The following is a 144,179-nucleotide window of genomic DNA, read 5'->3' on the forward strand; positions in this document are numbered from 1 at the left end:
TCACAGAGAAGGATAAAGTTTAATATTATTATTGTCACGTGTACCGAGGTACAGTGAAAGGCTTTGTTTTGCAGGATATCCAATGAGAACAGATAATATTACGCATCAATGCAATCAGGTCAAATTCAAGGACAAAATGTAGAGCAAAGGGGCTGGGAGAGTGGGGTGGGCATAATGGTGTTTGAAGAAGGGTCCCGACTTGAAACGTCGCCTGTCCATTCCATCCACATGTGCTGCCTGATCTATTGTGTTCCTCCAGCACTCAGTGTTTGGATCTAGTAATTGTTTGCTACCAAGGAAATGAAAACTGCTGCCATCTAGCTACAGAGTCGATTATGAGCAGGCCTACTCCTGAATTCTATTCTTTCTTGGCACCTCTCCTGTGAAGATTGTATGGTTAGGGCGGCACTGTGCCACAACAGTAGAATTGCCACCTTACAGCGCCAGAGACCCAGGTTCGATCATGACCAAGGGTGCTGGCTGTACGGAGTTTGTGCATTCTCCCTGTGACTACGTGGGTTTATCTCCAGGTGCTCCGGTTTCCTCCCACACACCGAAAGTGTGCAGGTTTGTAGGTTAACTGGCTTCAGTAAGTTGTAAAATTTTTCCTAGTGTGTGTGAGTTAGTGTTTGGAGTGATCACTGGTCGCCGCGGACTCGGTGGGCAGAAGGGCCTGTTTCCGTGCTGTAACACCTGCAATGCTCCCTTACCTGTGCTATTTTCTTTACCATTGGTGCCTCAATGCCAGCTGAGTTCAGGTCCAATAAGCCTTTTTATGAGAATTGAAACTGGTATTCTTCAAATTGAGGGTAGACAAAAATGTTGGAGAAACTCAGCGGATGAGGCAGCATCTATGGAGCGAAGGAATAGGTGACGTTTTAGGTCGAGACCCTTCTTCAGACTGATGTGGGGGTGGTGGGGGCGGGAAGAAGAAAGGAAGAAGTAGAGACAGTGGGCTGTGGGAGAGCTGGGAAGGGGAGGGGAAGGAGGGAGAAAGCAAGGACTACCTGAAATTGGAGAAGTCAATGTTCATACTGCTGGGGTGTAAACTGCCCAAGCGAAATATGAGGTGCTTCTCCTCCAATTTGCAGAGGGACTCACTCTGGCCATCGAGGAGGCTCAGGACAGAAAGGTCGGATTCGGAATGGGAGGGGGAGTTGAAGTGCTGAGCCACCGGGAGATCAGGTTGGTTAACGCGAACTGAGTGGAGGTGTTGGGCGAAGCGATCGCCAAGCCTACGCTTGGTCTCACCCATGTAGAGCAGTTGACACCTAGAGCAGCGGATGCAATAGATGAGGTTGGAGGAGGTGCAGGTGAACCTCTGCCTCACCTGGAAAGACTGCTTGGGTCCTTGGATGGAGTCGAGGGGGGAGGTAAAGCGACAAGTGTAGCATTTCCTGCAGTTGCAAGGGAAAGTACCAGGGGAGGCGGTGGTTTGGGTGGGAAGGGATGAAATGACCAGGGAGTTATGGAGGGAGCGGTCTCTGTGGAAAACTGAAAGGGGAGGAGATGGGAAGATGTGGCCAGTGGTGGGATCCCGTTGGAGGTGGCAAAAATGTCGGAGGATTATCTGATGTATGTGACGGCTGGTGGGGTGGAAGGTGAGGACAAGGGGGACTCTGTCCTTGTTACGAGTGGGGGGGATGGGAGTGAGAACGGAGCTACGGGACATAGAAGAGACCCTGGTGAGAGCCTCATCTATAGTCGAAGAGGGGAATCCCATTCCCTAAAGAATGAGGACATCTCCGATGCCCTGGTTTGGAATACCTCATCCTGGGTGCAGATGCGGCGTAGACGGATAAATTGGGAGTAGGGGATAAAGTACTTACGGGAAGCAGGGTGGGAAGAAGTGTAGCCATGGGAGTCTGTGGATTAGTAGTAGATGTCGGTCAGTAGTCTGTTAAGATCAACGACTTCTTCAAATTGAGGACTAGTTGTTGACTTAATTAGGAAATTAGTTGAAAGGAAAGAGACAATGTGTATTGACACTGAAGAGGTGATTAAATTGATGGGAAGTGACTTAGAGGTCTGTGTTGGAGGTTCAGATATTAATTGCACAACATGGTTACTGATATAGTTTGCAAAGAAACAAACGGTAGGTGGCATGTAACCCAAGTATGTGTAAGGAAACCGGAGGAAACCCAGGGAGAACTTGCAAACTCCTCACAGACAGCACCCAAGGTCAGTATCTATGGCACTGTGAGGCAATGGCTCTACCCACTGCACCACCATGCCGCCTCTAATCTAGTTATCTGTTTCGGAGTTATCAAATCATAGTCATACAAGTGAAAACAGGCCCTTCGACCCAACCTGCCCACACTGACCAACATATCCCATCCACACTAGTCTCACATGCCTGCATTTGGCCCACATCCCTCTAAACCTGTCATATCAATGCACCTGTCTAATTGCTTTTTAAATATTGCGATAGTCCCTGCCTCAACTACCTCCACCAGCAGCTCGTTCCATACACCCACCACCCTTTGCTTGAAAAGGTTACCTCCCTCAGATTCCTATAAATGTTTTCCCCCTTCACATTAAACCTATACCCTCTGCTTCTCAATTCCCCCAATCTGGGCAAGAGACTGTATGTCTACCCGATCTATTCCTCTCATGATTTTGTACATCTCTATAAGATCAAGTTGATCTATATCCTGTGAATATATGTCCTGTCTTCTGATATAAATAATATTTTCCCCACTGTAAAGAAACGGAGTGAATGTTTCATTTTGTAACAAGAATCCTTGCAGTAAGCATTCACATGACCGAAATCCTGTTTTTGGATGCTGAGCTTTTGCCACAGAAACTAGAATCATATTTGTGCTTGGAGATGGACAAAGTTGTCTAGAATTATTTCATACCGTTACCATTGAGGTCAAATCTTAGATTCTGCATGGTTCATAGTTTGACCTGAATCTTCCACTCAGTCCCACTCAGACCTATCCCACAGCTTTTTCATCTTCTGTCTTCACTGTCATCAATCATCAGTTGTTGGCATGTTCTACATAGGGTTTCTTCAAAGGAACTGAGGCATATGAGTTACAATGTCTTAGGGAACATATATGAAGTACCACAGAGGAGGTGTTGGCAGATTTAAAGAGCATCAAGGTTGATGCTAGCGCTTGACAAGTGCATGCTCAGAACCTGTGGGGGAACTAGGGAAGAAATTGTGGAGGCCCTTGCTGAGATATTTAGAACAGAGAACATAGAGCATTACAGGCCCTTCGGACCACAATGTCTGTGCTGAATGTGATGCCTAGACCATCTGCCTGCACATAACCCCATATCCCTCCATTCCTTGCACATCTATAAACATATCCAGAAGTTCCTTAAACACCACTATCATATCTGCCACCACCAGCTGTTCCACGCCCCCACCACCCCCTGTGTGAAAAAGACTTGCCCAACACATCTCTTTTACATTTTGCCCCACTCACATTAAAGCTATGCCCTCTAGTAATTGATTTTTCCACCCTGGGAAAAAGATTCTGATTGTCTACTCTATCTATGCCTCTCATTATTTTATATACCCATCAGCTCTCCCCCAACCTCTGAAAACAATCCAGAGAAAACAATCCGAGTCTGTCCAACCTCTCCCTGTAGCTAAAACCCTCTAGTTCAGGCATCATTGGGGGTAAACCTCCTCTGCACCCTCTCCAAAGCCTCCACATCCTTCCTGTATTGGGGCGATCAGAACTGCACGCAATATCCCAAATGCGGCCGAACCAGAGCCCGATAAAGCTGCAACATGATTTGCATCATCTTTAGCCACAGTCAAAGTTCGAGAAGACCGGAGGACGGCTAAAGTTGTGCCGTTATTTGAGAAGATCAGCAATGACAAGCCAGGGAACTACGAGCTTGACATCGGTGGTGTGAAAGTTGTTTGGGGGATGGGGGAATTCTGAGGGACAAATATATCAACGTTTGGGATAGGCAAAGACCAATGAGGTATTCAGCATGGCTCTGTGCGTGGGAAATCTGAACAAAACACAACCCCTCGGATTAAATGAGTCACATTTGATGTTACCCACCTTATCTAAAGTTAAATAGCGGCACTAGTCAATCTCATTTATTTATTTATTTATTTTAAAACATTTTTATTTTAGTTTAAATCTTTTTATTTGCATTTTGAATTTAACAGCAATTTGCATACATACAATGATAACAGACAGTGATAATCAGGACATAATTGTACAACAGTATGTAAACGACCCTCAAAACCCTTACCCTTACCCTTACCCACCCTCGCCACCCGGGAACAAACAACACTCACATACGTACACATCCACACAAATACGATAAAAAACGTTTTTTTTTTAATTAAAAAAATAAAATAAATAAAAAATTAAGGAAAAAAATAAATAAATAAATAAACAATTAAATAAATAAATAGATAAATAAAAGATTTTGGTGGGGGGGAGGGGTTGAGGGGATAGCAGCTGCAATAAGACAGAGCTGTGATAGAGGGCACTCAGTCCTCTTCCGAGTCCGGAAACAAGTTAAGAGAGTTAACAAGTTCCAGGAAAGGGTTCCATGTATCTAGGAATGTCTTGGTAGAGCCTTTGAGAGAGAACCTAAGTTTTTCAAGCTTTAAGTTGTAGAGCACCTCCTTGATCCAGCGGGCGTGTGTCGGGGGACAGGTAAGTCTCCAGTTAAGCAAAATCAGTCTCCGGGCTAACAGGGTTGTAAAAGCCAGGAGTCAATCTCATTTATAAACAGATGCATTTTACTCCAGTATTATCCCCCTGAGTGAGAATAAATTCGAACACTCTAAACAGAAATCTAAGTATATCCCTACTCTTGGCTAACCCAGCTTGTGGTACTTGTTCCCGCACCTACGCATAACAGAGGTGCACTTGTATAAACTAATTGTGTATAAAATGCAAAACAGAGTTTACCATGAGAATGCATCATCTCACCTTTAAAATACATATATAAGATCACCCCACTGCCTCCTGCGCTCCAAAGAACATAATCATAAGCTTTCTCTATACAGTAGCTCAGGCCCTCAAGTCCTAACAACATGCCCGTAAATCTCACCCGCTTAAAAAAAATGTTCTATGTTCCATTTAATCTGAGTTTAGAAGGTTTGTATAATAATATGGTGCAGTTTAAGTATGTGAAAGCTTAAGAAGGTAACATTCTGATTGCATTAAAATCTAAAATAATATCATCATATAAATATCCCCTAATGCTTGGAGCAAAATTTGTAACATATCAAAAAGGGTGATTCTAAATGGGCAACCGTTGTTTTATAATACATTGAGAAGCTCTTGAACTTCTAAAGGACTGCTGTAGAGAACATATTAACTGGTCGCATCACAGCCTGGGTCCGCAACTCGAATGCCCGGCCCATCATGGCTACTGATCTCCCCACCATCGAAGGGACCGACAGGAGTTGTTGCCTCAAAAAGGCAACCAGCATCATCAAGGACACACACCTGGCTGCATTCTCATCTCACTCCTGCCACAGGGAAGAAGGTACAGGACTTTTTAGTGGAGTTTCCACTAGTGGGAGAGTCTAGGACTAAAGGTCGTAGCCTTGGAATTAAAGGACGTTTCTTTAGGAAGGAGATGAGGAGAAATGCCTTTAGTTCTGAATCTGTGAAATTCTTTGCCACAGAAGGCTGTGGAGGCCAAGTCAGTGGATATTTTTAATCATAATCATACTTTATTAGCCAAGTATGTTTTGCAACATACGAGGAGTTTGATTTGCCATACAGTCATACCATTAAAAATCAACAACACACACAAAATACATTTTAACATGAACATCCACCACAGTGACTCCTCCACATTCCACACTGATGGAAGGCGAAAAAAGTTCAATCTCCTTCCTTCTTAGTTCTCCCGCGGTCGGGGTCCTCGATCCTTCCGTTGACGGGATGTTCTTAGCTCCCGTAGCCGGCGGTCGGGCCCTCGGCGTCGGGGTGATCAAGTTTCTGCATCGGGGAGGACGTCAGCTCCTCGCGTTGGGCGATCGACCTTGAGGTTTATGGACATGGTCGGGAGGGGTTTTACCTTTCGTCTTTATCTACCTCGACGACATCCTGGTCGCGAGCCGCACCCAGCAGGAACACATCGAGCACCTGCAGACCTGTTCCAGCGTCTCCTGGACCACGGCCTCGTTATCAACCCCGCCAAGTGCCCCTCCCGACCATAAGCCTTTGGAACGCATGCGCAACGTTTTTTTAATCCAAAGGGCATACGCAGCCATTCGAACAGCCCAAACGGGGTGATGGTCGCGGTCTTGTGAACATCGTCCGGGTGGACGGCGATTTTGTTGTAACCGCTGACCAGGTCGACTTTTGAAAAGAAATAGGCACCCTCGATGTGGGCGGAAAACTCCTGGATGTGGGGCACAGGATAGCGGTCCGCGGTTGTCATGACATTCAGACGCCTGTAGTCTGCACATGGTCTTCACCCCTCAGATGCTTTGCTGACCATGTGTAGAGCAGATGTCCACGGGCTGTCCGAGCGCCAGACAATCCCCAAGTCCTCCATGAGCTGAAACTCCACCTGGGCGATGCGCAGCTTGTCTGGTGGAAGTCGGCGTGCCCGGACTTGCACAGGTGGGCCCACGGTGGGGGTGTGATGGACGACTCCATGCTTGGGGGCGACCGTGCTGAAACGAGGAGTGAGGAGCGCCGGGAACCCGGTGAGGAGGGAAGCATAGGGGCCGTCAACCTCGGTGATGCCGCCGAGCAGTGGGCTGGGTCGAGGCGGGGGCCGCGGGACCACGGGTCTGAGGTCGGTCGCCGGAATCATGCGCCCATCCAGCATGTCGACAGGAGGGAGAAGACCTATAGGTAGTCGGCACCCAGGAGCAGTTGCGCGATGGCCGCAATGATAAAAGTCCACTCATACGGGCGGGAGTCGAAAGACAATGAGAGGGTCCGCCGGTCGTAGGTTCGACTGGTACTATGATTAATGGCCTGGAGCACAGGGCCCCGCTTACCAGCAAGGGTGTTCCGTCCAGTCGGTGGGAGGTTGCTCACAATAGCCCAACGAGTCAACGAGAAAACGAGAAAACGCCGGCCAGAATGACGGACGCGGACGTGGAGGCGGTTGTTCGGGACGATCGCGATCGCCTCTACAGACGATCGGCCGAGGCATTTCCCTGAAACGAGCAGGATTTCTGGCAGCGTCGGGCCTCAGCACCCCAGCGGACATGGTAAAAGCACCATCTGTGCTTACCCCGGTCACCGGCATGTGGCTGCAGCTCTGCAATGGAAGCAGTGGGCGGGGCATCCCTGCGATCCCGCCGAGGCAACTGGCACACGGGCGTGGAGACCCGGTCGATGGAGCCGCCATCTTGCTGTTTCGCGAGCCAGAGCTCATTGGCTCTCTCGGCGAGCTGCAGGGGTTCGGTGAAATCGGCGCCGCTGAGCATGAGGCTGGTTTCATCAGGCATCTGCTCCAGGAAAGAGCAGACACGGGTGGTGGCCGTCCATCAGGGTTAGCATCTCAGCCGTTAGCGTGGACGGCTTGCAGTCGCCCAAACCAACCATGTGTAAGAGGCGGGCGGCGCGGTCTCTACGGCTGAGCCCGAATGTATGAAGAAGGAGGGCTTTGAGGCCCTTGGATTTCACAAGCACCGGTGGGTCCTGCAGGAAAGGTAGCAACGGCCCAGAACACGGGCAGCTTGAGGCCGACGGTATTTTGCTGGGCGTCGGGAACGGCGGCGGCTTGCATGCTGGCGTCCAATTCTCGGTTGGACGCGTCGGGGTCACAGGTTTGGCGAGTCGAGACGGTGAGTGAATTAAATTGTTTTATTTTAGAACGTGAAAACAACGAATTTACTCGGATCCATAAGACAGCCAAAAGCACGATACTACTTCCACAAGTGTGGCGCTCGAATGCTACAACACCGTAAAAAGCCCGCGAATCTCACCCCCGCGCCCACGTGATCCGTGCAGCCAATCCGAGGGTTTGACTAACGGAGCCACCACCAGGTGTCGCTACACACTCCTGATTCTTGAAATAAGTACGTTTGTAATCTTGGATCATGTCATAAGAAAAGTACTTTACGGCACAACTAGTGACTCCTTGTGTACATAAGCGAGATGTCTGTCGATGACCCACAGCACCGGGTCCCTGTATAATTTATCACCTACTTACGGTTTCATTTTCTTGCCTTGACAGCCCATTTTCCTCCCATTTGAAGACTGCTTGATAAATGGACAATATCGCCACCTGCTGGTTTAGCATTAGCATTTGCTACAGCATGTAGCAGGCTCCTATTCCTAAATCTTCCCCATCATCACCGTAAATCCACGTGCCTTTCCAAAAGTTTCTTAAATGTCACCATTGTATCTGCCTCCACCACCTCCCCTGGCACCACGGCACAAGCTTCACCAGGTCCTGTGGCCGCGGTGCCCACAGGCTCGTCCGATCACGGAACCGGGAATCGCCCAGAGGTCACGAAGACTTGGAGGAAAGCGGGAGCCGCTGAAATGTTGCAGCAAAAACAGACGGTGGAGAGGAGGTCGCGCCGAAGGCGGGCCGCTGAAAACATAGAAGGGCCCGACAAGTGGGTCGCTGAGAACAAAGAGGGCCCAACATGACTATAGAGTCAAGTGTTTTATCGTCATATGTCCCAGATAGAACAATGAAATTCTTACTTGGCGCAACACAACAGAATATGTAAACATAGTACACTGTAAATAATGTAATTAACAACAGGGAAAAAATTCAGTGTGTGATTATATGCACACTCACAAATACACACACATATATAGATCATATAATATACACACACAAAAACAAACAATAATGGTGCAATAATAGTCTATTGTAGTTCAGAGCTTATTTGAGGGTGTCGTGTTTAATAGCCGAATGGCTGTAGGGAAGAAGCTGTCCCTGAACGTTACAGTTTCCAGGCTCCTCTACCTTCCCAATGGCAGGGCTGATATGAGTGATGGCCGGTGTGTCTGATGATGCTGGCCGCCTTTTCGAGGCAGTGATTCCAGTAAACCCCTTCGATGGTGGGGAGGTCAGAGCCGGTGATGAACTGGGCAGTGTTCACAACATTTTGCAGTCTTCGTCGCTCCTGGGCATTCAAGTTGCCGAACCAGGCCGTGATGCAACCAGTCAACATGCTCTCTACTGTACACCTGTAGAAGTTCAAGAGAATCCTCTCTAACATATCAAATCTCCATAATCTTCCCAATAAGTAAAGGCATTGATTTGCTTTCTTTATAATTGCATCAGTGGCTGGGTCCAGGAAAGATCTTAAAAGTACTATAATGAGTGCAGGTGCTCCCCGATTTATGATGCTTCGACTTGCGATATTTCCACTTTACGATCGGCAAACAGTCAGCAACAGCAGCGAGCTGCACGTCACTTCTGGTCATGTTTTCGACTAGCGACATTTCCGTTTTATGATGGGTTTACCGGAACGTAACCCCATCGTAGGTCGAGGATCAGCTGTACTTTCGTAACTTTGTCGGTGCCAGAATTGTGGCGGCTCTTTGTGTACTTTGTGCATTGTATGCAAAAACACATCATTTCACTGTACCAAGGTACACGTGACATTAAAGTACCATTATATTCCAGACATGCCGTGTGCAAAAAACTTGCCCCGCACATCTCCTTTAAACTTCAGCCCTCTCACCTTAAAGTTATGCACTCTAGTATTTGATATTTCCATCCTAGGAAAAAAGGATCTGACTGTCTGCCCTAGTTAATCTAATCTTCATCTAATTTAATCTTCAGTGGATCTAATCTTCAGAAATGATAGGAAGCTGATCAGCCTTCTGTAACTACATCCAGAGCCACATTTATTGTTTCATGTATTTTGTGTTTTATGACTGTTGGCAGATCATAGAAACATAGAAAATAGGTGCAGGAGTAGGCCATTCGGCCCTTCGAGCCTGCACCGCCATTCAATATGATCATGGCTGATCATCCAACTCAGTATCCTGTACCTGCCTTCTCTCCATACCCCCTGATCCCTTTAGCCACATCTAACTCCCTCTTAAATATAGCCAATGAACTGGCCTCTCTGTGTGATTCACCACTCTCTGTGTGAAAAAAGTTTTCCTCATCTCAGTCCTAAAAGATTTCCCCTTTATCCTTAAACTGTGACCCCTTGTTCTGGACTTCCCCAACATCGGGAACAATCTTCCTGCATCTAGCCTGTCCAACCCCTTAAGAATTTTGTACGTTTCTATAAGATCCCCCCTCAATCTTCTAAATTCTAGTGAGTACAAACCGAGTCTATCCAGTCTTTCTTCATATGAAAGTCCTGACATCCCAGGAATCAGTCTGGTGAACCTTCTCTGTACTCCCTCTATGGCAAGAATGTCTTTCCTCAGATTAGGAGACAAAAACTGTACGCAATACTCCAGGTGTGGTCTCACCAAGACCCTGTACAACTGCAGTAGAACCTCCCTGCTCCTATACTCAAATCCTTTTGTTATGAATGCCAACATACCATTCGCCTTCTTCACTGCCTGCTGCACCTGCATGCCTACTTTTAATGACTGGTGTACCATGACACCCAGGTCTCGTTGCATCTCCCCCTTTCCTAATCGGCCACCATTCAGATAATCTACTTTCCTGTTTTTGCCACCAAAGTGGATAACCTCACATTTATCCACATTATACTGCATCTGCCATGCATTTGCCCACTCACCCAGCCTATCGAAGTCACCTTGCAGCCTCCTAGCATCCTCCTCACAGCTAACACTGCCCCCCAGCTTCGTGTCATCCGCAAACTTGGAGATGTTGCATTCAATTCCCTCGTCCAAATCATTAATATATATCGTAAATAGCTGGGGTCCCAGCACTGAGCCTTGCGGTACCCCACTAGTCACTGCCTGCCATTGTGAAAAGGACCCGTTTACTCCTACTCTTTGCTTCCTGTCTGCCAGCCAGTTCTCTATCCACATAAATACTGAACCCCCAATACCGTATGCTTTAAGTTTGTATACTAATCTCTTATGTGGGACCTTGTCGAAAGCCTTCTGAAAGTCCAGATATAACACATCCACTGGTTCTCCCTTATCCACTCTACTAGTTACATCCTCGAAAAATTCTATAAGATTCGTCAGACATGATTTACCCTTCATAAATCCATGCTGACTTTGTCCAATGATTTCACCACTTTCCAAATGTGCTGCTATCCCATCTTTAATAACTGATTCTAGCAGTTTCCCCACTACCGACGTTAGACTAACTGGTCTGTAATTCCCCGTTTTCTCTCTCCCTCCCTTTTTAAAAAGTGGTGTTACATTAGCTACCCCCCAATCCTCAGGAACTACTCCAGAATCTAAAGAGTTTTGAAAAATTATCACTAATACATCCACTATTTCTGGGGCTACTTCCTTAAGTACTCTAGGATGCAGCCTATCTGGCCCTGGGGATTTATCGGCCTTTAATCCATTCAATTTACCTAACACCACTTCCCGGCTAACCTGGATCTCACTCAGTTCCTCCATCTCATTTGACCCCCGGTCCCCTGCTATTTCCGGCAGATTATTTATGTCTTCCTTAGTGAAGACAGAACCAAAGTATTTATTCAATTGGTCTGCCATGTCCTTGTTCCCTATGATCAATTCACCCGTTTCTGACTGCAAGGGACCTACATTTGTTTTAATTAATCTTTTTTTCTTCACATATCCATAAAAACGTTTGCAGTCAGTTTTTATGTTCCCTGCCAGTTTTCTTTCATAATCTATTTTTCCTTTCCTAATTAAGCCCTTTGTCCTCCTCTGCTGGTCTCTGAATTTCTCCCAGTCCTCTGGTATGCTGCTTTTTCTGGCTAATTTGTACGCTTCATCTTTTGTTTTGATACTATCCCTGATTTCCTTTGTTATCCACAGATGCACTACCTTCCCTGATTTATTTTTTTGCCAAACTGGGATGAACAATTGTTGTAGTTCATCCATGCAGTCTTTAAATGCCTTCCATTACATATCCACCGTCAACCCATTAAGAATCAATCGCCAGTCTATCTTGGCCAATTCACGTCTCATACCCTCAAAGTTACCTTTCTTTAAGTTCAGGACCCTTGTTTCTGAATTAACAATGTCACTCTCCATCCTAATGAAGAACTCAACCATATTATGGTCACTCTGGCCCAAGGGGCCACGCACAACAAGACTGCTAACTAACCCTTCCTCATTACTCAATACCCAGTCTAGAATAGCCTGCTCTCTCGTTGGTTCCTCTACATGTTGGTTTAGAAAACTATCCCGCATACATTCCAAGAAATCCTCTTCCTCAACACCCTTGCCAATTTGATTCACCCAATCTATATGTAGATTGAAGTCACCCATTATAGCTGTTTTACCTTTGTTGCACCCATTTCTAATTTCCTGTTTGATGCCATCCCCAACTCCACTACTACTGTTAGGTGGCCTGTACACAACTCCCACTAGCGTTTTCTGCCCCTTAGTGTTTCACAGCTCTACCCATATCGATTCCACATCCTCAAAGCTAATGTCCTTCCTTTCCATTGCGTTAATCTGCTCTCTAACCAGCAACGCTACCCCACCTCCTTTCCCTTTCTGTCTATCCCTCCTGAATATTGAATATCCCTGGATGTTGAGCTCCCAGCCTTGGTCACCCTGGAGCCATGTCTCCGTGATTCCAACTATATCATAGTCGTTGATAGCTATCTGCACATTCAACTCATCCACCTTATTACGAATGCTCCTTGCATTGAGACACAAAGCCTTCAGGCTTCTTTTTACAACACTCTTACCCCTTATACTATTATGCTGAAAAGTGGCCCTTTTTGATTTTTGCCCTGGTTTTGTCTGCCTGCCACTTTTACTTTTCACCTTGCTACCTATTGCTTCTACCCTCATTTTACACCCCTCTGTCTCTACGCTCACACATTTAAGAAACCCTTTCCCTTTAACTCCATCCTCCACTATCCCATTCGACACCCCACCCCCCTTATTCAGTTTAAAACCACCCGTGTAGCAGTGGCAAACCTGCCTGCCAGAATGCTGGTCCCACACCTGTTAAGATGCAATCCGTCCCTTTTGTACAGTTCCCCCTTACCCCAAAACAGATCCCAGTGATCTAAGAATCTAAATCCCTGCCCTGTGCACCAGTTCCTCAGCCACACGTTCAGGTCCCGTATCTCCCTGTTCGTGCTCTCGCTAGCACGAGGAACTGGAAGCAAACCGGAGATAACAACCCTGGAGGTCCTGCTTTTCAGCATTTTTCCGAGCTCTCTAAAGTCACGCTGCAGAATATTCATCCCCTTTTTTCCGACATCGTTTGTGCCGACATGCACTACCACTTCCGGATGTTCACCTTCGCCCTTGAGGATTTTCTGCACTCTGTCCGTGACATCCTGGATCCTGGCACCAGGAAGGCAGCACACCATCCTCGCATCCCGTCTGTTGCCGCAGAAACCCCTGTCCGTACCTCTCACAATGGAGTCTCCCACTACAATGGCGTTGCCTGCCTTAGGCCTTTTTGGTTCTGGCTCAACAGCCCTATTCGCATCGCAAGCCAGTCCGCCACTCAGTGTAAACACGTCTTCTGTCCCGACAGCTTCTAAGTGGGTGAACCTGTTCACAAGAGGTACAACACCCGGGGACGTTGGCATTCCATGCTTCCCTCCCTTTCTCACTGTCTCCCACCTTCTCTCTTCCAGTACCTTAGGTGTAACAATCGTACTGTAGGACTTGTCAAGGAACGACTCCGTTTCTCGGACGAACCGGAGGTCATCCACTTGCTTCTCCAGTTCCCCAACACGGCCCTTCAGGAGCTCTACCTGGATGCACTTCTCGCATTTGTAGCAGCCAGAGGCACCAGCGGTGTCCTTGACCTCCCACATACTGCAAGCATCGCACTGAATCAGCTTGCCTGACATCTCCTTCTTTTGTCTCTACCTCTCAAGCGTATTGCGTGGTCTCCTCTCCTCAGCCTCCTCGCCAAAGACTCTCGAGCCAAAGACTCACACTTTTCTCACAGGGCACTTCGCTCACTCACTGCCGCTCGCTAAGAGCCGTCTTGCTTAAATTGACTGATAAATTGCCTGATTTACCAATTTACAAACCTCAGTTTACAAATTCCTCAGTTTTCAACTGGTTTTCCAGCACTGACTCACTTCTCTCCTCCCACTTGGGCTAGAGCCAATCAGTCATATCTCTTGCTAAACTCCTGCTGCTGTTGCTCCCAAACCTACAGCAGTTCTGAGTAAAGTCTGCCTGTGCTTGGCTCTACTTTTCAACTGTTTTCACCCCTCTGACTCACTTCTCTCCCCCCACTCGGGCTAGAGCCAAGCAGTCGTATCTCTTGCTAAGCTCCTGCTGCTGTTGCTCCCAAAGCTACAGCAGTTCTGAGTAAAGTATGCCTGTGCTTGGCTTCTACTTTTCAACTGATTTTGCCATAAATGCCATGTGCCTTTTCATGCCTTTTTAATGATTTTAGGAAGATAATGCCCTCTTCACGATTGAGTGCCTAAATCAGCATTTTGTGGCCATTTTAAGGTAACTTACAAGAAAATTTACACCACCGGGGTGAAACCCGGCTGCAAGTGGGTGTTAAGTGGTGATTTGAGAGGGGTGCGTGGGAAAGGGTCCAGTCTTTGCAGACTGGAGTCATGCTTTAAGTTGGTGTGAAGTGTTGGTTGGGGAGGAGGTGTGGAGGTACCAGGGTTAAGTTTCTGTTTATCGAACCTGCAGTAGAACTTGTTCAGGTCGTTGGTCTGCTGACGATTGTCCAAGGAGCGGGGGGTTTTCCACTTGTGGCTTGTGATTTCTTGCAAGCCCTTCCACACTGAAGAAGAGTCATTTGCTGAGAACTTGCTCCTCAACTTTTCAGAGTACCTTTCCTTGCCAGCTCTGATTCCTCTTCTCAGCTTGTACTTAGCCTGCCTGTAGAGGTCTGCATCCCCGCTCCTGTAAGATCTAACCCCGCAAGCATCAAAATGCCTTAGGTCAAGTCAACGCCTTGTAAAAAACTGAACGATTTGGTGAGACTGTACGGGAGTGTACTTGTATATTTTCTACAGACAACTGTGTGCTGTTTTGCAAAGCATGTGAGAAAGCAGTGAATCATGAGAAGAGATATTTATTCTCCCAGCATGTACAGACAGCTAAACACAAGTCGGCGGCAGAGAAACTGAAGGTAGGAAATACGCAAGCTTGTCTCCTCACAACATTTACTGCTGGCTCCAGTCGCAAATCTGAGTTTTCGAGTGATCTGTGCAACGCATTCGTTGATGCTGGAATTCCACTGATGAAATTGGAAAACAAATCTCCCAGAGGTTTTTTAGGGAAATACTCAGAGGATCATATACCGAGCGAGTCATCATTACGGAAAAATTATGTTGACAGCAACTTCAACATTGTTGTGCAGAAAATTAGAGATGAAGTTGCACGCAACAAAATATGGAACTCAATAGACGAGACAACCGATGCTGTGGGGAGATATGTTGCCAACGTGGTCATCGGACACTGGAGGCAGGTCAACCATCAAAGGAGTATTTGTTGACATTGGAAGTATTGGAGAAGACAAAGAGCTCAACTATTGTTCAGCTGTTTACATCTTCACTTGCTGTACTTTGTACTTAAAGTTCCAGGCGATGGAGGTAAAGACACACAAGGAAAATGTGAGAGTTATTTTAGCTAACAAAGATCTTGAAGAAATACAAAACATAGCTAAAGTTCTCAAAGGTAATGCACAAAATATCAACATGAATGTAGAGTTTGTAGCTTGTTTCAGGTATGCACCAGTGACCTTAGCTGGGGTAGAAATAAGTTTTTCACAACTGAAGCATATTCTGTCTGACACCAGATAATTTGGAAACAAATGCTAGTAATGATGTGCAACCAGGCAACTTTGGTCATTTAATGTAGTATACCTTTATAATTAACATTTTTAACCGTATTTTAGTGGTGGAAATAAATGCCTTTTTTGTCAATAAATGCCATTTTCGTGCCTTTTTTGTAATTTTATTATGCCTTTTCGCCTGCCTATTTCAGAGATTTTTAATGCCTAAACATCCTGGCTCTAATGATGAACATTCAACGGCACTGGACTGTGCTCACTGGAGTTTGGAAGGATGCCGGGGAGACCTCACTGAAACTTACCGAATAGTGAATGGCTTGGCTAGAATTTATGTGTAGGAAGGACCTGCAGATGCTGGTTTACACTAATGATAGACACAAAATGCTGGAGTAACTCAGCGGGTCAGACAACTCTTGTCTGAAGAAAGGTCTTGACCTGAAACGTCACCTATTCCTTTCCTCCAGTGAAGCTGCCTGATCTGCTGAATTACTCCAGCATGTTTGGATAGAGTTTTGTTTAGTTTAGTTTAGTTTAGTTAGGAAGGGAAATGCAGTTTTAATTGCATTTAGTAGTTCTCCAATTCTTTCTACAGTAAACCCTTGCAATAATGGACCTCTTTATTTTACTTTAGTTATTGTCACATGTACCGAGGTTTTTTGTTGCGTGCTATCCAGTCAGCGGAAAGACTATACATGATTCCAATCAAGCTATCCATAGTTTACAAATACAGGATAAAGGGATAACGTTTAGTGCAAGATAGAGTCCAGTAAAATCTGATAACTGATAGTCTGAGGATCTCCAATGAGGTAGATGATAGATCAGGACCACTCTCTAGTTGGTGATAAGATGGTTGATGACTGCTTGGAAGAAACTGTCCCTGAATCTGGAGGTGTGCGTTTTCACACTTCTGTACCTCTTGCCTGATGGGAGAGGGGAGAAGAGGGAGTGAGATTCGTCCTTGATTAGATGATGTTTCCGCTAGTGGGAGAGTCCAGGATCACGTGAGGATCAGCCTCAGAATAAAGGGAACTACCTTTAGAAAGGAGATGAGGAGGAATTTCTTTATCAAACCTGTGGAATTCATTGCCACAGATGGCTGTGGAGGCCAAGTCAATGGGTACGTTTAAGGAGGAGATTGACAGATTCTTGATTAGTAGGTGTGTCAATAGTTATGGGGAGAAAGAAGGCAGGAAAAAGTGGTTGAGAGGGAAAGGTAGAATAGCCATCATTGAATGGTGGAATAGACTTGATGAGCTGAATGGCCTAATTCTGCTCCTATGATGTGAATATTTGGACCCCCCCAGCCACCATCAAGGCTTTCATTGGGGTCAAATAAGAGGATGGACTTAACATCTGCAAGACAAAGGATTTAAGAAGGAACTGCAGATGCTGGAAAATCGAAGGTAGACAAAAATGCTGGAGAAAGTCAGCGGGTGCAGCAGCATCAGTCTGAAGAAGGGTTTCGGCCCGAAACGTTGCCTATTTCCTTCGCTCCATAGATGCTGCTGCACCCGCTGAGTTTCTCCAGCATTTTTGTCTATCTGCAAGCCAAAGGAGTCAGGGTAAGGGTCGTGTGTGTTCAATTGTTATTTGCATTGGGCACAGAACAAAGACATTGTTACTGGCTGCAACTTTGCATACTAAACACAACAAATAAATGTACAATGAATAAATTATCAGTTACTCTAGGTAAACCAGACCATGATAGTGCAGGCCAAAGCATATACTGATGCCATCTTAGGAGTGCAAAGTCCACGGAGGTTCAGTACTGAGGTAGGGTTGTTTATATTTAAAGATACAGCATGAAAACAGGCCCTTCAGCCCATCGACTCCACGCCAACCATCGATCACACGTTTACACTAGTTCTACGTTGTCCCACTTTCACTTCCACTCCCTACACACTAGGGGGCAATTTACAGAGAGCCAATTAACCTACAAACCCGCACGGGCACGTCTATGCGATGTGGGAGGTTTGTAGGCTAACTGGCTCAGGGTGAAATTGTAAAAAATGTCCGTAGTGTGTAGGATAGCGCTAGTGTATAGAATTATCGCTGGTCGGCCTGGACTCAGTGGGCCAAAGGCCCTGGTTCCACATTGTATCTCTAAAGTCTAAAGAAACTGGTGTATCCGGAGGAAACCATGCGGTTACAGGGAAAATGTGCAAACTCCATACAGATGGCACCCAAGATCAGGGTCAAACCAGTGTCTCTGCTGCTGGAAGGCTGCAGATCTATAATTTACTGTGTATGCTGCTGCAAGTGAGAATTTCAATGTAGAAACAGGGAAATGGGGGTGCTGGTTAGTACACAAATGGACACAAAGTGCTGGAGAAACTCAGCGGGTCAGCCAGCATAGAAACATAGAAAATAGGTGCAGGAGTAGGCCATTCGGCCCTTCGAGCCTGCACCGCCATTCAATATGATCATGGCTGATCATCCAAATCAATATCCCATACCTGCCTTCTCTCCATACCCCCTGATCCCTTTAGCCACAAGGGCCACATCTAACTCCCTCTTAAATCTAGCCAATGAACTGGCCTCAACTGCCTTCTGTGGCAGAGAATTCCACAGATTCACCACTCTCTGTGTATCTTCAGATTCACCACTCACTCCAGCATGTCTGGAGAACATGGATAGGTGACGTTTCACGTTGGGATCCATCTTCAGACTGGATTTCATTTTCTGTAAATGACACTTAAACACTTCTGCTTCTCGATCTGCCTCCCTCTCTTGTTCGCCACCGAAGGTGCAGCTCTTCCTGGTTTCTCAGGAGTCCCGCCCATGATATTTTATTATTGGTTTATGCCCTGGTCCCCGAATCTGATCCCTCCTTGTCTCAGTGGCCCAATTCACCGCCCATCAACTAAGCGAAAGGGTTGGGGACATGGGGGCGTTGAATGTTCCTCTGTAAAACCGGCGAAGGCAGAGCGAGGTAAGAGAGTCTGGGTGGTGGCTGGGTGTATTTTTGTGGGCTGCAAATTTTAAAAGGGGTGGTGTGAGCTTCAAATCTTTAGCAAGGAGATGCATCATCCCCTGAAGATGCGCCGACACTTCCTGGTTTGCCACAGAGGTGGCAGCGTGAACCCATTAGACTCCGGGGACTCCCCAGATGTGATCCTGGCCGGTTTAAAACTCTCCTCTCATTCGTATTTCATTTATCCACACTCATTTATTTTATCACCAGAGAGAACAGCCATAAAGTAGATTTATTTTTTAATACTAAAGCCTCAACTCATCGAAATTGGGATGGAAAGTAATATTGTAGCATCTGTAAGAGTTATTACGTCTCCAGTCTTGCAGTGTCACACTCACTAGCCGTCTCCAATAGTGGAGTAGTGAAGTTGTATGCGAAAAGAATGTGTTTTTTGCTGTATTTTCTTGACGAGTTATTTCTTCAGTAAGGCGAGAAGGCAAAGAGTGTTAGCTGTAGGAACGTCCTAGAAATAGTTGAAGTGGCCGCTCATCTTCTTGGCTTTTGACTTGCCTCGATAGTGTTTCACAGTTTAAGATAAAGTTTCGAGAATGTAGATATAAACCACACTTGAAACATCGCGCAATGATTATATGGGGAAGAATGTTGTGTAAGTTTTGTTCAATGTGGTCTGTCCTCGTTCATCATTGATCTAATGACAGTCCTTGTCGGCCTGGGCTCAGTGGGCCAAAGGCCCTGAATCCACATTGTATCTCTAAAGTCTAAAGAAACCGGTGTATCCGGAGGAAACACCGTGCGGTTACAGGGAAAACGTGCAAACTCCATACAGACGGCACCCAAGATCAGGGTCAAACCAGTGTCTCTGCCGCTGGAAGGCTGCAGATCTATAATTTACTGTGTATGCTGCTGCAAGTGAGAATTTCAATGTAGAAACAGGGAAATGTGGTTAGTACACAAATGGACACAACGTGCTGGAGAAACTCAGCGGGTCAGCCAGCATAGAAACATAGAAAATAGGTGCAGGAGTAGGCCATTCGGCCCTTCGATAATTTCTCATTTTGCTGCCTGCTGCCATATTCTGCAGTTGCATCACAAAGATGATGAGCAACTACCCTCAAACCTGAAGTGCTTTGGTCTGCTCCTATGGTTGCCAACAGATCTCACAGAGTCATAGAGCACGGAAACCGGCCTTTCAGCTCAACTTGCCCACCTGACCATGGTTCCCCATCTACACAAGTCCAATCTGCCTGCTTTTGGCCCATATCTCTCTAAACCTTTCCTATCCATGTACCTGTCCAAATATCTTTTAAATATTGCTATAATACCTGCCTCAACTACCTCCTCTGGCAGCTCGTTCCACATAAAAATTGCCCCTTCGGTTGCTATTAAATCTTTCCCCTCTCACCTTAAACCTATGTCCTAGATTCCCCTACGCTGGATAATAGACTCTGTCCATTCATCCTTTCTATTCCCTCATGATCTTGTGGATCTCTGGAAGGTCACGCCTCAGCCTCCTACACTCCCAGGAATAAAGTCCTACCTGTCCAATCTCTCCCTGTAGCTCAGACCCTCGCGTACTGGCAACATCCTCTTAAATCTTCTTGGCACTTAGTGTTTCACAGTTTAAGATAAAGTTTCGAGAATGTAAATATAAACCACACCTGAAACATCGCGCAATGATTATATGGGGAAGAATGTTGTGTAAGTTTTGTTCAATGTGGTCTGTCCTCGTTCATCATTGATCTAATGACAGTCCTTGTGATACAATTAATTTCTCATTATGCTGCCTGCTGCCATATTTTGCAGTTACATCACAAAGATGATGAGCAACTACCCTCACACCTGAAATGCTTTGGTCTGCTCGTATGGTTGCCAACAGATCTCACAGAGTCAGAGACGTCCTTCCAGCTTACCAACATCATTCCTGTAGCAGGGTGATCAAAACTTCCATTTTCACACAGAGAGTGGTGAATCTCTGGAATTCTCTGCCACAGAAGGTAGTTGAGGCCAGTTCGTTGGCTATATTTAAGAGGGAGTTAGATGTGGCCCTTGTGGCTAAAGGGATCAGGGGGTATGGAGAGAAGGCAGGTACAGGATACTGAGTTGGATGATCAGCCATGATCATATTGAATGGCGGTGCAGGCTCAAAGGGCCGAATGGCCTGCTCCTGCACCTATTTTCTATGTTTCTATTCTATGTAATGAAATAAAATACCAGGCTACAGACTGTTGGTTGTTAAGTAGAGCTACTGCTTGTGGCCGAATGGCCTACTCCTGCACCTATTTTCTATGTTTCTATGAACACAATACTCCAAGTGCTGCCTCACCAACGTCTTGCACAAGTTCTGCAGGACAGTTTGAAGTGACCTTTGTGTCTGGTAGCTCTTGAGTGTGCTGTTGGACAGCCAATATTTGATGCAGAATCCATGTCGTTGCAATATTTACCATCTAAAGTACATGATTAAATTGTGGAAAGAGTGTGTTGTTGCACGAAGAGAGATTCTGTAGAGCAGGTACTGAGAAACACAGGGAGGCACAGTAGCCCAGCGATAGAGTTGCTGCCTTACAGCGCCAGAGACCCAGGTTTGATCCTGACTACGGGTGCTGTCTGTACGGAGATTGTATGTTTTCCCTGTGTCCATGTGGTTTTCCTTCTGGTGCTCCGGTTTCCTCCCACATTCCAAAGACGGGTAGGTTTGTAGATTAATTGGCCTCTGTAAATTATCCCTCGTGTGTAGGATTGAACCACTGTACAGGTGATCAATGGTCAGCGTGGGCCGATGGGCCTGAGCTGTTTAATTTTTTGTTTAGAAATACAGGGTGGAAAAAGGTCCCATGGCACACCGTGTCCACACCGACCATCAATCACCTGCTCACACTACTTTTATGTTATCCTACTTTCACATCCACTTCCCACACACTTGGGGCTATTTACAGAGGCCAGTTTCCTGGTGACTACACGGTCCCCACTTCTCCAAATTACTTCTTCATGTTACTTTCCTCATTTGCTAATTGTTACAGTACTTTATCAACTGAATGTGGAGGAGTCGCTGTGGTGGATGTTTATGTTAACATGTATTTTGTGTGTTCCGTTGCTTTTTATTTGTATGACTGACTTGGCAAATGAAATTCCTCATATGTTGCAAAACATACTTGGCTAATAAAGTATTATTGTATTGTTTATTGCCCTTGGTGTTGTCTTCTGGTTCCTTTTCCACCTCTATCCCCTAAAACAAGTTTGTTTGGTAAGATAATTTTCCACTGTAAATGACCCCTAGTACGTCTTGCCACCCTAGTTGTCGTGCTAGTTTCATTGTTTGTATCCCTTCGTTATCACCTTGTCCACAGCCTGCAATGGACCATTGTGGGCACCACCTTTCCTGAGTCATTGCAGCTGACTCTGATTTGTTCTATATCTTTTCATACCTCTAGTTTCCCTCTTCCCTGACTCCGTCTGAAGAAGGGTCTCGACCCGAAATGTCACCTATTCCTTTTCTCCAGGGATGCTGCCTGACATGCTGAATTACTGAATCAGCATTTTGTGTCTATCTTAGTGTGTTAGTTTAGTTTAGTTTAGTTTAAAGATTCCAGGTCTTTGGAATGTGGGAGGAAACCGGAGCACACAGAGGAAACCCACATGATCACAGGGAGAACGTGCAAACTCCATTCAGAGAACACCTGTAGTCAGGATCGGACCCGGGTCTCCGACGTTGCAAGGCAGCAACTGTGCTGTTCTGGTGCAAAACATGAAGCCAGAGGAAGGAATGTAGGTGGAAGGGGAAAGCGTGAAACGTGTGCACATCCATTGTCCATGTATGACGTTTACAACAGCAATTCCAGTGATGTGTAGCGTAGCCTCTTCTGCAGAGGCTGAGAGATCTATCAGTGAGTGACCCTGCTAGTTAGACCCTGCCAGACTTGGTTGCAAGCCATTTTTCCCGCAGAGAAGATGTTAGTCAATGATGGACTGCCATTGCGGTTCGTATAAAACACCTTCTACCTCCGTCGTTGTCCACGTGTGTGTGTGTGTGTACGCACTGTAAGATTTCAAGGAAGTCCATTTCTTCGAAAATCTCTGTGAACAATGTTGTTTAACAAGTTGCTTAAACTGTTCCAGTAAATTCGCCTAAGGTGATGATAAGGTGCCCATTGCTCAATGTGATGAGTGATGTACTCATTGAAGTCATTCCACGCAAAACAATTTGGTTTTAACTAACTTTGACTAGTGTGCAATAGTATTTCACAATGTGTCATCTAGTACAAAATAAGTCACTTAAAGTGATTTCAACCAGTGTCCCTAGAAGTTAAAATACCACAGCGGGTAGAGCTGCTGCCTCACAGTGCTAAGACCAGGCTCAATCCTGATTACGGGTGCTGTCTGTGTGGAGTTTGCATGTTCTCCCTGTGACCACATGGGTTTCCGCATGGGTTTCCTCCTGGTACAACAGTTCCACACACTAAATGGAGCAACTGCAATGAGGTTGAGAGGATCCGGACTGTACCCTGCTTTGGAAGATATGCCAACTTTTCTCCAGTTGGTAATCACATTTTGTGAAATTGGCAGATTTCCTGAACCTCAGTGAAATCTGATGAAGAAAGGCCTTAACCTGTGTCCTATCAGCTATCCATGTCCATTAGAGATGCCGCCTGACCCGCTGAGTTATTCCAGCACTTTGTGTCCTTTTATGTCTTAACCAACACCTGCATTTCCTTGTATCTACCTCCATGAAGTTGAGATGGGTGACTGGGTGTCGAGGTGAAGCTTATTTGCTAACATTAGCACAGTGATCCATTCTATCTCGGGCAGCACGGTGGCGCAGTGGTAAAGCTGCTGCCTCACAGCGCCAGAAACCTAGGTTCGATCCTGACTATAGGTGCTGTCTGTATGGAGTTTGTACGTTTTCCCTGTGATCTCGTGCGATTCCTCCGGATGCTCCAGTTTCCTCCCACACTCCAAAGCCATACAGGTTTGTTCATTAATTGGCTTCTGTAAAAATTTTCCCTAGTGTATGGGATAGTGCTAGTGTATGGGATCGCTGGTTGGCGTGGGACTAAGGGCCCGATTTGATGCTGTATCTCTAAACTAAACTAAACTACTGGTGTAACTCAATGAGTCAGGCAGCGTCTGTGGAGGGAACAGGCAGGCGACATTTAAGGTCGATGAAGTAGCGGGGAGAAAGCTGGTAAAGAGAGGTGGGAGCAGGACAAAGCCTGGCAAGTGATAGGTGGATACAGGTGAGGGTGGTTTTAATCGGCAGATGGGTGGACAACGGCTAGGGTAGAAAAATAAGACAAAAGTAAGAGAAAAGGAGTGAAATGTGAAGCCAGAGGGAAGGATATGGGTGGATGTTGATAGGGGGAGGAATGGGGGAAGAGGGGCAGTATCACATAGAAACATAGAAAATAGGTGCAGGAGTAGGCCATTCGGCCCTTCGAGCCTGCACCGCCATTCAATATGATCATGGCTGATCATCCAACTCCATATCCTGTACCTGCCTTCTCTCCATACCCCCTGATCCCTTTAGCCACAAGGGCCACATCTAACTCCCTCTTAAATATAGCCAATGAACTGGCCTCAACTACCTTCTGTGGCAGAGAATTCCACAGATTCACCACTCTCTGGGTGAAAAATGTTTCCTCATCTCGGTCCTAAAAGATTTCCCCCTTATCCTTAAACTGTGACCCCTTGTTCTGGACTTCCCCAACATCGGGAACAATCTTCCTGCATCTAGCCTGTCCAACCCCTTAAGAATTTTGTAAGTTTCTATAAGAACCCCCCTCAATCTTCTAAATTCTAGCGAGTACAAGCCGAGTCTATCCAGTCTTTCTTCATATGAAAGTCCTGACATCCCAGGAATCAGTCTGGTGAACCTTCTCTGCACTCCCTCTATGGCAAGAATGTCTTTCCTCAGATTAGGAGACCAAAACTGTACGAAATACTCCAGGTGTGGTCTCACCAAGATCCTGTACAACTGCAGTAGAACCTATACTCAAATCCTTTGCTATGAATGCTAACATACCATTCGCTTTCTTCACTGTCTGCTGCACCTGCATGCCTACTTTTAATGACTGGTGTACCGTGACACCCAGGTCTCGTTGCATCTCCCCTTTTCCTAATCGGCCACCATTCAGATAATAGTCTACTTTCCTGTTTTTGCCACCAAAGTGGATAACATCTTGCTAGTTCTGCCATACAATGTTTTAATGTCTCCTTTCAGATATACTGATTGAAGAAGTGTCAAGCATTGTCACAAACGAAGAACAGACGAACTATACAGATGACTAAGAGTGTGTTCTGATTCTTCACCTGAACCAAAGGGTCCAGTGCTGCAGAGACACGGACTTCTCTGAGGCGCATGAAGACGAAAGGTCTGAATGCAGATGCAGAATATTCCAGTGGAAACCACGTTTGGCGATGAATAATTCTTCAACGACTCAGCCTCCCACTGACGAGAGTAATGCCGTTGCCGGGTTCATCCTTGTGCCCTTCTTTGTTCTGACGTTAATTGGATTTGCTGTTGCTATGGTAAAGTAATTTTCATTATTCAGTCAATCACTTTAGATTTCACTTTGTAGTACTTTGGGGTGACATTTCGTATCTGTAATTACGTTGCATGGTTACCTTAAAATTATGGGGTCTGGATAACATAGCCGATCCAACTATATTTGGATCAATATTGTGGGCGGCACAGTGGCTCCACAGTAGAGTTGCTGCTGCCTGACAGCACCAGAGACCAGCGTACAATCCTGACCACGGGTGCTGTCTGTGCGAAGATTGTACGTTCTCCCTGTGACCGCGTGGGTTTTCTCCGGTTGCTCCTGTTTCCTCCCATACTCCAAAGACGTGCAGGTTGGTAGGTTAATTGGCTTCTTTAACAATTGTCCTTTGTATATAAGGGACCTAGTGCACGGGGATCGCTGGTCAGCATGGATCGGTAGTCTGAAAGGCCTGTCTCCACGGTGTATCTCTAAACGTCTAAATATGTTTTTAGCACCTGAACAAAATAATATTAATGCACTTTAAATGATTGCATCAATTCTTACACTCTTGGTCACTTTCTTGATTTAAAGCATGGGCTTCTTTCTCAGCTGTAACATTTTCACAAACTCAGCAGATTCAATGCTTCTTTATTGTCGCATGTGCAGATCTACAGTGACATTCTTTTTTTTTTTTGCATTCAGTGCAGTAAGGTATTGCCATGCCTATGCACGGTCCCCGATAGTACAAAGTGTACAGAAATAGCCCACTGGGACAGTATAACTTGCCAAATGTTGACACCGTTTTCAAAGTCCAGTCTAGTCCGTTGCTCTTGGTCTTCAGGAGCGGTGCCTGCTCCAGGCGAGTCCCAGGCTGCAGCAGGGCCTCCAGCCAGTGAACCGCCATCCCTCTCCTCGCCCGGCCACCTTCAGCCTTTGTGCCCCGGTGGCATCTCGGCAGCCGAACTTGAGGACACGGAGGATAAGACCCCCGGCTCCTGTTACAGCCCCGTTGCTCTTGTGTCCACCATCGCCAGGCCTCTCCATCCTCTCCAGTCCTCTGGGGATGAGCAGGGGCCGGGCTTGGCGGCACCCTCTACAGGCCACGGCCCGCCGGCCCACCGTTCAGCCGCGCGGCAATTATTGAGGTCATCCTGACCAAATTGTTGTCTCAGAATTTAAAATAGTGGATGCCAGGGCAAGAAGCTTGTCAGTTCAAAGAGAAGTCAAACTAGGATTCGCTGCATGCTTTATCCAAAACTTGCTGACGTTTAGTTTAGAGATACAGCGTGGAAACAGGCTCATCGGCCCACCGGGTCCGCGCCGACCAGTGATCACCAGTACTCTAGTTCGATCCTACCCACTAGGGACAATTTACAGAAACCAATTAACTTCCAAACCTGCACGCCATTAGAATGGGGGAGGAAAATGGAGAAAACAAAGGGTGGTGGGTGTATGGAACAAACTGCCGGAGGAGGTAGTTGAGGCCCAGGACTATCCTAACATTTAAGAAACAGTTAGACAGGTACATGGATAGGATAGGTTTGGAGGGATATGGACCAAATGCGGGCAGGTGAGACAAGTGTAGCTGGGACATGTTGGCCGATGTGGGCAAGTTGGGCTGAAGGGCCTGTTTCCACACTGTATCACTCTATGACTTTATGACCCACGCGGCCACAGGGGGAAGCGTGCAAACTCCCTATAGACAGCTCCCACAGTCAAGATCGAACATGCGTCTTTGGCACCGCAAAGCAGTAACTCTACCATTGTGCTGCCCCTTCAGAGGTAAAAGACTGTTCACAAATAGAGATCAGTGGTGTTGCTCCATCTTCCTGAGATTCTCCAGTATTTATCCTAGTGAATTACCTCTCAAATCAGGAGCCTTTGGGATCCAATGATTTCAATGGGAATTCTAAGGATATAAAGCAAGGAATAGGTTAAATTATCCTATATTTCGTGGATTAGTTTAACGAAATGTAAATTTCCCTAGTGTGTAGGATAGAACTAGTATGCGGGGATTGCTGGTCGGCGCGGACTCGGTGGGCCAAAGTGCCTATTTCCGCACCTGAAACCCATTAAACGCCCTGAGCAGTTTTTCCAGGGATAATGACTGAGAGAATCATGTTTTTAAATTACAGTTTTTCTTTTCTGAACCTTTTCTTTTTCTTTTAAATCAGGTGATGTACATACAAAAGAGACGCAGGTAATCAATCTTTGCCTCTCGAGACTAAATCCAACAACTTGATTGAAGTTTTGCACCTGCATATTGATTTTTTTTGTTTATTACTTTTATCTATATCATTCCTGGAAAATGTGTTTAAATTGACAGTTTTAAGACATTTGGCAGGTAAAGACTGAATGAGAAAGTGTAAATATTTCCATAGGCCAGTAAATAAATGCACTTTGTGTAGTAATTATCACACAATCAATAACATTGTCATGATGTGATAGGAGCAGAATTAGGCCATTCAGCCCATCAAGTCTTCAGCGCTATTCAATCATGGCCGGTCTATCTTTCTTTTTCAATCCCAATCTCCTGTCTTCTACCCATAACCCCTGACACCCGTACTAATCAAGAATTTATCAATCTCACCTTAAGGCATATCCATTGACTTGGTCTCCACAACGTTCTGTGACTATGAATTCCTCCTCATCTCCTTCATTAGAGGTACAGCAAGGAAACAGACCCTTTGACCCATCAAGTCCATGCCGACCAGCAATCCCCATACACACATAGCATTATCCGACACACTAGCGACACTTTACATTTTTTACCAAAGCCAATTAACCTGCAAACCCGTATGTCTTTGGCGTGTGGGAGGAAACCGGAGAACCCAGATAAAGCTCACGCTCTCAGAGAGAGCGTTCAAACTCCATACAGACAGCACCCATAGTCTGGATAGAACCCAGGTCTCTGGCGCTGTAAGGCAGCAACTCAACCACTGTGCTGCCCCGAGTGGATGAGAAAGTGGGATAACGTAGAACGTATGATGGGCATGGACTCGATGGACCGAAGGGCCTTTTTCCATGCTGTATCTAAATGAAACTGAACAGAAACAACTCCCATGAAGAAAACCAGAGTTACTTCAGGAAACAGCTGCAAGGTTCAATTTATGAACAGCTTTGCTTGCTAACCCTGCTAATCCTGTCTGACAGCACTGTGGTCATGCCAGCATTTTAAAAAAAACATGTACAATGAAGTAAACTCCTACTGTTCACAAACTAACCCAACTGGCCTGTCACTTCTGCCCCCACACCAGAAAGAACTACAATGATACCCAGAAATTAAGATATGCTCGTCAAGATAGGAATAGGGTACTTCAGATTCTTTTGTCAGTTCTGCCTTCCATTGAAATCAGTAACCTAACGTAATACTAACCTAAATTAAAACTTTTACTTGAAACAAGGAAATGCAGATGCTGGTTTACAAAAAAGGACACAAAGTGCGGGAGTAACTCAGCAGGCCAGGCAGCGTCTTTAGAGAACATGGATAAGTGATGTTTTGGGTCGGGACCCTTCTTAACGCCTTTGGGGTTCACAGATGTCTAACCATCTCTGCAATTGCACTGTTGAAAGCTGAGGGGCAGCACAGGGGTTCAGCTGGTAGAGCCGCTGTCTCACGGCGTCAGAGAACCAGGTCCGATACTGACCTTGAATTCTGTCCGTGCAGAGTTTGTACATTCTCCCTGTGACTGCCTGGCTTTCCTCCTACATCCCAAAGACGTGCGGATTTGTGGATTAATTGCCCACCTTGTATATTGTCCCTCGTGTTTGGGGAGTGAACTAAAAAGTGGGATAACATACAACTAGTGTGAACGGGTGATCGATGGTCGACGACGCTGTTGTAACTTCACTGTAACTCAAAACTAAAACCAAATGTTCCCGCAATGTGCCTGGTCCTAGTCTTCTCAACTACTGGAAATAGATTTGTCTTTATCAGGGGAACACCAGTTGGGATGTTGCAGGTCAGTGCTTTAAACTAATTGAACGTAAATATCTCGTGATTAATTTCCAGGCAAGCACGTCTGTCTTTCACTTCCGCCCCTCAACAGGGGAACTGTGAACTTTGTAAACAAACAGCCTAGTGTTTAGTGTTCTAAGGGGAAATTAGCTGCTTACAGTGCCCTCCATAATGTTTGGGTCAAAGGCGCATCATTTATTTATTTCCTCTGTACTCCACAATTTGAGATTTGTAATAGAAAAAAAAATCACATGTGGTTAAAGTACACATTGTCAGATTTTAATAAAGGCCATTTTTATACATTTTGGTTTCACCATGTAGAAATTACAGCAGTGTGTATCCATAGTCCCTCCCCCCCCATTTCAGGGCACCATAATGTTTGGGACACAGCAATGTCATGTAAATGAAAGTAGTCATGTTTAGTATTTTGTTCCATATCCTTTGCATGCAATGACTCATTGAAGTCTGTGATTCGTGGACATCACCAGTTGCTGAGTGTCTTCTCTGGTGATGCTCTAACAGGCCTGTATTGCAGCCATCTTTAGCTAAAGCTTGTTTTGACTAGTCCCCTTCAGTTTTCTCTTCAGCATATAAAAGGCATGCTCAATTGGGTTCAGATCGCGTGATTGACTTGGCCACTCAAGAATAGAACATTTTTTAGCTTTGAAAGACTCCTTTGTTGCTTTAGCAGTATTTTTGGATCATTTTCTTGCTGTAGAATGATAGGATGTATCTATACACTTCAGAATTCATTATGCTACTACCATCAACAGTTGTATCATCAATGAAGATAAGTGAGCCAGTATTTTCAGCAGCCATACATGCCCAGGCCATAACACCCCCACCACTGTGTTTCACAGATGAGGTTTGGATCTTGGGCAGTTCCTTCTCTCCTCCATACTTTGCTCTTGCCATCACTCTGTCATAAGTTAATCTGTCCACAAGACCTTTTTCCAGAACTGTGGTTGCTCTTTTAACAAACTGTTTCACTTTTTGGCAAACTGTAACCTGGCCATCCTATTTTTCCAGCTATCCAGTGGTTTGCATCTTGCAGCGTAGTCTCCATATCTCTGTTCATTAAGTCTTCTGTGGACAGTGGTCATTGACAAATCCACACCGGACTCCTGAAGAGTGTTTCTGATCTGTTGGATTGGTGTTGGACCGTTGGACTGGGATTTTTCTTTATTATAGGGAGAATTCTTCTGTCATCAGCTGTGGAGGTCTTCCTTGGCCTGCAAGTCCCTTTGCAATTATTAAGCTCACCAGTGCTCTCTTTCTTCTTATTGATGTTCCAAACAGTTGATTTTGGTAAGCCTAAGGTTTGGCTGATGTCTCCAACAGTTTTATTCTTGTTTATTCTCATAATGGCTTCTATGACTTTCATTGGCACAACTTTGGTCCTCATGTTGATAAACAGCAATAAAAGTTTCCAAAGGTGATGGAAAGACTGGAGGAAAGACTAGGTGTCGCGAGCTCTCTGATACCTGCATTAAGTAGGCATTTAAACACACCTGAGCAATTACAAACACCTGTGAAGCCATTTGTCCCAAACATTATGGTGCCCTGAAATAGGGAGGACTATGTATAAACACAGCTGTAATTTCTACATGGTGAAACCAAAATGTATAAAAATACCCTTTAATAAATTCTGACAATGTGCACTTTGACCACATGTGATACAAACGGCCTAGTGTTTAGTGTTCTAAGGGAAAATTAAATAAAGTAGCTGCTTATATCTAACTCACATGAGACTTACTAAACAAAAATCTTGCCAGAGGAGTTTTGAAAGAGAAGTACTAAGAGGAAATTTGCATGGATGTGCCCACAACATTATATAAACACAATTCTGCCTTAAAGATTGATGTTTCCTGTCAGAATTAAATTAATAATTTCACTGATGTTATTGCTTATGATGTATCCTGATTTTGTTTTAGAGATACAGCGTGGAAATAGGGTGTTTGGCCAACCAATTCCTGACCATCGATCACCCGTTTGTTTGTTCTATCCTACACATTAGGGCCAATTTACAGAGGCCAATTAACCTACAAACCTGGACTACTTTGGAATGTGGGAGGAAACCAGAGCACCCGGAGAAAACCCACACGGTCCCAGGGAGAACGTGCAAACTCTGTACAGACAGCACCCGTAGTCAGGATCGAACCCGGGTCTCTGGCGCTGTAAGGCAGCACCTCTACCGCTGCCACAAATGCAGTGGGGAGAGGGAAGGGAACAAAGATTAGATATTTTTATTGGATGCCTCACCACTGCGTTTCGTTTTCCGCTCGTGTTTAAAATTTGCTTTTCCCCAAATGTGTCTGCTCTGCCTGTCATGATGACATTTCTACAGGAGCAAGTTCTGACCAACCTTTGATATCTCATCCGAGTGGCTTTGTGGATGCATAACCAGGAAAGGGCTAAGTGTTGCAGCAATTTGTTGGAATATCTGCTGCAGGGTGGTGCAGCAGTTCAGTTGCTGCCAGAGACCCGGGTTCGATCCTAACTCTGGGTGCTGCCCGCATTGAGTTTGTACGTTCTCCCCGTGACCACGTGCGTTTTCTACCTGTGCCCTGGTTTCCTCTCGCACTCCAAAGAGGTGCAAGTTTGCAGGTTAATTGGCTTCTATAAAACTGTAAATTGTCTAAAGGGTGTAGAACTAGTGTGCAGGGTGATCGCTGGTCAGCACGGACTCTGTGGGCCAAAGGGCCTGTTTTCGCGCTGTATCTCTAAACTTAAAACAAAAACTAAATTAAACATTAAATATTGAGATTTGATTTTAGGTTTAGATTTAATATTGTCACCTGAATCTTTGTTTTGTTTGCTATCCAAACCGATCAAGTAAAACTATAGAAAGACAGAAAATGCTGGAGTACTTCAGCGGATCAGGCAACATCTCTGGAGAAAATGACGAGGTGATGTTTTGGGTCGGGACTCTTCTTCAGACTCTGGAGAAAGGTCCTGATGTGAAATGTCATCTATCCATTTTATTCCAGAGATGCTTCCTGATCCACGGAGTTACTCCAGCATTTTGTGTCCATCTTTGGTATAAACCAGCATCTGCAGTTCCTTTTTATTAGATAATACTATAAATACATAGCTCAAACTCAAATACTATAGGTAGAGTAAAGGGAGAGATACAGAGTGCAGAATATAGTTCTCAGCATTGTAGTGCATCAGTTCCAGAGACAAGGTCCAATGTCCACAATGGGGTTGATGTGAATCAGACAGTATCCTAGCTTATGAAAGGACTGTTCAGAAGCCTGATAACAGAGGGTTAGAAGCTGAATTGAATTGAATAATTGGAATTAAATTGAATTGAATAATTGAATTGAATTGAATAATTGGATTAAATTGAATACATTTTATGAGCCAAGTATGTATACATACAAGGAATTTGCCCTGGTGCTTTGCTCACAAGTAACAACACGCTATATAGTAGACAATTAAAACTAAAACATTATAATTTAAACATGTAAATAATGAAGATTGAGGGGGGATCTTATATAAACTTACAAAATTCTTAAGGGGTTGGACAGGCTAGATGCAGGAAGATTATTCCCGATGTTGGGGAAGTCCAGAACAAGGGGTCAAAGTTTAAGGATAAGAGGGAAGTCTTTTAGGACCTAGATGAGAAAAACATTTTTCACACAGAGTGGTGAATCTCTGGAATTCTCTGCCACAGAAGGTAGTTGAGGCCAGTTCATTGGCTATATTTAAGAGGGAGTTAGATGTGGCCCTTGTGGCTAAAGGGATCAGGGGGTATGGAGAGAAGGCAGGTATGGGATACTGAGTTGGATGATCAGCCATGGTCATATTGAAAGGCGGTGCAGGCTCGAAGGACCGAATGGCCTACTCCTGCACCTATTTGCTATGCTTCTATGTTTCTATGTAATGAAATAAAATACCAGGCTACAGACTGTTGGTTGTTAAGTAGAGCCACTGCTTGTGGGGGGAAAAAAAGCTGTTTTTATGTCTGGCTGTGATGGCTTTGACAGTCTGGAGTCATCTTCCAGAGGGAAGTGCTTCAAAGTGTTTGTGGCCAGGGTGCGGGGTCATAGATGATCTTACCCATTCGCTTCCTAGGCCTTGCAGTGTACAGTTCGTCGATTGGGGAAGGTTGCAGCCAACAACCTTCTCGGCTGATCGAACGATGCGCTGCAGCCTCCGGATGTCATGATTGGTGGCTGAGCCAAACCAGACCATGATGGAGGAGGTGAGCACAGACTCTATGATGGCTGTGTAGAATTGGACCATCATTGCCTGTGGCAGATTGTGTTTCCTCAAGTTGTTCCTGTGTTTAGTTTCTGTAGCTTCTGCAGGATGGGAACAGGGAGAAGAAGGAATGACCAAGGTGGGACAAGTCTTTGATTATGTTGGAAATAAAGAACAGCATGTGCTGGTTTACTAAAAGACAAGACACAAAGTGCTGGAGTAATGGGTCAGGCATGTTGGCTGCTTGCAGTACAGATGGAGTCAATGGAGGGAAGTCTGGTCTATGTGATGGACTGGGCTACATTCTCAACTCTCTGCATATTGTTGCAGTCTTGGGCAAAGCCATAACGGAACCCGCCAGTGGGCTTTCTATGGTGCATCTGTAGAAGTAGAGAGGAGAGATGGCCGGTGTATAAATAGGAGGGCTGGTGTGGTTAGTCAGGAGCTGGAGCTGATTGGAAAGCTGCTGGAAGGTGATAAGCAAAGGCTACCAGTACTGGAAACTGGTTAAGTAATCAAGGAGATAGTCTTCTTCTTCTTGCATATGGCGTGCACAGCCTAAAGTTGTAGGACAACTTGTTTTATTTGATTATGCACGCCGGATTGATTGCATTCGTCGAAACAGGGCGGACCACGTGAAGGTTGCAATCTCCCACCCCAAGGAGATAGACAAGAGTGCTTTATTGTCACATGTCCCAAACCGAACAATGAAATTCTTACTTGCAGAAGCACAACAGAATATGCAAACATCGAAGATAGACATCAAATGCTGGAGTAACTCAGCAGGACAGGCAGCATCTCTGGAGAGAAGGAAAGGGTGACGTTTTTGTCCGAAGAAGGGTCTCGACCCGAAACGTCACCCATTCCTTCTCTCCAGAGATGCTGCCTGTCCCGCTGAGTTACTCCAGCATTTGATGTATCTTTGGAGTTAAACCAGAATCTGCAGTTCCTTCCTGTACAGAATATGTGAACATAGTATTCTATAAACAATATAATAAACAAATAAAATATCCGTATATATGCAGATACACATACACAGACACGCACGCACACACATACACACACATACACACACACATTCACACACGCACACGCACATATGAGACACACAATAATAGTGTAATGAGACAACCATTGTCCCCAAGTCTATGCAGTTCAGAGCTTATTTGGATGTTGTAGTGAAATGGAACAATTTGGGGAGCGGTGAATGTTTAGCAGATTTTACAACTTTCTTTGGGATGGTGATAAAGGCCTGCAGCATATAACACGGAGAAACCGGTTGATCATCAACCTTCTTGCAGAAATATTCTCCTTGAAGCAGTCGCTGTGCAGTAGATGCAAAGGGAAGTCTTTGGCTTTTTCCCTCCTTTTCAGTGAGTATTTGAAAGTTTGGAGACAGGTTCTTCATCTCACCGAGTCCATGTTGACCATTGAATACTCGTTCACACTAGTTCTATGTTATCCCACATACGCTTCGATCACCTGACACACCAGGTGCAATTTAAAGAGGCCAATTAACCAACAAACTGGTTAAAAGCGGCAATCTACCTGCCGTGTGTTTATTCTTAATCGGGCAATGATTCACCTCTGACGCACTGTGGACATTGGAGTTTGTCAATGGAACTGGTCGCGCCACAATGCTGAGAACTATATTCTGCACTCAATCTTCCCCTTTGCTCTTCCTATTGCTCTTGAGTGTGACTTGATTGTATTTCTATGTAGTATCATCTAACCTGTTTGAATAGCATGCAAAACGGGTGTGAAGGATTATGGGGAGAAGGCAGGAAAATGGCATTAGGAGGCAGAGATCAGCCATGGTTGAATGACATAGACGCGATGGGCTGAATGGCCTAATTCTAGTCCTATAACTTGTGAGCTTGTGACACCAAAGCGTTGCGCTGTACCTTGGTACATGTGACACTAATAAAGCTAAACCTAATATCATCTTCAGAAATTAAATGAACTTTGTAGGAGTTGACCTGGACTTTGCTTATGTAACCAACACCCGCTGCTGGACTTGACTATCTATCTTTTGGACTCTCATTCTCCTGTCCTTTCCCAAGGTTGGATGCGTTGAGACACCAGTTGCTCCCGGTGTATGCCTACGACCCCACTGAGGAACTGAATGAAGCCGAGGAAGAACTGCTCCTGGACAGCGATGAGCCCAAGGTGAGCACTGAGAAAGACACAAAGTGCTGGAGTAACTCCTCAGCTTAGGCAGCATCCCTGGAGAACATGGGTTGGCGACGCTTTGGGTCGGGACCCTTCTCCAGACTCCGTAATGCCACCCATCCGTATATCGAGCAGGGATGCTGTCTGATCCACTGTACCGCACTAACTGTTGGAACTAAATGAACGAAGAATGGTGTCCGTTATTACCAATCGTCTGTTATAACCAAATGAGGGGTGTAGATTTAACCCAAGACCGAGAGGGATGAAACGTGACATTATGGGCGGGGTTAAACAAGTGGGAATTCACAGGCCAGGGAACCACAGAGCCCCCGGCCCCACACGCTGTGCACCAGGGACGCCGCCTTCATGCTGCTCGCTCTCTCCTCTCCCGCAACCAGAAGCTCCCGCCACGTGGCGCCAGCTAGTTGGTAACTGGCAGAAGCGAGGAGAAAAATGCAATGGGAGCTTCGGTCTGCTATAACCGAAATCCGTTATATAGAGGTACAGGGACAATCTCTTCCCACCTCTTATCCGGCAACTGAACCATCCTCTCACCAACTAGTAGAGAGCAGTCCTGACCTACCATCTCCCTCATTGGAGATCCTCAGATTATTTTTGATTGGACTTCTGTCTTGCACTAAACGTTATTCCATTTATCCTGTATCAGTACATTGTGGATGGCTTGATTGTAATCATGTATTGTCTTTCCGCTGACTGGATAGCGCGTAACAAAAAAGCTTTTCACTGTAACTTGGTACACGTGACGATAAACTAAATTGACGAGGTTTGTTATTGTGAGGGCTTACTGTAATAAGAATTGGGGAACTACTAAATGCAATAATAATGCACGTTTCCCTTCCAACACGGATTTTAAATCATGTGAGTTAATTTCCAGCATTAAACGCGTAACTCCTGAACGCATGTCTTTGTGTTTTTGACAGCTGCTGCAAAGTTGGGGTGCATCGCAACGGTCTAAAAGAACATTTCACATGAAAAGCTTAAAGTCTTGATCTACTGGTCACAGTTCGGTGCAGGGACAAAAGAGGATTGGGGACAGGTGAACGATGGGCTTTGACAACAGGACTGTTACACAGCAAGTTTCCGAAAAGCAATGTGCCAGAAGTGAAGAGCTCCAAACATCACTGGATTAACACTTGTACAAAAATTAAATCCCCAGTTGGTTGGCATCATTGATCCCAATGTAGGGTGCTTGCTGTATGTTTATTTGCCTTGGAGCCACAACTGGGGAACGATCTTGTGACGATAACAAACCATAGATCGTATGGAAGACATAAAATACTGGAGTAACTCAGCGGGACGGGCAGCATCTCTGGAGAATATGAATAGGTGACGTTTCGGGTCTGAAGTAGGGTCCCAACCCCATACGTCACCCCAAACGTCACCCACTCCTTTTCTCCAGAGATGCTGCCTGACCCGCTGAGTTATTCCAGCAATTTGTGTCTATCTTCGGTGTAAAGCAGCATCTGCAGTTCCTTCCTACACCATAGATTGTATGGATTCACTGCGAGGGTTGGAACAATTAATGTATCTGTGAGTTAGTTTTATTTCTGATGATTTTGTTTTGTAATTTCCATTGGAAATTTCTAGGGATTTACTGAACAATGCAATCCATACAGGATGTGTGGAAGATTTGGGGATTAGCATAAGGAAATATGTGTTGTGTAAATCATATGCTTTAGAGTCCTCATTTCTGGGCTCAAAAATGTACAGACTTTAAACCCAAAGTTCCTGAGATTTATAACAATATTATTTTACATTATAAACCATCTAATTCTCGGAGTGATTAATGACTTACTGAGATTTTGAAAATAAATTATGCATTGAAAAATCTTCATCCCATCTTTCTTAGTGGAGGCAGAGAAACAGTTAAATGGAAAAACAAAATATTGTAGATATAATAAATGTAAAATAAAAAGAGTACAGGCACCTCACATTTTACACATGTTTGATTTGTGCTTTTTTGATGTAACACACTTGTTAAATTTACACTCCAACTTATTTTGCGTACTGTATTTTTCAAATAAGCACTCATATTTATGCCTATTTAAATGTACATGGTTAATTTACGCATTTTTGAATTACGTGTTGCTTTTCAGGAACATGTCACTGATATTAATCTTTCTAACACAAAGCACTTGTTTCCTCCCACTGATTCTGCTTCTCTTCACCTAACGTAAAACGAGAGGTCGCCTGTATGTTAGAAATCCTCAGCAGGACGGGCAACCTCTGTGGAGAGAGGAAAACAGAGTGGTTGTTAGGGAATTTGTTAGGGAAACAAAATATGTTACTATCCACAGATGCTGCATTTGTAATATGTTCTGCTTTTTTATGACCACTTTGTTCAAACAGACCCTTCAGCCCACTGAGTCCTAGCCAACCAGCGATCATCCCGTACACAAGCACTATCCTACACACACGGGACAATTTTGCTGATGCCAATTTACCTACAAACCTGTACGTCTTTGGAATGTGGGAGAAAATCGGAGCACCTGGAGAAAACCCACGCGGTCACAGGGAAAACGTACAAACTCCACTCAGACAGCACCCGTTGGGACGGTACCCTTCTTCAGATAAAGAATGGAATACATTCAGGGCAGCAAAGTGGCGCAGCTGGTAGAACTGCTGCCTCTCATCGCCAGAAAACCCTGCTTTAATCCTGACTTTGGATGCTGTCTCGTGGAGTTTGCACGTCTCCCTTGGGTTTCCTCTGGGTGCATCCGTTTCCTCCCACGTCCCTTAGACTTTGTAGATTTATCATCCTCTGTAAAATTGCCCTTGATGTGTAGGGAGTGGATGAGGAGGTGGGATAACATAGAGCTAGTGTGAACGGATGATCAAGGATTGGCATGGACTCCGTGGCCCAAAGGGCCCATTTCCGTGTTGTATCTCTAAATGTAAACATTTAATCAAACATCATTCCAGCACTCCATCTGTTTGTACAAAAGATATTTGGTTAGCAACATTAATTTTCCATTTTAATGTCTAATTATTTTCCATTCCTACACATGGATGTGGAAGCTTTACTTTGGACTTTAAACTTTAGAGATATAGCATGGAAACGGCAGAAACAATCTGCAAGCCCCACACACTAGTTCCATCCTACACCCTAGTGGAGATAATTTACAATTTACAAAAGCCGTTTGGCCTATGAATCCACACGTGAGGGGAAAACTGGAGCACCCGGAGAAACCCCCACACAGTCGCAGGGAGAACGGACAAACTCTGTACAGACAGCACCCATCGTCAGGATCGAACTCGATTCCCTGGAGCCGTAAGACAACGACTCTACCGCTGTGCCACTGTGATCCCCAAAGCTTATATTGCACCTACCCCAGAGACAGTCCTTTCCGAAGGTCCCAAAGACGCTGCAATACCTGTTAAATAATCACTGATTAGAGAACAACTCACACAGGCAGAACCAAGAGGCAGCTGCTTCCAGCTTCCAGTCCTGTCTCGGTTGAGAACTGAAGCTCATGGGAGACCTTGTGGGATGGAACATATGGCTCCAATTTCTCCCTTCAATTTGACATCCAGAGCTCAAAGGGAAACATGCCAACACACCAACATTGTGAAATGGATGCAATACCAGACAAATTACACCTGCCACAATTCTGTATGAGTAAGAAGGAACTGCAGATGTTGGTTTAAACCGAAGATAGACACAAAAAGCTGGAGTAACTCAGCGGGACAGGCAGCATCTCCAGAGAGAAGGAATGGGTGACGTTTCGGGTCGAGACCCTTCTTCGGACAAAAACGTCACCCTTTCCTTCTCTCCAGAGATGCTGCCTGTCCTGCTGAGTTACTCCAGCTTTTTGTGTCTATCTTACATTTCTGTATGATATGGGAGGACATTTGGCCCATCGAGTCCATGCCAGTTCTCAGAACAATCCTATCAATCCCACTCCCTGCTTATTTCACTGTACAGGTGTTTTTGTGTTTTAGACAGGCTTCACGTTCCTGAAAAGCAGCACGTAATTTAAACAAAACTTTAAACATTTAAACAGATGGAAATTTGAGCATTTTACTTCAAAAACACACGTCAAGCACGCATAAAACGTAAGGTGCCTGTCATCTATTTTCTGCTGTCTGTACATTGCATTACAGCCTGGTTCAGCGAGCAGCAACAAAGGAGATTACAAATAGTGGTGAACACGGCCCAGTCCATCACGGGCACTGACCTCCCCACCATCGAAGGGACCTTCAGTACACACTGCCTCAAAAAGGCAGCCAGCATCATCAGAGACTCACACCAGCCTGGTTACACACTCATTTCACTCCTGCCATCGGGAAGAAGGTACAGGAGTCTGAAAACCAGGTTCAGGAACAGCTTCTTCTCAATAGCCATCAGGCTCTTGACTAACACAAATACTAACTAAACTATGAACTGCGGACTGTCTCGGTTGCACTAAGTACTTCTGGCTTTATGTATTAATATTGGGGTTTCTAATTTATTGTTTTTATGTTGTTTATTGTGTTATCTATGTGCAGCATGTTTACAGTCCTGTTTTGTTGCTGCAAGTAAGAAATTCATTGTTCTGCTTTCAGTACATATGACAAATAAACACTCTTGAACTCCCCCAGTCCCTCAATTCTCCAGAGAGCCACAATCACCCCAGGCCATCTATCATTGCCAATTAACCGCCCAGCACCTGGTGAATGACAACACATTATAGTTGCCTTGAATATAAAGCAGAAACACACACACACACACACACTAACGCAATGCGCACACACACACACACACACACACTAACGCAATACACACACACAAGCACACTAACGCAATGCACACACACACACACACACTAACGCACATGCACACACACATGCACACACACTAACGCACATACATACACACACACTAACGCACATACACACACACATGCACACACACTAACGCACATGCATACACACACTAACGCACATGCATACACACACACACACACTAACGCACATGCATACACACACACACACACTAACGCAATGCATACACACACACATGCACACACTAACACAAAACACACACACACACATACACACACACTAACACACACACACACTAACACACACACACACACACACACTAACACACACACACACACACACACTAACGCACATGCATACACACACACACACGAACGCACATGCATACACACACACACACACACACTAACGCACATGCATACACACACACACGCACTAACGCAATGCATACACACACACATGTACACACTAACACACACACACACACACACACACACACCCACTAACACACACACACACACACACACACACACACACACACACTAACGCACATGCATACATACACACGTGCACACACTAACACAAAACAGACACACACTAACGCACATGCATACATACACACATGCATACACTAACACAAAACACACACACACACACGAACGCACACACACACTCAGCTCAGCCCCTCGAGTCTTGACATCTTCATAAACACTCTCTGCACTATTTCTAGGTTAACTGCATCTTTCCTATAGCAGGGTGACCAAAATTAAACACGTCTGCAAGTGCAGCCTCAACAATGTCTTGTACAACTGTAACATAATGCCCCGATTTCTATATTTAATATGTTCTCCCCATATTGCAGAATTAATAAATTCACATTACATAGTCAGTAACAAATAACTAGGAGACAGGAATTACAACTAAACTTTGTTAAATTAGAACATAGAACACTACAGCATAGGAACAGGCCCTTCGGCCCACAATGTCTGTGCCAACGCATATTGCCAAGATAAGTCTGAAGAAGGATCCCGACCTGAAACGTCCTGGTAAATCTTCTCTGCACTCTTTCCATCTTAACTTGATGCCAAGGTAAACTGATCTCCTCTGCCCATACATAATCCATATCACTCCATTCTCTGCATGTCCATGTGCCTATCTAAAAGCCTCATAAATGCCACTATCGTATCTGCCTCCACCACCACCACCCTTGGCAGCGTGTTAGAGGCACTCGCCACCCAGTGTGTAAAAAAACCTGCCCCGCACATCTCCTTTAAGTAGACAATAGGTGCAGGAGTAGGCCATTCGGCCCTTCGAGCCAGCACCGCCATTCAATGTGATCATGGCTGATCATCCCCAATCAATACCCCGTTCCTACCTTCTCCCCATATCCCCTGACTCCGCTATCTTTAAGAGTCCTATCTCTTGAAAGTATCCAGAGAACCGGCCTCCACCGCCCTTTGAGGCAGAGAATTTCACAGACTCACAACTCTCTATGAGAAAAAGTGTTTCCTCATCTCTGTTCTAAATGGCTTATTCCTTATTCTTAAACTGTGGCCCCTGGATTCCCCCAACATCGGGAACATGTTTCCTGCCTCTAGTGTGTCCAAACCCTTAATAATCTTATATGTTTCAATAAGATACCCTCTCATCCTTCTAAACTCCAGATTACACAAGCCCAACCGCTCCATTCATCCCGCCATCCCGGGAATTAACCTTGTAAACCTACGCTGCATTCCCCCAAGAATGTCCTTCCATAAAGAATGTCTTTACCAAATCTGAGGAAATACTTTTATGCAGCTCAACTCAGACCTCTGGCTTGTTGGTGTAGACCTGATTATGAGTCTCGATGGAAAGAAATGGAAAGGGAGGTACAGGGTTACCAGACCCAGATTTTGGTGGGAGACAAATATCTGAGAGGGGCTTTGAGACGTGCTATGGATCCAATAGTAGCTTCACCTTGGACAGAACAAGAGTGCATGGAGAATGCAGAAGAATGGGCTCCCGCAAGGGTCAGTTTTAGCCCCAACCTTGTTCAACCTTTACATAAATGACCTACCCACCACCAAATCCCGCAAATTCATCTATGCAGATGACATCTGTTTGGCTTTCCAAGCACCAGATTTTGATACATTGGAACAGGTGCTCAATGAAGACCTTGCTAAACTGGACGAGTACTGCAAAACCTGGCGCCTAAAACCAAACCCAGAAAAAACGGTCTCCAGTGTGTTCCACCTCCATAATGCAGAAGCCACAAGAGAACCAAACATCTATCTGAGCAGGACCAAACTGAAGTATGCCCCCACTCCAACCTACCTCGGAGTGACCCTTGACAGGACCCTATCCTTCAAGGAACATCTCAAAAGAACAGCAGCTAAGGTGAAGTCCAGAAACAATCTCCTCAGTAAGCTTGCTGGCTCAAAGTAGGGGGCAGCAGCCCCCACACTGCGCATTTCAGCACTAGCCCTTGCATTTTCTTCAGCCGAATATTGTGCCCCTGTTTGGTCCAGGTCATCCCACACACACCATGTGGACACCCAATTGAACTCAACAATGAGGATCATCACAGGAACAATCCGCTCAACACCACTCCCCTGGCTCCCTGTCCTATACAACATAGCCCCTCCACACATCCGGCGAGTAGTCCTCACTCAAAGGATGCTCCAAAAGACCAAAAACTCCCCTCACCTGCCAATTCACATGGACATCTTCAACCCACCCACTGCTCGACTTCCATCTAGACGACCAATTTGTAAGAACCCACCACCAGCTGATTTCACCATCCAATCAGCTTGGAAAAAGGAATGGGAGTCCAAGGACGTCCCAAATAAACATCTGGTGTCAGACCTCACCCTACCGGTCCCTGGCACCAATCTCCCAAGGAAGCAGTGGACGACACTGAATAGATTCAGGACTGGACATGGCCCCTGCTTGGCCAGCCTTCACAAATGGGGCAGCAGCCCAACCCCACGGTGTGCTTGTGGAGAGCAGCAAACAATGCAACACATCATTGAAGCATGCCCTCAACAAAGACTCAAATGAGGACTTGTCACCCTTCATACAGCAGATCAAGAGGCAACTGCTTGGCTAAAGGACTTTGCATTCGCTAAATAAAATAGTAGCATTTACGTTCGAAATATGGAATGTTATAGTGGAAAAATACAAATTAAAAAGAGGGGTTCACGTATTGAAGTGGTTCGCATATGACCTAAAGTTTAAGTATGATTCAAGATTCAAAGAATGGGCACAAAAAGGCATAACAGCAATGTATACAGTTTCAGAAAATGGCGAGTTTATGAGCTTCCAAGATTTAAAGTCAAAGTATGGTCTCGAAAATAAAGATTTTTTTAGATACTTGGAATTAAGACACTACTTTACAAAAGAGATATGGCCAGAACTAGATGAAACTTCAAATAATGTGATCAAAGTGATTGTGGATGCATACAAACAGAAGGGGTCTCGGGTCATCTCTGCTTTCTACCAAGCTCTGGTGGGAAGTGAGGGAGAATCAACGCTCTACATAAAAACAAAATGGGAAGCAGAATTAAAAATTCAAATAGCAGAAGAATAATGGTATCAAATGTGTGAAACACAATGTTCATCCACAAGCTCACTAGTATGGAGAGAATTTTGCTGGAAGAATCTAACTCGCTTTTTTATAACACCCAAAATAAAAAGCAGACAACTTGCTGTCCAACAACACTGTTGGAGGCTGTGTGGGAGTATGGAGGCAGACCACTTGCATATTTTCTGGAACTGTGTAAAGATAAGGCCATAAATGTTAACGCAGCTGTTAAAAATATCTTGGGTTATAAAATCCCACATACCTGCCCTGGGGCACATTAAAGATATTGTAAAGATAGAAGATACATATTTGATTGAAGTTTTGTTTGCAGCAAGTAAGAAGGCCATTACCAGGCAGTGGCTTTATTAAAAAAAACCAAAAACAGGAACAGTGGCTAGAAATTGTGCGAGACATCTTTACTATGGAGAAACTGACATATTTCTTGAGAGTCAATGAGAATTCATTTGAGAAGATCTGGGGGAAATGGACAGTTTATTTGAGCCATGACACCAACTAGATAAATGCCGAGCTAGATATGGGAAGATTGTGATATATAGAACTAGATGGTATGTTTGTGCGAATATTGAAATATCTCCAGATAACTAATCAATGTTTTTTTTTTTTTTGGTAAGTGAACCACACGGTCTTATTCCATTTTTTAAATGTATTTACCTCTTTTTTCCCTATTTATTTATTTTTTAAATTTTGATTGTTTTTCTTATTTTGTTTTATTTATGGTGATGGTGTTGCACTGTTTTGTATATATCTCTGTGGAAAATCAATAAAAACTTAAGTGAAAAAAAAAGAATGTCCTCACTCAAATTAGGGGACCAAAACTGCACACAATACAACTATACAACTGCAGAAGGACCTCTTTGCTCCTATACTCAACTCCTCTTGTTATAGTGCTGGAGTGATTGAAATATGTAATGCTACTAAAATAGGTTACGGCTTAATCAAATTCATGATGAACTGGCAACTGTTAAACATTTCCCTTATTCTCAGTGCCATGTAATTATTGAAAAGTTAAATTATAATTCTGGTTTAGGAGAATTGCATTGACTGGTCCCTTAGAAATGTAAGTCCTTTTCACTTGGGTTCTTTTTCATTTTAAACTATCTTCTAAGTACAGTTCCCTCACTTTGTTATCATATAATGACACAGCACCAATATGCCTGTTTCACTCTTAAGCAACTTAAATCCTATTCCACTCTTTATTACAAAAACATTTGTAACTATAAGTCTCCTGCTACTGCAGAAACCCCAATTAGGACTGACGTTAGTCACCTGGTATTAATGTAGTTTAATATCATTTATAGAAACATCTAAGTTGCACATTTAGGTTTCAACTGTTCATTGGCTACTGGATTGATTTAGAGATACAGCGTGGAAACAGGCCTTTCAGCTCACGCAGATCATCCGTACCCTGGTTTAGTTTAGTTTTTAGTTTAGAGATACAGTGCAGAAACAGGCCCTTCGGCCCACCGAGTCCGCGCTGACCAGTGATCCCTGCACAATAACACTATTCTACACACCAGGGACAATTTATAATTTTACCAAGCCAGTTAGCCTACAAACCTGTATGTCTTTGTAGTGTGGGAAGAAACTCCACTCAGATAGGATCGAACCCGGGTCTCTGGCACTGTAAGGCAGCAACTCTACTATATGCAGTGAGTGAGATTATATAAATGTAGCTTGAAATTTTACTTAGAATGTCTTTTAATTCTCGGGAGCAAAAACACTATGTGCTGGAGTTACTCAGTGGGACAGGCAGCATCTCTAGAAGACATGGATAGGTTATGTTTTGGGTCAGGACCCACCTTTAGACTTTTAATTGTTGGAAATGACTGACTAGGGTATGATGTTGGCATTAATCATTCATACTTGATGTGCCTCATTAAAATCCCATCCTGAAGGAATGCCGCATGGGGATTTTCAGTCGGTCTGCAAACAGTCACTAGAGGGCAGCACTGTGCCATACTTGTTAGAGCTGCTGTTTCACATCTCTGGGGTCCCGGTTTTGATCCTGATCCTGGGTGCTACCTGTGTGGAGTTTGCATGTTCTCCCAGTGTCCACGTGCGATTCAACACCCTCTGACTAAAGAAATTCCTCCTCATTGCCTTTCTAAAGGTACATCCTTTTATTCTGAGATCTACGCTGTATCTTTCAATCACTTCAATCAAGATTCAAGAGAGTTTATTGTCATGTGTCCCTGATAGAACAATGAAATTCTTGCTTATTAATCAATTATTGAATAATTCGAAAGTGGAAAATGTAACATTCCAAAGAATTGCCTTCAAAACCTTGAGTAAAGAAATTTACATCGCAATGGACCATAAAAGATCTCTTTACTTAAATTAGATTGTATTAATGAACCAAATAGATTGTATTAATGAACCTTGGAAGTTGAAAAGTAGTCAGAATATTTGATATATATAACCACATGACAAGAAACAGTGGAAAAATACATTTATTGGAAACCTGCCATTAAAGGCACATGATCAAACACCTCAAAAACATTATTCAAAGACAGCACAGTGAATATATTTGCAAAGCCTATGAGGTTCTTTCTTTTATAAAGATAAATGTAAATTCAATGCGAAGGTTTTATGCAAGGAACCAGATTGATTAACTCTCCTATCATCAACTAGAGAATGGTCCTGACCTACCATTTACCTTATTGCAAACCTTTGAACTATCTTTCATAAGACTTTACTGGACTTTAAATTGCACTAAACGTTATTCCCTTTATCCTGTAGCTGTACACTGTGGACAACTTGATTTTAATCATGCGTAGTCTTTTCTTTCACTAGCATGCAACAAAAAATCTAAACTAAACTAAACTGAACTAAACTAAACTGAATTGCGCTTCTTATGGGCCTGTCCCACTTAGGCACTTTTTTTGGCAACTGTCATAGTTGTAGCAGGTCGCCGAAAAACCGGCGACTGAACCCACCTACGACAATGACTACGACAATGTCTATAACAACCTACCTCCTAGTCGACATCAAGCTACGGCAAACTACCAACAACCGGCGACCCATTAGGACGTCCACCTACAACCACACCTACGACAACCTATGTTCACCCACTACAAGCTATGTCAAGGTAAGACAATTTAGTCGGCGGTACCTGTCGCTGGTTGACATAGGTTGACGTAGGTAGTCGTCTTCGGGGGGGGGGGTGGCAATGGAATTGAAATGAAATGAAAATGAGATGAGTTGTTTGGCCTGCCCTGTGCTTGAAACTGAAATGGCAATGGAAATAAAATGAAATGAAAATGAGATGAGTTGTTTGGCCTGGCCTGTGCTTGAAACTGAAATGACAATGGAAATTAAATGAAATGAAAATGAGATGAGTTGTTTATCCTGCCCTGTGCTTGAAACTGAAATGGCAATGGAAATGAAATGGAATGAAATGAAAATGAAATTAGTTGTTTGGCCAGCCCTGTGCTTGAAACTGAAATGGAAATGGAAATGAAATGAAATGAGTTGTTTGGCCTGCCTGAAGCCACTCATTTCGGCCCACAAGGCCCCTATTAGCCGAGAAACCAGTCCCTTTTTGCCCAAAATGCCCGTATTGGCACAGGAAGAACATTTCGGCCCAAAAGGCCCGTGCACGGCCAGGAAAAGTCCAGAAAAAGTGCCTTTCACTGAGATTTCACTCAGATTTTTTTTAAAGAATCCCTTCAGCCCATCAGGCCTGTACTAGCCCAGGAGGAGTCCCTTCGGCCCATCAGTAAGTATTCCCCCTGAAAGTATTAAACCTCAGCCCAATATTTTTCTCCCTCCCTTCATTGGCTCCCTGTGAGATCCAGGCCAGGATACTTTCCTCCTTCATTGCTGTGATCTGCAGAAATAGATGAAAAATGTCTAAAATTGTTTCTCCACCCTCTCCCCCTTCTCTCTCACAGACTCTCACCTGTTTTGGGCAGAATTTCAGACAGTTTCTGAGCTGCCAGCCCACCAGCCCTGAGTGACTGAGCTGCCAGCCCACCAGGCCTGAATGAGTGAGCTGCCAGCCCAAGATTCCATTCGGCCTACAATGTCCATACTAGTCCTCTGGAAACCAGTCCCTTCAGCCCACAACACCCATACTAGCGCTCCAGAACCCCCCCCCCCCCACACTCCCAATTGGTGGAGAGGTGAGCTATTGCGTTGGGGGACCAGCCCTCCCAATGGGTCCCACTTAGTCTAGTGGCTTTTAAATGTTGTTATTGCAGCTGCTTTAACTACCTCCTCTGGCAGCTTGTTCCACATACCCACCACCCTCTGTGTGAAAAAGCTATCACTCTACAGGCTATCTGTGTGAAAAAAGCTTTTTTGTTGCGTGCTATCCAGTCAGTGGAAAGACTATACATGATTACAATCAAGCCATCAACAGTGTACAGATAGAGGATAAAGGGAACAATGTTTACTGCAAGATAAAGTCCAGGAAAGTCCAATCAAACACAGTCCGGACGTCTCTACTGAGGCGGATGGTAGATGAGGACTGCTCTCTTGGTGTTCCTTAAAATGGAGATTGATAGATTCTTGATCTTCGTAAGAGAGTCAGAGGTTACGGGAAGAAGGCAGGAGAATGGGGTTGAGAGAGAAACATAGATCAGCCATGATTGAATGGCGGAGTGGACTTGATGGGCCGAATGACCTAATTCTGCTCCTGCCCTATGGTCTTACCTTTAAGGTCATCACCATCATAAGCACCATTCTTTCATTCTTTAATTCAATTCAACTCATCAAATGCAATCAGGAAACACCAGAATGCACTGGACATAACAAAAGTTATAGATCTCAACAACAACACTGCTAAAGCATTAAAGATGTATACTTCACAAAGATCTGTAGCATTCCAACCTCAAACAAACATCACAACTCAGTAGATCTGGGCACAAAATAACACTGACAATTTAATCTGCTTAGTTTATAATCATTGCTTCAAATTAATATTAGATTGCTTCTCGGAGGCAACTTCTTAGAATTTAATAACGCTTTCGATTTTTAAAGGCATTTTAATATATTTCCGTGAGTGATTCTGCTGTTTGCTGGCCACAGTGCAAATGAACAAGAACGTTTTATGGCAATTCATTTTGAATATAATGACCACAATTTTTTTCTGCACCTCTGAATGTAATTGAAGTCATAGTTCTGTGGGGATTTTAAATGAGGAGGTGCCACAGAAAATCTCCCATGCAATATCAGACTGCTTCAAAATCCTGATGAGTCAGCATCAGACTCACCAGTGGATGGCTGCTGTACCAATTCTCAACTCACTGGCGCTCCAGTTCCCTTTACCCCCTCCCCACTCACTGGAGACGGCAAAATGCCTCATCGCCAGAACTCACCAACAAGCACCAAGACCTGGCCCGGCCTGGCTGGTGGTGAGAGGGGCCCACCCGGTCAGATCCCTTCCTGCACCTCTGGGGTCTTACTGCCAGTGCACGCTGCCCTCGGGATGGCTGCTACTGAGAGGAGATTGTTGCCCACCTCTCCTCCGAGTGTTGATTTGTGAAGAGAGTCTGGAGGAGGATGCTCCGTAACAAGGACTCTCTGATTTACGGACTGTTCCCAGGGGGGACACATTCGGAGACGGACGTCAAGTGTTGCTGGAAGATCATCAACTCGGTAAAAGATGTTCTTTGGTCTATCCGAAACTTGTTGGACATCCCAGCAGAGCGAGATGTCCTTCAGGGAATGTTGCCAAGTGGCCCGCTCCAGACAGCAGGAGTACATGCTGAGGAACGCACTGAAGTTCAGTGCAGCCAACGCCAAGGCTCTGTGGGGGGAGGACCACAGTCTAGGGTCTTTCCGCTGCAGGACATCGGGGGGAGGGGGGGGGGCGGGGGCAGAGTCCGGTGGGGATACCCCTCAAACAAGGGAAGGGATATCACCCCAGGGGGCCACAAGAGTGGCAAGGCTTGGTATAACAGTAGTTGTGGACGCTACTGAATGTGACACTAATGAATGTACAGATGCTGAGAATGTTGCAAGAGTTTTATCACTGTTCTTGTTGTATTTAATAAGGTTTATTTTTGGGGAAACGTTCCTCTCCCGCTCACCAGGGCCCTGTGTGCCCTCTCTCTATTAACTCACTGGGGCCCCAGCTTGCACACCACGTTTCAATTCACCAGGGACCTAGCTCCCAGGCTCCTTTTCAACTCACAGTGCCAGACACCCGGGTTCAATACCGACCTCAAGGTGCTGTCTGTGTGGAGTTTGCCCGTTCTCCCTGTGACCGCGTGGGTTTCCTCCAGGTGCTTGTTTCCTCCCACAACCCAGAAACGGTCAATTGCCTTAGTAAAATTGCCCCTTGTGTATATGGAGTGTATGTGAAAGTGGGATAACATAGAACTTGTGGGATCGATGGTCAGCGTGGACTCAGTGGGCTGAAGGGTCTGTTTCCATGCTGTATCTTTCAGATAATCAATCATCACACCATGGCCTCAGTTCTGATTTTCTAAAAACTTTACTATAACACAATTTAACATCTAAAAAGAGCAAGTTAGAAGTATGTTGGAATATTAAGTTATGAAATCCAGTACTTCAGAAAATCTGCAATTCAGGCATCATCAGAGTCCAAATGTGCTGCATTATTGAAGCTTTATGCATGAAGTATTACTGTGAAATAATTTCATTGATCAAAAATGTCAATGAAAAGAGGCCTGGTAAAATAATTATTCAAAATGCTTTTATTTCTTCACTAATAAAATTCCTGGCAACTCAGTTCTGCAACATGCTTTTTTTAAATGAAGTTTATAAGACGGTTTTTTGGGGATTAGCATCAACAATTGGCATCCATCCACACTTCACGCTGCCTCGGCATGGCCACCAGCATAATCAAGGAAAAGTTCCACCCCGGTCACTCCCTCTTCTCCCTTCTCCCAGCAGGGAAGAGGTACAGAAGCGTGAAATCACACACCTCCAGATTCAGTGAGTTTCTTCGCAGTTGTTTTCAGACAACTGAACCATTCTATCACCAACTAGAGAGTGGTCCTGACCTACTATCTACCGCATTGGAGACCCGGTCTTTATCTTGTATTCCCTTTATCCTTTATCTGTACACTGTGGACGGCTTGATTGTAATCATGTATAGTCTTTCCGCTGACTGGATGGCACGCAACAAAAAAGCTTTTCACTGTACCTCAGTACACGTGACAATAAACTAATCTAACCAGCATGCACCAGCAAACTAGGTGTGGGGGAGGGGGGGCACCGTAGATTTATAATCCTCTGTCCTGGGGATATGTCTGCGTTTGTTTGTTTGTTTGTTCGTTCGTTCCGGTTTAGCCGCTGTGCACCAGCCAACAGTCGCTTGTCCTTTGCTTTTTTTTCACTTTTAATTTCAAGTTGTTATGTACCTTGGTGTGCATTGTAAATGTTGGCAGACCAAATTCCCTCTGGGGATGAATAAAGTTTATCGTATCGTATGTAACGGCTAGTCCAGCAGGTGGTGCTCCTGAGTTACTATTTAGTTTAGTTTAGATACAGCGGGGAAACAGGCCCTTCGGTCCACCGAGTGCATGTCGACCAGTGATCCTTGTACACTAACATTATCCCACACATTAGGGACAATTTAAAATTGGCACTGATGCCAATTAAGCTGTCGGGAAGGAACTGCAGATGCTGGTTTACACTAAAGGTAGACACACAATGCTGGAGTAACTCAGCGGTTTGAGCAGCATCACTGAAGAAGTGGAATAGAGTGCTGCTTGACCCGCTGAGTTACTCCAGCTGCATTTTGTGTCAACCTACAAACCTGCATGTCTTTGGAGTGTGAGAGGAATCCGGAACACCTGGGGAAAAACCCACGCGGTCACGGGGAGAACGTACAAACTCCGTACAAACAGCGAAGACAGTCAGGGTCGAACCCAGGTCGCTGACGCTGTAAGGCTGCAATTCTAATTTTGCGCCCCCATGTCACCCTTTAAAAGTGCACAACTTGACACCAGTTTGAATAATCAACATCTTTATTGTTGCACCAAACACCATCTGATGAAAAATAAAATCTTAATGTGTGATTTAAGCCATCAACCACAATTAGGGCATTCATGTACAAACTATCTGCCATTATATTGATCAATAATCACGTTGAAGTACCAAACTCCCAACTTAGATTTTAAAAATGGCTGGAATGCTAAATATTTCTGATGGAAACAAATTAAATTATAACATTGTATAATTGTCCCGCCCTTAATTGCACACATTTATCTAGAACCTCCATTTTTCACAATCAATGCTTCAAGTTTCTGTTATGAATATAAAATGCTTTGTGACATCCTTGCATCATTTAGTAAAAATGAGTTTTCAGTAAAACTTTCTAAACTATGCAGGATTACCAACATTTGTGCTGAGGTAGGCATTTTTAAATGCATGATTTGCCTTGAACATGAACAGGTTTTTATTTGACCAAGGTACAATTCAAATCTCTGTCGTATCTCCTTTGTAGAACAAGTGATTCTTGTTTTAAAAGCCTGATCAACATCTTTGCTTAATTTCAACATTGCAATCTGTACGTCATTCAAATTTGATAGTTGTAAGAAAGATCACATTGAAACAGTGAGTAGGTAAAATTATAAAACGTGTCTGCTGCCTGTTACTCCAGTTCCCTGTGCCACGGCGTGCCTTTAGGACCAACTGACGCACAAGTAAAAAATCCAAGTGCACACCAAGGAGACAGGTTGATGTGGAACTTTGCTGGTTTCAGCATTGTTGAAAGGAAGGGGAAATGTTTGCATAATGTTTGGTGCAACAAAATGATAAGCCAGTAAAATCATGTTTGCCATTTCATTCCACCGATTGCTAAAAATACCTGCTGTCGAGGCAAGAGGTTTAATGATATACTTTGTATGTATTTAGTACCACAGCAAAGGGCATGGATACAAAACAATGGGAGTAGTTCACAATCCAACAATTTTTGATGAAAAATCACCCGAGTAGCGGAATCAACAACCAGAGGACTAGTTTTAAGGTGAGAGGGGAAAGATTTAATAGGAACTTTTTTCACACATACGGAATAAGTTGCCAGAGGAGGTAGTGGAAGCAAGTACTATAACAACATTTAAAAGATACTGTGTAGGAAAGAACTGCAGTTGCAGGTTTAAATCGAAGATTGACACAAAATGCTGGAGTAACTCAGCAGGACAGGCAGCATCTCTGGAGAGAAGAAATGGGTGACGTTTCGGGTCGAGACCCTTCTTCAGACACTGGACAGATACATGGATAAGGAAGGTTTAGAGGAATTATAGGGTGGTACAGTGGCGCAGCGGTAGAGTTGCTACCTGACGGTGTCGGCGACCTGGGTTCGACCCTGATCATGTGTGTTCTTTGGACAGAGTTTGTATGTTTAGTTTAGAGATACAGCGCGGAAACAGGCCCTGTCGGCCCACCGGGTCCGCTGACCAGCGATTCCCGCACATTAACAATATCCTATACCCACTAAGGACATTTTTTACATTTATCAAGCCAATTAACCTACATACCTGTACGTCTTTGGCGTGTGGGAGGAAACCGAAGATCTCGGAGGAAACCCACGCGGGTCATGGGGAGAACGTACAAACTCCGTACAGACAGCACCCGTAGTCAGGATCGAACCCGGGTCTCCGGCGCTGCATTCGCTGTAAGGCAGCGACTCTACCGCTGCGCCACCGTGCTGCCCTAAGTTCTCCCTGTGACCGTGTTGGTTTTCTCCAGGAGCTCCGGATTCATCCCACACTCCAAATACCCACAGGTTTGTAGGTTAATTGGCTTCTGTAAATTATCCCCAGTTTGTAGCATAGTGCTAGTGCTCAGGGTCATCACTGGTCGACATGGACTCGGTGGGCGAAGGGCCTGTTTCCATGCTGTATCTCTAAAGTCTAAAGGAATTTGGGCCAAATGCAGGCAGGTAGGACTAGCGTAGATGGGGCAGCATGGGCAAGTTGGAGAGAAGAACCTGTTTCCGTACTGTGTGAAACTATGACCTCTTTGATCATGAGACCAGAATAATCAGAGGTGTTCAAAAAAAGGGAGCATATCTATTGCGGTACAGCACCAGACAGTATCAAGGCAGCTATAAAGTAATGGTAACATATTATGGACAGAAAGAAACCAAGAAGCAATTAGTTAAGTTTATAATTTGTATTTTAAAAATAAATATTTTTCTAAATGTACTATTGATGCAGTCATCAAATTACCAACTACAGTGGCACCAAAATCTCCCAACTGTAGAAGGTGGGTACAAAAACTAGGAAAGTTGGCCAGCATTTATAGCAGGTTTTTAGTAACAGACACCATTTTATAATCTACTAATTTGAATCTACATTTATGAAATTAAAATATTAAATCTCTCAGCACATTTTGTGCCAATATGTACCGTGGTTCCAATGATCTTCAAGTAGATTGCAAATGCATATCTTCAGCTTTTTGTTTTACATACATGCATTCACTTTGTAAATTTTCTCACCCTTTTACCAACTTACTGTTTTTTTTAATGCAATGTGGTAAACACGAAATTCAAATCTTTTGTTTCTCTTTAACGTGGAAACTTGCAGACGAAACAATATTGAACCAAAGATAATCTCTGCGATTGTGAAGATGCGACAAATGAATTGTATTTTGTGTACAGCAGCAGCTGGGAGAACGTGAAACTAAAAAGAGGTAGTTGTGGATATGGAAACCCAATAAGTTGTATCTGTTCAGCACAGTACTAATACTGCAAAATAATGTGAAAACAGAATAATGAATGGATTCCTGCTGAAAAATCACAGATTTCATTCTCAGGTAGTGAAGAAAGTTGCACTTCATCGACAATTCAACAGAAATATTCAGTCACATGGACTAACAAGTTTGCATCAATGGGAGTTGCCTCCTTATATCTATTGTCACTTAAGAAGAAATTTGCTTGTCCTTTGGCTGGGTTCTTATTAACTTTAAATATAATTTTCCTTTCCCTAATTATAATTTGCATTGAGTCAGTTTTCTGCTAAATATCAAGAAAAGCGTAGCAATTTATAAGAGGGTTACTGTAACTTGGCGGCCATTTTTGTTCAATGCCCAGAAGATCTTGGTATTTGTTCACTGTTAAAACAACATAAAATTCAACTTGAGCAACCTTTGTCACAGAGGATTTTGTAGATTTATGATTCTGATACCAGATGGCATCGGGGGCTATACTTCTTGTCTATATTGGCCTGCAAGTTGAATCTAAATTTCAGTAACATCTACAATATTTAGATGCAAATTAACGTTAAATCGTGGGATATCAAAACGCCCGTGAATGGAACTGCAAAATTACTGAAATTATCTGCATAATAAACTTGCTCACTATTCTAAATTGAAAATTACGTCTCAATAATGCCTTTCAGTATGATCCAACAGTGTAAATGAAGTTGACAGGCTGTTAAGTTTGATAACACAGGGAACACAGCTGTCAGTTGTACCGAGTCAGATCCCACAATGGCAGCTTGAACGCCTCACCGAGGCTAGAGGAGGAATAGCTTTGACTGTTTTGATAGCAACTGAGGGAACAAACCTCTATTCTACTTCAAAATAGTAGCATGGGATTTATGTTAATGCCTCAGTTTAATGGTCTGTTGAGTATCAGCTTAGTTTTGCAAAGAGCCTTCAACATTTTTATGCTTCAGGATCTCGCGGGACACGACCATTTGTCGAGAGTTGCTCGTTCTCTCAACTGAGCTCACTCTGCGGCAGAATCGCCACCAATGTTTGCAATGCAGTGCAAATGCAAAAGCCCTCCTTTGTAAATCTACAATTTCTCCCATCCACCAAAGTATTTCAAACCATGTGAACTATGATCAGAGTTTTACAGGAAGTTAACACAAGGTGCTGCAGTAACTCAGCGGGATATGCAGCATCTCTGCGAAAAGAAATAGGTGACATTTCTGGTCAAGACACTTCTCCGTGACATCCAGGAAATAAAATGACAAATACTAAATTAACATAGTCTTTTGTACATTTAAATGTAGGAAATGCACATGCATCATCTGAATAAATTGATTAAATAGTGAAATTCTTCTGCAATTCAAAAAAGTAAACATAGCTTAACTCTAGCATTTGGTATCGGTTATAGTAAAGCAAGAATAATTAAAAGGTTTTTCAGTTGGTGAGAGGTATTACAATCTAAGTTTTAAATACCATATGAAGCATTATATTTGAAATTAATACCTCAAGTATTATATTCTAAATGTTGTTATTGATGTCACTCCACCATCAGTCTTTACAGAGCTCAGTTTCAAACTGCAGCATGTCATAAACTAGCAACATATTATACAAGAAAAGTAACAACGTTTAGTTTGATACTTTTAATACACTGGCATCCCCTTAAGTCTTAATCCATTTCTGTTTCAACATGGCTTAAGTGTTGGCATCTTACTCAGTCTCTCCCCTTGAGTATGCAATAAATTTTAAATAGTTCTATTTGTGTGTATATATGTGTAATTTGTTAACTACAAGCCTGCGTAGTCCAGCAAAAGGGATACTTTCACATTTGAATAATAATAAAAAATAATTAATCTGCACTGTCAGCATATATCACCATAACCAACTGAATGGGTTAAAATACAATCAGTAATGGTGGTCTTTCATTTAACCGGGCCAATGGTTGCCACTTGAACTTTGTGTATCTAAACTTATACTCATCAATAGTCTCCTTAAGTCAGTTAAATTACGAGATAGCAACATATATATTGTTCTAAGGAGAGACAAAATGCTTTTCTCTATAATTTCAGTATAAAAATAACAATACTTTCATTGTAGAATTTTAAGGTAATAGTTCAGAAGGAGAGTTCTTGCTCAATGGATTGTTTTCTAAATCAGATATTTCTATTTTGTGGGTTTACACTGTTTTAGTTTAGTTTAGTTTAGAGATACAGCGTGGAAACAAACCCTTCGGCCCACCGAGTTCCCGCTGACCAATGTGACCCCCTGTTACACAAGCTCTATCCTACACACTCGGGACAATTTACAATTTTTACCAAAGCCAATTAACCTATAAACCTGTATTTCTTTGGAGTGTGGGAGGAAACTGAAGCACCTGGGGAAAACCCATGCGGTCATGGGGAGAACGTACAAACTCCATACAGACAGCACCCGTAGTCAGAATCGACCCTGGGTCTCTGGCGCTCTAAGGCAGCAACTCTACTACTGCTCCACTGTACTGCCCTTATTATTGCAGCATTTAAATGAATCAATTCACTTCCTGACATTTTACCTCATTTGATCTACCAATTGGTTCTGGATTCAAGATCTCGACAAAAGGGAGATAAATATTCTATGCCTAGTTACAAAATGCTCTTTCACTGTCAATAGCTTCCCATTTTTCAGATTTACTAACAAACCAAACTGTAGTCTGGAGTTTGGTGTTCAGAGATCAAACAGCCAAATGCCTTTCTTTGAATAGAATTGCTTTGGCTGCACCATTTTCTATGGAGAACTATGTATGCGTCGAGAATATGGAAAGAGTAACAGGGTAATAATATAACATCACTCTTTACACGTCACCTACTACTTAAAATGCATTTACATTTCACATGAAGTATATTTTACATAATGCAAAATTAATAATATAGAATTAAAATGATTAGCTCCAGGCAAACAGTTAACTATTATATAGAGCCTAAAGGAATGTCTAGTTCTCTTCCATTTGGAAGGATGTCTAAAAAGTAGACCGTAATCTACTTCACAGGCTAACATAGGTTGGTCTACACAATCGTAAGCCATGCCAAAAACAAAAGTAAAATGACTCGTGAGGAATTTTGTAAATGGATAGGTAGGCAGCTATAATGTGTTAGCTATTTCCATGGTCAGTGTACCATCCACTATGGAATTGCAATGCAATCTTGGGTTGACAGATGTAGATTTGTAGAGCTGCTCTGGCGGTCCACTGTAACATCCACTGTAGTCATCTTCATGATCACCATAGGTCCGCCACCTCCAACATGCGATATACGTGAATCGGCCACAACAGAACAGACCCCGGCCTGTTTAATATTTCTTACCACTAAAATGCTCAATAGGATTGTTCCTATTCATCGGTTTAACTTGACGGCCAATGCTCAGCAGTTTTACCAGAATGACAAAATATGAAATACGAGCCCAATTGTTTAGACTCTGCCCTTGGTTAAATGTTGATCTCTTTGAAATACCTTGACCTGCATTTTACAAAAAAGTACTGTTGTGTCCCAGTGCAGTTGGAAGTTCCCTGTTAAAGACTAGAATGAAATCAGTGTGATAGGATTTGTAGTCCAGGTATTGACAGGAGCCTTCTGGTGGATGAGGTAGTGAGAACCTTGCAGATTTACTGTTCTTCTGAAGATTCTTGAGAAGCTTTCACTTCTTCTTCCTGTTCTACCTTTTCCTACCAAAAAAAAAGAGAATTACAATAAGAACTGAAAGTAGCAAGTACCATTTTCCTTTACATCTAATAAATTTGGACTTTCATTGTGTATTTTCTTCAGATTTGTCTTTTGCACTGTAGAAGGCTAGCGATTCATTGATTTATTGAATGAAAGATAAGGCCCATCGATCAGCTAGTTCGGTTATCCCACTTTCTCATCCACTCATGCACACTTGGGGCAATTTTACAGAAGCCAATTAGCCTACAAACCCGCACGTTTCTGGGATGTGGGAGGAAACCGGAGCATGCGGAGAAAACACGTAGAGAACCCGCAAACTCAAAACAGACAGCAATCTCTTAAATGATATCAAGCTTAACATTGAAAATTACAACTGCTTTAACATCCAGCCTTTTAGAACAGTACAGGAATAGGCCCTTTGGCCCACAATGTCCATGCTGAACAGATGAGGGATTTCCTTTACCCTATAGATGATTACATTCCCGAATGGCATAGGTCTGATTTTACGATTATGTTCACCCATTTAAATGTTTGTAAAGATTCCCTTTTTTAATTTTTTACTGTTTCAAAATCACAGAAGTTTTTCTCCACCTTCTGTTCGCAAGGCAAGTTAAAATAAAAATGTTTATCTTTATCTAGTCATCGTTTGAGCTGTATGATATCAGTTAGAATGGTAATATAGGGATACAGATTCTCCTGATTGCTAACCATTTAGACGCCTCTTCTCATTCCCCAACTGACATTTCTCTCCTGGGCCTCCTCCATTGCCAGAGTGAGGCCACATGCAAACTGGAAAATCAGCATCTGAGAATCCACTTGGGTAGCTTATAATCTAACAGTATTGAATTCTCCAATTTATTTCCATCCCCCCCTTCCCCCCTCTTCTCTGTGCCCCACCTGGATTCATACCCAGTTCTACCCTTCCCCCTGTCCCCTACCATTTATATTCCTTCCTCTGGCTTCACTTTTCATAGCTCTTCTGTCCTTTTCTCATACTTTTTGCCTTTTTATCTCTGGCCTTAGTCCAACTATCTGCCTATCAACCCCCCCCCCCCCCCCCCCCCCCCCCCCACACCTCCCCCTCTGCGGCCCCACCCGTATCCCCCTATCACTCGCTAGGCTTTGTTCTGCCCCCAATCCTCTTCCAGCTTTCGTACCCCTCCCCCACCACGATCAGTCTGAAGAAGGGTCCTGACCTGAAACATTCAAACATGTTCTCAGGAAATGCTGCCTGACCCACTGAGTTACTCCAACAATTTGTGGCTTTTTTTAATACAAATTATCATATTGCAGAATACCATTTTGGGAAATACATTCAGAGGACCAATGTTAACTCCCCTTCCCAATCCCATACTGACCTTTCTGACATGGGCCTCCTTCATTGCCAGAGTGAAGCCACAGGCAAACTAGAGAAACTACGCCTCAGGGTGGTTTACACAGGACAGTGTAATCTAATCTCACTATTACTTATTCTCAATAGCTCTTAATATTGCACTCTATCAAGCAAATCATTTTCAACATTACTTAGGGACAGTGTCAATCAATAACGGTTATTCAGTGAGGTTCACAGCTTAACCATAAGTAGGGATAAAATAATCAATTCTTAAGCCATTGATTGCTGACTGCATAAGTGAAGTTAAAAGCAGTGCTGCTGTATTTACAGATACCAATCAAACAGTACAACTCAGGAACACCCCACAAAATCTATGCTGAACATGATGCTGAACATGAAAGAGTTAACAAACTGCCCAGATTTGTTTATGAATCATAAACAGTCTGAAGAACAGTCTGAAGAAGAGTCTTGACCCAAAACATCACCCATTCCTTCTCTTCAGAGATGCTGAGTTACTCCAGCATTTTGTGTCTGCCCAGATTTGTTGGCAGATAAGGCCATAACTGGGTTATTGCCTAGCTGAGGGGCATCAACCGAGCCTTGCGTCCAGCCAAGTGCTGGCTGCAGGATAACTGGGCAGCTCTGAATCCTCGACGGAGCTTCCCACTTGAATCAAGAAGGCTGCTTTATAGTTGTGTGCATGCCATGTTTTTTTAATATTATTTTAAAAATAATTATCTTTAGGTGTTGAATGATTGCTGAATTCAAAGGCAGTCGATGATTCAACAATAATGACAGCTTTACCAGAGAGCCTGGATGCAGGGCCATGCTTGCCGTCCATATCGTATCGTTAAACCTGGGAGCAGCCCACAACCACCTAATACATTGCCAATACGTTGGGAGGCTGAACTGAAGACTACAGCGTATCTCACTGTACAAACTGTACAAGTCATTGGTGAAACCACACTAACAGCACAAGTCATTGGTGAGTACTTGAGACCACACTAACAGTACAGGACATCGATGAGACCACGATACAGAGAGTGGTGAATCTCTGGAACTCCCTGCCACAAAGGGTAATCGAGGCCAGTTCATTGGCTATATTTAAGAGGGAGTTAGATGTGGCCCTTGTGGCTAAGGGGATCAGAGGGTATGGAGAGAAGGCAGGTACGGGATACTGAGTTGGATGATCAGCCATGATCATATTGAATGGCGGTGCAGGCTCGAAGGGCCGAATGGCCTACTCCTGCACCTAATTTCTATGTTTCTATGTTTCTATCACTGTAAAAATAATTGGTGAGACCACACTACCAAGACATTAGTAACACCACACTAACTACCAAGACATTGGTAAGATCACAGTAACTGTCAAGACATTGCTAAGACCATACTAACTATCAAGACATTGAGAAGACCACGCTAACAGGACAAGACACTGATGAGACCCCACTAACTGCATTAGGCATTGGTGAGACCACAGTAACTGTACTAATTATTCAAGTCAAGTCAAGTCACATTTATTTATATAGCACATTTAAAAAAACAACTCTCGTTGGCCAAAGTGCTTTACATTTGTTATAAGAATAGCACAACAAAACAAACTACATACATATATACATGTAGCCCTCACTCAGAGGACGTCAGGAAAGGCTTGGGAGTATAGATAAGTCTTTAGTCTTGACTTAAAAGAGTCGATGGAGGGGGCAGTTCTGATGGGAAAGGGGATGCTGTTCCACAGTCTAGGGGCTGCAACCGCAATGGGCGCGGTCGCCCCTGAGCTTATGCCTAGACCGTGGGATATTCAGCAACCCCAAGTCGGCCGATCTGAGGGGCCTGGAGGTGGAGTGGTGGGTGAGAAGACTTTTAATGTAGGAGGGGGCAAGCCCATTGAGGGCTTTGTAGACATGGAGGAGGATCTTGAAGTTTATACGGAACCGCACAGGGAGCCAGTGGAGAGAGGCCAGGATCGGGGTGATGTGGTCCCTTTTTCGGGTGCCCGTCAGGAGTCTCACTGCGGCATTTTGGACCAGTTGCAGGCGGGACAGGGAAGATTGGCTGATGCCAGTGTAAAGGGAGTTGCAGTAATCTAGGCGGGAGGAGATGAATGTGTGGATGATCTTTTCCAGGTCATCAAACTGGAAGAATTGTTTTATTTTAGCTATCGTCCGAAGCTGAAAGAAGCTAGCTTTTACCACGGCATTGACTTGTTTGTCAAATTTCAGTGCTGAGTCAAATATCACGCCAAGGTTTTTGACGTGAGGTTTGAGTAGTGGGGTAAGGCTTCCACCGCATGCTTGAAGCAGGTAGGTACAGTGCCAGTGGCCAGAGAGCTGTTGAAGATGGCGAGGATGCTGGGACCAGCTGTTGTAATGACGTCCTTTAGGAGGGCAGAGGGGACAGTGTCGAGGGGGCAGGTAGTAGGTTTCATGGTGGTGACCAGTTTTACAAGGGCGGGTAGAGTAACGGGTTGGAAACTGTCTAATTTTGAAGAGCAGACCAATGAGACAGCCAGGTCACGGGTGGGAGGGGAAATATTCGTTCTTATATTCTTTACCTTGCTGGTGAAAAATGTGGTCAATTCCTCGCACTTAGCAGGGGACCCAGTTAGGCTGGTGCTGGTGGCAGGACAGATGATGGAGGTGATGATGCTAAAAAGGACCTTGGAATTTTGCGCGTTTTTGGAGATAAGGGTGGAAAAATATTTAGTTCTTGCAAATCTTACTGCTTCCTGGTATTTGTCAAGATTATTTTTCAGGAGTTCAAAGGAAATTTGAAGATTATCGGATTTGTACTTCCGTTCTGATTTTCTGCATTCTCTTCTTAGGGCTCTGGTGGTATCATGAAGCCACGGCTCGCCTTTAGGCTTAGGCTTTTTCATTTTAAGAGGAGCAACAGAATCCAGGACGGAAGAGCAGGTATTATTGAATAAAGAAATGAGGTCGTCGGTACTGAGATGAGGGGTGGACGCCTCAATAGTGCAGATGTCGGGGGTGGCTATGAGAGCCAATTATTGGTGAGACCACACTAATAGCACAAAACATTGGTGAGACCACACTTGGAGACCGCACACTTGTGCAGTTCTAGTCGCCCTGCTATAGGAAATATGTCATTAAGCTGGAAAAGGTTTAGAAAAGGTTCACCTGGATGCTTGGTTGGGGGTCTTGAGTTATAAGCAGAGCTGGATAGACTGGGACAGTTTTTCCTGGAGCGGAGGCGTGTGACGGGTGCACTTAGAGATATATATAAGCATGAGGGGGTGGATAAGGTGGATGTCACTGTCTTTTTTCTAGGGTAGGGGAGTCTAATAATAGAGGGAACAGATTTAAGATGCGAGGGGAAACATTGCAAGCATCTTCCCCATGTTAAACCGCATGTTCCTCTTCAAACACTTTTCCAACCTTGGGCCAAATGTATAAGTCCTTGCTGGAATCTCACCAGCAGAGTATCCTGGCTAAAGTAACCAAAGCGCTCTTGTCCAGATCATCTATAATCACTGGTGTTATTTTGATAAAGAATATATTCCAGATTAACTTTCTTACAACTTATATTTTAGTTTAGAGATACAACATGGAAACAAGCCTTTCGACCCACAGAGTCCACACTAACCATCGATCACCTGTTCATACTAGTTCTGTGTTATCCCACTTTCTCTCCCTACAAACTAGGGGCAATTTACAGAGGGCCAATTAACCTACAAACCCGCACGTCTTTGGGACGTGGGAGGAAACTGGAGCACCCGGTGGAAACTCAAGCGGTCACAGGGAGAGCGTGCAAACTCCACACAGACAGCACCCGAGGTCAGAGTCAAAGCCGAGTCTCTGGAGCTGTAAGGCAGCAATTCTACTGCTGCACCACTGAGCCACCCTCATATGATCCATCTCAGCTTCCTCCCAAGGTCCCCACAAGCAAAGAAACCACTGTCTTCAGCCAATTCAATTCACTCCATAACAACTGAGAGCACTGGATACTGCCAAGGCGATGGCACCAGATAAGATACCAAGCAAAAGATCTGGGCTCCAGATTTATTGCTTGGTATTGGCTTATTATTGCCATGTGTATGAAAATACAATGAACATTTATTATTTAATTATATCAGATCATACTGTTCATGAATACAATCAACACATACACATATACAAAGAGAAAATTACCAGAGTGCAGAACATAGTTTTACAGCATTGCAGTTGCAAGATAAAGAGCAATATCTGCACTGGATCAGGTGCCCTGGTTTCCCCCCACATGCCAAAAATGTTTGGGTTTGTAGGTGAATTGGCCTCTGTAAATTGTCCCTATTGTGTAGGGTAATGGATGCAAACGTGGGACAACATAGAATCAGTGTGAAGGGGTGATCGATGGCCAGTGTGGACTCCCTAGCTTAGAGGAGGACCGTTCAGTCGTCTGATACCAATGGGGAAAAAGTTGTCCCTGTACTTGGAGGGCAGGCATCGAGCCAATAGGGTTGCACTTTGAATAACAAATATGTCAAAGACGGAAGATAGACACAAAGTGCTGGAGTAACAGTCGGTTAGGCAGCATCTCTGGTGAAAAAGGATGGGCGGCGTTTTGGGTCAGCTTCCTTCTTCAATTAAAAAAGGTCCCGACCAGAAACGTCACCCATCCTTTTGTTCCAGAGATGCAGCCTGACCCGCTGAATTACTCCAGCATTTTGTGTCTATCGTCGGTATAAACCAGCATCTGCAGTTCCTTCCTACACATGTTAAAGACTCCAACAGCTAAAGCTAAAAAAACAGCTCAGCGTCTTTAATCTATGGACATGTCCCCAACCTAAGTGGTAAGTTAGACGAAATGGCACATCACAAACAGAACGCTGAAGGTAGAGCCGTCAATGTGAACTGTGGCTGTTCTACTTTGCTGTAAGATCCAGCATCAACCGACAGCCTATTTTCAGCATTCCCTCAAGTCCTCTTAATAATTAATTTGAGCTTTCAGCAGGACAGGATATAATCGTGAGCGGCATTGCTCATGTGCAGGGATCTCCCACCTACAGTGAACAACTGATGATAAAGAAACAAACCGCAGCCCAGGTTTACAAACACAGGCAGTTCCCATAGAGATTCGCAGTGTGTGTGTGTGTGTCAGTATTTAAACTTTCTTTGCAATAACAGTATGGTGAGGAAAAAATTATACTTATGGTAAGATCCAGGCACTTCAGAAATTCCTGATTTCTGTTCACGGCATTTACACTGAAGGGAAACTAATATGTGATCATTGGCTCCAACCAGCATTTCTTTCGCCAGAAAGATTTATTAAGAAGATTCCTAGAGTAAAACATTGCAATACTTAACGGCTGTGCCAGATTCAAAGTAAACCTTTGTGGAAAACAGATGAGTCAACGTCGAATGCGACTCTGAGTCAGCACTGCCACTTCCTGCTTGGAACAGTGAGTGAGGAAATTGGATGCAGAGAGTTTACTGAATGAAAACAGAACATACAGTAAGGTCAATAGTCAAGTGCTCAGTGAAGTACCCAGTGAAGTACCCACGACTAAAAGCAGAGCTACAGCTGTTAGAGTGCAGCTGGTAGAGTTGCTAGCAACCCAAGTTCAATCCTGACCTCGGGTGCTGTCTGTGTGGAGTTTGTTTGTTCTCGCTGCGACCGCATGGGTTTCTTCCGGGTTCTCCTGTTTCCTCCCTCACATCCCAAAGATGTGTAGGTTTGTGGGTTAATTGACCCCTGCTGTGTAGGGCTTTGGCAAATTGTAAATTGTCCCTTGAGTAGGATAGTGCTGGTGTACAGGGTGATCACTGGTCGGCGTGGACTCGGTGGGCCGAAGGGCCCTTTTCTGCACTGTATCTTTAAATTCTTCAGCAAAGTCTAAAGTGTAAAATGTTTCTGTCATGTAAAAATCTCATGACTGTAAAACACATGTCTAAAGATAGGCACATAGTGATGGAGTAACGAATGGGTCAGGCAGCACTTCTAGAGGAAAAGGAAAGGTGACATTTCAGATCGGTACCCTACTTCATAGTATTATGCTGACAACAAGGGAAATATCACAAAACAAAACTGAACTCCAAATACTTACAAATTAATAGTAAATAGAAATTTTACTTTATAGTAAAATTTCAACCAGTCACTACTGAGGTCTGAGGTTCCCACCTGCTTCAAAAGGGCATCAATTATTCCCGTGCCCAAGAAGAGTAAGGTGATGTGCCTCAATGACTACCGACCTGTGGCACTAACGCCTGTGGTGATGAAGTGCTTCGAGAGGTTGATCATGGCGAAAATCAACTCCTACCTCGACAAAAACCTGGACCCACTGCAGTTTGCTTACCGCCACAACAGATCAACGGTGGATGCGATCTCGCTGGCCCTCCACTCCACTCTGGACCACTTGGACAACAAAAACTCATATGTCAGGCTGTTATTCATTGATTACAGCTCGGCATTCAACACAATCATCCCCTCCAAGCTGGTTACCAAACTCGCAGAACTGGGTCTCTGCGCATCCCTCTGCAATTGGATCCTCGACTTCCTCATTCCCAGACCACAGTCTGTTCGTATTGGTGGAAATGTGTCAGACTCGATAACAATCAGCACGGGCGCACCTCAAGGCTGCGTGCTCAGCCCCCTGCTGTACTCACTCTATACTCATGACTGCGTAGCCGGTCATAGTGCGAACTCCATCATCAAGTCGCTGACGACACCACTGTCGTGGGATGTATCACTGATGGGGATGAGTCTGAGTATAGAAGAGAGATTGAGCAACTGTCCATATGGTGCCAGCACAATAACCTGGCCCTCAACCTGGTCAGTTTTTTCAACTTTTTTTTATTTTTTAGTATGTTTTAAAGTATGTGCTTAATGTTCCCTTGTGTGTTTTGTGTAGGGGGTGGTGTGGGGGGGTGAGGGGGAAACCGCTTTCGGTCGCCTCCTCCATGGAGAGGCGACTTTTTTCCAGGTCGCCTCCCCCGTGGCCTAACATCAAGGATCGGCGCGGCCTTTCCCGGAGACGCGCCCGGGACTTCAGCGGCGGGCGCAGCGTGGACTCTCGTTGTGGAGCGGGTGAGCCCTCACTGGGGCTCGCTGGAGGGGAGCGCTCCGTTTCGCTGGCCCGGGGCAGCCGGCAGCCTGAAGTCGCAGCCTGAAGTCGCGGTCTGCAGAGCTCCAGCTGGTACGGCGTCTACAGCCCGGGATCCCTCGTGCGGGACCCGGGGGAAGAAGAAGCCATCACTGCCGCCCCGCGGCCAACTTCTACCGCGGGGCCGGCATGGACTTACCATCACCCCTGGAGGGGAGCTTCGACCGCCGGCCCTGCAGTCTACGGTGCTTCTGGCTGCGGCGGGGACTTTAAATCTCGACCGCCGCCCTGCGGCCTACAACAACTTAAAGCCGCGGTCTCCGGTGAGGAAGAGCCGATCCTGGACTGACTCTGGACTTGTCCACGGGGGGGAAATGGAGGAGGACTGGCCAAATTTTTGTGCCTTCCACCACAGTGATGAATGCTGTGGTGGATGTTTGTGTTACATTTTTATTGTGGTTGTGTGTTCTTTATTATTATATCGCTGCCGACAACCCAAAATTCCACCAGCCTGGCTGTGTGGTCATTAAAATACAATACAATACAAAACACCAGCAAAACCAAGGAACTGATTGCGGACTTTTGAAGGAGTAGGATGGGGACCCACAGTCCCGTTTATATCAACGGGTCAATGGTTGAAAGGGTCAAGAGCTTCAAATTCCTGGGCGTGCACATCTTTGAAGATCTTTCCTGGTTCGAGAACACTGATGCAATTATCAAGGAAGCACATCAGCGCCTCTACTTCCTGAGAAGATTACGGAGAGTCGGTTTGTCAAGGAGGACTCTCTCTAACTTCTACAGGTGCACAGTAGAGAGCATGCTGACCGGTTGCATCGTGGCTTGGTTCGGCAACTTGAGCGCCCTGGAGAGGAAGAGACTACAAAAAGTAGTAAACACTGCCCAGTCCATCATCGGCTCTGACCTTCCTTCCATCGAGGGGATTTATCGCAGTCGATGCCTCAAAAAAGCTGGCAGCATCATCAAAGACCCACACCATCCTGGCCACACACTCATCTCCCTGCTACCTTCAGGTAGAAGGTACAGGAGCCTGAAGACTGCAACGACCAGGTTCAGGAATAGCTACTTCCCCACAGCCATCAGGCTATTAAACCTGGCTCGGTCAAAACTCTGAACATTAATAACCCATTATTTGTTATTTGCACTTTATCAGTTTATTTATTCATGTGTTTTGTAGTCAATGCCTATTATGTTCTGTGTGCTGAAGCAAAGCAAGAATTTAATTGTCCTATCAGGGACACATGCCAATAAACTTGAACTTGAACTAGTAAATTGTATTTTAAAATGCATGCACTGGCTATTGTCTTTTTATGAGTGAAATATGAAAATTTACATATTGCTGTTGTTCCAAAAGGACAAAGTACCTCTGATTTTTCTGTTGAATAGGTTACACGCGCTTAATTATTGGATGTACATTTAAAGTAATTGGCAGGGGATTTAATTATATCAAAACTAACGCAAAATTAAAATCCTGCTGCTTTAAACATACCCTTTGTTTTATTTAGAAACACGTCACTATTGTTTAACAAAGACTTATCATCTAATAAAGGGATCATTTTATAGAAGTTATACTGCCTGGTGACTCCTTGGGAGGTTATGTACGATCCTGGAAATCTACTCTCTACAATTTACTATCACCGGCAGGGCGCCACAGCGCCAGAGACCCGGGTTCGATCCTGACAACGGGTGCTGTCTGTACGGAGTTTGCATGTTCTCCATGTGAGTGCGTGCGTTTTCTCTGCGTTTCCTCCCACATTCCAAAGACGGGCAGGTTTAGACAATAGACAATAGGTGCAGGAGTAGGCCATTCGGCCCTTCGAGCCAGCACCTCCATTCAATGTGATCATGGCTGATCATCCCCAATCAGTACCCCATTCCTGCCTTCTCCCCATATCCCCTGACTCCGCTATCTAGCTCTCTCTTGAAAGCATCCAGAGAACCCACCTCCACCACCCTCTGAGGCAGAGAATTCCACAGACTCACCACTCTCTGTGAGAAAAAGTGTTTCCTCGTCTCCGTTCTAAATGGTTTACTCCTTATTCTCTGCTTATGTAAATTGTGACTAGTGTGTAGGATAGAACCAGTGTGAACGGGGAGATCGCTGGTCAGCGTATACTCGGTGGTCCGAAGGGCCTGTTTCCATGCTGTATCTCTAAAGCTAATACAAAAGGTGTGATTCCATTCACTGGTTTGAACCAGTTGTGAATTTATATTTTCTTACCTCATGTTATGTAAAACCCAAAGCTAGGATCAATGCACCCTTTTTATTTCACAAAGAGTTGCAATTAAACATGCTGCAAGCAGATTTTCCTCCCATGTGCAGTTTCCTGCCTCAAAACATGCAGCATCAGAGCACTCGATGAAAGCTTCTCCGAGATCTTTGGTTTCCTCCCACACGCCAAAGATGTACAGGTTTGTAGTTTAATTGGCTTGGCATAAATGTAAATTGTCCCTAAAGTGTGGAGGATAGTGTTAATGCGCGGGGATCGCTGGTCGGCCTGGACTCAGTGGGCCGAAGGGCCTGTTTCAGCACTGTATCTCTAAACTAAACAAAGTGCCATTACTAGAAACATTAACAATAGAATCCAAAGTCCTTTAAATATAATGTTTGAGAGTTTTCAGTTAATTTAGTGCCACAGTGTGTCCCAGGCTTCTCTTACCGTGTTCTGTGCTAATGTTCAGTTTAGTCTTTGCAAAATTTGCTTTTGTATGCCTTTCCTAAATTACAAATGGTGCCATACAGGATACACATGCGGCTTTGGTTATAAAGAGTTCATGTCCCACAACACTCAAAGTTTAAGAGTTTTCTGGGTTGGCACGAAAGCAAGACGCAGTTCCTTCCAACTTTCTTTTTCAAATAATAAAAGTTGTTCCTTTTTATTTCACTTAATCCTTACCTTCTGTATATCAGTTATGATTTGTGCCATTTCATTTTTGTCTGTCTCATGTAGGAATATTTTAGTTTGATCAAAACTAATCAATATTGATCAATGTAGAAAAAGAAGAGATAGTCTGTGCCAAATGTAGGAAGTGGAAATACTAATAAAAAGCAAGCGAAGAGCTTCTGGAATACTGCCCATGGTTCAGAGTGAGTAAGACACCCAATTTATGTTGTGGTGAGTTTGAGGAAATGGAAGCCCTTATGACTAATGGGTGACTCGCACAGGAAACAGGAAGACATTCTGATTAGGATCAGACTCGCACCACAATGTTGACTACCAGCTCAAAAATCCAAAACCCCCTATGAGAAAGACTAAGGAGCAACTCTTAAACTAACAAATTTAAAATAAACTATCCTTGCTGTACTGTAGAATAATGGAAGCTTTAGCAGATATATTTTATGAAAATGCATTGATTTTTAATTTAAAAATAACATTCTTATTATAAGTTATAGGAGCAGAATTAGGCCATTTGGCCCATTACTCCGCCTACTCCACCATTCAACCATGGCTGATCTATCTTTCCCTTCAAACCCATTCTCCTGCCTTCTCGCCATAACCCCTGACACCCACACTACTCAAGAATCTGTCAATCTACTCGCAATTACATCAATCCCCCTCTGTCATGGGTAATTACAAGGCATTGGGTCGGTTTCCATGATCTTTCTCCATGCTGCATCTTTAAACTAAACTAAATCCATTCTGCCTCATCTTCTATTCTAAAGGAGAAATGAAGACATTATTTTTCATTTTGAACATCGCTGACGTCATGGAAGTGGCAACAAAGCTTATCACCACAACTCGTTTCATCAGAGTAGATTCGGTCAGGAAACCTACTGGAGATGTTCAGAATGATGCGAGGAAATAGACAAAATGCATCTGGTTGGGCAAGTACGAGAGGAAATTGAAAATATATATTTGGTAGGGTATTAAGAAGACAAATTCTAAGATCATCGGCAAAACCAGGAAGAGCAAGTTAAGAGAACAGTCATGGAAGCAGAATTTAAAAGCTTTTAAATTTAAATAGTCATAAATAGGGACAAAAAAGTTAATCGTAAAGATTAGTTTTTAGTTTTGTTTATTATTGTCACATGTATTGAGGTACAGTGAAAAGCTTTTTATTGTCTGCTATCCAGTTAAAGAAAAGACCATACATGCTTACTGCTGCAGGATAAAGGGTATAACATTTAGTGGAAAATAAAGTACAATAAAGTCTGATTAAAGGTAGTCCAAAGATCTCCAATGAGGTAGATGGAAGGTCAGGACCACACTAGCTGGTGAGAGGACAGCTGCCTGATAACAGCTGGGAAGAAATAGCTGAAGAAAGGAGAGTGGAATGGGAACAAACGCTTTGCTCTGTCAGTGAACCAGCAGAGCGATAACGGTCAAGTCAACTGTGCTATAAAATTCTTTAAATTCCATGATTCTTCATTGAACTATATTTGCTTTTGCAGCAATAGTGGGAGATTAAAATTACTCAATGCAGTTGCAACGTTAAACAATTGCTCAGAAGAAGCCTGTATATATCCATTGGACAGTTACAGCGTGGAAACAGGCCCTTGGAGTCCACACATACCAGCGATCGCCCATACATTAGCTCTATCCTACACACTAGGGACAATTTACAGAAGCCAATTAATCTACAAAGCCACTCATCTGTGGAATGTGGGAGGAAACCGGAGCACCCGGAGAAAACCCACGTGGTCCCAGGGAGAACGTACAAACTCCATACAGACAGCACCCATAGTCAGGTTCGAACCAGTGTCTCTGGCGCTGCAAGGTAGCAACTCCTTTGCTGCACCACTGTGCCACTGAGTCGGGCTAATATTTCCCTTTGCCATCAGGGAACACCTGGTAGCTTCAGAGTCCAAGTGTGTTTTGTGAATTACGGCTCAATGGCGCAGCTGGGAGAGCCGCTGCCTCAGAGCGCCAGAGACACGCGTTTCATTCTGACGTTGGGTGTTGTCTTGTGGAGTTTGCACGTTCTCCATGTGACCGCGCGGGTTTTCTCCGATTTCCTCCCACATCCCAAAGACATGTGGGTATGTAGGTAAATTGGTCTCTGTAAATTATCCCTAGTGTGTAGGGAGTGGATGAGTGGGATAACATAGAACTAGTGTGAACGGGTAATCGATTGGTTGATGTAGACTTGATTGTCCGAAGGGCCTGTTTCTGTGCTGTATCTCCAAACAAGCAAACTACTCAGCTCAATCTATTCTACAGACGTATTCATCCTGAAACTGTGAAGACTCCCCGACAGTGCATCACAGGCTACGATTTGCCAGAGGGCTATAATTCACTTACTTCCGAAAAAACATTCCTCACCATTTTGTGGTTGCTGATTATCTTGGAGAGTAAGATCGTTGTGTTTTGTGTGAGCAGAACAGTAGCAGAACAGGAATTTGAATCTGCTTTATTTACAAAGAATGCCAGCTGTACAGAACAGTTATAATACTATGCATTATGCAGAGGATCCCAAACTCTTTTTTGTAACTCTTACTTTGAACATTGTCCTACATATGCCACATCTATGAGTTTCATGATTGATTGATTCATGAATTGGCAAGGGAATCGTAGTTCGTATTAATTTGCCCTTTGCTTCCATTGCAGGCGGTAAGCCAAACTTGTGGTGTCCACCTCAGTTACATGATTTCACCATGCAACCGACACTGACAATGATGTTGGAGTATATTACTTTAACCGTTTACATATTAAACAAGAGATTCCCTTTCCCTTTCCCTTTCGACTGACTCTCAGTCTAAAGAAGGGTCTCGACACGAAACATCGCCTATTCCTTTTCTCCAGACATGCTGCCTGGCCCGCTGAGTTTCACCAGCATTTTGTGTCTATCTTCGGTTTAAACCAGCATCTGCAGTTCCATCCCCATTGTCTCCCCATCTCACTTAACCCTTACTCCATATTTTCCTTCCAATTTACAAGTTGCAGATGCAGGATGTAGCTTTGACCAGCCCCTGACCACAATCCTGTACAACATTGTGTGTGTGTATCGGGTGCTATTTTGAACCAAAATTATGCTCATCATACTTACAATGGAACCAAATGGAGAGAGAGGAGGGGGGGAGAGGGGTGGAGGGGGAGAGAGAGGAGGGTAAAAGGGGGGAAGGGGGAGAGAGAGGATGGGGAGAGTGGGGGGAGATGGGGAATGGAGGGGGAGGGGAGAGGGGGGGAGGGGGACGGGGGGGAGAGAGAGGAGGGGGAGGGGGAGAGAGAGAGAGGAGGGGGAGAGATGGGGAGAGAGGGGGTAGAGGTGGGAGGGGAGGGGAGGGGGGAGAGAGAATAGACGGGGAGAGGAGGGGGGAGAGGAAGGGGGGTAGAGAGGAGGGGGGTAGAGAGGAGGGGGAGTTGGGGGAGAAGGGGGGAAAAGGAGGGGAGGGGGAGGAGGGTGGAGGGGGTTAGTGGGGGGGGGCTGGGGGGGAGGGGGAGGGACTGAGATGAGGGGGGAGGGGGGGCGGGGGGGGGGGAGGCCGGTGGGGCAGGGCGGGGCTGAGCGCTGTGGATGGCAGGCCTGTCGACTGTGAACGAGAGGAGCCATTGTGACGTTATCCAACTCGTTAGATTTTAAAAATGTCAGATTGGTGAGGAATTTTAGTAAAAATCTCGAGAAATAATAAATCAAATTTTCAGATGAGGGGATTTTTGAGATCATGAGGTAAATTTTAAACACAAGAAAATGCTGTCAGTGTGGAAATGCTCCTACATAAAAGAAGAGTTCCTTACCCTTTTTCTTGGTCTCCCTCTAGGCCTCTTTGCTCCTGTGGTTTCTGCTTTCTGGAATTCCATGGAAAAAAATAGTTAACAATAGCAAACTCATGAAGGTGTAACTTATGTTTGCCAGTTTATTCATTCTTCACAAAGACTGAGTTGCTCAAACTTACACTGTGGTTTGAATGTAGCAACAAAAAAGCAAATTGCTTCATAAAGCAGGTATTACATGTTAGCAGAGAAACAAAACGTTGGGAGTAACTCAGCAGGTCAGGCAGCATGTATAGAGAAAAAGAATAGGTGCACGGTGGCGCAGCGGTAGAGATGCTGCCTTACAGCGCTTGCAGCGCCAGAGTCCCGGGTTCAAGCTCGACTACGCGTGTTGTCTGTACGGAGTTTGTGCGTTCTTCCCGTGACGGTGTGGGTTTTCTCCGTGATCTTCGGTTTCCTCCCACACTCCAAAGACGTACAGGTATGGAGGAATAAATTGGCTTGGTATAAGTGTAAATTGCCCCTAATGTGTGTAGGATAGTGTTAATGTGTGGGGATTACTGGTCGGTGGGGATTCGGTGGGCCAAAGGGCCTGTGTCTGCCCTGTATCTCTAAACTAAACTAAACTGAACTAAACTAAAACAAGTGACGTTTCAAGTCGAGACAGTTCATCAAACTAAGAGTCAGGGAGGGGGAAACTAGAGGTATGGGAAGGTACAGAACAAAGCAGAGCCTGCATCGATGACTCGGGAAAGGTGGAGCACATAATGGTTCATTGTTGGCTAGGGACGAGGTGGAAACAAAGGGATACAACGGTGAAGTTAGCAAGAGGACTGGAATGGGGAAGGGGCGGAGAGTGAGGGAATGCAAGGGTTACTTGAAGTTAGCAAAAACAATATTCATGCCACTGGAGTGTGAAGATAGAAACCAATGGGTGTGTATTCAGGGGTTTTGCAAGTGGGGAGAAGGTGGTGGAGATAGATTAGGAAATGGATTCTGAAGTAAAGCGGAGAGTGGGAGTGGCGGCGTCTAACGGCAGCGGCTCGACTACAGTCGTCTGTCTTTTTTTATTTTTGTCTTGTTAAATGTATGTCTTTGAGTTAGTCTTTATTATTTTTTTTAGCTGTGTATATGTGGGGGGTGGTGGGGGGGCTGTGGGGGAAACCGTTTAAATCTCTTCCCTGTGCGGGGACCCGACTATTCCCTGTCGGGTCTCGGATGTCGTTGGGCCTAACATCGTGGAGCCGGCGGCGACCTCCGGCCGGGACTAACTTGAGGGCTCCAGTTGCAGAGCCTGCGGAACTGACATCGCGGAGCTGGCCAACTTCGGAGCGGGCAGAGCTGTGGTGGCGTGCGGCTGCGACCCGACTTTTGGAGTTCGGAGGCACCGGCCGCAGACCCGGTGTACGGGAACATCGGGAGCTCCAAGTCCCTGGTGGGAGACCGCTTTTCCGAGCTCCGCAACGGCGACTTCTCCCGCTGGAATCGCGGGTTTAAGGACATGGAGCCGGGGCCTAACATCGCCCGGCGTGGCTTAAACGGCCTCAGGACTTACCATCGCCCGCCGGGGGCTTTAACATCGGAGCCCCAGTTCGCCTCGACACTGCAGTTGGACTGCTGGACCGCGGGAGAAGGAACAAAGGGAAGAGATAAAGACTTTGCCTTCCATCACAGTGAGGAGATGTTGGAGACTCACTGTGATGGATGTTTATGTAAACTGTGTTAAGTGTGGGTCTTGGATTGTTTTGTAATGTAAAAAACTGTAGAAATGAAATTAGGTTTGAATGACAATAAATAGCATTCTATTCTATTCTATTCTATTCTATGATGCTTGAAGGCTCTCGCTACCAGAGCAGCAGTAAATGGACAGTAGAGCAGAGAATGTAAGATTCAAAATAATATTGTCGTTGTTTATAGAATGGAGTAAGGCTGCGAAGAATGAGATCGATGAGAATTTCAGTCAGTGTGGGCAAAGTAGCAATGGAGCATGGAATAGCCCAGATTTTCAAGCCAGAGGTAATGAAGATACAAACATGACAGAATCAACCTTGACTCTTTGGAAATTTCCAATGCAGAGCCCTGGTGGTGAAATATTAAAAATAGAGACACAAGGAACTGCAGATGCTGAAATCTTGAGCAAAACACAAAATACTTGAGACACTCAGCAGGTCAGGCAGTATTTGTGGAGGGAAATGGGGAGACACATCTTTTAGATTGTATATCCAGTAGGGGCAGTGTAGGGCAGTAAGGCAGTCTGAAGAAGGGTTTCGGCCCGAAACGTTGCCTATTTCCTTCGCTCCATAGATGCTGCTGCACCCGCTGAGTTTCTCCAGCATTTTTGTGTACCTTCGATTTTCCAGCATCTTCAGTTCCTTCTTGAACACAGGGCAGTGTTCATGGTGTGCTCTCCCCTGTCTATGTAATCTTTGGCAGATATCATCTCTCATAAGTTTGTTCTTTTCCCAGATTGGCCCTCAACCTCTGTCACTCCAGAGAAAACCATCCAAGCTTATTCTGAAGAAGGGACTCGACCCGAAACGTCGCCTATTTCCTTCGCTCCATAGATGCTGCCTCACCCGCTGAGTTTCTCCAGCATTTTTGTCTACCTCCAAGCTTATTCAACCTCTCTTTATAGCCAGGGTCACCTTCGTAGAATAAGAAGTGGACCACTTATGACTGAAATGAGGATAAAATGTATCCTCGCAAGAGGGTGATAGAGACATAGTCTTTGGATTCATTCAAACTAGAGATGAATAGATATCAAGATATTCAGGGAATCTGAGTAGATATGGAGATGGTGCAGAGAAATGACATTGAGGCTGTCTTTCAGACAAGGAGTTTGCACATTCTTCCCGTGACTGCGTGGGTTTCCTCCGGGTGCTCCAGTTTCCTCCCATATCCCAAAGATGCGTGGGTGTGTAGGTTAATTGGCCCTCTGTAAAATGCCTTTAATGTGTAGGGAGTGGATGAGAAAGTGGGATAACATCGAACTTGTGTGAACAAGTGATCGATGGTTGGCATGGATTCAGTGGGCTGAAGAGCCTGTATCTCTAAACTAAAACTAAACTAAAGCAGCGGCAATTTTGCAGAGGCCAATTAAATTATAATCCTTCACATCTTTGGGATGTGGAGGAAACTGAAGCACCTGGAGGAAACCCACACAGTCACAGGTGGGACACGCAAACTCCACACAGACAGCACTCAAAGTGTGATGGGTGCTGCTTCTTCCTGACCAAGGAAATTTAAGAAGAAACTGGGTAAGGACGAGGGTGGAAGAGAGAACAAAGTACAAAATAAGCCCCATGGATCGTGAAAGTAGGAAAATGCAGCACCTTTATTTCTTGAGGGAATCTGCACGTCTCCATTTCCGTATACACATCGAGAAGGATGCAAAAAGCAGTCCGCCTTAGACCAATGCATACCAGAATTTAAAGTATATATGTTTGCCACTGCTGTTGTTGTTACTTTAGTTTAGTTTAGATCTTTTTTTTAAATTTCAAAATAGACTTTATTCAGGTAATAAATATATACAATACATGAACCGTGCAAAATATTCATCTGACATTTTTGGAGGCTATATAAATTGTTCAATACAGTCTACATACATTGCTCAAATTTCACAAATTTGTCCCCCACCCTTGCCACTCACGTGGCCCACTGGCGTGGAATCCTTTCCCTTATTTTGAGGGGCGTCTCCACCACACCCTGCCCCCCATGTCCAGCAGCGGAAGGACCCTAGACTGTGGTCCTCCCCCACCGAGCCTTGGCGTTTAGTTTAGATAGATTTCAGAACAAGCCTGGGGCAGCACAGTGGCGCAGTGGTAGAGATGCTGCCTCACAGCACCTGAGACCTTGGGGGGGGGGGATGAAGAACTGGAGGTGAGAAAAGACCAGTCAGGGCAAGCAAGAAGTGACCTCAGGCCCCCGGGGAGGTGCCCTGGTGGGCACATTGTTGTCCAGGGAAGGTGTGATCTCAAGAGGGATACAATGTGGTGAACAGTGAGACTGGTTAAACGACTTGGGTGGAGGAAGGGAACAAGGGGGGAGGGGGAGAGGAGTGTGAGTAGAAGTTACTTAAAATTAGAAAATTCAACATCATTGAATTTCTAAAACCAGATATGAAGAACACCTCCAAGAAAAGTATAGATTATATTTAGGAAAAGATGCAGAGTAGTCAGATTGATAGGGCAAAGGTGTCAATGACTACATTATCAACTGGAGTTGTGGGAAATGTGATCTTTATTGTGACGGACTGGAGACAAGCTGTGCCTTTTCTGACTGACAAACCTTATAAAATATTCACACCCTTTTAAAAAAAAGACTAAATATCTTCCATTCATATTGGCAAAGGGAAGAATGCTTCTGGGAAAAGAGGGAAGACTTACACCATGCTAAATTACATCACCATACAGGGTGGATGAGAAAAGTCTCCGTCCTTTTAAAAGTTACCTCTCTTGTTCCTTTTTATTAAAACAGTCCCTTTCAAAAGATAGAGATGCAAGGAACTGCAGATGCTGGTTTACGAAAAAAAGTGCTGGTGTAACTCAGCGGGTCAGGCAACATCTCTGGAGAACATGGATAGGCGATGTTTCATGTTGGGACCCTTCTCAGACCCGAAATGCTGCCTCTCCATGCTCTCCAGAGATGCTGCCTGACTCGTTGAGTTACTCCAGCACAAGATTCCAGCAGCTACAGTTCGCGGTGTCTCTCTCTTAGAAGGACTTATGTCCATTTACCCTGCATTCTTCAGACGTCCCGACCCACAAGGCACCTACCCATGTTCCTCAGAGATGCTGCCTGGCCCTCTGAGTTACTCTTTATATTGTTCTTGGGAATCTCTTGCATCTGAATAGTTTTCGTTAATTTGAAGAGAATAAAATAAAATTCAAAGAAAGATTTGAATTTATAAAGTGCTTTTCACTGTACATTATAGCAAGATGCAGTTAAAAATGCATTTAGTGAATAGGCAGGAAATATAACAGCTTTAGGTTTAGGTTTATTACCTAATTTACTCTCTGCAGCCTTTTATAAACAGAATCGTTATAATGGCCAGAAAATTAGTTTTTAGTGTTGCTGGAGGGGTGAATATGTTGGCCAGGATTCTGGGATACCTCCAGTAGATGTGTTGCATCAACTTGAGAACAGATGATATCCTGGCTTCACATCTCACGTGGAGAAATCAGAACTCCAAAAGTTCAGTTCCCCTAGGGTTTTGTGCCCTGGGGATTTGTGCCCAGGGGATTTGGCTTGGTGGGACAAATGTCATCCATTGAGCCCCAGATAACAGCAACACCTCTGGAGAAAAGGAATAGGTGAGGTTTCGACTAATCTTTTTCTCCAGAGATGCTGCCTGGTCCGCTGAGTTACTCCAGCTTTATTTGTCTATCTTCGGTTTAAACCAACATCTGCAGTTACCGTACTTCCTACACTCTCATGAATAAAGACTTTAAAAATTTTGGATAAATGAAGACCACTGCTTAAAGTACCATTCTCCAACAAACAGTCAACACCTTAAAGACAGAGGCATTAAATTAAAAAAAGCCAGGTTAAAGACAGATTTTTATATACAAAAAGCTTACAGGCAGGTTTTTATATACAAAAATAGAATGACAGATCTAGTTTTGCATACAGTGAAACAATCTCACCTCACATTTTTGATCAACTGAAAACCATTTTCTTATTTTTTTAAATTTGTAAATGAAGCATCTTAATGTTTCCTCCCATTTTCGAAATGCTTAATAGAAACAAAATACAAAGTGCAGAGGGAGGAATGGGGGGGGGGGGGAGAAACTAAAATAATTAACGCACTTTCTTAAACAAAGAAGGTATAAAGTCAGGGAAAGAGGTTATGTTAAAAGGAAATAATATTTGTAATGAACAGTTAGGAAAAAAAGAGAATAAGACACCAGATTAAGTGAAAGTAGTGTTAAAAAATGATTTGTGTTAGATCATTCAATTGAAAGTACAATAATAAAAATTGCCTGTAATGTTACAGAACTTCAGTACTTTTAATTTAGGATGTTATCCCCGGAACAGAATCCTTGTGGCTGAAAATAAGATAACTATTAGTTTAGGAAACCAGGAATTCTTCAAGATATGTGGGCGATTCTGGAGTGTAAACGTTAACACAGGTTCTTGGCTTACTCTATTCCCCAAATATCTAATATATCTGCAGAATTTTCAATGAATTGCTAATGTTTGTTTGTCTAAAAAAACCAGGTCAATTAGTTTTTCCAAATATCACCTCTAGATCATCTCACTGAAATTATATTATACGAGACATTAAAGGAAAAGAAAAATCACCAGACATGTTGAGTTAACTGCACTCATATTCTTTGCCAAATAAAATATGTCTTCCTCCCTCTCTACCTATAGTCCTTCCTCTGGCTTTACAATTCGCACCTCTTCAATCCTTTCATCTCACGCCTTCTGTTTTAAAGTCTGCCCCTTTTTGTTCCAACGATTTGCCACCCTCCCTCCCCTCCTAGTTTGTGTCTACCCTATTACCTACCATGCTTTGTCCTGCCCCTCCTCTCTTCCAGCTTTCTTTTCCCACCTAGAATTGGTCTGAAGGGTCCCAACCTGAAACATCACCTGCTGCCAGACCTCTTGAGTTACTCCAGCACTTCGTGTCCTTCAAAATTTGAGTCTCAATGTCACAACGTACGGATTTATAATGCTAGTGAAAAATAAATAGACAATAGACAATAGGTGCAGCCCTTCGAGCCAGCACCGCCATTCAATGTAATCATGGCTGATCATCCCCAATAGTATCCCGTTCCTGCCTTCTCCCCATATCCCCTGATTCCGCTATCTTTAAGAGCCCTATCTAGCTCTCCCTTGAAAGTATCCAAAGAACCGGCCTCCACCACCCTCTGAGGCAGAGAATTCCACCGATTCACAGCTCTCTGTTTGAAAAAGTGTTTCCTCACCTCTGTTCTAAATGGCTTACAATGATACAATTTATTTGTTGTCATTTGAACCTCATTGGGGTTCAAACGAAATTTGGTTTCTGCAGTCATACAAACAAGTAGAAGAACCAAGACACAACACAATTTACACAAACATCCATCACAGCGAATCTCCTCCTCACTGTGACGGAAGGACAGTGGCGCCTGGTTCTGGACTCCCCCAACATCGGGAACATGTTTCCTGCCTCTAGCGTGTCCAAACCCTTAATAACCTTATATGTTTCATTAAGATACCCTCTCATCCTTCTAAACTCCAGATTATACAAGTTTTTTCTACCAAAGTGGATAACCTCACATTTATCCACATTAAACTGCATCTGCCATGCATCTGCCCACTCACCCAACCTGCCCAAGTCACCCTGCATTCTCATAGCATCCTCCTCACAGTTCACACTGTCACCCAGCTTTGACTCATCTACAAATTTGCTAATGTTACGTTGAATTCCTTCATCTAAATCATTGATGTATATTGTAAATAGCTGCGGTCCCAGCACTAGTACCCCACTAGTCACTGCCTGCCATTCTGAAAGGGACCCGTTAATCCCTACTCTTTGTTTCCTGTCTGCCAACCAATTTTCTATCCGTCAGCACTCTACCCCCATGTGCCCTAATTTTGCCCACTAATCTCCTATGTGGGACCTTATCAAATGCTTTCTGAAAGTCCAGGTACACTACATCCACTGGCTCTCCCTTGTCCATTTTCCTAGTTACATCCTCAAAATATTACAGAAGATTAGTCAAGCATAATTTCCCCTTCGTAAATCCATGCTGACTCGGACCGATCCTGTTACTACTATCCAAACGTAATATGTTATGAAACAATTAATGTTAATGTAGTTTTTCCACAAGAGGAATCTATCCCTTGATGTCTTGCCCATCTCTTCAAGGCACAACTTCCAACACATGATCATGGTGTAACCTAGCTCTATGTACAATATTCAAAGCTTTGGCCTACCAGTTTTTTAGGTCTACCTCTGGGCTTCGTTCCTCCTGCAGCACCACCCGATTTCTGGAAAAGAATCAAGAGTGTTTTAATGTCATATGTCCTGAAAAGGAACAATTACATTCTGCTCCCATTGCCGACTTCCGAGGCCGAATTTGCGGGCCGGTATCTCAGCGCCCCTGGTGGACAGTTCCAGTACCGATGGACTTTGCGCAGAGGCCATGACCTCTGTTGGTCTGGCAAAACAGATAATCCAGGAAGGCTCTGGAACCAAGGATGCTGGAAAATTGGCTGTTGACCTGTAGACATAAACAAACAATAATAGTGCAAAGTAAAAAATAATGGCCCAACTCTATGTCGTTCGAAGCCTATTTAGTGTTTGTAGTGTTTAATGCCTTATAGTTAATACCTTGTAGTGTTTAATACCTTAATGGCTATAGGGAAGAAGCTGCTCCTGAACTGGACGTTACAGGTTTCAGGTACCTACACCTACTTCCCAATGGCAAGACTGAAATGAGAGTGTGGCCAGGTTGGTGTGGGTCTCTGATCATGCTGGCTGTCTTTTTGAGGCAGCGACTACTGTAAATCCCATTTATGGAGGGGAGATCAGTACCCATGATGGACTGGGCAATGTTCTCCACTTTTTGCAATCTTCTTCATTCCTATCATATGCAAAATCAAATTAATTATGTATAAACCTCTACGTTCAGAGTCTATTTTAGTGTTAGAATTGTCCACAACCTTGGAAGTCTTATTGAGTCAACAAAGTAAATTATTAGCAGCCTTGTGGCTAATGGAAAACTCTACCAAAGGCCGTAAATGGTACCAGCTCCACATCAAACTGACATTGGCAAGTCAATGCCAACAGCCTATTCTAATTCATCTATTCACCAACAGTCATAGAGTCATACAGCATGGAAACAGGCCCTTCAGCCCAACCTGATCAAACTGACCAACAAGGCCCATCTACACTAGTCCCACCTGCCCGCATTTGGCCTATATTCTTCTAAACCTGTCCTATCTATGTACATGTCCAAATGTCTCTTAAACGGTGCGATAGTACCTGCTACCTCAACTACCTCCTCCAGACACCCACCAACCCTCTGTGTGAAAGTATTACCCCTCAAGTTTCTTTTAAATCTTTCCCCTCTCACCTTAAACCTATGTCCTCTGGTTCCTGATTCCCCTATTCTGGGAATGAGACTTTGTGCGTCTACCCAATCTATTCCTCTCATGATTTTGTACATGATTTTGTAAGACCACCCCTTATCCTCCTGCACTCCAACAAATAGAGTCCTAGCCTGCTCATCCTCTCCCTATAGCTCAGATCCTCATAAATCTTCTCTGCACCCTTTCCAGCTTGACAACATCTGTCCTCTAACATGGTGCCCAGAACTGAACACAATACTCTAAATGAGGCCTCACCAACATCTGATATAACAGCAACATGACCTCCCAACTTCTACAGTATGTTCAATATGTGTAGGAAAGAACTGCAGGTGCTGGTTTACACTGAGGATGGACACACTCAGTACTGTGACTGACTAAGACCAATGTGCCAAAAATTTAAGCAATCTATTTAAACATCAATTTTTTAAGCTGTGCAAATATAAAGGATTTTACTCAAAATAAAAATTAACTTTGTCAGCAAGAAGTTTACAATTCGCAATTTTGCTTTTCAGGTTCTTTCCCATACGGAATAAAAGAAATTCAAATTCACTTATTTTACAAACCCGGACATTAGTCACCAAGGTCACAGATTCCACTGTGGTCTGTGGTTCGTGTGTGAGCAAACAGAGTAAGGGGTGGTGGATGGGGAAGAGCTGTTTTACCAACTGGCCCGATGTAGGAATGAACAAAGAACCTAAACACACGTGTTGGTCAGAGATTTGGAATGTTATACTCTGCCAGGCATCAAACTGGAGGGGGTGGGCAGGCAGCCACAAGATTCCAAAGGTATGCATCAGTTGGCCCTTTCTTTAACAAAACAAAAACAATCTGAGAATTCAAAAAAAATATCTATATGCAAGCTCCCAAAATAAATAGTTCATATTTAGTAACCTCCATTCACAAATGCGCTTCCTCATAAAAAAAAGATTTAGACATTTACAAGGATGATGCCAAGACTCGAGAGTCTGAGCTAAAGGGTAGAGACAAAAATTCGGGAGTAACTCAGCTGGTCAAGGAGCATCTCTAGAGAAACGGAGTAGCTGACATTTTGGGTCGGGACCTTTCTTCAGACTGAAAGTAGAGGTGGGGGGGAGGGGTGGAAAATAAGCCTGAGGCAAGAAAAGACCAGAACAAGTCAGGGCCAGCAAGCTAGGACTTTAATCCTTGGAGCGCCAAAGGCTGAGGGATGATCGTATAGAGGTATACAAAATCACGAGGGGGATTTTACAAAGTGATTGCATAGAGTCTTTTACCAAGAGTTTAGTAATGAAGAACAAGAGGACATAGGTTTAAGGTAAGAGGGGAAAGATTTAATTGGAACCAGGGGGGCAACTTTTTCACATGGTGGGTATATGGAACATAGGAGGTAGTTGAGGCAGGTACTGTAACACATTTAAAAGATATATGGACAGGTATATGGATAGGAAAGATTTAGAGGGATATGAACCAAACACGTGGAAGTGGGACTAGCATAGATGGGGCATCTATATTACCATGCTGTATGACTCTATGACTCTAATTGGTCCACTCTTTTTAGGGACTACATTTGGCACTAACAGCCATTTGGTTTCTACTCAGAATAACATCATATTGGCCAGGAAAGCAATTTAATTATCCAAGTAGAGAGGCAGCTAATTACAGATGAAGAAGACACAAAGTGCTGGAGTAACACAGCGGGTCAGGCAGGTTCTCTGGAGAAGATGGATAGGTGACATTTAGGATTGGGACATTTCCCGAAAGTGGTCCTGACTCGAAACGTCACCTATCCATGTACTACAGAGATGCTACCTGCAAGGCAAACTGGTTCAGATATTTTAAAATAACTCAAATGGCTTCTGAACCGTGAAATAGTAAACATAATATGATAAACATTACATTTTGGGTTTATATACTAAACTGACTGAGGAAGGAAAATGGTAGCCTAAAGCAGCTTTGTATAAAGAATGTGCAATAACCAATTCTGTTCATATCTGGAGGTGCCAGCAAGCACTTCTAGTGGGTGCCGCCATTCAATATCAGTTGTGTGCAGTCTGTTTAACCTTGAAGGAGTGGCTGGTAAAGAGAGATGGTGACAAATAAGCAGAAGAACTGAAAACCGAAAGTTAACTTTTCCAATATAAAAAATACAGTGCTGGAGTAACGTAGCGGGTCAGGCAGCATCTCTGGAGAACATGGATAGGTGGCAATTCAGATCAGGACCCTTCTTCCCTATAGGACAAGCAACAAGGCAAGTAAAGGAACTTGTGAATAAAGTTAAGAGGGCAAAAAAGAAATCATTCCAGGACACAATTCCAGGTGCATGTATTCCAACACATATTAGACTTTAGAGATACAGCACGGAAACAGGCCTTTCCGCCCGCCAGGTCTGTGTTCACCCCGTACACTAACATTATCCCACACACTAGGGACAATTTACAATTTTACTGTACCCAACTAACCTACAAACCTGCATGTCTTTGGATTGTGGGAGGAAACCGGAGCATCCCGAGAAATCCCACGCGGTCACAGGGAGAATGTACAAACTCCGTACGGACAGTGCCCGTAGTCAGGATCAAACCCAGGTCTGTGGCACTTTAAGGCAGCAACCTTACCGCTGCGCCTATGTTTGCAGGTTCTGAATGGAAACATTAACAATGTAGAGACACAATGGACTGCAGATGCTGGTATCTTGTGTAAAACACAAAGTGGTGGAGGAACTCAGCATCTGTGTAAGTAATGGCCAGACGACGTTTCGGGTTGAGACCTTTCTTTAGACTCAGTCTTCAAGTGCTTCAGGGGAGAAGAAATAAGGGAATTGGGGAGGTAACAAAGGGGTAATGGAGGACATCATTAACACTGCCCTGCTGGTTATCAAATCTAATGAAGAATGCCCACCAAAATATCTGCCTGTCCTTCCTTAGATGCTGCCTCACCCGCTGAGTTGCTCCAGCTATTGGTGTTTTGCTCAAGATTCCAGCATCTGCAGTTCCCTTGTACGTCCACATTAAAGAGAATTGTGTACAACATTAGTCGATACAGTGATTCAGTTTGCTCTCCAATCACTTCAAGGTAAAATACTCCAATTTCTTAGGATCATCTACTAGAAGAAAGAAAATTGACCCAATATATCAAAGATCACATGATTATTCTTGAATAGAGCTGTTGTTGTTGTAGACACCATTTTAGGATTCTAAATTAACAAATATTTACACATCTGGAAAGGGTCTCAACCCGAAACATCACCTATCCATATTATCCAGAGATGCTACTTAACCTGCTTAGTTCCTCCAGCACATAGTGTCCTTTTGTGTATTAATTAGAATCTGCAGTTCCTTGTTTCAGATAGGCGACGTTTCAGGCCAGGGCCCTTCTTCAAACTTGAAACGTCAAATGTCTATTCCTCTACAGGTGCTATCTGACCAACTAAATTCCTCCAGCATTTTGTGTTTTACTTTACACAAGGTACTGCAAAATAAAGGTTACTGCCTCAAGGGTATTTCTCCTTTAAAACCACTCTGCTGGGATCTTCCTTTGACCACTATATATACACAATATTCTGCAAATAGTCATCGGGAACGGAAAAAACAGACAGGTACATATATTCCAGAACAAGGGGTCACAGTTAAAGGATCCAGAACAAGGGGTCACAGTTTAAGGATCCAGAACAAGGGGTCACAGTTTAAGGATAAAGAGGAAATCTTTTAGGACTGAGATGAGAAAAACATTTTTTACATAGAGAGTGGTGAATCTCTGGAATTCTCTGCCACAGAATGTAGTTGAGGCCAGTTCATTGGCTATATTTAAGAGGGAGTTAGATGTGGCCCTTGTGGCTAAAGGGATCAGGGGGTATGGAGAGAAGGCAGGTACAGGATACTGAGTTGGATGATCAGCCATGATCATATTGAATGGCGGTGCAGGCTCAAAGGGCCGAATGGCCTACTCCTGCACCTATTTTCTATGTTTCTATTCCAACTGATGTTGACCATCATGTCAAATGAAATGATTGTTGGCTTACAATTAGATAGGAAAGATTGTTAAAGGTAAAAATATATTTGAAGTACTTAAATAATGTGATTTCCATATAAAAGACAGGATTTACCCTTGTGCGATTAATTACTGGTGATTTTTTTTAAACTAAAATTAGTTTTATTTTAGTTGAGAGACACAGTAAAGAAACAGGCCCATCGGCCCACCGGGTCCACGCGGACCATCGATCACGCATCGATCTCTGTCATCCTACTTTTGCATTCACTCTCTATGCATTAGAAGCAATTTAGAGGCCAATAAATCTACAAACATGCATGTCTTTGGCAAGTGGGAGGAAACCGGAGCAGCTGGAGGAAACCCACATGGGGTCAGGGAGAACGTGCAAACTCCACACAGACTGCACCCGAGGTCAGGATTGAACCAGGGTCTCTAGCGTTGTGAGGCAGTGGCTCTATCTGCGGGCCACTGTTCTGCCCTTGTTCTTGCTTAAAGTATTTATGATTGTAATCAGGATTGACGGACATAGAATTTAAAAACAAAATTTATGGTAGTGTCTTTTGGACCCAGAGAAATGGATAAGGCAAAACAATTAAAAGAGTTTTAATCAGAGTGTAATCAGAGTTACCTTTCTGTTAAAAAAAAGGTTTTGAAGTAATGTAGCCACAAATTCTACTTTGCAAATTGGATCATAGTGCTTTCACATTATCAGGTATGTAAGTTGGAATGAATTAACTGCAAACGAGAGGAAGTTGCTGGAAACATTGCAACATTCCCTGGGAAACATCCAATGACTCATTATTTCAGCTGTGTGTGTGTGTGGGGTTGTAAAGACCTATAACTGCATTGCAAAAAAAAAGCACTTAACTACTGTTAATTATTTGCATTTCTTCCAAAAGATTTATTCAATGATCAATTTCAATCAAAAGTCTTCAACAATTGATGTCAGTTGATGAGGAGGCAAATGCTCTTAAGCTCTTTCTGAATTACTACAACCAGTATAGAAAATTGGGACGTTATGTTGCAGCTGTACGAGATGTTGGCGACACTACATTTGAATTATTGTGTTCAGTTTTGGACACCCTGCTAGAAGAAGGATGTTGTTAAGCTGGAGAGAGCGCAAAGAAAATTTACGAGGATGTTGCCAGGACACAGGGCCTAAGCACAAATGGAGAAATTGGGCAGGCTAGGACTATATCATTTGGAGCACAGGAGGATGAAGGGTGATCTTAGAGAGGTGTATAGAATAATAAGGGAAATAAATAGGTTGATTGCACAGAGTATTGTATCCAGAGTTGGAGAATCTAGAAGAGGACATAGGTTTAAGGTGAGAGGGGAAAGGTTTAATAGCCGGGCTCGAAATTAACGGTTGGCCGGGTGCCAATGGCAACCTAAAGTCCCGCCGGGCAACCTAAAACCCGTGCCATTTTGCCCGGCTTGGCAAGCACCCGGGACACCTATCGTTCAACTCTGAGCGGGCCCACCTCTTTATCTCTCTCTCTGTCACTCTCCGTCTCCGCCCACCATCTGTATCCGTGTCCGGGCCGCCGGGACTCCGCTCTCTGCATCCGCCGGCACGACCGGCCGCCTTGCACATGTGCACTGCCACGGGCCTGCACATCCTCCCCCTGCACATGCGCACAACCACGGCCAGCATATCATCAGCCACCCTGCACAAGCGCACTGCCACGGCAACAGGTCAGCGCCGGGCACTTTCTCCCTCCCTTTGCATTGTGGGAGATCTGGCCGCCATTGCTGTCGTGACTGCTGAAAACCAACGCAGAATCACTCCCTGAAGCTGGAGTAATTCCCTGGAGTAACTCTTGCTTCTTGGTTTCCTGGTCCTCCAAAAATATTCCAAATGGAATTTAAACTGGAGTGAACCCTCCACCACCAAACTCCAAACTCTGAAAAATAACAGCCTATTGCACTATATCTTCTGAACCTTCTGAATTTGTAGTCGCCAGGGCAGTACTCTGCATTTCGCCAACTTGGATGTATTGTGCACAGTAACGCGCTGTTAGTGCCCCCCTAAAACTGTCCAGTGAAAGTGATTTGACTATATTGTTGTCTAGTTTATTCCATTCCCTTAAGGTTCTTACAAAGAATGAGTTCTTATAAATATCTGTCTTGGCGAATGGGGTTTCTATTTGCATATCATTTCTCTTTCTTGTTGTGCTATCTGTTTACTTATTGTCTGTATATATAGTCTATGGTATATAGACACATTCAACTTTTATCTCCTGTTCTGTATTATGTTTACATATTCTGTTGTGCTGCAACAAGCAAGAATTTCATTGTCCTATCTGGGACACATGACAATAAAACTCTCTTGACTCTTGACTTGAACAAGCAAAAAAAGGGTTCTTGGGAAAAAAGAGCTACCTTAAATTTTGTCGAGTCTGGTTGGGTAACTATGGTAGGGTGAAGACTATTCCATGCTTTAATTGTGCGGGGGAACTCCATGGAGCCGCCAGCATCTCTGGATGGAAGAAATTGGGTGACGTTTCGGATAGAGACCCTTTTTTAGATTTCCTCTGGTTTTAATGTTTTTAGTTTAATTTAAAGATACAGTGTGGAAACAGGCCCTTTGGCCCACCGAGTTCACGCCGACCACCGTTCGGTACACTAGTTCTATCCCACACAAGTCAAGAGTGTTTTATTCTCTCACGTCCCAGTTAGAACTTACTTGCAGCAGCACAACAGACTATGTAAACATAGTATTCTGTAAGCAATGTTATAAACGAGAAAACAAAACAGTGTATATTTATATATGAATATACAACTATATGAACATATATAACTGTGTGTGTGTGTGTGTGTGTGTGTGTGTGTGTGTGTGTGTGTGTGTCTGTGTGTGTAATATATATATCCACACACACACACAAGTTCTATCGTATAGTAACGTGTGTGTATGAAGGAACCGCAGATGCTGGTTTAAACTGAAGATAGACACAAAAAGCTGGAGTAACTCAACAGGTCAGCCAAATCTCTGGACAAAAGGAAAATATTACGTTTTGGGTTGGGTCTGAAAAAGATTCCTGCACACCTTTGGAATGTGGAAGGAAACAAGAGAACCCGGAGAAAACCCATGCGATCAAAGGGAAAAGGAGCAAACTCCATACAGACAGCACCCATATTCAGGATCAATTCCGGGTCTCTGGCACTTTTAGGCAGCAACTTTATGGCCAATGTACCGACCCATAGTCTTGAACTTAATTAAAACATACAGTAGCTGTAAAGGGGGACATAGCGTCACTTGGAGATTTAAAACTGAAAATGGATAGTTTCTTTTTTTTTAGATTAGATTAGATTAGATTAGACTTTATTAATCCCCTTATTCAGGGGAAATTCAGATGTCCTTGCAGCACACTAATAAAAATACAACATTGCATTCAAAAAGAAGTTCAACACCAAAACACAAAAACATCCCCCCACAGTGGTTCCCACTGTGGGGGAAGGCACAAAGTCCAGTCCCCATCCTCTTGTCCACCCAGAGTCGGGCCTAATGAGGCCTCCACAGTCGCCGCCACGGCGCCCGATGTTCTCGCCGGGTGATGGTGCTCCGGCGTCGGGAGAACCCCCAGCGGCTTGGGGTGCCAGGAACCAAAGTTATCAACGTATAATTTTTTGTGTGTTGGAAAACAAAATATAGTGGTACAGCTTGTGGGCTTGCTGCCCCACATGCCAGAGATCTGTGTTCGATCCTGTCCTCGGGCACTGTCCGTGTAGAATTTGCACATTCTCCCTGCAAGAGTGTGGGTTTCCTCCCACATCCCAAAGACGCATTGGCTTTGTAGGTTAACTTGTCTCCGTAAAATTGCCCCTAATGTGTAGGGAGTGGGTGAGGAAAATGGACTAACAGAACTTGTGTGAATGGGTAGACAAAAATGCCGGAGAAGCTCAGCGGATGAGGCAGCATCTATGGAGCGACGGAAATAGGCAACATTTCGAGTCGAGATCTTTCTTCCGACTGATGTGAGGGTGGGGGGGGGGGGGGGGGCGGGAAGAAGAAAGGAAGAGGCGGAGACAGTGGGCTGAGGGAGAGCTGGGAAGGGGAGGAGAAATGTTCATACCACTGGGGTGTAAACTGCCCAAGCGAAATATGAGGTGCTCCTCCTCCAATTTACGGTGGGCCTCACTCTGGCCATGGAGGAGGCCCAGGACAGAAAGGTCGGATTCGGAATGGGAGGGGGAGTTGAAGTGCTGGGCCACCGGGAGATCAGGTTGGTTATTGCAAACTGAGTGGGGGTGTTGTACGAAGCGATCGCCAAGCCTGCGCTTGGTCTCACCGAGGTTGATCATACGCTGAATAATCCAGCCACATTTTTGTTTGGAAGTGGAAAGAAATAATAGAAATTGCATTCATTGCAACATGTAAAAAGAGTTGAGATACTGTATATACTGTATTATAATTTTGCTGCATGTCATTGTGGTATATATCATGTCTTGATTGGTGAATATGTTTAGTTTGTGACTATATTAGAAGCAGAAATAATATGTGAATGCTTCATTGAGCATAATTCCGACTGGTATCTACGCACTTCGACCGAGCACATTATCGCACGTGTCATGCAAGCTGTCATAAATGACCACCTAAACTGTCATTTGGCAACCTAAAAAGCTGCCTATGTTGCCCGTCTGGAAACAGAGAAAAAAAGTTCAGTGAGATCCCTGAATAAGAACCTGAGGGGTAACCTTTTCACATAGTCTCCAGGTGCTCTGGTTTCTTCCCACATCCCAAAAGCATGCAAATTTGCAAGTTAACTGGCCTCTATAAATTGCCTCTAATGTGTTGGGAGTGGATGGCAAAGTGGGATAACATGGAACTAGCGTGAACAGGTAATTAATAGTTGGCTTGGACTCACTGGGCTGAAGGGATTGTTTCCATGCTGCGTCTTTCAATTAAATTCAAAAAGGGAAATGATGGAAATGAAGGGAAATAACCGATCCCTCGGTTATGGGAGAAGGCAGGGAAGGGAGAAGGGTCACCGGGGGGGTGGGAGATAGTGGGAATGGTTGTGCACCGGGGAAGGCGGTAGATACATAGAGGGCGGTAGCCATAGAGGGGAAGCAGAAAATAAGGTGTTGCTCCAGTTTGTGCGTGGCCTGCAAGTTGTATTAAATTGACAAAATCAAAGTTAGACTTTAGAGATACAGCGTGGAAACAGGCACTTCGGCCCATCGAGTCAGTGGGGACCGGCGATCACCCCCGACACTAGCACTAGCACCTACACACTAGGGACAAATTACAAATTTTTACAAATTACCGAAGCCAATTAGCCTACAAACCTATATGTCGTTTGGAGTGTGGGAGGAAACCAGAGCACCCAGAGAAAACCCACACGGTCACAGGCAGAACGTAAAGACTCCATACAGACAGCACCCTCAGTCAAGATCGAACCTGGGTCCCTGGCGCTGTGAGACAGGAACTCCACCACTCTGCCACCGTGCCACCCATATTTAAAGCTAAAGTTAAATTTAAAGTTACTTCAGTTCAACATGCAAATGTTTTATGGCATAAACCACAATGTCCAGTTGCCTCTGAAGGTGCAAGGAAACGAACATTAATGGGATCTGAAGTGTGTATCGCGGCTTGTTTTGGTGAGATTCCACAGGAGCCATAAAAAAAAATCTCTTTGCCAAAGAGAATTCATACTTCCTCTCCTGGCTGGAAATCAATGAATGAATATTACTTTGAATTCTTTATTCATAATATTTAATCCAATGCTCCTTTTATTTCAATGAGCAATAGAATGACAAACAGCATGAATTAAGCTGCTCAGTGGGCAATCTTTGTTCCATGCAGGATGTGCGCCTACACAAGGCATTTGAGTTATAATTTACTTTATGTAGGTGGGCAGTGGTATAAAAAAATATTCATTCTTACATGATTGATGAGCATCTCTCTGACCAAAAGTTTAAAAAACATATCTACAAATATTATAAGCCTCGGAAAACCTGCCAACAGAATTAAAGACTTGTCCCATCCTGGTCATTCCTTCTTTAACCTGCTCCCAGCCAGCAGAAGGTACAAAAGCTTGAAACCGTGCACCATCAGACTCAGGAACGGCTTCTTCCTCTGTGTTATCAAGCTTCTGACCTCGGTATTTTCCCCTTTGCTCTATCTACTGTACCTGAGTTTGACTTGATTATATTTATGTATAGTATTATCTGATCAGACTGGATAGCATGCAAAACATGCAAGTGCTATTTAAAGGTATTTAAAGGCAGTTACAACTTTTTTTAAAAGGACGCAAGTTCTGGAGTAGCTCAGCAGGTCCGGCAGCATCTCTGGGGAACATCGATTGGCGATGTGTCAGGTCGGGACCCTTCTTCAGACTTCCGACTGAAGAAGAGTTCCAAGCCGAAACTTCACCTATCCATATTCTCCAGCGATGCTGCCTGACCTGCTGAATTACCCCAGCACTTTGTGTTCTTTTTTGCTATGGAAAGGTGTTCTAAATGGACATCATTTAAAATAGAACAAGTCCTTTTATCATCAGACTGATTGACTATCCTATTTAATTAATTCTCACTTGTCTACTCATGTGCACGTGTCTAGTCCTGTAAATATTTCACAGGCATACGCGTAATAGCATAAGGCAATGTCCAAGGAGAACATTTTTGATGTGCTGCAGTTTTACAACGGAATCAGATTTCATTTGAGGAAATTAATCCTTTCACTAGAAAACAATGAAGCATTTTCAAGGCCGACATTACTTAAATCATTCATAAGTTTTACACTGTATTTGGGGAACAGCTGTAATAGAATGCAATCATTGAAAGGAAATTATGTATAAATTCATGAGGGGAATAGAAAGGGTGACAGCACAGAGTCTTTTGTCGAAGGATGGATGCTATATGGATTGTGGTTTGAAAGGAATACAAAGGATGCATGCTCAGCGTCTTTTACCCAGAGTAGGGGAATCAAAAACAAGAGGATAGGTTTAAGGTGAGATGCACAAGATTTAATACGAACCTGAGGAGCAACTTTTTCCACACAGAGGGTGATGGGTATATGGAACAAGCTGCTAGAGGAGGTGGTTGAGGTAGGTACCATAATAATGTTTAAAAGACACTTGGAAAGATACATGCTTAGGAAAGGTTTAGAGGGGTATGGGCCATATGGGATTAGCTTAGATGGGACATCTTGGTCGGCAGGGACGAATTGGGTCAGTTTCTCTGCTGTATGGTTACATTTCATAAATGGTTACATTTCAGCAAACTACAATCTGTATAGCATTATATCATCAACCAAATTACTCATTTTACATTGATTTATGGAAGACCATATTTACATTTTTCCTCTGTGATTATGTTGACTGAATCCATTCTCCCCAAGTACTACTGTGATGATCAAAGCTGAATGTTAATAACAGATTATGACTTCCATCCAAAGCTGTATTAAATATGGGGTTTGTGTTAGTTATACTGTGCGCCAGTATTTTAATAAATCATGCCAGGCACAACAGCACAACTATTCACGTACAAGCTCGTTCTAAATCGTTGCCAGGTAATTAAGATAAGCACCAGGCTTCTTTACTTGAAGACTACTGAAATAAATGTTTTTATTTGTATGGCACCTATACCATCCATAAAATGCTTTGTTTTGGTCAGATGCCAACAAAGGTATTGTATGAAGTTTAAGAAGAAGGGTCTCAACGCAACACAAAATATCACCTATCAGTTTGAAGAAGGGTCCCAACCCGAAACATTGCCTATCCATGTCCTTCATAGATGCTGCCTGACCCGCTGAGTTACTCCAGCAATGTGTTTTACATTGTATGAAGTTTAGTCTGTTTCTAATGTATACAGTCAACCCTTGTAATAACGGATCTCTATATAGCAGAGTTTGGTTATAGCACTCAGGTCCCTGTTGCACCCCCCCCCCCCCCCCCCCCCCACCCAAACCTCGCTTCTGCAAGTTACCCAACGCGCTGGCGCCACGTGGCGGGAGCTTCTGGTTGCGGGAATGGAGAGAGCAAGCAGCACGAAAGCGGCGTGAGTACCGGGCCCGTCCCTGACTACAATAGACAATAACGGACACCATTCTCCCCCCCTGCATATTGTTTTTGCATTTAACAAATATTTTGAACCAAAATAAAATTCTAGAAATGCACTTCAGATGCATCAATATCTGAAAATGCAGAAGGCGAGAAATTCTAGTTTCATCTAAAATATATTCATCTCTTCACTGGACGCTTTGGCCGGCACTACATTTGAAAGCACTTGTATCTATTTTTCCTACACAGGAGGTAGAGAAGTAAGTTTCCTTTGAACCTTTCAAGTCATGGAAAAAAAATGAATTAAATTGCAAGATGCAAATAATTAATAGAATTATAACATTTCAGTGTTAGTAGCAAAAAATATCTTACAACTAATTTGAATATGAACGGTAGCAATGAGTCAGAACAAATGGTTTAAAAACCATTGTTTAATCATATTTAACAAGGTTTCTATTCCAGTTACTATAATTTGTACAGAGACGTGCAATGCCAACTCAATGTTCTGCACATTATTTTATTTTCATTGACTGGTAAAAAAAAATTTGTATGTTGTCCAAGTCTATGTGCCTGTGATGCGTCAAATCATAGTGTCATAGAGCGTGGAAACAGGCCTTTCGGCCTAACTTGCCCACACTGGCCAACATGACACTAGTCCCACCTGCCCGGGGGGGGGGGGGGGGGGGGGGGGGGGGGGGGGAAGACGACGACTAAAGGCATACCAGCCAAAGATAGATTTTAAGATAACCCCATTACTCAGCTCTTGCTTCTTCCGGTAATTATCCATTTTCCAATGACTGCCACATGTTCCACTTCATCACATTCAATCCAGCACATGTCTAAATGCCAGGATACTCATCAATTTATATATTTTTAATTTAATCATAACATCAAGTATGCTCACCAAGACTTCAGTAAGTAGAAATGTGAAATAAATAATTATGATGCAATTTGACCAGAAAAAAACAATTCTGTTTGAGGAATGGAGACACAAAGATCTGCAGATGCTGTAATCTTGAACAAAACTAAAATGGTGGAGGAACTCAGCAGATCAGGTGACATCTGGGGAGGGAATGGACGGACAATGTTTTGGGTCAGGACCCTTCTTCAGACTTTGAAGAAGATCCTAACCCAAATGTCACCTATCCACTGCACAGTGGCACAGCGGTAGAACTGCTGCCTTACATCGCCAAAGACCAGGATTCGATCCTGACTATGGGTACTGCCACTATGTAGTTTGTGCGTTCTCCCTGTGACCGCGTGAATTTTCTCCGAGTGCTCTGATTTCGTCCCACTTTCCAAAGATCTACATGTTTGTAGGTTAATTGACCCATAAAAATTGTACATTATCTCTAGTGTGAAGCACAGTCCTAATGTACGGGGTGATAGCTGGTTAGTGCACTCGGTGGGCCGAAGGGCCTGTTTCCACGCGGTTTCTCTAAAGTCTAAGGACGTTGCCTGACTTGCTGAGTTCCTCCAGCACTTTGTGTTTTAATTTGGCTTCCAACACAGTAATAGGCACCACTTTCCCACGCCTCCTGTGCATAATATGACTTAAACAATACTGAAGAATATGTAATTATAAGAAGGTCATGAGTTTCATGAATTAAAAGCATTTCATCATAACAGAAACAAAATAACAGTATTAATTGTTTACTGAAGCATACTGACCATAGCACTAGGTAACACTGTCTCTAGTCTTAAGGGAATACCTCTTCCACACAAGCCCAATAGAAATGTTCAATTTTTACTCAACCGTAAGGGAGTGGAGATTGGCAGTGAGGCAAAATGAAAAACAAGTAATAGTTCAGACTGATACACAATCTGCCGAACCTTCTGCTGTACAACCAACTGTTCCATGTATTAATCAGTGTTAAATGAAATCTTCAACTCGATATTAATAAACGCCATAACAAGACGTAAACACGTATATCTTTATAACATCAGCAATGTCATCCGCTGGAAATTAATACACCATACACCCGCACAGAATGAATTTATGTATAAATAATATTATAAAATATGCATAAAATGTATTTATGTATAGTATTATCGGATTCGATAGCATGCAGAACATCAGTTGGGTGGCGCAGCTGGTAGCACTGCTGCCCCACAGCACCAGAGACCTGGTTTCGATCCTGACTACGGGTGCTATCTGTGCAGAGTTATTACGTTTTTCCTGTGACCACATGTGTTTTCACTGGATGCTCCGGTTTCCCCCCACATTCCAAAGACATGCAGGTCTGTAGTTGAATTGCCTTCTGTAAATTGCCCCGAGTGTGTAGGATAGAACTAGTCCACAGGTGATCAATTGTGTGGCATTGAATCTGGTGGGCCAAAGGGCCTGTTTCCACGCTGTATCTTGAAACTAAAATAAACTAAACAATGCTTTTTACCTCAGTCTGAAGAAGGGTTTTGGCCCGAAATGTTGCCTTTTTCCTTCGCTCCATAGATGCTGCTGCACCCGCTGAGTTTCTCCAGCTTTTTTGTGTTACAATGCTTTTTACTATACTTTGGTACACTTAACAATGTTAAATCTAAACCCAAACCTAAACCGAAATAATAATAATTGAGTAGAATGTAGAAACAAAGAACTGCTCGTTTAGACCAAAGATAGACACAAAGTGCTGAAGTATCTCAATGGGTCAGGCAGCATCTCTGGAGAAAAAGGACGGGTGACGTTTCAGGTCAGCACCCTTCTTCAATCTGAAGAAGGGTCCTGACCCGGAACTTTACCTGTCCTTCTCTTTAATTAGGAATATGTGCACATCCTTGGAACATCTCTGAAAGATCAAATCATAGCATATGTCTATGAAAGCTTTGTGATTGAAAATTGGTTTAACCAGCCAAATTCCCCTCAAATCTACGGAGAAAGGATTTACAAATGCCATCAAATTGCAAATATGAACATTTTAATGAGACTTGATAACTTTACAAATGCATGTACTTACTCTGCTAGACTTAGAAGAAACCTTATTTTTACTTCCTCTTGGTCTACCTCGAGGTCGCTTTGGAATAGGTTCGCCTGTTGGCTCCTTTAAGAAGAAGAAGAAAGGATTTTAATTAGTCTTAGTACTTAGTTCAGTTTATTATCACGTGTACCGAGGTCCAGTGAAAAGCTTTTGCTGCGCGCTATCCAGAAGACAATACATGATTACAATCGAGCCATTTAGTCAATAGATACATGATACGGGAATAATGTTTAGTGCAAGGTAAAGCCAGCAAAGTCCGATCAAGGATATTCCGAGGGACTTTAATAGGAATGACTGGCACAGTTAAGGTAAATCAAACCATTTGCTTCATGTTGGTACCCGTAATTTTTTTGTCATTTGCATCCTGTCTAAAGTAAAAGTAGAAGTTCTAAACTCATCCACGCTTTTGGTATTTCCCAGAACAGCGTACCCCTGCGTTACAGCAGTTTGTGCCAAGGAAACAAACGGAAATACCAATCTCACCAATTTCACAAATCACTACCAAAAAAGTTGAGATACAGAATAAAAATGCATGGCTACGGAATGTATGTGAAAGAACATAAATCAATGCCAGTTCACACAAGGGGGCTACTTAAGGGATTTGCTTTGGAAACTGACAAGGCAATATCTTCTATTGATATGTTATCGAACCGTGTAACATTCATTTCTAGTTACCGTAATTAAAACAGCAATGTTTTCTCTCTGCCTCCCTCTGGCTTTACATTTTGCGCCTCTCATCCCTTATCTGATACCCTTTTGTCTCCATTTCATCTCTAGCCATTGTCATTTACTCCACCCAGCTCCCAATCAAACGTCCTTCACCTGCATCCACCTTTCATTTTCCAGGCTTTATCCTGCTCTCACCTCTTTGTTTCAGCTTCCCTCCCCCCCCAATACATTCATCTGAAGAAGAGTCCTGACCCAAAATGTCACCTGTCCATTCCCTCCACAAATGCTGCTTGACCAGCTGGGTTTCTCCACAACTTTCTGTTTTGCTCAAGATTCCAGCATCTGCAGTTCCTTGTGTCAACAATATCTCTTATGCCTACAACACAATCAGAATTCCCCCACAGGGACAAAACTGTAGAGAGAAAAACTTCCTGTGGGATTGCATCCCCACTTACAACTTGAGACTCAATGGGGACTTGTTCCACCCTGGTCATCCCTTCTTCTCCCTGCTCCCATTGCACAGAAGCTTGAAAGTACACACCACTAGACAGGAACAGCTCCTTCCTCTCTGTTAGCAGGCTTCTGAATGGTCCTAATTCACTTCTACCCCATTGTGGACATTGAACTTTGTTTCTGGTACTGGTAAACTACAATGCTGAGAACTATATTATGCTCCCTTTCTCTGTATCTTTCCCTTTGTTCTACCTTTTTTTTTAAGACTGAGGGATACAGCACAGAAACAGGCCCTTCGGCCCACCTAGTCCACGCCGACCACGTGTATACTAGCCCCGTACACTAGGGACAATTTACAATTTTTACCAAAGCCAATTGACATACAAATCTGTATATCTTTGGAGTGTGGGAGAAAACTGGAGCAATAGGGGAAATGTACATGGTCACGTGGAGAATATCCAAACTCTGTACAGGCCGCACCCATAGTCATGATCAAACCCGGGTCACTGGCACTGTGAGGCAGCAACTCTACCACTGCGCCATCGTGCCACACCATTGTACTTGAGTTCAACTTGATTGGATTTATGCTTAGTGTTATCTGATTGGATAACATGCAAAACAAAGCTTTTCACCATGCCTTGGCACACATGACAATAATAAGCCTAAACCTAAAATAGGATTTGTATTACACTAAATAACAGGGAGCAGTTATCTAGAATTAGGCAACACCATCACAATCCTGTATCAGTCTAACATTGCTGTAGCTGTCACATGACCAGATGACCCGGAGGAAACCCACGCAGTCACAGGGAGAACATAAAAACTCCACACAGACAGCACCCTTAGTCAGGATCGAACCCGAGTCTCTGGCGCTCTAAGGCGGCAACTCTGCTGCTGCGCCACAACACCGCCCCACATTTAAAATACATTTGGGCACTTGCATGTTTTGAGGGATATGGGCCAAACGGGGGCAGGTGGGACGGGTGTAGATGGGGCATAAGTTAAGTTCATCAGTTACAGGAGCAGAATTAGGCCATTCGGCCCATCAAGTCCATCCCGTCATTCAATTATGGCTGATCCATCTTTTCCTCTCAACCCTATTCTCCTGCCTTTCCCCCATAACCCCTGACACCCGTACTAATGAATTACATCTTGGCCAGAATGGGTAGGATGGGCCGAAAGGCCTGTACAGGCGTGTTCTATGTTCGAACATGTGGGAGGCTTCCCGGATGATTGGCAGCGCAGCCAGCCACGTACGTCAGCGGAGGGGAAAGGGGGCGGGACATGTGGAAGGGGGCGGGGCCGCCGCTCCAGGCTGGTTTAAAGGGCTGCAGTCAGCGCTGGTGCTGAAAGAAGCAGCGTTGTAGCAAGCAACATTCAGAGGCAGAAATCCCGCTCACGGCCAACGCAACCTGCTGCAAAATAATAAATCCACAGCAATTCCCTTGCATTCCCTCAAATGCACTTCGAAGGTCGTGCGAATAAAATCCAGCAGAGGAGAAAAGTACAACAGCTTGTTTACAGCCGGGGTGCTGCGTAATTCGCACTAGTTTTTCAAATCGATTTGCATTACTCCAAAACCGGCTGCTGCGTTTTGCACTTAAAAGAGATTTAAAACTGCAATGGGGGTGCAAGTAATCCGGAGATACTATTTAAAATATTGCAAAATATTTTTTTCAAAAATAACGCGTTGAATTTCTATTTTGGTAGCAAAAGGCGTTCTATGGTCGGTAAGAAATAAAAGTAAGAATAATGTAAATATGAAAAATGTTCACCTAAAATGCATTTACACTTGTGTTCACTCGCCCGGCCAAAAATGTAAAGCGAATACGCAAAATTCTGTTCTATGTAAAATGAATTTGAAGAATATACATTTCATACTTGGGGTTGCTTCCTTGGTCTACCGCGTCCCCTCTTTGGCGTTACATCCTTCTCTTGTTTTACTGCTAAAGGCTGGCTGGATTTTGCACCTGTGTCACTCATAGTTATTTTCCTGCAAAAAAATAAGTAACACGTTCAAAAACAAAATGACCAGAGGCAAATCAAAAATTGCTCCAATGCAGCAAAGAGAAATTGAAACTTCCCACAGTAAACATTTCGGTACAACCGATGCAAATTAAGGCTTGCATTTTAAAAAAAAAGGCAGATTGCAATAAGAAAACACTCACGGGTATGCAACGCTCAACGTGCAATGGTAATCTCTGCTCCTCCTTGATCAAAATAAAGCAAAGCTGGTACAGATATATAGCCCACATATAACACACACAGTAGGCCTGTTCCTGGTCTCTGTTCGTTCCCTGAATGATGATCACGCTCGTCTAATACGGCGAGTGAAAGGAAACAGAATGAAAATGAAAAAAAAACACACACTCTCTTGGCTCAGATCCAAAAGCGGGCAATGCTTTGCACAGTGATGGTATTTTTATGTTAAAAAAATAATACTTTAAATAGAGCCTATTGCAATATCAAAGCAGTTTGCACAGCTTGGTTTGAGTTGCATAGCAGCAAAGCAAGTCCTGATTGGGTCTGACCCAGCAGGTCATTAAACAGAATCCTCCAAAGGCATGATCTACCCGCTCAAATATTCTTGTTTGCAATGGGGGGGGGACTTTTCTTTTTGCACGAATTATCAATAGGTACAACACCCTGCAGCAGTTCCCGAGCCGAGCCGAGCCGAGCCGCGCCGGCGCTCAGAGGTTTGCACCCGCACACATGGCCCGGGACTGGTGGTTCTGCAACCTCGCCGCGGCCGCTACAGTCGAACTCTCATCGCAGTCGAACACGCTCCCTCGATCCCCACTGTTCTGCCCGCTCTCCCTCTCTGGTTGCTTCCTCCCCGCGGTCCCTCGCTGCTCTCTGCACCCCCTTACTTTCATCCCCTTCTCTCCCTCACTGCTCCCCCCCCCCCCTCTCCCCCCTCTCCTCATCCTCCGCTCTCCACCCTCCCCGTCTCCCTCTCCCCCGCTCTCCCTCACTCCTCCCCGCCTCCCTCACTACTCCCCGCTCTCCACCTCCCGCTCTCCCTCATCCTCCCCGCTCTCCCTCAACTCTCCTCCACCTCTCCCCCCACTTCCCGCCCTCGCTTCCTCCGCCTCATCTCCTCCCCCCTCCTCACCTCCTCCTCCCCGCTCTCTCTCCCTCCCTCCGCCTTCCCTCCCCTCTCTCCTCGCTTCTCCCTCACTCCCTCACTCCTTTCCCCCCGCACTCTCCCTCTCACTCACTCTCCCCCGCTCTCCCATCATTCCTCCCCGCATAGCTCCTCACTCCTCCCCGCTCTCCCTCACTCCTCCCCGCTCTCCCTCACTCCTCCCCGCTCTCCCTCACTCCTCCCCGCTCTCCCTCACTCCTCCCCGCTCTCCCTCCCTCCTCCCCGCTCTCCCTCACTCCTCCCCGCTCTCCCTCACTCCTCCCCGCTCTCCCTCACTCATCTCTGCACTCCCTCACTCCTTCCCGCTCTTCCTCACTCCCACCCGCCCTTCCTCACACTCCAATCTTCCCCGCTCACTCCCCGCTCTCCCTCACTCTTCTGTGCGCTCCCTCACTCTCCGCTCTTCCTCACTCCTCCCCGCCCTCCCTCACAGAGAATCCAGTTCGAAGAGTTCCAACATCCCCCATTGAAGGGATCTACTGGAGTCGCTGCCTCAAAAAGACAATCAGCATCTTCAAGGACCCACACCACCCTGGCCACACACTCATTTTATTCCCGCTATCGGGAAGAAGGTACAGGAGTCTGAAATCCGTGACATCCAGGTTCAAGAACAGCTTCTTCCCAATAACATTTGGCTCTTTAACACTACACAACACTAACTGATGCACTTTGGGGTTACTGATGTATTGATTGTTTTGTTTATTGTATATTGTCGATATGTATTTTGTTTACAAGCCTATTATGCTGCTGCTGCAAGTAAGACTTTCATTGTTCCATTGTCAGTACATATGACAAACTCATAGGAAGGAACTGCATATGCTGGTTTACACTGAAGATAAACAGAAAATGCTGGAGTAACTGGAGAGAAGGAATGGGTGACATTTTGGGTCGCTATCTCTCTTGACTCTTGATTTCTACCCTTACACTGAAGAACAATCACTGATTAAATGAGCGCCACCTTGCCAAGATTGTGACTTCACTTTGGGTGAAATTTCTGGAACCAGTATGTGAAGCTTTTTATTTGAAATGTCCCATTCTTGAAGTCCAGATATTGTTGATGCGGACGATAGACACAAAAAGCTGGAGTAACTCATCGGGACAGGCGGCATCTCTGGAGAGAAGGAATGGGTGACATTTCAGGTCGAGACCCTTTTTCAGAATCTCTCCAGAGATACTGCCTGTCCCGCTGAGTTACTCCAGCTTTTTGTGTCTAACTTTAGATTAAACCAGCATCTGCAGTTCCTGCCTACACATTGTTAATACACCAAACATTTATAAAAATGCTAAAAGAAATTATACAAAGTGCTGGAGGAACTCAGCAGGTAAGGCAGCGTCTCGGGAGAACATGGATCAGCAATGTTTCGGATCAGAATGCTTCTTCAGACTGATTTCTGCTATAAAAATGGCTAATTTTGAGAAACTCAAGATATGATCTTCAAACAGATGCAGTAAATAAGGCTTGAATAGTTTAACAAAGCACAAAGTGCTAGAGGACCCCTCAGCATCTGTCGAGGGAATGGTCAGTCTGAAGAAGGAACCTGACCCGAAATGTCACCTGTCCACTCCCACCATTGATGCTGCCTGACCCACAGAGTTACTCCAGCCCTTTGTGTTGCACAAGATAAAAGCATCTGCGTCTTGAATTATTTAAGATGTTGTTATTGAAAACATTATTTTGAAAGTCATGGTTTTAAACAATATATTGATGATTCTTGCCTTGCAAACTAGATATTTCAGTCTAAGAACTGTATAGCATGTAAACAAGCCCTTCAGAGCCACAGATAGATGCAGTGCTGGAGTAATTCGGTCGATCAGGCATAAGTTCATGAATTATAGGAGCAGAATTCGACCATTCGGCCCATCAAATATATACTCTGCCGTTCCATCATGCTTGATCTCTCTTTCCATCTCAACCTCATTCTCCTGCTTTCTCCCCATATTCCCTGACCCTCGTACTGATCAAGAATTTATCAATCTCTGCCTTAAAAAAATATCAATTGACGGTCTCCACATCCTTCTGTGGCAATGATTCACCACTCTCTGATTAAAGAAATTCTTCCTCATCCTCTTTCAGGCAGCATCTCTGGAGAACATGGATAGGTGATGTTTTGGATTGGGACCCTTCCTCAGAATTTTTGTTATTCCTCAGACATTTAGGTTCCTACAGGTACCATCAGAACCACATATATAAAAAAAACGTTGGCATCTTGGGCTGGTCTCATTTGCCTGCCTTTGGCTCTGATCCCTTTAAACCCTTCCTATCCATATATCTGCCCAAATGTCTTTTAACTGTAATAGTTTGTAGTAGTTTATTTTACAGTTCAGAGGTTCTTGACATCATAGGCAAGACACATCAAGATTCAAGATTCAAGAGAGTTTATTGTCATGTGTCCCTGATAGGACAATGAAACTCTTGCTTTGCTTCAGCACAACAGAACATAGTAGGCATCAGAACATAATGGAACTATTCCGAGCACACAGTGAAATTATTTTCTTACAAAAACAGTCCAGTACAGTATTGCCATACCCAAGCACATCCCCGATTATCAATTAGCACAGAAATAGTCTACTGAGCCGCATGCAAGAGGTGCCAATTTTGGTGCCATTTTCAAAGTCCAGTCTGCACTAGTTGTTAACGGATTCGCCCGTTCCAGGCGAGTCCTACGCTGCTGCAGGGCCTCCAGCCATCGCCTTCCTTCTTCCAGTCTGAAGAAAAGTTTCGACCCAAAACATCACCTATTCCTTATCTCCAGAGATGCTGCCTGACCCGCCGAGATACTCCAGCACTTTGTGTCTATCCAAGGCTAAATCATTTTAAAATGACCAATGCCAATCAATACCTGGAGGAATGAGACTCCTTTCATTAAGCAGTTGCAGTAACAATTGAAATAGCCATCAGTTAATAGATGTGAAAAAGGTAACTAGGACTTGTAATGACAAGGAGACACATGAAACTGCAGATTCTAGAATCTTGAGCAAAAAAAACAAAGTGTTGGAGGAAAAAATAGATAAAGTGTTGGAGGAACTCTGCAGAGCAGGCAGCATCTGGGGAGGGAATGACATTTTGGGCTAGGACCCTTCTTCAGACCAGATTAGCCTTCTACAGCTTTCACGCAATTTAATAGTTCTTACTGGTGAGGTAGGTAGCAAAATACCAGTTTAGTTTAGTTTAGAGATACAGCATGGAAATAGGCCTTTCGGACCACCGAGTCCCAGCTGACCAGCGATCACACGCACACTGGTTCTATGATATCCACTCCCTACACACTGGGGGCAATTTACAGAGGCCAATTAACCCGCACACCTGCAAGTCTTTGGGATGTGGGAAACCCGAGCACCCGTTGGAAACCCATGTGGCCACAGGGAGGAAGAGCAAACTCCACACAGACAGCAGTCGAGGTCAGGATCAAACCTGGGTCTCTGGCGCAGTGAGGCAGCAGCTCTAACACTGCGCCATTTTCATGAAACTGACAGCAAAACAGTTCAATGCAAACAGCATCTACTATACTCAACTTTCTTGCACATGAGCCCAAAAACCCACCTCAAATTAAGGCAGTCAATGGTTCTTTATTGTCACGTATGCACAGCACAGTGTAATTCTTTTGCACAACAACAAATGCACACTCGCCATATTTTTGACGGCGTTTACAAGGGGGAAAAAACAGTCCAAAGTATTATAATATATATATTATTTTATTTTTTATTTTTGTTTCTCCGTGCTAGAATCCCCTTGTTAAGATAGACTCTGGATTAAATTGTTCTTAGCATGAAATAGTTAAAAGGTTTCAGAGAAGTTTACTATTGCAGAAAGCCGCTGTCCATGGTATTATTTGGTATTAATGGAACCTATTTTAAAGGAACACTCAAGATGAAAAGAGAAAGGTAAAAGTTGACTCCCTATGAGAGTGCATGCTGACAGGCTGTGTTCCAGCCAGCCGAGTTCAGCTGTGACTGATTTCTGTGAAGTATTGCTGTAGCAAAACAAACCACTCAATTCTTTCTTAGCTTAGCTTCGTTTAACGTTGAGATACAGTCCGGAAACAGGCCCTTCAGCCCACCTTGTCCACTTCGACCAGCAATTCACGTACACTAGCACTATCGTAAATATACTGGGGCCAATTTACAATTTTTATCAAAGCCAATTGACCTACAAAGACTTCACGTCTTTGAAGTGTGGGAGGAAACCAGAGCACCCGGAGAAAACCCACACAAGTCGCGGGGAGAACGTACAAACTCAGTGCAGACAACCCCCATGGTCAGGATCAAACCTGGGTCTCTGGCAATGTACTGCAGCAACTCTACATATGCACCACCCCTCCCCCCTTCAAATAAAACAACAACTATTATAGTGCACACTTCATGCAAATTGTTCGGTACTTTTCTGTTTAAACTGTACTTGTCTACTGTCTTGTTTATACCGGAAAGGTGGTTAGACAATTGAGTCATATCTCTACTGGTAATGTTCCAATACTAAATGAAAAGCATAAGAATTTTAACTTTTGATATTATTTTCTTTTTGAATTAAGGACAATCTAGTATGTCCTGTCACAAAACTGTCCTTCCAAATGTCTTTATTTCAAAATAATGTAAAATATTTGGGGACGGAAGGGAAAAGTCAAGAACATTGAATACCATATTACAGGCTTGCACAGAGAACAGGAAACTACTTCGCAGCATTAAATGTTTCTGTAAACAAGTAACTATGCAAAATACATTCAAACCACAGCAGACAGCTGAACATTTGTAAACAATTAAAACCAAAGGAGTCGTAATGCAGAAGTCGTTATTAATCTTTGTATTCAGCCTGGGGGAAATCATATGCTTTCTAGACTACGGGATGTTATATTCTGGTGGAGCTGCTGCCTCACAGCGCTAGAGACCCTGCTGGTTCAATCCCGACCTTGGGCGCTGTCTGGATGGCGTTTGCATGATCTCCCTGTGACTGCGGGTTTCGTCTGGCTGCTCCGGTTTCCTCCCACATCCCGAGGACGTGCAGTTTGTAGGTTAATTGGTCTCTGTAAATTGAACCTAGTGTCTAGGGAATGGATACAAAAGTGGGATATCATAGAACTAGTGTGAATAGGTGGTCGATGGTCGGCGCGGACTCAAACAATTCCAGAAGAATAGTCAAGCATGATTTCCCCTTCATAAATCCATGCTGACTTTTTTCCAAAAGCATTGCTAAAACATCTTTCACAATCGACTCAAGTATTCCCCACTACCGATGTAAGGCTAACTGGTCTATAATTCCCCGTTTTCCCTCTCCCCCCTTTCTGGGTTACATTGGCTACCCTCCAGTCCACAGGAACTGATCCATAGTCTATAGAACATTGGAAAATGATCACAAATGCATCCACGATTTCTAGGGCCACCTCCTCGAGTACTCTGGGATGCAGACCATCAGGCCCTGGGGATTTATCTGCCTTCAGTCCCAACAGTTTACCTAACACCATTTCCTGACTAATGTGGATTCCCTTCAGTTCCTCCCTCCCACTAGATCCTCGGTCCCCTAGTATTTCTGGGAGATTGTTTGTGTCTTCCTTAGTGAAGACAGAACCAAAGTACTTGTTTAGCTGTTCTGCCATTTCTTTGTTTCCCATTTTAAATTCACCTGTCTCTGACTGTAAGGGACCTACATTTGTCTTCACTAATCTTTTCCTTTTTATATATTTAATGAAGCTTTTTTTTCTAAAGAATCAGTTTTTATATCCCCCGCAAGCTTTCTTTCATGCTCTTCTCCCCCCCCCCCCCCCCCCCCCCCCCCCTTTGTCCTCCTCTGTTGAGTTATAAATTTCTCCCAGTCCTCCGGTTTGCAGCTTCCTCTGGCCATTTGTTATGCCTTTTACTTGGATTTAACACTATCCTTAATTTCCCACGTTAGCTGCCTTCCCCGTTTTATTTTTTCGCCAGAGAGAGATGAACGATTTTGGAGTTCATCCATGCGGTCATTAAATCTTTGTCATTGCATCTCCACCGTCAACCCTTTAAGTATAATTTGCCAGTCTATCCTAACCAATTCCCGTCTCATACCTTCAACGTCTCCATTCTTTAAGTTCAGACTCTAGTCTCTGAACTAACCGTGTCACTCCATCCTAATGCAGAATTCCACCATATTATGGTCACTGTTGCCCAAGAGGCTTTGCACAATAAGATCGCTAACTAATCCTTCCTCATTACACAATACCCAGTCTAGGAATGGCCTGTCCTCGAGTCGCTTCTCCTACATATTGGTTTAAAAAAACATCCCGTATACTACATTTAAGAAAGAACTGCAGATGCTGGAAAAATCTAAGGTAGATAAAAAATGCTGGATAAACTCAGTGGGCGAGGCAGCATCTATGGAGAGAAGGAATAAGCGACGTTTCGGTTCGAGTCCCTTCTTCAGACTGTCGCCTATTCCTTCTCTCCATAGATACTGCCTCACCCACTGACTTTCTCCAACAATTTTTGTCTACCCTCATCCTGTATACTATTATACTTTTGGTATTTAATTATTTTACTCCTTAATCCTCTGCGCCCTTATGTATACATTCAGTGTTATCATTTCCAGCAATATAATCGTAACTGCACTGGAAATAGATTGGGATGTCCCAGGGCATGATGTAGAGGGAAGAGGTTTTCATTTAAAATTGATTTTTAGATGTAAATCAAATGGGTTAGAATGGATCAAATCATCATAAAGAAAGCATCTGATTAAAATGAGACGGAAATGGAAATTTTTCACACTGGAACATAATTTAGAGACATTTATTTGATCTGAAAAATCAATGGATTCAACAGTCTACAGGGACGAGATATCACAATCAAATATAACATTCCATACAAGAATTGGGCAAGTCAATGAAAATTTCATCAAAAAAACATGTAAGATCCTGTCCATAATTAAGGTGTCGGACATAAAGGATAAATTATGTTTATCAAAGTTGATACAAGTTTTTGCTGTTGGAAGCTTTCACCATTTGATTTTATTGCTTTATTTTAAAGCCTCAGTTTTTTTTTCCAGTGGATCTATACTCATTTGCCAGCCAGCACGTCTTTCACCAAGTCACTAGTCCCTCAGTCATAGAGCTATACAGCACGGAAACAGACCTTTCGGCCCAACTCATCCATTCGAACCATAATGCCATATATGCTGAAGAAGTCTGAAGATATAGTCTGAAGAAGAGAACCGACCCAAAATGGCCACAACCGGCTGTGGACGCCAAGTCAACGCCTTTCTGATACGGAACGGTCTGTCCTCAACAGAGGCCTCACCTTCGTCCCCCTCCGCCCCCACCTCCACGAGTTCCGGGTCCGCACGACTTGGAGCTTTTCTTCCGTCGCCTCCATGTCTCCTTTCTATGGGAAGGAGTCCTCACCACCCAGTGATGACCCCTTCTCCCGTCTCCACCCGTCTCCACCGGTCTCCCTCCTCTTGCACTCCCCACAACGGCCTTCAACCCTCCCTCTTTATTTCTAACTGTTGGCGTGACATCAACCGTCTCAACTTTTCCACTCCCCTTCCTACTCCAACCTCACCCCCTCTGAACGTACAGCCCTCCGCTCACTCTGCAGCAGCCCTGACACTATAATCAAACCCGCCGATAAGTGAGGTGCCGTGGTAGTCTGGACCGCTGACCTCTACCGGGCTGAGGCCAGGTGACTACTCCCTTATCCTTGGACCATGATCCCACAGATGAGCACCAGACCTTAATCACAATCACCATTACTGATTTTGTCACTTCCGGTTGCCTGCCACAGCCTCCAACCTTATCGTTTCCCAGCCCCGCACAGCCCGTTTTTACCTTCTCCCCAAAATCCACAAACACAACTGCCTGGCAAACCCATTGTTTCTACCTGCTCCTATCCCACAGAAATGATATCCATGTACCTCGACTTCAGCCGATCCTCCCTGGTCCAATCTCTCCTGACCTATGTCCAAGATACTTCACATGCCCTTCGTCTATTTAATGACTTCCGCTCTCCGAGCACCCACTCCCTGATCTTTACTATGGATGTTCAGTCACTCTACACCTCCATACCCCACTAGAAAGGCCTAATAGCCCTCCGTCCCTTCCTCGACCGCAGAACCATCCAATTTCCCTCGACTAACACGCTACCTTGCCTAGCGGAGCCGGTCCTCACCCTCAACAACTTGTCCCTTGTCTCCTCCCACTTCCTCCAAGTCCAAGGTGTAGCTATGGGCACCCGCATCAGCCCCAGCTATGCCTGCCTCTTTGTAGGATACGTTGAACAATCCCTGTTCCAGGTGTACACTGGCCCTATCCCCGAAATCAATCTCCGTTACATTGACGACTGCATCGGTACTACCTCATGCACCCATGCAGAACGCATGGACTACCTCATCTACTGTATCTGTTATTCAAGATGTAGACTCTTATACACCGGCGAGACCAAACGCAGACTGGGCGTTCTTTTCGCGGAACAGCCTGCGTGAAACAACCTGATCTCCCGGTTGCCGGACACTTTAATTCTCCTTCCCATTCATACGCAGACCTTTTTGTCCTTGGTCTCCTCCATTGTCAGAGTGAAGCTAAATGCAAATTGGAGGAACAGCATCTTATATTTCGCTTGGGCAGCTTGCAGTCCAGTGATATGAATATTGATTTCTCTCACTTCAGGTGGCCCCGGCATTCGCTCTCTCTCTATCACTCCCCCACCCAAGTCGCATTAGCTTCTCATTTTTACCCTACAAATAGTTAACAATTTCCTTTATCATTGTTACTTTTTTGCATATCTTTCATTCATTGTTCTTTATCTCTCCGCATCATCGTCTATATCTCTCGTTTCCCTTATCACTAACAAGTCTGAAGAAGGGTCTCGACCTGAAACATCACCCGTTCCTTCTCTCCAGAGATGCTGCCTGTCCAGCTGAGTTACTCCAGCTTTTTGTGTCTATCTTCGGTTTAAACCAGCATCTGCAGTTCCTTCTTACACATTACGCATATTTTTAAAGCGTACATTGACAGATTCCTGCTTAGTAAGGGTGTCAGGGATATAGGGAAAGGCAGGAGAACGGGTTTGAGAGGGAAAGATAGATCAGCCACGACTGAATGGCAGAATTGACGTGATGTGCCGAATGGCTTAATACTGCTCCTTGAACTTGAAAATTTTCTCCAGAAATGCTCCCTGACCCGCCGAGTTACTCTAGCACTTTGTGTATATCTTTGGTATAAATCAGCATCTGCAGTTCTTTTGTTTCTACACTGTTCAGTTTAGTTTATTATTGTCATGTGTACCGAGGTACTGTGAAAAACTTTATGTAGTGTGCTGCATCTATACACTGTGGACGGCTTGATTGTAAATCATGTATAGTCGGTTCGCTGACTGGATAGCATGCAACAAACAAGCTTTTAACTGTAATTTAGAAGGATGAGAGGGATCTTATTGAAACATTTTAAATTCTTAAAGGATTGGATAGTCTAGATGCAGGAAAAATGTTCCCAATGTTGGGGGAGTCCAGAACCAGGGGTCACAGTTTAAGAATAAAGGTTAGGCCATTTAGGACTGAGATGAGGAAGAACTTTTTCACCCAGAGAGTTGTGAATCTCAGAAGGCAGTGGAGGCCAATTCACTGGATGTTTTCAAGATAGAGTTAGATTTAGCTCTTAGGGCTAAAGGGATCAGCGGATATGGGGAAAAAGCAGGAACCGGGGTACTGATTTTAGATTGTCACCCATGATCATATTGTATGACGGTGCTAGCTCGATGGGCCGAATGGCCTACTCCTGCACTTTTTTCTATGTTTCTATGTATCTTGGTGCATGTGACACTAATAAACTAAACTAAAATTTAAAAGAAACTGCAGATGCTGGTTTACTATTAAAAAGCACCAAGTGCTGGAATAACTCAGCAGGTTAAGCAGAATCTCTCGAGAACATGGATAGGTGACGTTTGGGGTCAGGACGTTTCTTCAGTGTGATCTTTATGTTCCGTTTTCTCTGCAACTCTCCATCACATCATTGGGCTACTAGATGTTGCAGAATTCTTTACTATGTAGATGGAATCTAATTTATGGGGGAGAAAAGGGAATAGGAGGGTGTTGTGTTTGTAGAGATTACTTAAAGTTAGATAATTCAATATTTTAAACCACCCAAGCGGAATATGAGGATCTGTTTTTATGCTGTTCTTCTCATTTGGAAGTCTATTTCAGTTTTTCCCTTAAAATTTAGTTTAGTTTTGTTTAGAGTTAAAGAGTGGAAACTGGCCTTTCGGCCCACCAGGTCCACGCAGACCAGCGATCACCCATACCCTAGTTCTATGCTACACACTAGGGACAATCTGCAGAAGCCAATGACCCCACACACCTGCACGTCTTTAGAGTGTGGGAGGAAACCGGAGCACCACGATAAAACTCACACGGTCACGGGGAGAATGTACAAACTATGTACAGACAGCATCCGTAGTCAGGATCAAACCCGGATCTCTGCCACTGTAAAAGCAGCAACTCTGCTGCTGTGCCACCCCACTGAAGAAAATATTTCAAAGTTGCAGTATTATCTTCCATCAATGGACAGATAGAATCAAAAGCTGGTCAAACTTATGTTCAATGACTAACAAGCCTTTTAAAATAAAATACACTGCAGAGCCATTTTAATCTTTAAGCATGAATTCAAATTGTAGACACTTTAAAATGCACATTTCGGATAAGATGCTGATAATACTTGATCTGAAAACAACAAATGAACTTCAAAGCTTCATAGCTATTCCTGCATACTCTAGTGAGCTAGTACTATTAGTCTTATTTCACACTGAATGACTAAGTTTTAATAGGCATCCGTTTATGTGGTTCTTTACTGGAGGTCTGTGGCACTGGTTCTCCCTTTCATTTCCAAATTATAACCTCAAGCATTCCATTATGTGAGAGCATTTTACTGTGCATCTTTCAAGAATTATTCCTAGTGAGATCAAAGGTTAAAACAAAATTACAAAGTGCTGCAGTAACTCAGCGGTTCGGATAAAGAAAGTTCCAGACTCGAAACGTCACCTATCCATGTTTTCCAGAGTTACTCCAGCACTTTATGTCAGTACAGTGGCGGAGCGGTAAAGTTGCTGCCTTACCGCGCCAGAGCCCTGGGTCCGATCCTGACTATGGGTGCAGTCTGTACGGAGTTTGTACATTCTCCCTGTGACCGTGTGGGTTTTCTCCGGGTGCTCCGGTTTCCTCCCATACAGTGGGAGTGTAGGGGGTGATCGCTAGTCGTCATGGACTCAGCTTCCACACTGTACCTCTAAAGTCCAAAGCGTCCTTTTATGTATTGACCAGCATCTGCAGTTCGTTGTTTCTAATGTATTCCTCAGACAACTGGCTCGGAAATTTTACCCGATACCCTTTAACCTCTGCATTCAGATAGACAGACCTAGTTTTGCCCTAGTTTTGATGTGCATTGGTACACCTCATGATGCCTCGAACATCAGTGGATGTTGGAACCATGTAGACACAAGGAACTGCAGATGCTAGAATCTTGTGAAGGACACAAAGTGCTGGAGTAACTAATTGAATTTAGACTTCAGAGATACAGCGCAGAAACTGGCCCTTCGGTCCACCAAGTCCCCGCCAACCAGCATTCACCCTGTATACTTGTACTATCCTACACACAAAGAACAATTTACAATTTTTTTCCAAAGGCAATCAACCTACAAACCTATACATGTTTGGCGTGTGGGAGGAATCCGGAGCACCCAGAGAAAAACCACTTGGCCACTGTAAGGCGGCAATTCCACCGCTGCGCTACTGTGTCCTCCATGGGTCAGCAAGGATCTCTGGAGGCCAAGGATAAGCTACGTGTCAGGCTAGGACCCTTTTTCAGACTTGATATGGATAGGCGAAGTTTTGGGTGTGGTCTCTTCTTCTGACCATGTATATTTCAAGCTTTTTATTTATTTAAGATTATTAATGTTTGGTGATTAAAAGATTTGGACAGGTACATGGATAGGATAGGTTTAGAGGGATATTGTCCAAATGCTGGCAGGTGGGACTGGTGGAGTTGGGCATCATGGTTGGCTTGGGCAAGATTTACGAGGATGTTGCCAGGATTTGGGAGTCTGAGCTATAGAGAGGATGAGCAGACTGGGATTCTTTTCCTTGGAGCACAGGAGGATGAGGGGTGATCTTATAGAGGTGTATAAAATCATGAGAGGAATAGATCAGGTAGACGCACACAGTCTCTTGCCCAGAGCAGGGGAATCAAGGACCAGAGGACATAGGCTTATGGTGAAGGGGGAAAGATTTAATAGGAATCTAAAGGCAACTTTTTCACACAAAGGATGGTGGGTGTATGGAATGAACTGCCAGGGGAGGAAGTAGAGGCAGGGACTATTGCAACGATTAAGAAACAATTACACAGGTACATAGACAGAACAGGTTTGGAGGGATATGGGTCAAACGCAGGCAGGTGTGACTAGTGTAGATGGGACATGCTGGTCGGTGTGGGCAAGTTGGGCCAAAGGGCCTATGACACTAATATTCTGACCTTCTCTGCACCATTGCCTCTGGATGGATCATCGGCGATCTGCCCTTGAACTGCATCGGTTCCCCATCCGCATACTGTTCCTCACCAACATCTTCCAAACCATGGTGCTAGATTCCCATGTAAGATGACCACACCCAACTTCAACTCACCAGCATCTCACCTAACCTCTCCAATGATTAAATCAAAACAATTCAGGCTGCTTACCTGACATCTTGGACTCAATGAGTAGAAAGGTTGAAGTTGTTGTCATTGGCCTCGGAAACAATCCTTTTCCTTGGACCCAACTATAGGGCGGCACACAGTGGCGAAGCGGTAGAGCCACAGAGTCCCATGTTTAATCCTGACCTCGGGAGCTGTTTGTGTGGAGTTTGCGGGTTGGGTTCTCCGTGTACCCATCTGGGTTTTCTGCGGTTGCTCCTGTTCCCTCACATCCTAAATACATACGGCTCTATAGTTTATTTGGCCTCTGGTGTGTACGGAGTGGATGAAAAAGTGGCATAACACAGAACTAGTGTGAACGTGTGTTCAATGGTCAGCGTGGAATCGGTGGGTCGAAGGGCCTGTTTCCATGCTGTATTGTCAAATAATATGTTGCCACCCAGACATGTATAGAGATATTAGGGCAGATGACCAATGATTTGTTCAAAGTGCAAGGTATCAAGAAGCAACTTATCTTGGTGGTTCTGATGGGATGCTTAAAAATTGTGGCTTCTATCGCAAGGTTTAAGAAACGTTTAGAGATACATGGATAGGATAGGTTTAGATGGGATATGGGCCAAATGCAGGCACGTGGGACTAGTGTAGATGTGACATGTTGGTCGGTGGGAGCAAGTTGGGCCAAAGGGCCTGTTTCCACGCAGTATCCCTAAACTATGGCCCTGAATCTAGATTCACCTTTTAGTCCTGCCATGTCCTCAGTTTACCAAGATGCTATCTAGATAGACTACAAAAGTTGCCAAACTGTATATCGAACTTTTTGTAAAATAGACAGAGTTGATATTGTCCCAAATGGGACACTATTAAGGTGGACATTCAGTGAGTTCGCTGGCGGTTCACAGACAACAATGTTCCCCCTCGCCTTCCACCACCTCCATCATGAAAAGTATTTCTGAAGTAATCTTACCATCTTTGTGATCTAAAAACCATTAATGGCATCACTTCACAGGCCAGTTTAATTTTTCATCACCTACAATTGTTGTCGTGATACTCCATGATAGAGTATGCATTAGTTATTGGGCTCCCTGCCAATGGAAACATTTACTCAGACACCGACTCACTTCCTATGCATTCAACAGTCTTTGGTAACTAGGAACAGTTGATTTGTGACAAGGTTTTTCCAAATGAGAGACATCCACAAAGTAAACCGTGAGCAACATGAATCAGAAGATGATGATGTCTATTTAAAGAACAAATTAAACATATAGAATCAAACTATGTGATAAATAGCACCTTTTTCCCCCGACAAAACACACATTTCCAAACTATTGTTTTTGTGTTGTAGGAGCAAAGACGGTTGTGAAGACGGGGTTTCACTAAATGCTTCAACAATTAAGGGCGTGGCACGGTGGTGCAATGGTAGAGTTGCTGCCTTACAGCGACAGAGAATCAGGTTTGATCCTGACCACGGGTGATTCTCCAAACGGAATTTATACATTCTCCCTGTGACCTGCGTGGGTTTTCTCGGGGAGCTCCAGTTTCCTCCCACACTCCAAGGACGTACAGGTTTGTACGCTAATTGGCTTGGTAAAATTGTAAATTGTCCCTGGTGTGTGTACGATTGTGTTAGTGTACGAGAATCGCTGGTCGGCGTGGACTCGGTGGACCAAAAGGCCTGTTTCCGCGCTGTATCTCTAAACTAAACAAAAGTAATTATTGCCCGCTCAATTTCACCTTGCTCTTCCCTCCCAGTCCCTTTTTGACATATGTTCATCACAGAAAAGAAATTACTTCAGTCATGTTGGTCCAAACCTTATGATGAATTCCATTTTGTACTACGCATATTATTCTTGGGTTATCATAATGTATGTTAATCCAGAACAGTGTGTGTGTTTTATTTTTCAATGCTCTTTACAAATATTAGACTGGAAGCATAGCCACATGTTCTTCTGTGACTAGTGCATGAAAAATGCGGGCTAGCTTGTGCAGGAATCTGACCTCATTCCAATGCAGTTTTAACTATGGTATTTTAAACTAAATTTCCAAGTTACCACTTAAAACAGAACCTGCAGATACACGTTCATGGGATGTAAATACTTTACAGGTATTATAGGTTTAGCTATTTAAAAAATGTTATCGAATGATGCCCCGACTCACTTCCCATGTATTCAACACTTTGTTAAACTAGGAACACTTAAGTAAATGAGACATTTTATTTGCAAAAAGATAGTTCGTAATCAGAAACTTCCACAAAGTAAACTGTGAGCAAAATGAATCAGTAGATGATGACCGTTATTCAAAGACAAATTAAACATCTAGAATCAAATCACATTATAAATAATACACCAATTGTCACTTAAGGGTTCAGAGTGCTGGAGTAACTATGTGGGTCAGCATCTCTGGAGAACATGGATGGGTGACGTTTTGATCTTTGACGCTTCTTCAGCTTGATTGCGGTGGGCAGGCGATGGGGGCGGTAAAAAAACACCCATTTTCACTTTAGACTTTATAGATACAAGGAAACAAGCCCTTCGGTCCACCGTGCCGACCTGCGATCATCCCGTACACTAACACTATTCTACACAATAGGGACAATTTACCATTTTAACTAAGCCAATTCACCTGCAAACTTGTACATCTTTGGAGTGTGTGAAAGGAAACCAGAGCACCCGGAGAAAATCCACGCAGTCACAGGGAGAACGTACGAGCTTCGTACAGACACCACCCAGAGTCAGGATCGAACCCAGTCTCTGGCGTTCTAAGGCAGCAAATCTACCGTTGCACCACTGTGCACCTGTCCCCCTTCCCCATTTCCCCATCACCTATATTCCTTCCTCAGGCGTCACCATTTTCACCTCTTCCATTCTTAGGTCACACCTTTTGTCTTTTCATTTCATTCATCAATCTGCCTGTCAAACCCTCCCTTGCATCCACCTATCACTCACCCGACTTTGTCCTGGCCTTCCTCTCTTCCAGCTTTCCTTCCCCCCCTCCCCTCCCCCACTACAATCAGTCTGAAGAAGCGTCCTGCACCAGCAAGTCACCTATCCATGTTCTCCAGAGATGTTGCCTGCCCAGAGTTACTCCAGCATTTTGTGTTTTTTTTTTTGTTTTTTTTTGTAAGTCCCTTGCACTTTTCCTACTTTCACATAAAGGAATCCACACACAGTGTGGCACAGCTGGTAGAACTGCTACCCCACAGCGCCGGGTTTCATCCTGACCTCGGGTGCTGTCTGTAGAGAGTTTGCACGACCTCCCTGTTACTGCATGGGTTTCTTCCAGGTTTTCCGGTTTCCTCCCACATCCCAATGGCGTGTGGGTATGTAGGTTGATTGGCCTCTGTAAATAGCCCCTTGTGTGTAGGGAGTGGATGAGAAAGTGGGATAACATAGGATTAGTGTGATCGATGGTCAGCCTGGTCTCAATTGACCAAAGGGCCTGTTTCCAAGCTGTATCTATAAACAATCTCTAAACTATTGTCCTCATGTATACTTTAAATTGCAGAGCTACACTTGGATTTCTTGTTGCTTATCTGGTAGAGTTGCCAATAGCAGCTCCTTGTGTCTGCCAAAACATCGCGTTTTAAACTTGTTTCACTTTCGTTTTCTTTCCACCACTCCACCTCTTCCCCTTATTGTAAAATCAAGTGAATACCTTTGTATAAACTCATTTACTGAAAGGAAGAAGATAATAATGGTTAAATTGAAGAGACCGCTACAACCTGGAGAAAATCCATGCGGTTACAGGGAGAACGAACTCCGTACAGACAGCACCCGTAGTCAGGATCAAACCCAGGTCTCTACCATTGCTCCACTGTGCCTCGCTATCCATGTTTCCCAGTGATCCTGCTTAACCCGCTGAGTTACTCCAACACTTTGTGTCTTTGGTTAGATACTTAATCTCTTCATTACTGTATACATCTTTCACAATCCATAGATACGTCCTGTCCCACCAGCAAGATAGTCCCACCTGAGGGAGCAACATCTCCCAGTGTTATACTTCCCCGTCTGTAAATGATGTGAAAAGACACAAAAAGCTGGAGTAACTCAGCGGGACAGGCAGCATCTTTGAAGAGAAGGAGTGGATAACGTTTTGGGTTGAGGCCCTTCTTCAGACTGAGATTCAGGGGAGAGGGAAACTCAAGATATGGAACGGGAAGATGTGACGAAGACAGATCAAAGTAGATGATCAAGGAAATATAGAACAGTTCATTGTTGACAGTGGGGAAGTTGACAACGAGACATACAATCAGTAAAATTAATCAGGAGGACAGTGAAATTAGTCAGAGAACTAGGGTGGGGGAGGGACGGAGAGAGAGGAAAAGCAAGGGTTACTTGAAGTTAGAGAGGACAATATTCATACCGCTGGGTTGTAAGCTGCCCAAGCGAAATATGAGGTGCTGTTCCTCCAATTTGCATTTGGCCTCACTCTGACAGTGGAGGCCAAGAACAGAAAGGTCAGTGTGAGAATGGGAGGGGGAAGATAAAGTGTTTAGCAACCGGGAGATTGTGCCGGCCTTGGCGAAAGTGTTCAGCAAAACGATCACCAGTCTATGCTTGGTCTTGTCGATATATAGGTGTCCACACAGTGAATACAGTAGATGAGGTTGGAGGAAGTGCAAGTGAACCTCTGCCTCACCGGAAAGGACTGTCGGGTCCGTGGACGTAGTCGAGGGAGGAGGTATAGGGACAGGTATTGCATCTCCTGCGGTTGCAGGGGAAAATACCTGGGGAGGGTGTGGTTTGGGTGGGAAGGGATGAGTTAACCAGGGAGTTGCGGAGGGAATGGTCTCTATGGAAAGGGGTGGAGAGGGGAAGATGTGGCTAGTGGTGGGATCCCGTTTGATGTGATGCGAGTTCACTGTTCACTCTTCACTGTTTCAGGTCTCCAGATTACTAATGTGGTGATTCAAAAAGTGCAGCACCACTGTACCCTGGCGTTTGGAGAGGCCACATGTCCAGTGAGAAGGTTCTTGCTTTGATTCAAGCAGTATAAAGTGAGAGTTTTGCCTGCTGTTGTCGGATACCTTTCGAAAGCTATGATATAGACCCAGTTATAAAGCATCAAATGCACGCCCATCAAATCCATGCCGACCATGGATCACCCGTTCATACTAGTTCTATTTTATCCCACTTTCTCATCCACTCCCAACATTAACCTACAAACCCGCACATCTTTGGGTTGTGGGAAGAAACCGGAGCACCCAGAGGAAACCCACGCGGTAACAGGTAGAAGGTGCAAACTGTACACATACAGCACCCAAAATCCGGATTGAATCAGGTTCTCTGGTGCTGTGACACAGCGGCTCTACCAGTTGTGCCATCGTGCCGTCCTCCTCTGGCAGCTTTTCCATATACCCACAACCTCTGTTATAATTCTAGTTGTACTTAAAAAAAAAACATTTCAACAGCACATTCAGTCCACCGAGTCTGTGCCGACCCGTACACTAGTTCCATCGTACACACTAGATAAAATTTACAGATGCCAATTAACAGAAGCCAATTAACCTACAAATCTGCACGCCTTTAGAATGTAAATCCGGGGCACCTGGAGAAAACTCATGTAGTCACAGGGAGAATGTGCAAAATCCACAGACAGCACACAAGGTCAGGATTGAACCCGGATCTCTGACACAGTGAGACAGTTCTACCAGCTGAGTCACTGTGCTGCCCCTTGCCTCATGACTATTTGTGGCTCGTCCATTCATCCCAGCAACAACACGTGTGATTGTTCTTCTCAGTGTTGCTTTCACTCAAGCTGTTTGAAAATGTATTCATGAAAATGGGTTGCCAGGATTCGAGGGCCTGAGCTATAGGTTGATCAGGCTGGGACTCTATTCCTTGGAGCACAAGAGGATGAGTGATCTTATAGAGGTGTACAAAATCACGAGCGGAATAGATCGGGGTAGATGCACAGAGTAGGGAAATCGAGAACCAGAAGACATAGGTTTAGGTGATTGGGGGAGGAGGGGGGGGTGTTGATTTGGAAATAACATGATTTTGATAAGGAGTTTGAGCAAGAGCAGTCTGATAAGAATGGGGCATAAGCTGTTCCTGAATCTGGTGGCATGTGCTTTCAAGCTTCTGCCTGTTCCAATGGGAGAAAAGGGAATGGCAGGGGGTAAAAATAGTCCTTGATTATGTTGACAAAAAGAAATGTTTTGTTTTTTTAAACTAAAAAAAGATACAATGTACTGGAATAACTCATCGGGTCAGGCAGCATCTCTGAACATGGATAGATGACGTTTCAGGTCAGAATTCTACTTCAAACTCATTATGTCCTTATTATGTTGGTTATTTTCCCAAAGCAGCATGAAGTGTAGATGGTGCACCATCAAAGGGATCTTACAGGAGTTGTTGCCTCAAAGGCAGCCAGCATCAAGGACCCACACCACCCTGGCCACAATCTCAATTCACTCCAGCCATCGAGAAGGTGGTACAGGAGTCTGAAAACTGTGATTTTCAGTTTCAGAAACAGCTTCTTTCCAACAACCATTAGGCAACTGAACATTCCATACATCAACTAGTATTCAAACTATGACCTATTTTGGTTGCACTGATGTGGGGCTTTAGAGTTTGTTTTGTTTTGCACTATATATTTTTTTAATTTAAGAAACTCAAGAACAGAGAGGGGGAGGATTTTGTAATTACCTAAAATTAGAGAATTCAATATTCATACAGTTGGGTTGTAAGCTACCCAAGCAGAATATGAAAGAATATGTTGTTCCTTCACTTTGCGTGTGACTTCAATCTGGCAATGGAGGAGGCCCAGGACAGGAATGGGAGTTAAAATGGTTAGCAACTGGGAGATCCAGTAGGTCTTGGTAGACCAACAGTAAGAGTACTGCAAAACAGTCTTCGTTTAATGTCACCGATATACTCAGGTGTTGCTCAGTGTCCTTTTGACCATGTACTCGATATTTAAATAGCGTAATTCTTCATCATTTTCACAAGTAGACGTATTTTACTTAAAAGTCGCTCTTCTTTACTCGGTTGAGAAACTTAGTGTAGATAAATTTCCTTGAAGGTAATTCTATCACAATTGATTTCACACTTTATGATTGAAGGCTAGAATGCTGCCATCATTTTACTTCTATGGAGACGCCTTCATATTTTCTGGCAACGATCCAGTTCAAAAGACTGAAAGAAATGATCTTGTACTAAGCATGTCATTCTTGCTATGTCTTCTAAGGTCTGACTCAATAATCCCTCCTGCATATCTGACTGACAAGTTATGATTAGCTTCTTGTAGTCCACATCCTCTGACAGGAAACTTTAGGGAGCCCGGAATGTAGAGAGCAGCTGCATGCACTGATTCACAAGTCATGACTAACACGTGACTCATTCAAACACCTAAAGGGAAGTTTATGGCCTACCAAAATATAAACACATACAGGGCAAACATTGTCCAGGACTAAGGAATTTTCATAAAACTATGATTATCAAACATTTTCAAATTGAAGCTCCAGATTGTTAAACTGTAGATTTTAAAATATATTTTTTTCTTCCTTAGCGACAATCCAAACAATGGAAAACATAGTACTTACTACATGATGATAGAGGTATGTTGACAACAAAAAAGCTAATATTTTAATTTACTACCAAGCAATTACTTAAGGAAAAAAATACAAAGAGCTGGAGTAACTTAGCGGGTCAGGCAGCACCTCTGGAGAAAACATGGATAGGTGATATTCTGGGATGGGACCCTTCTTCAGACTGAGAACTTTTTCCAAAGTAAACGTATCTGGAGAAAAGTTTGCAGTGGAGCAGTAAAATGAAGAAACAAGGAATTGCAGATTCTGCTTTACTTAAAAAGACACAAAGTGCTGGAGTAACTCGGCGGGTCAGGCAGCATTTCTGGTTGGGGCCTCTCTTCAGTGTAAAAATACACAGTACAGTGGCACAGCAGTAGAGTTGCTGTCCTACAACACCAGAGACCCCGGTTCGAACCCCAGTACCGGTGCTGTCTGTATGGACTTTGTATGTTCTCCCTGTGACCGCATGGGTTTTACTCTGGGTGCTCCGGTTTCCTCCCACATTCCAAAGACGTGCACGTTTGTACGTTAATTGGCTTCTGTAAAATTGTTCCCAATGTGTACTTTTCCATACGTATACCACTTCCTTTCTGAACAGGACAGGACAGTATTTTTTACCCGAGCATGAGACTTCTACATTACACATTTCCTATTTTCCAAACAAGAAATGAATTAGAGGTGGCTGATGCCAGAACTTAATAAATCCACTATTCAATATCTTAAAGTAGGCCTTTGAAATGAAATCATATAATCATGAAGCAGCGTCTCTGGAGGAATGGGTGAGCTTTTTTGGGTCGAAAACACTCTTCAGACTCCTGAAACTTAGTTTCAGGGTTGCGACCCAAAATATCACCTATTCCCTTTTCTCTAGAGATGCTGCCTGACCCACTGAGTTACTCATTTTGTGTCTATCTTCAGTATAAACCAGCATCTGCAGTCCCTTCCAACATATTCTCATAGAACCTGCTTCAACTACCTCCTCTGACAGCTTGTTCCATATACGCACCTCCCTCAGGCCCCTATTAAATCTTTCCCCTCTCACCATACACCTAAAGGGCATGTCCCACTTTCCCGAGTTACTCACGAATTCTCCCGAGTTTTCCCCTTGATTCAAACTCAGAGATGCCAGCCGTAGGTACTCGGGGCTATTTTATTTACTCGTGGACATTTTTCAACATGCTGAAAAAACGTCCCGACTTACCTGATGCCCCGAGTACCTACGGCTGGGATTACGAGCCTCTATGAAATATCTACCGACTCCTACGGACTCGCTACGGACATTCTCCGAGTTTGAATCAAGGGGAAAACTCGGGAGAATTCGTGAGTAACTCGGGAAAGTGGGACAGGGGCTTAAGTCCTCTGATACTTGAATCCCCTGAATTTCACGAATGAGCACTGAAATTGTAACATGGTTGCTAGATGAAAGTGATCATATTGCACACACCATGATTAATGTAAATGCTGCTAAATATCATGACTTTTGAGTGTTTGGCATTTAATCCTGAACCAGGTAACTAGCAAGTCCACCATTTAATAGGGTGAAAGTGTCTCTTGCCCCTTGTACACCCCAGTTTGTTGTTTGTAAGAATTTGGTGAGCACCTGCTTCCACTCACTAGTGTTTTTGCTATCTGTTTCACAAAGGATCAAAAGAAAGTCCCTTGGTTACTTGTAGATATCTGTTTACTCACTGATGCGATTAGGTGACGGTGACTATCGAGAATACAGGAAATTACGGTAGGTGGAAAGTGGCAAATAGATGAGAATGCGTACAGCAACTGGTGCGCATGATTGCAAGTGAGAGTTAGAAGTTGCATGATGCCAGACCAACGGGTGGTGCCAGCAATGGCTGCCTCACCAAGTCTGTCTGTCCTTTCCTTCTTTTGTGGTTTTTTTTAAAATTAATTTTATTAGAAGCGTAAACACATAATAGCAACACGGTTTGTTTATCAATTACATTCATACAAAGCTTCTGTTCTTTTTATAGATTTTTTTGAAAGATAGAACTGAAAAGAAAGGTCTATAAACTAATAGAGAGGGAGGGATAAAAAAGGAGGAAAAAAAACCCAAGAAAAACAAAGAGCATCACCAATAATAATTTTGGAGATAGGTCTGTAAGGCATAGTTATTCATCCAATCCTGAGCTCAGGTTTCAGTCCTGTTTCTGTGTTGAACCAATTTACCTCTTTCAAAAAATCAATAAATGGAGACCATATTCTAGCAAATAGTTCTGATTTGTCAGTTAAGACAAGTCTAATTTTTTCCAAGTGTAAGGTCTCAGACATTTCTGTAATCCACATTTTAATTGTGGGGGTTGTTGGGTTTTTCCAAAATCTTAGTATTAATTTTTTCCCAGTTATTATACTGTAATCAAGAAAATTTCTTTGATTTGTTGTAAGTTTTATACTTTGTTCTGATATTCCCAATATTATTAATTTTGGATCGGGATCCATATTAACAAATTCAGAAATAATTTAAAAAATATCCATCCAATTTTTAAAATGTTTATGCAATTTACCAAGGTATGAGTTAAGTTGGCTTCTAGGTATTGACATTTATCACAGATAGGTGTGATATTTGGAAAAAATCTGTTTAATTTTGTTTGGAGTAATATAATCTATGTAATACTTTAAATTATATTAAAGAGTCTGGCGTTTAACGAACAGTAGTGTATATGTTGTAAGCTTTCATCCCATATATCCTTTGGTATGGATTGAGACAATTCATTTTCCCGTGCCCTTCTTTGTGTTTTAATTGTACGTGTTAAATGTATGTTTTTAGTGTTCTTTAGCTTGTTTTATGTGGGGGGTTGGGGGAAACTTTTTCTAATCTCTTACCGCGACAGAGATGCAATTTTTTCCCGTATCGAATCTCCGTCCGCACTGCGGCCTAACATCCAAGCGTGGGTGCTTACAAACTTAACATCATGGAGCCCGCGGTCTCTGGTCAGAGACCGACTTCAGGAACTCCATGCTGTGGGTGTTTCAATCACCCCGACGTGGGGCTTCGACCACCGGTTGTGGGAGCATCGATCGCCCCGACAGCTGGAGAATGAAGATTGGACTTTTTTGCCTTCCATCACAGTGAGGAATGTGGGGAATCCACTGTGGCGGATGTTATGTTAACTTTTATGTAGTTGTGTGTCTTGTTGCTTTTTTTTCGTATGGCTATATCGTAATTCGCATATCACTGTACCTTAATTGGTATGTGACAATAAGCTGTTTGAACTTCTCAGGGAAATTTTAGCTTTTAAGAGATAAAACTTGAAATCAGGCCCTTTGGCCCGAGTCCATGCTGACCAGCGATCACCTGTACACTAGTTCCATTCTACACACCAGGGCAATTTGCAGAGGCCAAACCTGTACGTCATTGGCACGTAGGAGGAAATCCATGTGGTCACATGGAAAACATACAAACTCCACCCAGACAGCACCTGTAGTCAGGATTGAACCCTCTGGAGCTGCGAGGCAGTGGCTCTACTGCTGTGCCACTGTGCAGGAAGGATGAGGTGTGTTACTATCAGCAGTGTGTAAAAAACATGAATCATTTTTACCTGGTATGGTGCTTCCAGCAGTGAATTGATTTGTTTCATTCCACGCGCCTTTTGCTGACATCCTTGGATATCTCCATGCATTATTTTTGCAGCAGCAGCAGATTTCTTCCTCCAAATCGTGGAACATAGTGCACATATTCCACTTGGTTAGCTTACAACCCAATGGTATGAACATTGAACTCTCCAATTTTAGGAAATTTCTCACCTCCAACCCCCATACCCCCCCCCCCCCCCCCACCACCACACACCCCTCTCCCGCGCTCCCCGCCATCAATTTCCTTCTTCTGGCTTTACAATCCACAACTCTTCAAACCTGTCTCACACCTTCTTTCCTTATCTCTGATCTTTGTTCCAATCATCTGGCTATCAAACCTCTCCTCCTCCCCCCCCCCCCTCAGCCCCTGCTATGACGACCTATCACCTGCCACACTTTGTTGTGCCTCTATGTTTTTCCAGCTTTCTTCTCTCCCTCCTCCATAATCAGTCTGAAAAATCTCAACTCAAAACGTCACCTATCCATGCTCTTCAGACATGCTGCCTGACCCGCTGAGTCACTGCATCACTTAGTCTCTACGTTTCAGCAAAGTACCTATCTGACTCCTTACTGCCACCAGCAGGATATCAGGGGAACTTGTCAAGATTTAGAGAGTTCTTGGTCCTCCAAAATATTCCAATTGGAATTAATCGTTACTTTTTTGCATATCTTTCATTCATTTGTTCTATATATCTATATCACCATCTATATCTCTCGTGGAAACAAGGAATTGCAGATGCTTGTCTCTATCCTTGCTCCTCCTTTGCACATTCCAAAATGCCTCACATTAGCATTATCGAAATAAAAATCCATTCCAATCCACATTAAAGTGATATTAAAGCAGCCAACTAAAAGCATTGTCATAAGATTGTGTTTTAAAGAGCATCTTGAAGGCAGAATTGTAGGAAGGAACTGCAGATGCTGGTTTAAACCGAAGAAACACAAAAAGCTGGAGTAACTCATAGAGTCAGGCAGAATCTCTGGAGAAAAGGAACAAGTGACGTTTCGGGTCGAGACTCTTCTTCAGACTGAGAGTCAGAGGAAAGGGAAACGAGAGATATAGAACAAATGAATGAAAGATATGCAAAAAAGTAACGATGATCAAGGAAACAGTCCTATCCCCTTAAAGGCAGGAGAATTGGAAAGACTGAGAAACGTAGGAAGGGAATTCCAGATGCAAGATTTAGAAAGCTTGAGGCATTGATTATAACAATGGAAGAATTAAATCAAGAGGTCAAATCAAAAGTTAGTATGGGGGTGGGTTAAAATTCATTTAACATTGTGAATCATATGCATATTATCAATAAACCCACAAGCATAATTTTAATAGTTTATTAAACTTTTTTTGAAGATATCAAAAATTAAGTGCTTTTACTGATGAAGAAAACATTGAGTATTTATCAAAGTTATTTCTTATTTAAAATATTAATATTTGGAAGCAATTAAAATGGATAGTTCATCCAATATTTTCATACTGGTATTGACAATGCCAGTAGAGGCAAATTGCATTGTAAAAACACGTGTGCCTTAAATTTATAATAATAATAATGGATGGGATTTATATAGCGCCTTTCTAGAATACTCAAGGCGCTTTACATCGCATTATTCATACACTCCTCAGACACACTCGGTGGTGGTGAGCTACTTCTGTAGCCACAGCTGCCCTGGGGCAGACTGACGGAAGCGTGGCTGCTAATCTGCGCCTACGGCCCCTGCGACCACCACCAATCACTCACACACATTCACACACAGGCAAAGGTGGGTGAAGTGTCTTGCCCAAGGACACAACGACAGTATGCACTCCAAGCGGGATTCGAACCGGCTACCTTTCCGGTTGCCAGCCGAACACTTAGCCCATTGTGCCATCTGTCGTCAAATACTCACTTTACCATTTCCAATTGTATGTGGTACAATTTGCCTGCCGATAGCATCAGTGTATAATTTTGAACATAATGCTCACAGAATAAAAATAAAAATATATTTACCAATGCAATAAAACTTTTACAAAATATTTTTCTTCAATGAATTCTTTTTCTTTATGCACTCTCATTTCATGAAGTGTACAAAGTGAATAGTGTTTTCCACTGCAAAATATAGTTTTATAAAAATTAACCAAACTTTCAAAGCAGGTATGTCATTACGATGCTCTGAAACCTGTTGGCCATTGCCACTTTCACTCCCTGCTTGTTTCCTTAAAACGACTTCCAAATAATCCTTAAGTAATACATTAAAGTTACACGTTAATGGTTAGTAAGTATTCGTCAAACCAAAAAATTACATCTTTACTAACATTTTTGAAGCAAGAAAGAATGAAGTGCATTTTATATCAAGCCAAACAAATGCAGCGTAGTGGAAGGAAATACATTTGCAAGTATTCTAGTCGGGTTCACTTACATATATACTTTATATACTTCAGCCGATAACCCAAAAGCAGATTGTCACAATGGGAAAGCTTGACAAGCAAATTTATAGAACTCAACATCTGCCTGGGCCAGATGAGAAGAATTTCAGCAATTTCAATGCAACTCATACAGAGTTTGTAAAAAAAATAACGTGGAAACGATTTGCTTTGGTATATTGAATTTGTGAATGATTACAAAAAGCTTTATATGACATATAAATCACTTTACCCCAAATGTGTATTCCCTTAAGCAAATATACAAAAAGCAAAGCTTCTGACTAGATATTTGACAAAATGTCAGTTGTAAAGTAAAGCAACAGACAATTCGATATGGCACTGTGTGGAAAGGTGTTAAAAAAATTGGCAGTGGTATTTAAAAAACGCTTAACTTGAAAAACAAGTTGAAGTTGTGTTCTTTTTAATTAATGTTAGATTTCAAATATTCATCCCCTAGCTCTTTCAGCTATTCATGAAATTCTCAATTCTAAAAATATTCTGATCGCGAAGAGGCAGATTTTGTGCTTCTATCTTTCGATAACATCTAATCATTAGATCTCGAGATAAGTCCATTCCCAATTTATTTTAATTGAAGTATTATTGGATTGACAGTCATGTGGATTAGACAAGAAAAGCTTGACCTAACATTGTTTTATTACACACATAGTTTTATTACTGATGTGTAAAAATTGTTGGTCTTGTTAGGACTTTCCAAATCACATCAATAAAAAAATAATAATTTAACATTTGTAACATGACATTATGCGGTCCCCCTGAAGTATCCAATAATTTATTCTTACTTTTTATGAGGCAGTGCTTTTCACATGACCTCATACTGACCAGTTACTGCTGCATTTACTCATGCTGCTGCAAGGAGAACAACAGACAAGCATTTATTAATGCAACATATAGTACAGACATCTCCAAATTGTGCTTGAGGGATTGTTATTAACTGCTAACTTGCCTTTAGCCTTGCATGTTTTCTAGATATTTATCACATTGAGTCACAGAGGGATGAAGGCTGTGTCCATCTCCAAACCAAGAAATCCTGTCCATTTATTCTGCTTGTCTCTGTGCGAATCCGGGACTCACTTGCTTCAAGAAACTGCACGGATTTCAGCCAGATCTTCTTCATCTTCTTCCTGATAGAAAAACATTTTAGAAAGTTTTAAATACCCTATAATAAAATGTGCTTTGTTTCAAATGAACTGATCTAGAAAAAACGATTATAGTGCAGCAAAATCATGAACATGTTAGCATATTCTCCACTCTTAGAAAGCGATTTCAACTAAACATTTCAAAGATGATTTTTTTTCTCTTTCTCTTCACTTGTCATGATGCCGTGATTATATTTTTATGAGCAACGGAATAATGATAATGCACCATTATCAATATCTGACAAGTTAAATTTTCTCCAAAAGAGAAGATTTTGTTCATTAAAATACTCGCAATATAATTTTTTGAATTGACAGAATAGGTACTATATGGCGAGAGTAATAGAAAGAGGGGCAATAACTAAGAGGTGTGGTCACCGAGGCACCACCAGATTTTTTACTTTCTTGTTCAGGATCACTGCTAGTGGTGATAAAAATCAAAGAATGGTTGGCCATTTATCTCTGACATAAAATGTCAACTGGACAGTAATTAATATTTTGCAGACACAAAATTGCTGGGGTAAAATTGCTGACCCAGCGGGTCAGGCAGAATCTGTGGAGGAAATGGACGGAGTTTCAGGAGCCTGTCCATTCCCTCCACAAATTAATAATCTGTTTGAGCAGTGGTTGACAAAATATAATTGTCCAGTTGGTTCGGACTAACTTTAACAATAATTATTTCACATTACCAAAATGAACATTTAATTTTTGTACCGTAGTGTATTTGACGTAATTTCATTTTATTGCAGAAATACAACTGTATTACTGCTGATGGTAACAACTAGAAGCAGTGAGGTATACACATAACAATCGTGTTATTTTAACAAAGTTAACAAGTTTCTATGTGTAATAGAACAAGTTGGAACTACAGAAATATGCATAGCTGTTTTGTGCGCAGGCCTTCAAAACAATACACTGTCAATCATACAGCATTATTTTTGGCAAACATTGTACCTGTCTTTGGGTTGAATTAGTGTGTCTCGGACATGGGGGATGGGTACATAAGGGACAAGTTCCAAATCCTTTTCCCATTCTTGATTGTGAGCACGAATGACAGCTGTTTTAACAAAAAAAAAGAATAGTTGAGTTTTGTGATCTTAATCAGACAACCTCAGGCTGAGATTTATATGTACTTATACTAAAGAGCTCTACATTCCACCCTGCCTTATTAGCTGAAAAACACAATTGGCTAGAAGTTAGACTTTAGATATATTGGATGTGTCAAATCAATGCATAGATACAGAATACAGAATCAAAGGCTAATTAAATCAAAGGCTCATATTGTTTGTCAAATCAATGCACCATATAAAACACCAATCAAAGGCTCATTAAAAACAAAGCATGAAATCATGACACACTTGGTTAATGAGATTGCTATTGTGGTGCACTTACATTTAAGAGCATTGAACTTGACTTGTATGTTTCACACATGGCAGCTGGGTGGGTCAGTGCTTCTAAAGTCCTTTCAGTCTGTGAGGGTGGGGCGAAGCTGCCAAGGCTTACAGGTTCCCAGAGATATCAACTTAGCACGAATAAGGCTAATTGCACTTGCCATCAATAATGGCCCAGTAATCCGCAAAGGTTGTCAGTCAAGGATTAGGGTCTTGTGAGATGCGGTTTGCAGTTTAATGGAGAATCCCCCGAATGTGGTTGGCTTTATACCACATCCCAAAAAGATGCTGATAGTTTAATTTGTTACTGAAGGAAAAATGAATGGAGTTGATTGGCCTGAGAGAGAATAAACTGCAAGTCTATAGGGAAATAACGGGGAATGTTGCTGCTATAATTGTTTTGATGGGCTGGAGAATTACAGTGCCCTCCATAATGTTTGGGACAAAGACCCATCATTTATTTATTGCCTCTGTACTCCACAATTTGAGATTTGTAATAGAAAAAGATCATATGTGGTTAAAGTGCAGTCAAATTTTAATAAAGGCCATTTTTATACATTTTGGTTTCAACACGCGGAAATTACAGCAGCGTTTATACATAGTCCCCCCCATTTCAGCTGTGGAGGTCTTCCTTGGCCTGCCAGTCCCGTTGCAATTAGTAAGCTCACCAGTGCTCTCTTTCTTCTTAATGGTGTTCAAAACAGTTGATTTTGGTAAGCCTAAGGTTTGTCTTATGTCTCTAACAGTTTTATTCTAGTTTCTCAGTCTCATAATGGCTTATTTGACACAACTTTGGTCCTCATGTTGATAATAACAATAAAAGTTTCCAAAGATGATGGAAAGACGGGAGGAAAGACTAGGTGCTGAGAGTTCCCATATACCTGCATTAAGGAGGCAATTAAACATTCCTGATCAATTACAAACACCTGTGAAGCCATGTGTCCCAAACGTTATGGTGCCCTGAAATGGGGGGGGGACTATGTATAAACACAACTGCAATTTCTATATGAAGCCAAAATGTATAAAAATGGCCTTTAATAAAACGTGACAATGTGCACTTTAACCACATGTGAGATTTTCTATTACAAATCTCAAATTGTGGTACATAGGCAAATAAATAACTGATGGGTCTTTGTCTAAAACAATATTAAGGAGGGCACTGTAGGCAGAGAGAAGCAGACAGAGCCTAAGGAGTAGCAAATAGTGTCTGTGATGAATTCCACTGCCCGATCATTGCACAGCATTATTTAAACACTACACATAGAACCAATAGCCCTTGTTGGCAAACGTGGTCAAGTTTAGCAATATCTCATAGATAATACACAAACAAATAATTAGAAATTATACAGTACCTATTATCTTATTCACCATTTCATACATAGCTTGTCGTTGTTCTTCCATTTTCCTAGAATAGTATTTCAATAGTAGCAATGCAATCCATAAAAGACTCAAAACTATATAAAATGCAGAAAAAAATGGAAGGTTTCTTTTTTGTTTAATGCGTGGTGGCAATACAATTAGTTAAACCTCATATAAAGTACAAGCATTAATTTAGAAGCTCCGATTCCAACTTTTCATAAGATAAGAAACAGGAACTACAATAGGCCAAGTGAACCCTGTGGGCTGCTCCACTACTCAATAAGATCAAGTTGTGCTGATTTCAGACACAGCTTCATTTTCTTGCTTATTCTCCACCTAACACTTGACCCCCACTATGAATTTGCACTTGCCCATCTCAACCACAAAAATAATTCAACGTAGTGTCACTCTGGGGTAGAGAATTCAAAGGTTTATGACAGAATATTTCTCCTTAAATGACCAACCTATTTTTCTGAAGGTATACCAACTAATTCAAGCTTTCACCTATGAGAAAAAGCAGTATCATCTTTCCTGTTTTTCTTCAGAACTTCATAACATTTCAATAAGATCACCTCTCATTCTAAAATCTAATGAGTTTTGGGCCCAATTTCTTCACCCTTCCTCATGAGCCAGTTCCTTAATTTCCAGTAATAATCTTTCTCCAAATTGCTCTTTTGGCAGGTATTACCCCCCCCCCCCCCCCCCCCCCCATATAACAGGGAACAGGGCCATATGCATCTCCACATCAGTTTTATGTAGTCATAGCAAGATATCCTTTCTTCAACACCACTCTCTTACAAAGAAATGCAGTGCTTGCATGTTGATTTTACAGTTTTATCGAAGGCACCCGGGACCATCTCTGTCAAATTAAAAATATACTGCAATTCCACAATTTTGAATTGATATACATGACTATTTTGACTAAATATTCATATGATAAACACAAGATGACAAGTTAAACTAAACTACAGATTCAACCAATTATATCACAATATCTGTTTTTATTCTCAGGATAAAGAGAGCAGTATGTAATATTGAACATAAATGAATCTTCTGAAAATACCGATCCAGTAACTTTTAATTTAGGAATAATTGATCCAGGAATTATTAAAACTCCACAGAAACCTTCAATTACTGCAGGACTGTTTATTTTAAAATCCAAAAATGATATCTAAATAATAATTCCTAAGACTTACCCAAAATAAAAGTCAGCATTCTGCTAAGAATGGTAAAAAATGCACGCTGCAGGCGACAATACCAATTCATCTGTGGACGAGTAGATTCAAGACAAGCCACCTGACCTATTGAAGTTATTTTTTCCTCAGAGTCTTCACCAACTAATCTGTATACAAATTAAAAATATATAAACCAAAAAAATAATGAGTTTCTTCAAGGGCACAGCTGTAAATGTTAATATTTGCTTTAAAAATTACTTGAGGATAAGTGATTTTAAAGTTACTAGTAAAATGTTTTAATAATATTTTTCATTCTTTTTCCACAAAAGAAACTTTAGTAGCAAGACCATAAATTATGAAGTTCAACTCCATTGATTGATATTCGCAATTACAAAGTTAGAAAGGCTTAACAAAATAAGGAAATGAGACAGGTGCAACCAGTGATCCATTATGTTTATGTGGGAAGACTACAGTTTGAGAGGCAAGCTATTAGAGTTCCTTTGCATGCCTGTTTTACATGACCGGCCTCCATTCTTCTAAATGTGCAGCACCCCTTAGCAATAATGAAGTATCTCGACAGCCATCCTGTCATGCCCCCTCCCCCGCAGGAATCTTGTACATGTATTCATACAAGCACATTGCTCATTCTTCTATACACCAAAGAATATAGATCCAATTCTTTCCACAACTTGTGGTGGTACCTTGTAAGCTCCGTTTGGACTGCTGTCAAAGACAGTGAATCCCCTCTTAAATATGGGGACCAAAATTCTACTCTAGGTGTGGCCTTATTAGAATCCTCGAAACAAGTGCTTTGCTGTTTTTAAACTCGAAAGCTTTGGCAGGAAAGATCAATGTGCCATTCCCCTTCCTAACCATTCACTGGAACTGTCTGCTAACTTTTTAGAATGTGTACAAGAATATCAACACACCTTGTAGAAACAAAGTATTCCAGATACTGGTTAATACAGTAAAGGACACATAGTACTGGATTAACTCGGCAGATAAAGCAGCATCTCTGGAGAACATGGATAGGTGATGTTTTCGGTCAAGTCACCTGAAGCATCATCAAACCTTGTCCTTCAAGGTGCTGCCTATTCTGCCGAGTTACTTCAGCACTTTGTGTCCTCTTTTTAAACCTATATCCCTTTCTACTTTGCTCATCCATAGTCTTTCTCCATTTAGATAGTAAGTCATCAATTCAGGGTAAAAATGATTTCAAATGTAAACTGTGTCTTTTCCCATTCACCATTTTGGATATACCACATAACCTAAATATTGAAAAAGTTGGTGAAAATCATTATGTAAACAAATGGCATAGGTACATAATATTTGTTATGGATTCCAAAACTCTCAGTAATTTAAATAGCGCTGATTAGCTGCTGTAACTTGGGAGATAATTTTTTTTAGCTCACCTAATTCCAAGGTCCCGTGAACTCAGCATAATCCACCGAAGCGCCTCATTAAATTTACTTACATTAGGAACTTTTAAAAGCTGGGAAAACAATACAATATGTAAATAACAAATAATGAACAGCAGTTTTTTTTTAACAAACTTAAGCTCTTATGAAATTTTCTGCAAAAATCTTTTTTTTAATATAAGATATATCCATCACTTTCAGGGTATTTCAGGCAGCATTTACAAATCAAAATCTGCAGCTCTTGCAGACATTTTGGACCAATAGTATTAATTCAATTGCATGACCTGATTGTGGGGTTTATCTGCTTATTTATCAACAAAGCTTTAAATTTACTAACACACCTTCATCTCTCCTGCAGACAGGGACCATATCTCGCAATTTAGCTATAAGACTGGTGCGGGAGGCAAATATTTTCTTGTAAATCTTTTCGGCAATTATGTTAAAGTGTACCTATTATGATTTAGATTACCTGATCTCTTATGACAATTTTATTATATTTCTATTAAATAACTATTAAGCACAAGTACAACTGACTGGCATAATATTATTATATGACCAAATAAACTTGCAAAAACTCATTATCAATTCAAAACGGAAGATTTGTTGGATTATAATGCACGAGATTCATTAACTCCAAGGTGGACTGTTCAAACGAAAATTCATTACTGTGGTGCATTTCTGGTGACAATTAAGTAATTCCATATAATTCTATGAATATTTAAATGGTAACATTGCACAACTATATTTCATCCATAACTTGATTGAGTTTTTAATGGTTTGTTCTACACCATGATCCTTCCAACTCTAAAGGCTGCAAATAAACTTCGAACACTTTTCGTTATTTGAAAAAAAGTTTAAACTTAAAACTAGACCAGGTGCAGTCTGCTCCCCCAACGCAACGCAGGGAGGGGGGGGGGGGGGAGGCAGCGAGCGGGGCTGAGCCGAGAAGTCAATGTCGTCACTGGAAAGTGGTGGAATATTCTGTTTCACTCTACCGTTGGGGGGGTGGGGGGGGGGAGTTGTGACGTCACTGGAAGCTGGTGTTTTAAGCTATCCATTGTGATTGGACGTCTGTGAGTAGCATTGTGACATCATCATTTGAAGCTGCTGGAAAAAGGCTCTCCGTGAGAAGCAGTTTTTGCCTTTGTTTTAAATTTCAACAATTAATAACTTCGGAATTATAGGTGGGAATGCGACAGGAAGATGTTTATTGCCACCAAGGGGAATATGGAAGATGTGTGAAAATGGGAAGGCTGTGGCCTACCGTTTGGAAGAAGATAGGGAAACTAGATTGACACAGAGACACATCGTGGGCACAAACCGAAGACTTTTAGTTATATTCAGATGAATTACTTACTGTTAAATGTGTCTTTACATCAATCATAGGCACACATTTACTTGTCAGTGGTGAGTTAGAGTCACATTCAAATTTACCTGCAAGGATATAAAAACAATTGTCCCTAAATACAATTATACATTCTAAAACTGAAATGAAGATTGAACTGAGAGATCCTTAGCTTCACCAGAAGGCCAAATGGCATCAAATTATTCACTATAGACATTAGAGATACAGCGTGGAAACAGGCCCTTTGGCCCACCTGAGCGCGTACTGACCAGCAACCACCCCGTACACTAACATTATCCTACTCACTAGCGACAATTTCTTTTTTTTTTTACACAATCCAAATAACCGACAAACCTGAATGTTTTTGGAGTGTGGGAGGAATGGGGCACCCAGAGAAAACCCATGAGGTCGCAGAGAGAACATACAAATTCCGTATGGACAGCACCCATAGTCAGGTTCGAACCTGGAACTCTGGCACTATAAAACAGCGACTACCTATGCTGCCCTGATTTTTGAGCACCACTCATTAGGAAGGTTGTCCAGGGAAAGGTAGACAAAAGTGCTGGAGAAACTCAGCGGGTGCAGCAGCATCTATGGAGCGAAGGAAATAAGCAACGTTTCGGCCGAAACCTTTCTCCAGGGAAATATAGAAACATAGAAAATAGGTGCAGGAGTAGGCCATTCGGCCCTTCGAGCCTGCACCGCCATTCTAAATGATCATGGCTGATCATCCAACTCAGTATCCCATCCCTGCCTTCTCTCCATATCCCCTGATCCCTTTAGCCACAAGGGCCACATCTAACTCCCTCTTAAATATAGCCAATGAACTGGCCTCAACTACCTTCTGTGGCAGAGAATTCCACAGATTCACCACTCTCTGTGTAAAAAATTATTTTCTCATCTCGGTCCTAAAAGACTTTCCTCTTATCCTTAGGAATGGGTGCACATGTTATTAAACAGCAACATACCCAGGGTGAAAGATTTCAATTGTATAGGAGACTGAAGCTGGATTGCCCATCTTAGATGGGATAGTTATTAGTAATTCTATTGAGAATATCTGAATCTGTAGCACATTCTGATGTGAACATCAACTATTTTAAAATCAGTTGAAGACAAAAATATTTTTCAGGTTAGTAATATACAATATAACCCCATCATCAATTTTCTTAATAATGAACACAAATATTCCAAGTAAAAGGAAAAACATAAACTTTATGGCCAAGAAATTAATCTTTGAAGCCTGGAAACTGCCGGGCAGTGCTGGAAGCTTCAGAAACTTACCTGCTACATCTGCCAAATACTCATATATTCCAGTCAATAACCTCATTAACATTTTGTGCTCTTCAGCTCTGCAGAACTGGAAAAATAAACTCAATAAATAAAAAAGAAATAAACCAATAAATTACTTGCATGAAATTTTACATGGATCTAAAGATGAAAGTGTACTGCATAATGTTTGGATTTAAACAAGTCATGTAATGCGCCCTTTATTCAGTAAGTAATAAAGTGCTCACGAATTTTGTTATTCTTCACTTTAAATACTTGTGCTCATCTATTATAGAACAGCGACCTCCAGTGGGCCATTCACGCACAGCCACCATTGGTTTGGCGATTCTAAACGTTTGCACAATGAACATAAAGTGCAAATATAAACATATCAATGTTAAACAATACAGTATCATAGGTCCAAAAGACACAAGTAACACCTGATCAATCTTAGAATTATATTGATGATATGAATGGACATGAAATATTGTAAATTTCCAACCTTAGTGAAATCAGAATTTTAACCTAATGTAGTAAAACTAATATTTGCTTCATTAAATAAATTCTGAGAAAATTACTCGATATAGCAAAATTCTTCAATACTTCTTTGCTTCAACGAATGGTCTCCTTATTCAAAAAGATAAAATACACCTGTCTTATTACTTCCCAGACCTGGTCTAGTGTTCATAATGACAACCTGCTGGTTGTGCATTTAATGGGATAGACAGATGCAGAATGTCCTATTTACTGAAAAGCATAGGTTATTGAGAATTGGTTTATATTGTCTAGTCCAGTTACAAATGCCACAATGAGAAGTGATTTTGACATTGCAAAATGCCATGAGCATTCCAGTTAAATAGCTTTGATGTAATTCGTGATAAAACAATCAATAAATGAAACCATTAAAATCTAATGTTCCGACGTACATATTTAGTATCAATCTTAAGCACAATGTCACAATTATTTTGTGTCTTTAACCAATTGAAAAATTATCCTTCACCTTTATAATCTGAACACATGCCATAACTTTTAAAAGCAGTGTTAATGTTAATATTTATATCCTCACTAATGTGCAATATTTCCAATTGGGAATGAGATTTGAACAAAAATGTGGCACCACATTATTTGATCGCTGATTATGTTATTTGGAGATTCTGTTAACATGGCACCAAAAGTCAATATTGGTGTTTATCTAATATTTTCACTTTCACTTCATAACATTTTCACTTCAATCCAATCAGCAAAAACTAGGCACCCATTTTGCCAAACATTTGTGCTTGGTCCACTGAGACCTGCAGGATCTCCCAATTGCTAACCATTTTAACATCCATTCTCGTTCTACCCATTTTGTCCTGGGCCTCCACCATTTGCTGCGTGAGGTCACATGTAAACTGAAGGAACAGCTTCTCATATTCCGCTTGGGTACCATACAACCCACTGGTGTGAACACTGAATTCTCAGGTTTTTGCAACAAACCCCCACCTCCACACTTTTTCCCTTGTCTTCTTTATACCCCAATTGGACGCTCACTCATTTCCCCCTCCAATATATACCTTCCTCTGGCTTCACATTTCATACCTCTTCTTTTGTCATCTCACTACCTTTTGTCTTTTCATATCTGGCGTTTGCACAACCATCTGCAGATTATACCCAAAGGGAATGAAAAAATAAGCAATAATTTCCCACCATATGCTGACCAACTGGAGAGTTCAAATACTTATTACAGTTTTTGAATATTTGTAAGGGTATTTTGGTAATTTGAACATCTTCAAGGGGAGAAGACAGGGCTTTGTTGGGGTTTATTGATCCCACTTACATTAGTATGGCCACAAGCTTGGTGCTGATGCAGGAAAGCAAAAGACACGCTGTCTGGGTTCTGGCAATGGTTTTCTGACCATGCTATGCTGCTAGATTCTACTTAGATCTCAATGGCGGAGCAACAACTGGTTGAGATTCACTGGTATTTACTGAGAAATCTTTTTTTTTGGATCCTACACCAGATTAAATCTGATACGGGATCTGCAATGGCATTCATTAAGCAAGTCAAGTTTATTGTCATATGGTTACTTATCATATATCTTTGTATCACGATATTGGGAAAGGATTAAAAAAAATCTAATCTGGATTTGATGTTCTGATTTATGTAGAAAACTCCAAAGAAAACTACTATTAGAACTAGAAAACTACGAGATCAAATTATTTCTAACTTTTGAGAAGGAAAAGTTACTCACTGTGTCTGTCTTGCCACTGCAATCAACTGGCAACATCTGAACTAAAAATATAAAAAGATTGTAAAATTCCAAATTAATGCATAAAAAGTCAAATACATGTACCACATCAGACAGGATTCCTACACTAGGTTTCATCTGATATTTAGAAAAATCAGCTAAAAAGCAGGAAATGGAAGCCAATATCATTGCAATATCGTTGCCTTCATAAATAGGATGGCAGAGGCAAAAGACAAGTTTTCATCATTCATTATTTATACTAGTTACATCGTCAAAAACTACAATAGATTTGTCAAGTATGATTCCGAGGATTTTTTTCTAGTTGAGGTGTATAGATATAATAATATACATGCAGACAATGGGAGGAAGGTTAACTGAGGACAAAATAAAGATGCGTAAAATTATGAGGTGTACAGATAGGGTAGACTGTAGAAAGTCACTCCTCATATCAGAGATGAATAACATCTGAGCACATATTTAGGTTAAGGAGGAAAAGATTTAGAGGGGATCTATGTGATGCACAGAGTGGTGCGTAACTGAAATACACTGCCTTAGAGAGTGGTGGAAGCAGAATCTCTGACAGTATTTAAGAGTCCAGGTGAGCACTTGAATCAGCTGGGTGTAGAATGCTAGTGGCCAAGTATTGAAGGATGAGATTAATACACATTGGTTCCTGCTGGTTAGCGTGGACTTGGTGGGCTGACTGCATATTTCCACGCTCTATATGGGAATATGGCGAAGGATAATCAGTGATTCCTGGGATGGTGGATATGTGGCTTGAGGAAATATTAAGCAAACAGTGCCTACATTCTGCAGTTTAGAGAAGTGATTTTATTTAAATATATAAAGGACTAGCTGCTGGGACTATATTTCTTTGACTGGGGAGTGCAGAATCAGAGGAATGCAGCCGCAATGCAAGAGGTCAATGTAAAACTTCATCCAAAGGTCAGTTAAAATATTGTGCTCTATCCTGGTGGTGGCTCAATTGCTGCATGTTTTCAAGATAGAGATGAATGGATTTTTGGATATTCAATTGGTCAAGGAACAGCACGTTCATAAGATATCAGAGCAAAATCAGGCCATTTGACCATGGGTGATCTATTCTTCCCTCTCAATCACATTAACGCACCAAAAGTGGTCAAAGATCAATCATAGACTGACTGAATAGAATGACAGGCATAAGGGACTGAATGGCCCACTCCTGCTTCTGCCTTCAACCTGGAACTTCTGTAAACAATCAAGGTTTCAAAATGCCTGATTAACTTCACATGTGGTATGCATACTTACTATTTTCATTTATGTTCTCCTGAGATCCTTCAACTAATCCCAAGGCTTTGACATAGACTAATGCCAACAACACCAGGCACAGCACAATGGTGGATATGTACAGAAACCGCGAGAGGTAAAATTCAAATTGAACCAGATGGGTTTTATGCCTTTGTTTCTCATTATTAGCGGTTCTAGCAGAGGTTCGGTGCATGTGGCTTTCATCCTCATTCTCTGACCAACTGTCTAACCGCCCTCTATAGCGGGTATCGGAATACAAGCCCTTCGAACTTGTATTTGAATAGGAGTTGCCAAGTTTGCCTCTGTATTGATCCGACGAAAGGCTGTCTGATTTCCTTATGTATGGATCTGAACTCGTATCCTGCCGTTTTCCTGTACGAGAGGCCAAATTCAAGCAGCTGGTTCCCCTCGTATATGTATTTGAAAACAAGCTGTCAGTTGTCCCTTTATATCGATCTGAATGTAGGCTGTCAGTACTCCCAAAATATCGATCTGCAAACGTACTGTCAGTTTCCCTATTGTATTGATCTGAATACAGATTCTCTGTTTTTCCTGTATATTTATTTGCCAATAGATTATCAGTTGTCCCCTTAAATCGATCTGAACTCGGTCTATCGGTTTTTGTCGTGTATCTATCCGAACGCAGACTGTCCCTTTTATATGAACCCAAACTGTCAAATATCCTGGCGTATGGATCCGAGTACTGGCTGCTAGTTGTCGCCGCACCTTGTGCTGAACCCAAGCTGTCAAATGTTCTGGCGTACGGGTCTGAATAGGAGCTCCTCGATTGGGAGTGGGAGTCGGTGTAGGATGTTGCCCGGTACGGCCGGTCTGTTGGCCCAGGGCCCGCTGGTTCCCAGCGCCCGGCATTGGGTCTGTCATCGGCCGAGGCGTCTGTATCGTCCTCCTCTGGATTCTGGTAGTCCTGGTGCTGCCAGGCCCGGGAAGCACTGGAGGAGACCCCGGTGCCAGCGAAGGCCGCGCTAGGCCGCAGGCTCTCCCGCTGCGCCGAGATGGCGGCCGAGCCCCCAACGCTGCGGGAGCTCCGCGTGGTCCGCCCGCTCCTTTCCTGCAGCCGCTTCTCCGACTGCAACTGGGCTAATTTCTTCACATAGAGCGCCCTGGTGCTGTCGGTGACTGGGCCCGCCGCGTAGCCCAACGACTTCAGCTCCCGCCTCAACTCCATGTCGCTCGCCGCCATTTTGCCCAGACGCCGATGACGTCCGCTCCGGGGTTGAGCATGCGCATTCAGCGGCGGCCCGCGTCACGTGACGGGGGAAGTTGACTGAGCAACCAACTGACACCAATTGCTGTTGGAGGAGATGTTTCATCTTGTGGCCAGTTGTGCCTTCCCACCCTGTAATTCATCTGGTGAATCTGTTGAATTAATTGCCTGTCCTGCCGAGTTTCTCCAGGATTTTGTGTCCTTTTTGGTAAAGCAGGATCTGTGTGCAGGAAAATGAACTGCAGATGCTGGTTTAAAGCAAAGATAGACAGAAATGCTGGAGTAACTCAGGGGGTCAGGCAGCATCTCTGGAGAAAAGGATGCTTCTTTAGAACTTGTCGTGTATCCGAATGCAGACTGTCACTTTTAAATGAACTCAAACTGTCAAATACCCTGCCTATCTTGTGTCCATGTGTTTGTTTTGGCTGCTCCTAGAAATTTATTATCGGCTGGGTCAGGAGTAGCATTGACAGAGATCGAAAAGGCCCACAGAGAGAGGATGGGGAGAGGATAAAAGCATTTTATAGGGATGCATTGTAGCTTGTTTTGGGAACAGTTCCAACCAAGACCGTAAGAAATTGCAGAGAATTGTGGACGCAGCCCAGGCCATCACACAAACCAACCTCCCTTCCATTGACTCCATCTACATTTCACACTGCCTCTGCAAGGCCACCAGCATACTCAATGACGAGTCTCACCCCGGTCACTCCCTCTTCTCCCCTCTCCCATCAGGCAAAAAATATAGAAATGTGAAATTGCACACCTCCTGATTCAGGGACAGTTTCTTCCCAGCTGTTATCAGGCAACTGAACCATCCTATCATCAATCAGACAGTGGTCCTGAGCTACTATCTACCTCATTGGAGACCCTCATTCTATCTTTAATCAGACTGCACTGGACTTTACCTTGCATGAAATGTTATACATATTATCCACTTCATCACGTATGTGTACACTGTGGATGGCTCGATTGTAATCATGCATTGTCTTTCTGTTGTCTGTCTGGCACACAACAAAAGCTTTTCACTACGTCGGTACATGTGACAATAAACAAAACTAAACAAAATGTTTCCACTAGTGCGAATATCCAGGACAGAGACCACAGCCTCAGAATAACAGAACGTACCTTTAGAATGGAGATGAGGAGGCATTTTTTTTAGCCAGAAGGTGGTGGCTTTTTGGCCACAGAAGGCTTTGGAGCAGCGATTAATTAGTAAGGGTGTCAAAGGTTAAGGGCAGCAGACAGGAAAATTAGGTTGAGAGGGAAGAATAGATCAACCATGATCGAATGGCAGAGCCGACTCGAAGGGCTGAATGGCCTTATTCTGCTCCTATGTCTTATGGTCTTATCTCAAGCATGTCATTGCCCTAAAAGTTTTAGAGTCACTCAGAAGCAATGAACTGCTGGTGCTGGTTTATTTTAAAAAAGGACACAAAGTGCTGGAGCAACTCAGCAAGTCAGGCAGTATCCCTAGAGAACATTGATAGGTGACGTTTTGGATCAGGTCCCTTCTTCATACTGATTGTAGAGGGGAAGGCAGAAAGCTAGAAGAGAGGAATGGCAGGACAAAACATGGCAGGTAATAAGTGAACACAAGTGAGGGGAGGGGAGTTGATAGGCAGATGGTTGGACAAAGGCCAAAGATGAAAAGACTAAAGGTTGTGGCCCTTTAGACTAAATCCCTCCACATATATGCCTGACCCGCTGAGTACCTCAAGCACTTTGTGTTTTGAATCAGGTCCCTTCTTCATAATGATTGTAGAGGGGAAGGGAGAAAGCTAGAAGAGAGGAGTGGCAGGACAAAGCATGGCAGGTAATAAGTGAACACAAGTGAGGGGGAAAGATGCTGGAGTCAATTATTAAAGAGGTAATAATGGGGCATTTGGATAGCAGTAAAATGATTAGTCCAGGTCAATATGGATTTATGAAAAGGAAATCATGCTTGACTAATCTTCTGGAATTTTTTGAGGATGTGACAAGTAAAATGGATGAAGGGGTGCCGGTGGATATAGTGTATCTACACTTTCAGAAAGCCTTTGATAAGGTCCCGCATGGGAGACTGGTGACTAAAATTAGAGCACATGGTATTGGGGGTAGAGTGTTGACATGGATAGAAAATTGGTTGGCAGACAGGAAGCAAAGAGTAGTAGTGAACGGGTCCTTTTCAGAATGGCAGGCAGTGGTGAGTGGAGTGACGCAAGGCTCGGTGTTGGGGCCGCAACTGCTTACCATATATATTAATGATTTGGAAGAGGGAATTAGGAGCAACACTAGCAAGTTTGCGGATGACACACTGGATGGCAGTGTGAACTGTGAAGAGGATGTTATGAGGTTGCAGGGTGACCTGGACAGGTTGAGTGAGTGGGCAGATGCGTGGCAGATGCAGTATAATATAGATACATGTGAGGTTATCCACTTTGGCAGCAAAAACAAGGGGGCAGATTATTATCTCAATGGGGTTAGGTTAGGTAAGGGGGAGGTGCAGCGAGACCTGGGCATACTTGTACACTGGTCACTGAAAGTTGGCTTACAGGTACAGCAGGTAGTGAAGAAAGCTAATGGAATGTTGGCCTTCATAACATAAGGATTTCAGTATAGGAGTAAAGAGGTTCTTCTGCAGTTGTAGAGGGCTCTGGT

At 43.3% G+C, this 144,179-nt stretch overlaps 3 protein-coding genes across 4 annotated transcripts; 1 reads left to right on the top strand and 2 right to left on the bottom strand.

The window, feature by feature from the left end:
• Nucleotides 1-18,575: 18,575 nt before the first annotated feature.
• smim29 (small integral membrane protein 29) lies at nucleotides 18,576-37,471 on the top strand. The gene is made up of 5 exons (XM_033042509.1): nucleotides 18,576-18,694; nucleotides 24,912-25,219; nucleotides 27,348-27,373; nucleotides 35,404-35,509; nucleotides 36,454-37,471. Exons 2-5 carry the CDS (start codon nucleotides 25,109-25,111, stop codon nucleotides 36,520-36,522), a joined length of 312 nt encoding a protein of 103 aa, XP_032898400.1. The 5' UTR covers nucleotides 18,576-18,694; nucleotides 24,912-25,108; the 3' UTR covers nucleotides 36,523-37,471.
• A 16,482-nt stretch (nucleotides 37,472-53,953) lies between these two features.
• Nucleotides 53,954-101,244, bottom strand: hmga1 (high mobility group AT-hook 1). The gene is made up of 6 exons (XM_033042510.1): nucleotides 100,569-101,244; nucleotides 100,282-100,393; nucleotides 97,258-97,341; nucleotides 81,180-81,233; nucleotides 73,278-73,328; nucleotides 53,954-58,209 (listed from the first exon to the last, which is right to left on the bottom strand). Exons 2-6 carry the CDS (start codon nucleotides 100,381-100,383, stop codon nucleotides 58,150-58,152), a joined length of 351 nt encoding a protein of 116 aa, XP_032898401.1. The 5' UTR covers nucleotides 100,384-100,393; nucleotides 100,569-101,244; the 3' UTR covers nucleotides 53,954-58,149.
• A 27,434-nt stretch (nucleotides 101,245-128,678) lies between these two features.
• lemd2 (LEM domain nuclear envelope protein 2) lies at nucleotides 128,679-141,536 on the bottom strand. 2 transcript variants are annotated; one of them, XM_033042512.1, is made up of 10 exons: nucleotides 140,890-141,536; nucleotides 140,318-140,817; nucleotides 139,034-139,074; nucleotides 136,818-136,893; nucleotides 135,549-135,625; nucleotides 134,186-134,265; nucleotides 132,795-132,940; nucleotides 131,592-131,693; nucleotides 129,803-129,905; nucleotides 128,679-128,836 (listed from the first exon to the last, which is right to left on the bottom strand). In XM_033042512.1, the coding sequence occupies exons 1-10, from the start codon at nucleotides 141,516-141,518 to the stop codon at nucleotides 128,689-128,691; spliced, it is 1,902 nt and encodes a 633-aa protein (XP_032898403.1). In that variant the 5' UTR covers nucleotides 141,519-141,536; the 3' UTR covers nucleotides 128,679-128,688. The 2 variants fall into 2 exon arrangements, with proteins under 2 accessions (XP_032898403.1, XP_032898402.1); XM_033042511.1 differs by having other exon boundaries at nucleotides 140,318-141,536.
• Between the last annotated feature and the right edge of the window lie 2,643 nt (nucleotides 141,537-144,179).

This window comes from Amblyraja radiata, chromosome 24, assembly GCF_010909765.2.
Source record: "Amblyraja radiata isolate CabotCenter1 chromosome 24, sAmbRad1.1.pri, whole genome shotgun sequence".
NCBI classification, from domain to species: domain Eukaryota; kingdom Metazoa; phylum Chordata; class Chondrichthyes; order Rajiformes; family Rajidae; genus Amblyraja; species Amblyraja radiata.

What these genes read in the sequence shown, in the direction of transcription:
- smim29 (XM_033042509.1), top strand. Translation starts at nt 25,109, where the DNA reads ATGAATAATTCTTCAACGACTCAGCCTCCCACTGACGAGAGTAATGCC. An exon ending in TTGGATTTGCTGTTGCTATG is followed by an intron (nt 25,220 to 27,347) that starts GTAAAGTAATTT and finishes CTTTTAAATCAG; the next exon opens with GTGATGTACATACAAAAGAG. An exon ending in TGGACAGCGATGAGCCCAAG is followed by an intron (nt 35,510 to 36,453) that starts GTGAGCACTGAG and finishes TGTTTTTGACAG; the next exon opens with CTGCTGCAAAGTTGGGGTGC.
- hmga1 (XM_033042510.1), bottom strand. Translation starts at nt 100,383, where the DNA reads ATGAGTGACACAGGTGCAAAATCCAGCCAGCCTTTAGCAGTAAAACAA. An exon ending in GAGGTAGACCTAAAAAACTG is followed by an intron (nt 73,329 to 81,179) that starts GTAGGCCAAAGC and finishes ATGGAATTCCAG; the next exon opens with AAAGCAGAAACCACAGGAGC. An exon ending in GAGGGAGACCAAGAAAAAGG is followed by an intron (nt 58,210 to 73,277) that starts GTAAGGAACTCT and finishes TTTTTTTGGTAG; the next exon opens with GAAAAGGTAGAACAGGAAGA.
- lemd2 (XM_033042511.1), bottom strand. Translation starts at nt 141,518, where the DNA reads ATGGCGGCGAGCGACATGGAGTTGAGGCGGGAGCTGAAGTCGTTGGGC. An exon ending in GGAGAACATAAATGAAAATA is followed by an intron (nt 139,075 to 140,317) that starts GTAAGTATGCAT and finishes TTATATTTTTAG; the next exon opens with TTCAGATGTTGCCAGTTGAT. An exon ending in GTATTTGGCAGATGTAGCAG is followed by an intron (nt 135,626 to 136,817) that starts GTAAGTTTCTGA and finishes ATATCCTTGCAG; the next exon opens with GTAAATTTGAATGTGACTCT.